The 134,834-nt window shown below is 41.9% G+C and overlaps 1 protein-coding gene across 2 annotated transcripts; it reads left to right on the forward strand.

Annotated features, from left to right (window-relative positions):
- Positions 1 to 726: 726 nt before the first annotated feature.
- adcy8 (adenylate cyclase 8 (brain)) lies at positions 727 to 92,475 on the forward strand. 2 transcript variants are annotated; one of them, XM_074650011.1, is made up of 18 exons: positions 727 to 2,947; positions 31,705 to 31,854; positions 42,503 to 42,633; positions 43,837 to 43,948; positions 45,344 to 45,471; positions 50,660 to 50,818; positions 52,937 to 53,207; positions 62,962 to 63,159; positions 68,424 to 68,524; positions 69,334 to 69,535; positions 70,403 to 70,492; positions 71,610 to 71,782; positions 74,001 to 74,079; positions 80,967 to 81,125; positions 86,473 to 86,619; positions 89,503 to 89,595; positions 89,897 to 90,011; positions 90,908 to 92,475. In XM_074650011.1, the coding sequence occupies exons 1-18, from the start codon at positions 2,021 to 2,023 to the stop codon at positions 91,408 to 91,410; spliced, it is 3,738 nt and encodes a 1,245-aa protein (XP_074506112.1). In that variant the 5' UTR covers positions 727 to 2,020; the 3' UTR covers positions 91,411 to 92,475. The 2 variants fall into 2 exon arrangements, with proteins under 2 accessions (XP_074506112.1, XP_074506113.1); XM_074650012.1 differs by lacking the exon at positions 62,962 to 63,159 and having other exon boundaries at positions 730 to 2,947.
- Positions 92,476 to 134,834: the final 42,359 nt, after the last annotated feature.

The raw sequence follows: 134,834 nt of genomic DNA on the forward strand, positions 1-134,834 counted from the left end.
GTTAAAAGGAGTAGTTATTCGTGTGGTTGTTTTGTTTCTCTTTGTTCATGTTTTTTGTCTCTCTTCGTCATTGTTTTGTTTTTCTTTGAGGTTGTTTTGTGTCTCTTTGTAAATGGTAAATGGACTTGCATTTATACAGCGCTTTTCTAGTCTTCCGTCCACTCAAAGCTCTTTACACTACATGTCAGTATTCACCCGTTCACACACACATTCATACACTGATGGCAGAGGCTACTAAGGGGCCAACTTTGCCCATCAGGATCTAATCTAAATACTCATTCACACACCGATGGCTCTGCCTTCGGGAGCAATTTGGGGTTAAGTGTTTTGCTCCAGGTCACATCGACATGTGACCTGGAGCAGCCGGGGATCGAATCACCGACCTTCCGATTGGTCGACAACCTGCTCTACCCTCTGTGGTTGTTTTGTTTCTCTTTAGTTGTTTTGTGTGTCTTTGTGGGTCGGTACTGAGTAGGCCCACCGTCCAGTAATCCATCCATACCTACAGTATAGACCTACAGTACAGGTTCACTGAACAGAATTGAGAGGGCGAGACGAAAGACAAAGAATCTGAAGAAATGAAGACAGAGAGAGAGAAAGAGAGAGAGATGGAGAGAGAGAAAGGGGGAGAGAGAGATGGATGGAAGGGAGGTGGAGAGAGAGAGAGAGAGAGAGAGGGAGAGAGAGAGAGAGATGGAGAGAGAGATGGAAGAAGAGGTGGAGAGAGAGAGAGAGGGAGAACGAAATGGTAGAAATGGGGATAAAGGAGAAGAGCGTGGGATGAGAAAGATGGTTGAGACAAGGAGAGAGGGGGAGCACACACACACACACACACACACACACGCACACACACGCACACACACACACACACACGCACACACAGAGAGGTGACTGTGACGTCAGACCGGAGCCCAGCTGACTGGCTCGCTCCTCCGTTTGCTCTCTGACCAGCAGCCTCGCGCTGTCTGCACATCCTCCTCTCTCCTCCACGCGGCTGCTGCTCCTGCTGCTGCACGCGCTTTAAAACACACCGAGGAGAGAAGAGAGGAAGAAGAAGGAGAGGAACCGGGAGAGGACTTATAGCGGAGAGGAGAGACGGCTCACCGGAGGAGGAGGAGGAGGAAGAGGAGGATCTCTGTTTCTCATCCTGCAGCCTCAGACACCTCAGACACCTCAACCTCATCCAGGTGTTGCATTGAAGCGCGAGCCCCTCGTGTGGATGTAGAGGCTCGAGGAGGACGCTTGATCTTGTCCTTTGATTTCTTCCTCCAGCTCGAGACCACGTCGTCTCCATCACCGGATTGCTGCTGACCTCACCGGATCTGTCTTGTTGTTTTTCTTTATGTGGCATTGTTCGTGAACGTTACAGGAATTAACGTGATTGTATTGCTCTACGGTGGTGCGCGTAAAGATGCGAATATAAGCGCATCCAGGTGTGCCAAACGACGCGCGAGGCATATTATTTTTTTTGGAGGTGGTGTTGGTGGTGTTGGGGGGGTTTAATTTAAACATTCCTGACACCACGTGCACCCCACCAAAAAAAAAACCTCCGCCTTGTTTTTCTCCCCGGTTCTCCGGTTCTCCGGTTCTCCGCGGCACCCTGATGGTGCGGAACGGTCGCGGGCGCACGGCGGTTCGAGCTGCCTCTTCGCTTGGACACGCAGCATCAGCACCATCACCACGGAGACGCATGATGGGTGCATGATGATGATGAAGATGATGGTGATGATGGTTCTCGGTTAATCCTGGAGATGCTTCTTCTTCTTTTTCCACTGGAGTCGGATTTATGTTGCTGTTTCTTCCTTCAGTGGAACCGTTCGCGTGACGATGATGACCTCCATCTCCATCTCCATCTCCATGCGCGCATCCTCTCGATGCGCACGAGAGGTCTTCTTCTTCTTCTCCCCAAAACCACTGAGATAACTCAGAAGAACCGGGGAGGGAGGGGGGGGCAGTAAACCGACACACACACTAACGGAGAGGAGAGGAGGAGAACAACAAGAGGCTGTTCAGGTGCGTGATGGAGCTGTCCGAGGTGCGGTGCTCCAGCGCGAGCGAGGAGCTGTACACCATCAACAAGACCTCGAGCAGCAGCAACAACAGCAACAGCAGCGGCGGGAGCGGCGGGAGCGGCAGCGGCAACGCGCGGCCCAAACGGCTGCTGTGGCAGAACGCGGTGCGGCACATCACCGAGCAGCGCTTCATCCACGAACAGAGCGGTGGATGCGGCGCGGTGAAGGACGAGTCAAGCGGCGGAGACGACGCGCGGAAGCATTCAGCGGGCCGCGCGTCGGTGTCGCTGGGAGAGCGGCACAACAACGGCGGCACCAAGGTGTTCCCGGCGGAGCGCGCGGCCAGCAGCGACCTGGGCTTCCTGCAGATCGACTGCGCGCCGAGCAACTCGGACTTCTTCCTGAACTGGGGCTACACGTACCGCGGCGTCATCTTCCCGACGCTGCGCAACGCCTTCAAGTCGCGCGACCTGGAGCACCTCTACCAGCGCTACTTCCTGGGCCAGAGGCGCAAGTCAGTGGTGGTGATGAACATCCTGGACGTGGTGACGAAGCTCACCTTGCTGGTGCTCCACCTCACCTTGGCCTCGCACCCGATGGACCCCATCAAAGGCACGCTGCTGGGCTTCTTCACGGGCATCGAGGTGGTGATCTGTGCCTTAGTGGTGGTGCGGAAGGACACCACGTCGCACAGCTACCTGCAGTACAGCGGCGTGGTCACCTGGGTTGCCATGGCGACGCAGATCCTGGCGGCCGGGCTGGGCTACGGGCTGCTGGGTGATGGAGTCGGATACGTGCTCTTCACGCTGTTCGCCACCTACAGCATGCTGCCGCTGCCGCTCACCTGGAGCATCATGGCGGGGCTGCTCACCTCCGGTCTGCACATCGTAGTCCAGATGCTCATCTCCCAGAATGCACCGCTCTCTACCAACCAGGTAAGACGTGGTTCCACCTGTCAGAGTCTTCTCCATTCACCCTTCATCCATCCTCCTCCTCCATTCACTCACTGCCCTTTCTACCCTTCATCTCCTCCACCCATCCTCCTCTTCTCCTCCATCCATCCTCCTCCTCCTCCTCTTTCATCTCCTCCATCCATCATCTTCCTCCTCCTCTTCTTCTTTCATCTCATCCACCCACCCATCCTCCTCCTCCTCTTCTTCTTTCATCTCCTCCACCCATCCATCCTCCTCCTCCATTCACACACCGCCCATTCTCCCCTTCATCTCCTCCATCCATCCTCCTCCTTCTCCTCACCTTTCTTCCTCCCTGCATCATTCCCTAATCCACCTCTCCTCTCCTCTTTATCTAACCCCTCACCTTCCTCTCCCCTCTCCTCTTCTGCTTTATTGACCTCCTCATCTTTCACCTTTTAACCCTCCTCTTTTCCATCTTCCCCCTCTTCAGTGTCCCCTTTGTCTCCTCTCCTTGACTCCCTAATTTCTCTCCTCCTTTCCTCTCTCTACCCATCCTCTTCCTCCTTCTCCATTCACCACTCCATGCATCCTTCCCTAATCCTCCTCTCCTCTCCTCTTTATCTCACCCCTCACCTTCCTCTCCTCTCCCCTTTTCTCTTCTGCTTTATTGGACTCCTCCTCTTTCACCTCCTAATCCTCCTCATCTTCTCCTTTGTTCCTCCTTCAAAACGTCTCCACCTAATCCTCTTTCTTCTCCTCCTCTCGTCCAGTTTCTCCACCTTCCTCCCATCTTCTTGTCTCTTCCACCCTGCTCTTTCTCTATCTCCGTTTCTTCCTCACTTCCTCCACCTCCTCTCCTCCTTTTTCTATTTCTCCATCTTCTTCCTCTCTCCTCCTCCTCTCTCCTATAACTTGTGAACTTGTTGATGAGTGTGTGCAGAGTGTCTGTCTGATGAGATGTTGATGTTTACTGAGACGCTCCGCTGTGAGAGAACACCGGCTGCTTTTCATTCAGCTTTTTTTTGCTTGATTCTGAAGATAAAAACTAAAACTGAGCGTCAGTTTATTTGCAGCAGTTTTCCCCGTCGGTGAAACTACACGTGGCTTGTGTTATTGTGTGTCATTGTGTGTCATTGTGTGTGTGTGCAGGTGTTCAGTTGTTGGTTCACCTGTTCTGTTTGTTGCTCCCTGATTTGGTGTTTGTATTTAGTGAAATGTTTCAGTTGTATTAATGGAATGAATCAGACTGTTTCTGGTCTGACTGTTGAGGTTTCAGCACCAGGAGCTGTCCAACACACACACACACACACACACACACACACACACACACTGCAGCTCTGAACAGGTCCAGCCCCCCCTACTGGTGAATATTATATCTTAAACCAGCTCTCACATAAGCTGCAGTGCATCTGTTGAAGTGTGCTCTTGAAACTGTGGTGAACAGTTGAAAGCGTGCTCGCTGTCTGACTGGAACAGGTTTGGTTTGGGTGTTTTTGGTTTTCTACAGAATGAAGTGAATCTTTCCTTGATCATAGTTGATGTTGTTGGGTTTATTATTAGATGGTTGAATGGCAATTCAGTTAAATGAGTTGGGTCGGGTCTCAGAGGGTTAAAGAACAGTTTCCAGTAGTATTTATAGGATCAGTGAGTGAAGGGAAGTCCTGCTGTTTAAAATGAGATGATGATGATTCACACTTTGAAGTCTCATGTGACAGTTTGTCGGTCCTTGACGTCAGCAGCACATTTGCACACATTTTTCCATCTCTTTGCAGATTTGTGATATTAAGACAATTTGCTTTTTTAAATTTTTTTTATTTCATATTTAAAGGGACTGTTTGTAAGAATCAGAAATGTCTTGTTAACAGCGACACCTGTGGCCGTTAAGTCAACGAAAGTCAGCGTCCTGTTGCTGGCGCTTGTGCTCGCTCTACATAGACATGAAGGAGCATCGCTCAACACAGTGAGGAGACACACGTCAGCTAAAAGCACAATATCACTCTATATTTCAGCTGCTTGGCAGTAATGTTAGCTGACCAGACGAAGGTCTCTCCATGAATCAATGCTGATCCTAGTGTTGGCTTTTCCTGCCTCAGCCTCCCGACCGCGGCCGGAGGGAACAGGGGAGACGCCGGAGTTTTGGTCGGAGACGATAACGTTTCTCTCTGCGGAGCCCCGTCACTTCACAAGACACGGGGAACCTCTGTTGGTCTGGAGGAGCTGCAGCATTTATTTCTGCACAAACGTCCACTGAACATTCACTAGATATTCTCAGAGCTAAACTGTCACGTGCACGCATGCACGTCTAGAGGTGGAGCGAAAGAGCGAGAACGAGCGCGGTGTGTGAGTGACGGCAGACAGAGGAGCAGAGGAGCAGAGGAGCAGAGACTCCGGTCCTGGAGACCAAAGCTACGGTCTCTCCCGCGTCCTCCGACCGCGGCCAACACTGTTTAACAGCTTCACTAGATACAACCAAGAGGTTTTGGTGCTTCACTGGAGTTTGTGTTGGAGTCTGAGTCTGAACAGCGTCGCCACACACGAGCGCGCATGAGACACCGACCCGCAATGATTTATACGTGTAAGAAGTTACAAACAGTCCCTTTAAATTAATGTTTTGGTCAGAAGAAGAAAAAGAAGACGAATATTCCTCGGCAACAGTTTTGATTAACTGTTTAAGTCATTTCTCATGCTTTTCTCTCTTTTATATTATTGTAAATTGAATATCTTCAGGTTTTGTAGGTTGGAAAAAACAAGACCTGAAGAAGACAAACCCACAGATTAGTCAGATTTAGTTACAGTGGATGTTATTTATTTAGACTGATTGTTCTTGTGCTCAGTCTTGTATTCACAGATGATTGCAGACGTACACGTTGTATTTTTTGAGTGACGTTATAAACAAATGTCAGTGTGTCTTATTATACAAACCAGGGACACAGTGAAGTTTTGAGTCATGTTGCTGCAGCTCAGAGTCATGCATGAAACTCCCAAAATACTCCAGAAACCTCACGTACTGCAGCTTAAACACGGTGAGATGAGACTGAGCATGCTCGGTGCGCGTCATCCTGGATGAACAGAGCCTCGTCCTTCTACTGGTGTCACGCCGAATCCCATCATGCTTCACTCCTGAGTCTCGGCTGACGCCTCCGCGTGGCCGTGTAATAGATGACTGTAGATGTGATGCAGCTGACTGTACGCCGCGCTGTGCGTGTCTCTTGTTGTGTAGCTGTGGGGGGATTTCCCAGCTCGTGTGGTTCAGCTGGCGTCGCTCCGCTCAGCCCGCAGCCGCCGAGCCTCTCAGAGGAAAGGTCGGAGGTCGAGGCTGCTGTTAGCTCGGTACGAGAGTCTGACACTTTGCTATGCAGTGAGTGACTGCGGTGTTTTTAGGATGCAGATCAATAAATCTCTCTGGTGTCTGAACGGTGATTCAGCTTGTTTTCAGTCCTTAAAAGCTTTTCCATTCGCTGCTAAAAACACACTCGCCGTCCGGCTGATTGTTGTCCGGTTTGTTTGTTGAAGTGATATCCACCATGACTGGATTCAACACCACCAGTATACAGAAATACTACAGTAATACTTAAATAAAGTGAATACTAGGACTGTCACAAACAGTCTGTAGTTAATCACACATTTTGTATCTGTTCTAAATGAACCTTAAAGGGAGATTAGTCAAGTATTTAATCCTCTTATCAACATGGGAGTGGACAAATATGCTGCTTTATGCAAACATATGCATATATTTATTATTGTAAATCAATTAACAACACAAAACAATGACAGATATTGTCCAGAAACCCTCACAGGTACTGCATTTAGCATAAAACAATATGCTCCAATCATAACATGGCAAACTGCAGCCCAACAGGCAACAACAGCTGTCAGTGTGTCAGTGTGCTGACTTGACTATGACTTGCCCCAAACTGCATGTGATGATCATAAAGTGGGCATGTCTGTAAAGGGGAGACTCGTGGGTACCCATAGAACCCATTTACATTCACTGATCTGGAGGTCAGAGGTCAAGGGACCCCTTTGAAAATAGCCCGTGACAGTTTTTCCTCGCCAAAATTTAGCGCAAGTTAGGAGCGTTATTTAACCTCCTTCATGACAAGCTAGTATGACATGGTTGGTACCGATGGATTCATCAGGTTTACTAGTTTCCTATGATAACAGTATCTTCACTCTTGCTTTAAAACTGAGCCGCTACAACCTAAAAATTGCATTAATGCGTTAAAGAACACATTATTATCACGGATGCGTTTACATTGCCACTTATAAAGACACCGTCGTGTTGCGTTCGCTGCCTGTGTCTGCATTAGTTTAGGATTATATCCGTCCCTTTAACAGTGCCACAAAATGTCTACATATTTAGGTCAGCTGGGCTAAATCTGACAAAAATAATCTCATATCCAACCATCCGTTATGAGGTGACTGAAGTTAATTCTTAGGTCTTCTCCATTAGTGCCGAGACAACTACTGCTGAAGACCGTTAGATGCAGTTGAAAACTACTATTCCTGCGGTAGAGAGTGAGTGTTACAATCATGGGCTGCAAAGTGAATGTTTCTACATGTTTAGGTTACTTATGGCTGTTGGTTCAACTGAATTTCAATGACAATATTTCATTTAGAGCCTCAACAATCAGTCAATTAATCAATTAGTCTAGTTAGTTTGAAAATAAATCAATTGTTTTGAGTCATTTTTGGAGAAAAAGTCATATTTGAAGGTGTGTTTTATAGTATCAGATGAATGTCTTTGGGTTTTTGGAGTCAAAGTACTGTTTAAATGTGTCAAATTAGCCAAATTTAGCTCAGTTTTAAACCAAATACCTTCCAAATCCATGATGAACATTAAGAAACTATGATCATTAAACAGCTGAACAACAAAGAATTGATTTTTTTTCTACATATTATCCTGTCAAAAGACACATTATTTATTTAAATGTCTGTGTAACAACGCCACCAACATGTAGGTTTAGTGATGAGTCTATTAATTAGCTTCCACCGGCGCTGTGATATGTCTCAGCTTGTGTCATTATTATTGTGAGTATTAACTCGATGGAAACTCTGTTGGCAGGAGGGATTATTATAGCGTGGCGTGCTGGTATTAGTCGACCTGAAAATGCTGTGAGATCAGCGCCTTACACATTCGTCTGAATAGGGCTACGATGACATGCGAGCTGTGTGTTGCGGGTCGGGTGCGTGCGGCTGGATGGATGCGGCGGCGGAGGGAGGATTAGGACGGCTCATACTGCACTCCTGGGGTTAGGAAGACAGGGCTCGCTGTGCAATTCAACATCCTGGACTCAAGCGGTGCTAATCTGCTCTTATTAATTGTGTTTGCATCAGGATGTGGAGAACACGTTATGTACATATTAACTACAGAGAGGAGAGACGAGGAGGGAGGACATTGACCACGGCTCTGAATTATCAATAAGCTAGAATCTATGGCCCCGACCACGGCTCTGAAATATCAGTGAGTAAGAATCTATGGCCCCGACCACGGCTCTGAAATATCAGTGAGTAAGAATCTATGGCCCCGACCACGGCTCTGAAATATCAGTAAGCTAGAATCTATGGCCCCGACCACGGCTCTGAAATATCAGTAAGCTAGAATCTATGGCCCTGACCACGGCTTTGAAATATCAGTAAGTTAGAATCTATGGCCCCGACCACGGCTCTGAAATATCAGTAAGTTAGAATCTATGGCCCTGACCACGGCTTTGAAATATCAGTAAGTTAGAATCTATGGCCCCGACCACGGCTCTGAAATATCAGTAAGTTAGAATCTATGGCCCCGACCACGGCTCTGAAATATCAGTAAGCTAGAATCTATGGCCCCGACCACGGCTTTGAAATATCAGTAAGTTAGAATCTATGGCCCCGACCACGGCTTTGAAATATCAGTAAGTTAGAATCTATGGCCCCGACCACGGCTCTGAAATATCAGTAAACTAGAATCTATGGCCCCGACCACGGCTTTGAAATATCAGTAAGTTAGAATCTATGGCCCCGACCACGGCTCTAGCGGTGAATTGATAAATCCATGACGCTGTTTGTGGTGCTGAAGTAGCAGAATTTAAAGAAGTGTAATTTCCCTAAAGACGGTTATTTTCCCGGTTAATTACCGTTAACCGCCGTCCACCTCTCCCTCCGCCTCTGAGCCTGAATCTTCCTGTCAGACTCAGAATAGCCTCCATCGATCCGTCTCCGTCTCTTTAGAGCCTCTCTGAGACCCTCCTGGCACCACATCCTTTTGTCTCCGGCCCATCGAGTGCTTCAGTATCAGCCTTCACACCAGTGCTGTCACGTCTCGTCTTCTCTCAACAATGAGCTCATATTGACCCGCTTTGTCCTCCTGAAAAACAGATCCTGGTCCTCCAGTCGCTGCCGTATTGACAGCTGCCTTTGTTGCAGGAGTCATTTAGCCTTTTTTTTACTTGCTGTTAAACGAACGGAGGCGTCAGTAAATAACAGATTAGCTGCTTCTGGGCCGTGGATGATAATGTGTGTGTTTTGGTGCAGCTAAGAGCATTATAAAACTGTCAATAGCTCTGTATCTTCTTCTCCTCTGTTCACACACTTGTGTTCACACACAATTATTCCTTCTTCAAGCTCGCCGCTGTTCCCTCTTTCAAGGTCAAACTCGGCTTACCTGGAGCGCCGGCTGCACCGAGGAGATAGAGGAGGGAGCGTGGATTTCATAAGCGTGCATTTTCATTCCCTTGCCCTTAAGAGTGCCCTTAAAAAAAATCTTTAGTGAGTTTCAACATTAAAGAGGCGGTGCTGTTTTACACCGCTGCCAGACAATCGCAATCAAAGACGTCTGTTTTCTTCTGTGTGCTTTCATTTACATCTGAGGTTTCCTGTGTGGGGATGTCACGAGAACCAATACTTCGGTACCAAGTCGATGCCAAAATAAAATAAAAACGTGACGTACTCTTTTTCTACAGTGCTGAAAGTACCGTACGATGCCTGTAATGGTCGATGGTAGGGATGTGACGGTGAGGAACATTTCCCACCGGTGTTACCGATTACACAACAAAAGATGACGGTCAACATGTGCAGAGTGCTGACTCTGATCTTTACCGTCGGGGTTCTACCTGGCGCCGCTGCTCCGCGCGCACCGGCTGTGAGAGCTCGCGGTGATTATCTCATCAACGTTATGGTTCCCTTATAGCGTGGGATTAAACGTGAAATATTGCCAACAAATCCTCCGCCATCTCTCGGCCTGTCAACTCTCTCTTGTCCTGTGTGTGAAATACGACGAGGCTTTTATTCTGAAATATGTGCCGGACAGTGTTGTAGAACATGCAGTGACTTGCAGAGCTCCATGCAGGAATATAGTACGGGGTTTTAATTGTTGATTATTACTATTATTTACAAATTACAACACGTTTCTTAACCTTTCTCCGTCTAAAATAAATATAAAGGACATTTATAATGAAATGAAATGGCCATTATGAAAGACAAACTCTATGTAGAAAGAAAGGGCTGACAGCAGCAGAAATGCGGCTGAAACGCAGCTGGTGTGAACACCCGACACGTCAATCACGCAGCCACCACGCGATGCAACTCCACACTCTCTTGATGTGCCTGGTCTGTCCACAGCGTTACATATTGTTGAGGCGTTCCCTGCAGCCTGTGGTCTCTAGTTAGTACTTGTCTGTCCCTTAAACCCTGAATAAGAAGTCAATGAAAGGCAGCAGGTTGATACTGACACAGTTTCTGTCACGTGAGGTCGTCGTGACCTTTAACGAGTGCTGTCTATCTGCAGCTTTCCTCTTCCTGTGAGCTGCCACGCGTCCGTAGACTGACTCAGCTTGATGACGCGGAGGCGAATCAGTGACTCCATCCATCCTTTATCTCCTCTCCTCTCCTTCCTCCTCACTCACCTCACCTCTCTTTCACCCTCCTCCTCCTCCTCCTCCTCCTCCTCCTCCTCCTCCTCCTCTCTCTAGCCGGTGTCATGCGGTTGATCTCGGACAATCTTGCCGTTACCAGACACTGCACTCAGCCGCTCTTAATATTTAATGAAGGATCAGGGCCATCAGCAGCAGCAGCCGTTTTGAGCTTTTAACGGCAGAGTTTTTCCAGTGACAAATCTGCGCCATGACCTCCGAGGCATTTTCCCAAAAAATTGCGGCAGGACGTTAAAAAGCTTTTTACCGTCCTTCGTTCTTATTCTTCTTCTGTCATGAATGAGCCCCCAAAAATCAGGATAGGAAATTAACACTTTAGAAATCAGCAGGCATTATTAAAACTTAACATACAAACATGTCTTCTTTTTTTCTACTGCTTGAATCTCAAATATTATGAAAGCTTCCAATTAGTCTCGTCACTAAATATTTATTTTATACCTTGAATATTTTGCACAAGTACCGTAACTTTTCAAATAGTGTCTGAACCAGGCTTATTTTAGAGACAGACATTTATTAATAATTTACCCTGTTATCATATTTTAGTAAGACATTGCTGCAGCACTTACAGCATCTCTTTCACATTAGATACATGATCCATTTAAACACCTGGAAGGGATTTAAAAACAGACAAGATGAATTGAATAATTACAAAAGATTACTGTCGGATTAATCGATAATAAAAATAATCGTTAGTTGATTCCCTACATGACAAACTCACCACCGCTGCTGTTCTGAGTTTCTCTTTTTTACAGCGATGTTTATTCACTAATTAACTCCATTTGTTTCTTCTTTTCTTTGTGTGTTGTTCAATATCAAAGAAAGGGAGGAATTATTCCCTTTTATGTAATATATTTGTAGCTTAACGCTGCACAAAACAAAACAAGATATAATGGTGTTAACCTGTGAGTAAAATCTGTTGAAAAGAGGAACTTGGAGCAGCAGTGTGTAATTAAAGGGACTGCATGTAAGTTTTTACACCTATAAACGTGTTTTAATCCTTTTTATATGTGTGAACAGGTTGTAACTTAACCTAAAAAAAATTAGACCTTCCGCAACTTTCTGGGTTTTCTAAGCCATTTTATAGGTATTTTTTAATTTACATTTCTTTTATATTTATTAATGTTTTTTTTTTTGTATATTTATTCATCTATTTATCTATTTTTTATATTTATTTATTTATTTATTAATCTATTTATTTATTTTTTATATGTATTTATTTATCTATTTATATATTGTATTGTACATAAGTAAGTACATATACTACATATGGATATATACATAAGTACCTGTGAGCTTTTCTGGACAATATCTGTCCTTGTTTTGTGTTGTTAATTGATTTCCAATAATAAATATACACATGCATTTGCATAAAGCAGCATATTTGTCCACTCCCATGTTGATAAGAGTATTAAATACTTGACAAATCTCATTTTGAACAGATAAAAAAATGTGTGCGATTAAATATTTTAATCGAATGACAGCCCTAATTTAAATATTTTAAATAAAAATGCACTTTTATTAATGTTTATTCACATAACTTACTACTCCTGCTGGCGATCGGCGATCTTGAGTAGCTGCGATTGGACGATATGAGAAAAGAAACGATCGCTCCAACCCTAGAATCCATTTAATCCATCCAAGTAGAGGAAATATGGAAGAAAGTCTGGACCGTCTCTCAGTTTTATGTCGGCCCCTCAGATATTAAAGGAGAAAGAATAAAATGGATTAAACAGTAAGACACAGTGTGGCCGTTTTCAGCCACTCAGGTCCGTTTAACAGCAGACAGAATGAGGAGCTTGATTTAGTATCCGGCTCAACGCCATCACAAACTTCACACTGAGGGGATTTTTTGGCCTCGACCGCCCGTTTGTCACCTTGTTTATTCCTCCGGCCTCGTCCTCGCTGAGACCAAATGAACCAGTCTGTCTGGGAGAGTTACAGACCCCTGAGTCCTGGCTCTGAAGCCATAAAAAGCAGGCGTGGTGGCTCATTTCCTCCCGTCTCTACTCTCCGCTGTGGGCTCTTAAACCTGTTTTTGTGGACTTCTAGAGCCAGAGGAGTGTCCTGACCTGATAAATGGCACCTTGTGTAGTTTTACAGTGCAGTCGGTCCCTGAAAACGCCTTCAGGGAATATGAAAGCTTTTCCACCTTCTTCTTTCCGTCACTGAACTTTATTTCTTTGCTGTTTTTATGCTGCCGGTCCCTCTTTGTTTTTATCAATATTCTTCTTCTTCATCTTCTTCCTAGGAAATCTGCCTTCCCATGCATGAAAATGAACACAATTTTGCACATACAGTAGGTCCAGTCTAGGGATGCTACTTTTGAAAAATTCTTAACCAATAACTGGCCCTCGTTAACCGATTATTAACGGACAGACCGTGTGTGTGTTGGCGGTGAGTGTGAGGTTGTTGGTGGCGTTCTAGCTGTGAACGTAGGTGTAGCAGTGTGTGTACACTTTATTTGTCGGTGAATAAATGCTACGAAACTACAACTCCTCCGCTCCGCTCCGCTCAAGAGAGTCAGAGAGACCGGAGCCAACCTCCTGTATCCTGCAACTCCGGCTCAGCCTCTTAAGGTGGGCTGTTAAGGTTAATTTTTCCTGAGCCGACTTTGAACGTCTCATAATAATAACTCAATGGCACCCCCTTAACGTTCTCCGGTATTTATCCAGTTAGGACTGTGCTGCCCACCGGCTGCTAACAGCTAACGTTACTAACTCTCCTCCTGCTGATTTCAACACAGATTTGTTGTTCATAGTGTCGCTTTATCAGGTTTAGTAGCGCAACGCTGTTGAGCGCTTTTTTTTCTCTTAGTAGTAGTATGCAAATCCCTGGTGATAGCCTCAGTCATAGAGTGATGTCATAGAGTGATGTCATAGTGTGAAGAGGTAGTTTCCTCCGGGCAGTAAGCTCAACATCGTGACATGTTGTTGGTGTCTGAGGTTGTGAGTTTGTGACCCGATCTAGGCAGAATGAACATGCTAATGCCTTAAAGGTTAAATGATGATGGACCGTACTGTATTTCCTCATCTGTCTTCCTTTTTTCATCTTCCTCCTCCTCCTCCTCTTCATCTTCCTCCTCAAAACGCCCGGCCCCGACCGACAGCTGCTGTACAGCTATAATTTTATTCACGAAGTTTCCTGAAATGTAAAGTGTCAGTTTCGATCCAGCATGTTCAGCAGCGGCGACCGACCTCCAAAGATACCTGCAAGTCATTCACTTTTTCCTGCCAAGCGCTGACTCAACACGCCCCTCAACCCTCCTCTTCCTCTTCCTCTTCCTCTTCCCCTTCCTCTTCCTCTGTTATCATCCAGGCAGCCAGACGTTCATCTCACTGGAACATCTGACAGAACATCATTGCTGGTTATTGTTGTGTTGCTGCTGCTGGTGAATATATAAGGAGGCTAAACGCTCTGATGGGAACTCTCGCTGCACAAATTCAACAAACTCATTGAGTTCTTTCTTTTTTTCTTTTCCGGAGACCCCGGCTGTGTCACGAGAGCAGAGCGTCGGTGAAATATGCTTCGTCAGCGTTTCGTCGCCTCGTGACGCATTTCTGCTGCACAATCAAAAGCTTCTGATGGAGGATGTGGCTTGGATCCCATCCAGGTACTTTAGGTGTATGAAGAGATGCTTCAGGAGTCTGTGTAGAGAGCTGAGTCACGTCCAGAGTAAACAAGACTTTAAATCATGAGAACAAAGACGGAGGAAACGGTTCGCCAAGTGCTCACAGACTGATTCACAGAGAGCTGCGGGACATAAAGAGGATTTGGTTAAAGATAAACCAAAAACAGTTACAAAGATATAGATATAGCATATATAGAACTGAAGCAATTAGTAGTAGTAACTATTTAAAAAATGCCTTAATTGCTACTTTTCTTTATCGTATATGATCATATACAGAATAGGGATGGGAAAAACAATAGATTTTTGCTTCTTTTGAGTCTATGTGGAGGTAGAAGGAAGTTACAGCTTCTATTGTTGTATTCTGAGTTACGTGACGTCATATCCATTCCGTATCCGTCAACCGAAACAAACCCCCTCTGCTGCTGTATTGATTAAGTGTAGCTGAGGCCCTAGGCGAGGTCAGGAGGTTAAAACACACAGCAGCAGCTTTGTCATCTTAATGGACAGCAAGGTGAGAAAAGGTCTGATCCAGACACCTCTCCTCTCCAGCAAAGTCTCCTGAGGTCAAACACACAACTAACAGAATAATGAGGAGAAAAAACGGTTGACTGACGGTGACACACGTTTGGGATCATGACTGCAGGGAGACATGTTTCATCACTGCAGAGAGACCCGTCCATCTTCATTGAGTCAGGAGACTCACTCCCATTGTGGGGTTATATGTGATAGTCACACATTTATAGACATTCCTGAGCTGCTTCTAGTCTTCCAGGAGCAGTTTCCTATGCGAAGGACATACATACATCTTTGCTTTATGTAAGGGATAATGTAGGGCGAGCCGGTCATTGTTGTGAAAGAATCCCCGACAGGGCGATGCTGCAGGTCTCCCTAATCACCCTGAAGGGGTTTATTTCACAACAATGACACGCTAGCTGTACATTATTTTTGACATAAAAATGGTCCTCCAGAGTCCGACATCAGAACTGCGCCCATGGCAACGGTCTGTTATACATAGCAACAGTCTGTTATACATAGCAACGGTCTGTTATACATAACAACGGTCTGTTATACATAGCAACGGTCTGTTATACATAGCAACGGTCTGTTATACATAGCAACGGTCTGACTTGACGACTTGACAGATTAAAGAGAAAACTTGCAACTTGACTTGAACTTTAATGCAAGCCCCCAGGAAGAGCGCCAGTGTCAACAAGCTAGTCTGACATGGTTGGTACCGATGGATTCATCAGGTTTTCTAGTTTCATATGATACCAGTATCTTCACTCTAGTTTTAAAACTGCAACCTAAAAATCACAAGTTAATGGTATATCTTTATGCACCTTTTGTCCAGGTTTTGTGATACCCGTCTCGAATTTAGTTTGTGGATCTCACAGTTTTTTCAGTATTTTGGGTTGCAAAATTCCCATATCAATGACTACATACTGTACTGTGGTATTATTTATTCAAAAATAAATACTTCAGGGATCTAAGGGACGTCGAGGAGAGCAGCTTTCTGAAAACATGACGGGTATAAAAAGTTATTTCCTGCAGAGTAAAGGAGGATCAGACTCTCCTCTCGTGTCCGCTGAGCAACACTTTCCCAAAAACAACATGATGTTTAGTTGAACTCTCAACTCTTGAGAGCATCAGTCTCAGCTTCCTGTGTCCCCCCCCCCCCTCCCCCACAGATTAAAGCTTTAAGGTTTGATATGCAACATTTGTCCTGTTTGAGTCGGAGAACACATTGAGTGAGGGTTTTTAGGCTTAAAGTGAGGGGGTGATTTTCAGCTTATTCTTCACATTGAGGGTGATTTCAGACGGGATTACCTCCCCAGCTGTAATCTATTCATAGCATAGCGGGCGCCAGCCAGCGGCGCTCACCGCTCTCCTCCGGGGTCAGCTTTTAATGAGATTACTGTTATCTGTTTGAAATGTTGAAAAACAGCAGGTACTCAGGAAGAGGAACGAACAGCGTCCGTATTCAACCCTCGTGGGGAAAACGCCTTCTAGTTACAACTTGTCAAGCGTTTCTATAATCAACTTTTTTTTAATGTTTTTAATGTGTGATCACAAACACCATTCTTCAAAGGGGTCCCTTGACCTCTGACCTCCAGATGTGAATGTAAATGGGTTCTCTGGGTACCCACGAGTCTCCCCTTTACAGACATGCCCACTTTATGATAATCACATGCAGTTTGGGGCAAGTCATAGTCAAGTCAGCACACTGACACACTGACAGCTGTTGTTGCCTGTTGGGCTGCAGTTTGACATGTTATGATTGGAGCATGTTGTTTTAGGCTGGTAATTTGGGATTTTAATATTCATGCCTAAAAAATGAACTGTGGAAGTGTGCTGGTTCGAGACATCCTTATCAGGACTTCAGTTGTCTGTGGCTCTGGACTGTTTCTCATGTTGCTGTTTTGTTTTTCATGTTGTCAGGAATACTTTGGTTACTAGAGACAGTTAAACGCTAGAGGGCTAAAATGCGATGGCAAAAGGTAAAGCCGACCTTCGTTTCAGATGTGTCTGAGTTCTTTTGGAGTGTTCACATATGTGCAAAAAATGCTGACTAATCGCTCTGAAAGTGTGAAAACAAGCTCAGTGATTTTCTTGCCTGAACTGTGGATGTTTGCGTGGCGTTCAAATGACACGAGAAAATCAGAATACAAATGACGCGGAAAGGCTAAAATGCGTACTCGTGACATGCGGAATTTCCGCGTGATGTCGTGGTATATATACGCCTTCCTGTGAGACCGGGTCGAGCCAGCTGGTCTCTAACTGAGTCTGTCTGCTGTCTGCTGTTTGCTGATGATAGCAGGTCGAGCAGGTCGAGCACAGCGGCGTTATCAGAGCCTGTTTGATGGAAACACTGAACTAGAAAAAACTAAACATTGAGCTAAAGGAGGCTGAAGAAAGAGCCGGTGAGAATTCACTTCATGTTGTCCCCTCCTGCTCGGTAAGACTGGTGCCGTCTACATTCGTCTCCGTCCTCTATGTTTTTGTATTCCAGTGCTGTCTCAGGACTAACTGGACCGTGCAGCTCACGTCTCTCCAGGCTCGTAGCGGCTCGTCGTCTGAGCTGAGTGAGCTGAGCGTCTCCTGGGAGGACCGGTCGCTCTTCGGCGGCTACAGTATCACAGACTCCTTCTCCTCTCCCTCAGGCTGTTGATGCTTAAAGCTGCTACCTGCCCTCGGGGATCTGTCGCCCAGTCTGTGTTGGGGGGGGGAATCCTCCGCAAACAGGCTGCCCACACTGCAAAAAATGGCTCACAACAAACCTAAGTAACTTCCTTTTAAAGTTCAGATTTTTCTGGAAATCAGAGTGAATCATTAATTTATTTATTTTAAGTGCAAGTCAGGTCAAATTAAAGACAAAATGATTTTTTGCCTTTTTTTTTTAACTTTAACCATCATCCTACCAAACTATTTAACCTACAAGGACTACCGACAGGGTAAACTACTGTAAGGAACAACCATCATCAAAAGAATGTTCACTTATTTCTTCTCAAAACTATACTGATATTGACCCATGGAAAACATTTTATCCATATATTCTATTTTAAATATTTTAACTGCATAGGCTGCAATTGGGAGCTTTTGACTGGGGTCCACTAATATGGAGGACGCAACCTGCCAAAATAAATAAATAAATGACTCGATAAATAAATAAATATGTCATTAAATGTAGCAAAAATAATATTAAAAATAAAATAAATACATAAATAACCCAATAAATAAATATGTCATTAAATATAGCAGAATAATATTAAAAATAAAATAAATAACTAAATGACTCGATAAATAAATAAATATTTCATCAAATATAGCAAAACTAATATTAAAAATAAAATAAATAAATGACTAGATAAGTAAATAAATTTGTCATTAAATATAGCAAAAAATAATATAAAAAATATAACAAATGAATAAATGACTCGATAAATAAATGAATAAATAAATATGCCATTAAATATAGCTAAAATAATATTAAAAATAAAATAAATAAATATGTTATTAAATATAGCAAAATTATTTATTAACATATTTAATTTTATTAAATTTTAAATTTATTTATTTATTTAAATTTTTGGGGGATTTGGATTGGAGATTTCCCAGATCTCAAGAGAAGAGAGGAGCTCACGCGTAGTATATATTGTTGTCTTGCCGAGGCCAGGGAGGATTCCATTAGCGATATCAGTAAATCAGCCTTAGAAAAATATTGATAAACTCTTAATACCGTGAGAGGGAACACAGGAAGACGTGCTTCACATATCAGTCAGCACTCAGTCAGAAATCTGGGCATTCAGGCAGCAATCCATCAGAGTTGTTTACGGCCACACAGAGAGCTGATGGAGCTGATGGAGCTGATGGAGCTGATGGAGCTCACCACAACGCTGCTCTCTTAGCTTCCCGCTCTAAGACGTTACAGCCATAAAGTGACATTAAAGAGACGAGCACGCTGCTGAGCTGCAGGCTGAGCTGTGGGCAAATGTCATGATCACATGCTCAGGAGAAGCTGCGCCAGAGGCCACAGATTGGGGGGGGGGGGGGGTCTGTCAGGGGTCAGAGGTCGCTGTTATAAAACCATCGATGTGGTCTAGAGCCACCTACATGTGACTCCTCCTCTTCAGGCCTCTGCATTCAGGAAACCATCGATGACCCTTAGAAATGTTTTTTTTAGGGCTGTCAATCGGACTAACGCAGTCGATCTTTTCTGGAGGTTGTAGTGGGCTCAGTTTTAAAGCTAGAGTGAAGACACTGGTATCATATGAATCTAGAAAACGTGATGAATCCATCGGTACCAACCATGTCATACTAGCTTGTCGGCAAGAAAGCTAATTACCGCTACGAAATTACGCTAAATTTTGGAAAAGGAAAAACTGGCATGTCCATTTTCAAAGGGGTCCTTGGGTTCTATGGGTACCCACGAGTCTCCCCGTTTTACAGCCGCTCCTTTGACCACGAAGTATATCTGATCACTATCCGATCAGGCAGGTTGCACTGAAGTGTTCAGTGTGGACTCAGCTGAGTTCTGATCTGGTGCATCCGATCCCAGAAGTCGTAGCGAAAAGACGAAGTGTAACCGCCATGTTTTGACGCATGGATGTTGAGGCGTGCCCTGTTCAGAGGCTGTCGGAGGCTTCGTCCTGCTGATCCATAAGCCTCAGACAGCATCCAGCTCTCTTATTAACATTCAAACAGCGCACACTAAAAATACATATACAGCCCAGCCGGATGATGTGCAGAGCTAATCCAGCGCTCCCTTCGTCACGGCGTTTGCTTCTGATCACACATTCAGAACATATTGGTGAATGTCTCAGCTTTCATCATCGCCGTGTGTTTGAAACGAGCCGCTGTAACACACACACACACACACACACACACACACACACACATCCTGCAGACGTTCACTTGTCATCTTCAGTCGTTAGTCCAATTTACACGTTCAGCTTGAGAAAAACAGCCGAGCTGTGATGCTGGAGGAGGAGGTGCCAAAGAAGAGCTGTTTACAGACTGTCTTGGAAAACAGTGTTTCTGATTTGACTGTCAGATTCAGCTTGTTATACCAATAATGTCTTTATACTGTATATCATTTATATACCAACCATGTCATTCTCGCTTGTAGTGAAGGAGGTTAAATAACACTCCAAACTTACGCTAAATTTTGGTGAGGAAAAACTGTCATGGTCATTTTCAAAGGGGTCCCTTGACCTCTGACCTCCAGATCAGTGTATGTAAATGGGTTCTATGAGTACCCATGAGTCTCCCCTTTACAGACATGCCCACTTTATGATAATCACATGCAGTTGCAGCTGTTGTTGCCTGTTGGGCTGCAGTTTGCCATGTTATGATTTGAGCATATTGTTCTATGCTAAATGCAGTACCTGTGAGGGTTTCTGGATCAATATCTGTCATTGTTTTGTGTTGTTAATTGATTTACAATAATAAATATATACATACATTTGCATAAAGCAGCATATTTGTCCACTCCCATGTTGATAAGAGGATTAAATACTTGACAAATCTCCCTTTAAGGTTCATTTTGAACAGATAAAAAATGTGCGATTAATCACGATTAAATATTTGAATCGATTGACAGCTCTAGTTATTTCACATTTAAAATACATCAGAACAGCAGATAGTACTCTTGGGATGTAGAGGTGGTACAGGTGGACTCCTGGCCTCAGGTGGTGCACCGTTCTGCCCTGAGGTGGCTGAGGTAGAGAGAGAGCACAGCAACCCCCCACTCCAAACATGCTCCTGAGTAAATGTGGGAAATGTGCTCGTCTGTGATCGGAACACCTTTTACCTTTATTATGTTGCTTGTCCTGATAGTTCTGGTATATTCGGTAGCACATATCTAACTGTAGGAAGTAGCTTGTTTGGAAGTCACACATGTGCACATCTGGTTTTGTCGTACAGATGTCGGTTATGTGTCTCGACTTCTCTCCCCAGACACCGGAGGATCTGCATTCCCTCCCTTTGCTTTCACTCGTCCTCACCGCGAACGATGACGAAGAAGAAAACTGAGACGACTCCAAAAACCGTCTGTGACAATCGCCTCTGCTGAGTGACATCAGATATTGTCATGGTAACGAGTCACATATAGGTCATATGCCATGGGATTCATATTTTGGAGCATATTTGGATCTAGAATGGATTTGAAAAATAGAAAAAAAAGTCAACCTTCTGATGTTCAAACAGAAGAGAAGAAAACATCAGATCTGTGTCACTGGGAGGAAAAAAATATCCTGAAGTGGGACACGTTGAGCTGCAGTGGGAACGGAGCCGTTCACGTCAGCGGGAGAGTCGGAGCACAGCGTGGAAGTTCTTGTGTCTCTCTTTGACAACATGTTGACTGAATCAGGATCAGTGCTTTGGCGTTAACTCTTCTTTTGCCAGCGTGCCAAAGTTAATGTTGTCAAATTTAAGATTCTTTCGAAATATTTTTGTCCGACTCATTTATATAAGCTATATAACATTTATATATAGCTGAGTCGCTCCAGCTCCTCTCTGACACAGTCCAACACTGGGACCGCCATAGCCAACGCCGTTTAACGCTGTGGTTCCAACATTTTAATTATTGTCATTGTGTATGCTCTGACTTTTCCTAAATACCTATTCTGCACATGCTTGTATCATCATATTGATAGAATAACATTTAGGAAACTAAATAGATGGTGTGTGTGTCATGACAAAAGTCCCCTTTAGTCGCCAGGAGTAGCGCCGATTAACGTCGGTCCTCTCCTCTGGCAGTCAAATAGACATTTGCATAATGGTCGTATAGCGTATTGAGCGTATTGTCTCAGTCTTCACAATTCTGCTTCAGCTTCCATATTTGTTGGCATTTAGCCTTTCAAAAACAACATTTTTGTTTTTCGGTACTTTTGCTTCGCCATGGACTACTACTGCAAATAGTCTTTCTAAAAATAGATATATGATATATTAAATTATTACACGGCTGTGTTGAATACTCCATTCTGATTGGTCAATCACGGCATTCTGTGGTCTGTATGTCTTGTATTGCTTTGTATAACAGACCGTTGCTTTGTATAACAGACCGTTGCTATGCATAACAGATCGTTGCTTTGTATAACAGACCGTTGCTATGTATAACAGACCGTTGTTATGCATAACAGTTCGTTGCTATGTATAACAGACCGTTGCTATGCATAACAGACCGTTGCTATGCATAACAGACCGTTGCTTTGTATAACAGACCGTTGCTTTGTATAACAGACCGTTGCTGTGCATAACAGACCGTTGCTATGCACAACAGACTGTTGCTATGCAAAACAGACCGTTGCTATGCATAACAGACCGTTGCTATGCATAACAGACCGTTGCTTTGTATAACAGACCGTTGCTATGTATACAAGACCGTTGCTATGGGCGCAGCTCAGATGTCGGATTCTGGAGGACCGTTTTTGTGTCAAAATATTGATTTCTTCAGTAAGTAGTCGTGTAATAAGCGGGATGATGTAAATCTAGCGGGTCATTGTTGTGAAAGAATCCCCGACAGGGCGATGCTGGACCCCGACGCGAAGCATATATAGCACATTTTACGCTGCTAAGAGTATACCGTATTTATATAGGTTGTAACTGTTAGATAAGATGTGTATGGTGTGTGGGGGCTGCGTATCGACTGATGTCGTTGCTGCGCTAAAGAGATGGAGACTGATGAGGCGTTAATGGCCCATCTAATGGACGCTCTTTGGCCTGGGATTTGGAGAAAACAGTAGCCTTGAAGAGCCTGGCGGTGTTTCTATTGAACAGACAAAGGATCCTAATTGACTTTCCATTCAGTCAGTCAGTCGCTGTGTCAGGAACCCTTGGCGTCACCTTTGAACGCACTGGCTACCCCGTGGTGTCACTTAGGTTTAGGCAACAAAACTACTTGGTTAGGTTGATCATGGTTTGGGCTAAAATACGTAACGCAGATTATGTATGTAGGCAAATGAAAAACTGAACATTTTGGTAATCCAGTCTGAATATTTACTGACTTATAAAGATATATTTTAGTGTAGTGTTTATAATATCTGTGGAGTGTCAGTCTGGTTCTCTTTGAACAGCCTCTCTTCGTGAGTACCATTAATAAAACACTGAAATGTAAATGTGGCAGCAGCTCTTTGGAGGGTTTTACACCTGAGAGATGATGCTCTAATACGCCGTGTGGATCTTATTAATTGAAACTGTTGTGGCTCTTCGTCTTGTGTGCTGCTCAGTCATTCACTCACTCACAGTTCTGTGTTAGGACGGGTTTTTAACTGAGCACGAGGAGGTGGTTCTGATTCTCATCGCATTTTGTTTAGGTCATTTATCATGACTGATTGGTCCTGATGGACTCACTCAATCCTGCTAATTACTGAAACTCAGTGCTGCGTAAAGCGTGTTAGGTGTGTCATCTGACTCATTCTTCATGTGACAGATTCTGGTCCTGGTTTATGGTATATAAGAAGTACGTATTCACCGTTACATCACCCATTGGTTTTGTTGACTGCTGGTTTGAAGCCTCCAGTCCGTCATTTTGGCTGCCCCCGTCTTGATTTTTTATTTTTGACTAACTCCAATATAAACCCACCCGCAGCGTTATTAGATGGTCGGAGCAAGTGACGTAGTATTAATAGCGTGAGAGTCTGTTCAGGGAGGGTGAGAAGGGAGGTGGACGGGTCAAACAAACACAAGACGTTCAACCAGGAGACCGCTGTTCGTGTCCCGTGTGGAACAAAAGTAACATTGACTTATTATGTCACGTCAGTCGTGACTCGTCGGTATTGTTAACTCCATGAGTCATGTGAGTCGGTAGCATCGTCAGTGCCGTGAGGGATCACGTGAGTCGCTAGTCACGTGAGTCACGTGAGTCGTTAGTCACAAGAGTCATTAGTATTGTCAACCCCATGAGTCATGTTAGTGTCTAGTCACATTAACTTATTATGTCACGTCAGTCGTGACTCATCGGTATTGTTAACTCCATGAGTCATGTCAGTCGTTAATATCGTCAGCCCCATAAGTTACGTGAGTCGTTAGTATCGTCAGTCACGTGAGTCGTTAGTCACGAGAGTCATTAGTATTGTCAACCCCATGAGTCACGTTAGTGTCTAGTCACGTGAGTCTTTAGTATCGTCAACCTCATAAGTCACGTGAGTCACTAGTATCGTCAGTCCTATGAGTCACGTGAGTCGGTAGTATTGTCAACCCTAACTAAGTGGTCGTGTTGCCTGAACCTAACTTCCTGTGAAAACGGAAGTTTATTTTGAAATGACACTGTGCATGTTTCAAGCGTATACTGACACGCCGTCCCTGATCCGGGGCACTGACCAAGCGGCGGTATTTGACGAGTTGGGTACAACCGAACACTGAATAACACATTTTTAGGCGACTGAAAACACACATTGAAAGGGTTAAAGTTGTGAGACGAAAACACGGACAACGCCGTGGTAGCGACCTGCCAATCCCCAGGTAGCCCCGCCCTAAAGCATCCCCTGCTTTATGGTCTATCTGACTCTAAATGGGACCATAATTTACTAAATGAACATCATGCTGTATTGAAGAAGACTTGAAACTAGTGATTGAGACCATAAACTCATGTTTACAATGTTTACTGAGGTAATAAATCAAGAGAGAAGTAGGCTCATTTTCTCATCGACTTCTATACAACCAGACTTCTTTTAGCAACCAGAGGAGTCGCCCCCTGCTGGCTGGTAGAAAGAATGCACTTCTCAGAGCCGCAGGTTGCCGCCTGCATTGACTACAGTTGTTGTTCTCACTGGTGGAATAAACGCTGACAGTGCGTCCGCTGAGAGAACACACAGAGCTTTAGTTTGTTTTTCTACAACGTCTGTCTGCAAACATCAGAGTGATATTCCACTCGGCGCGACATGAATTATTAATGGCGGCTGTCCGTGTCGTCTTAAATTAAAAAATATGATATCTCCTGACGGCCCGTGTTGACTGTGGGACGTCTTCATGTAGTCGTCGGCCGACAAGCGAGTGTGTGAAGCCGAGTTAATCGTCCGCTGTCCTCTCCTCTACCTCGGAGCCACAGAATAAATCCCTTCATTTGGCAGAGGAGTGTTTTTCTGCAGAGACCGGCGCTGGCAGCGGAGGAGGTTTAGCTCTGCTGCTCATCACCAGCTGCCCCTCTAACGTGTTTTCATACAGCTGTCATCCCATCACAAACACCGGGAGCAGGTTTAAACCGAGGCGGCCCGACAGCTTTTTAAGACGTCGCTTCTTCTATATGTAATTCTGTAAAGTCTCCTCCGTGGCTGTAACACGAGTCGGCTCATTGTGCGGGGAGGTAACTGAGAGCTCTGAAATATTGATGCTGGGTGGGTGTGTCTGATCCGTTGAAGGGTGATTTATGCATTGTTAAATCTGGACTTGTAGCGTGTTTATTTTTTCCGTGTCACGCCGTACGCCACTACTCACCCCCTCGAATCAAATTGAAAACATTATGATAATTATTACTATTATTAACCTTGCCTCATTATTTTCCATGTAGCTGTTTGTAAGCCTCCTCCTGACCCGCCGCTCTTTAATGAGGCCTTGTTAAAAACATCCACATCACTGGCATTTTCCTTTTAATGAGTGCACCGGCGGTCTCCATGCTGATGCCCTTTATGGCGAGCTGGCGCTGCTCTTTTTTTTCCAAAACAACATGGACGCCGCCACAGCTACTGTAGCTGCTGCAGCTTATGGGGGGGGGGTGGGGTTAATTTAGGTCTCCGTGGGAGGAGCAGAGGGAGGCCTTCAGGGGGCGACTTAGAAATTGAATCAGCGCTGATGGCGTCCTGGGAGAGATTCACAATAACACACAGTAACACGCCGTAATGCACCGGGAGGCTCCTCAGCTCGGTGAGATACAGTGAAGAGCCTCCGGGGAGAAGGCTGTGAGTGTGTGTGTGTGTGTGTGTGTGTGTGTGTGTGTGTGTGTGTAGCTTGAAGGGAAAAATACTCCTACACATGTGAAATACACACCAACAGATTCATGTTTTTATGGTGACATGCAGGTTTTCCTGCAGCACTTTCTTTAAAGTCTGTGTAAAGCAAAAATCAATCTGCATTCTGGGTTTGTCACATCACAGAAAAATGTGTTACTAACCACGCAGCCAAAATCTGAATGATTAAAGAAATCGCCAAGTATATATAATTAACTTTCAAAATCATGGAAAAATCATCAGTACTCTCTGCTCTGAGACGCTGAAACCTGAAACCTCTCCTAATACGTCCATTGCTGAAACCACGCCCACAAAAGGGGAAGGTGCAGCCTGTCAGGATTCCCTCAGTGGTGGCGAGTGAAGAGGGAAGAACCCAGTGCCCATCGGCGTCCGACGGGCGGAGTGGGGAAATTTGGCGAACGGAAGACCGCTTGCTGTTACCGGCAAGCGAAAATCAATCCTCTAATCTGGTGTAGTGTGTCATAGTTTCACGACAACCGACGCCACGTCTGGAACGCCCCACGACACCCCGAGGAAAAGTCTAGCCTGTCAGAATGTTTCGTCTTGACACGCCTAGTGTGACATCTCCAACGACGTGTTCCTTTGCGTTGACCAATCAGGTGCTCTCTCCAGCGCGCGGTTGCAGTCAGGTCACTTGGTAATAAACAAACATGGAGAAAAGGAGGAGGGATGGTGAGGTTGCTGCTGTCAGGTGGGACAATGAACTTGATTAAAGTATGGACAGCCCGTCCCGTCCTCTCTGTGCCACCCAGGAGTGCATCCACAACCCTTTTTCTTTCTTTTCTTTTTCTTTTCGCAACACCAGACCGCCAGCATCACACACAACGCTTCTGTCGCCAGTTGCTTCAACCGCCTCCCCGATGCATCTGAACTCGCGCATGATCGTGGAATACGACTTTCCGTGATTGGTCGTGGTCATACGTGTAGTCCTGCCAGTCACCCGACCAAGACACTGCAAGAGTTTATGGCGCTGTGATCGCTAGATCTGACATGGTGACCATCGTCAAAGACAAAAATATCCTGTAGTCTGATCCCGGCATGAGGGACAGCCGCTCGGTGTGGGAGGAAACTCAAGTCTACAAGTTTGAAAAGTAAAAGAATATGCGTCGAGTTAAAAAGAAGTCAGACTACGAGACTTCTGGTGTCTGCTGCAGGCTGGAGGCTCCAGGATTGTTACATAAAACAAATCATAAATTTGGTATTGGTACAGAAACTATTATCAGTATGGTATCCAGCCGTACTCAGGATCTGTCTCAGTTTAACGCCAGAATCTCCGGCAAATATTTGAGTATTGACGGCATACTCAGTTAACGGCTCTAACCAGCAGACTCTCCTCTCCGCTAACTCCAACATCGATCCACAGCGATGCAGAGGCCGCCGTCGGGAGAAAACCCCCTCTCATAAAATGTCAACATGCTCGCCACAAAGCGCCGAGAATCAGACAAACTCCCTCTTCATGTTCAATCTTTTCCTCTTGAAATGTGCTCTTAGTGCAGCAATTTTACTGCAGAGGAAAAACAGCGGCGGAGCACTTCAGAGCTTTTCTCTCTCAGCGACGGAGGACGCCGAACTGTCTGTTTGAGGTTTTTATCAGCTGTGACACAATCGTGCCTCGAGTGTAAGAGAGAGAGCACTTTCTCTTCCCTAAAAAAAAACACAGAGACGGCAGACAGGAAGCGATGAAACATTTAATCACCATCACTTTGTTTTGCCTCGTGCTAATGAGACTAGTGAACTATAAGAGAAGCATTTAAATACACATTTAATGTGTTTACATTTTTACAGATGTTTTATCGCTGAGACAAACAGGAGGCACGTTCTCACGTTAATTAAAGCAGTAATCCAAGAGAAAAATATCACTGTACTGAATCCTGGAATAATAAACCTGCATTGACATTTATTTATTCTTGGAAAGCAGGTTGTTTTATAAGCTTTAGAAGCAGAAATGAGTCACCGACGCTGCGTTTTGTCATCTGAAACAGCTCAGTCTGCCTGGGAAACATCGCTTACACCGGATAAATCTGCAGTTTACGAGTTTTTCTATTGTAGCGGCTGTAGTGGTGGTGGATAATGTGCTTGTGTCAGACAGACAAGAATAATGGTAGGGCTATAAGAGACAAAAGTGTGCTTACAGTTTCCTGTTTTGGTGTATTTCTAGTGGCCTACCTCTGAACACTCATGATCCTCCTCCTCAGGTGTTTCCACTCATCCTGCCTGATTAGTCCTCCTCTTTTAGTTCTGTTGCACCTGTCAGCACCGGACACTTTACAACGTTTAACAGGACTTATTTATGCTTTTTGTCCCGTACGTACATTGGAAAAATTTGTATCCTTGGCGTGGAATTATGTCATCAAAGATGCGTTTTGTCATCTGAAACGGCTCAATCTGCGTGGGAAACATCGCTAATAACGGATAAATCTGCAGTTTACGATTAATACTGGAAGTAGCGGGGTGTTTTTCTATTGTAGCGGCCGTGGTGGTGGATAATGTGTTTGGGTCAGACCGACAAGAATCAGCAAATATGGTGATAAATGTACAAATCTTAATGCTATAATGGTAGATTATTAGACAAAAGTGTGCTTCCAACTTTGAATTTACAGTTTGATGAAGGCCCTTCCACTCATCTTGCCTGATTAGACCCCCTCTTTTAGCTCTGTTGCACCTGTCATCTTTATCTTTACCATCTGACTTCTTTATGCTTTCTGTCCTGTACAGACATTAGGAAAAAGTGTATCCTTGGCGTGGAATATATTGCAGAAAGACTTGAAACTCAATTCATTAATTTCGTCAAATGCTTTTAAATCCAAAATGATAGAATTAGAGGCAGATTCTAGATGTGTTTTTTTTATTTACCTGGTTACAAAACAGACGCAACACGTAACTTGTTGCTTAAGAAAGTCGGGGTGGATGGGCGGGTCAAAAAAACACAGGACTTTAGTATGTGCCTTCAAATGAAACTGGTGAGCTTGTGTTTACAACATGGGAAGTCGTGTACACAATATGTGTGGCGTTCAAGTGGTTAAGTCTGCTGCTAAGCAACGGCAATATTAACGTTACTGTCGGCGTCTAGAAGCCACAGAGGATAACGATTTAGCACGTTAGTGGGTAGATAACATAATGAAGTAAATGCAAAGGCGTAATGACAGAGGAGAAAGATGAGGTCGTTGGGAATATCAACATTTTTCTCAGACATATTATAAAATTACCAAGAAAAACAACATACGACTAAAATGACAATATATTAACTTATTATGCGCCGAAAAAATAACTTCCACCATTTCTGTCAATATGAAACAGACATGTCACAAGTCGTGAATACGCCATGAGGGGGCGTTCATATGGACCCAACTCGTACACACGGTAAACACGAGCCCATTTGAAGGCACCATTTTGCCCAGGAGACCGGTGTTGGTGTCCCGTGTGAAACCAGAAGTCAACGTTTATTTATTTGTCATGTGACTTCAGTATTTACATTACGCCACTTCTGGTTTGGGTTATTATGAAAGTCGTGCTGAGTGGCACGAAAAAAAGGGAAATTCGTCTCTATGTACACGAATCAAATAGATTAATTTTCGTGACTATTTCACGTACTTCCGTGAGACTGTTGCATTTTTGGTTCAGAAACGTCATCATTTTACGTATCCATGGTTTGCAGAAATGCTAGCATGTTTTCTGGCGACTGAGTTGGGTTTGCTTTGTCGTAAAAGTAGAAATATAAGCTCAAATCTGAAATAAAGAAGGTGTTAAAACTAAATTCTGACAGAGTGAGTCCATCGCTGTAAGGCCTTTTATCAGGCTAGTTCATTCTGTGCTGTAGAGGTCCACATTCCCAGAAAGCCCAGACCCCAGAGCTCACAGTGACCGCCTCGTAATCCAGCTCTGCCTCACAGGACATACTGTATTTTAAAAGCCAGAAATCTCCTCACCTGGACACGTAATCATGACTTATTGCTATTGATCGACAACCTTATCAGCCACCTGCAGATACAGAACAGTCTGCTCATTGTGAGAGCCAATAAAAACCGTCCTCAGTGACCTTTTGATGGAGACACTAGAGACGGTAGCAGATGCTCTCAGGGCCTGTCCAGACCTGTCTTTGACTGTATTTACTACACACACGCACACACACACACACACACGCACGCACGCACGCACGCACGCACACACACACACACACACACACACACACACACACACACACACACATGCCTCACCCCATGAGAGTACCATAAATAAACACTCTTTCATTCTTCTAAACTGATCATTGCTTGCGTCATATGTAGCTTCAGCAGGCAGGAGGAAGCCGGCCGGGTGGAGGTGGAAGTGGTGGAGGTGGAGGTGGAGGAGGTGCTGCTGGTGGTGAAATCCCCCGTGCAGCTGAGGAGGACGGTCCTGTTGCACAGTGTTACATCAGCTGTGCTTTCTGCTGGTTTTAATGGGCCCAACTGCTCTCCACTTTACAGGATCAGGGCTGATGAAAACCCCTCAGTGTTTCTACAGTCTTCTTTCAAAGAATTGAAGGAGGGCAGCCATGTTTTTTCTGAGTCACCAATGTGTTTTGTTGTTGCTGCTTCCTGGATCTGCTCGGGAAATCTACTGAGGATATATCCACACTAAAGCCTCGTCCACACAGAGAACATCAGGAGCGCGTGGCGGCTGCGTTACCTGTTGTTTCTTATTTCGGTGTCCGTGTTAACAGGTTAGAGCAGCCACACTGCCCGTCTCTTCTAGAGATTTGAGGTCTCGCCTATTATTGACTGTACATTGACATCATACCAGCAACATTACTACAGTTTAAATGTCTGTATCTGTAGAATATGTTACAGAGATGAAAAAATTAAACACAAGAGTAAAAGATTTCTTTTTAAATCAACACTTCCTGCTTTCACTTCAAAATAAAAGCCCTCAAGTGTTTTTTCTGTGAACAGAATTCCTTCATTTGTTAAGACAAGGCTTTTATTCTGAAATATGTGCTGGACAGTGTTATAGAACATGCAGTGACTTGGAGAGCTCCATGAATGAATATAGTACGGAGTTTTAATTGTGGATTATTACTATTATTTACAAATTACCACACATTTCTCAACCTTTCTCTGTCTAAAATAAATATAAATGACATTTATAATGAAATGGCCATTATGAAAGGCAAACTCTCTGTAGAAAGAAAGAGCTGACAGCAGCAGCTGCAGAAACACAGCAGACATAGCAGACACAGCAGACACACCCGACGAATGATTCACGCAGCCGCCACGCAACGCAGCCGCCACGCAACGCAGCCGCCTCGCAACGCAGCCGCCACTTGGAACACGCTCCTGATGTTCCCAGTGCGGACGAAGCGTAATACGTTTTCGTTTTAAAACTAGGGGTGGGGGAAAAAATCCTTTCACCTACACATCATGTTTTTTTTTTTTACGATTTTAAAATAGATCTTTTAATGCCATAATCGATATATTTGCTTCATTTGAGTCTATGTGGAGGTAGACAGAAGTTACCTCTTTTATTGTTGTAGTCTGAGTAACGTGATGTCATATCCGTTCCGTATCCGTCAACCGAAACAAACCGCTGAATATGAATATGATATGTAGGCCAGGATACTTTTGCAGCACCACAATATTTAATTTAAAATGCTACTTTGACACATGTTGGCCATTTGTTATTCATTTTAGATTTATTTTTCTGTTTACAGTCACTGACTCGCTGGCGACTTGGCTTTGTGAACTGAAACAAATCAATCCAGAGCTGTACAGTATGTGTGATGTTTGTCTCTGTGTGTTTCAGGTAGCGGCCCAGGCCGTGTTGTTCCTGTGTATGAACACTGCTGGGATATTCATCAGTTACCTGTCTGACCGGGCTCAGCGCCAGGCCTTCCTGGAGACGCGGCGCTGCATCGAGGCTCGGCTGCGACTCGAGACGGAGAACCAGAGACAGGTGAGTCCACGATGTGACGAAAGACACACAAGGTGAAAACTGCCTGAGGTGCCGGTTGCTTTTAGAGCTGCCAGAGTGTTTAAACTGGGAACAATGTGTTCTTTTGAATGAGACAGGTTTGCAATGACGCTCTGTCGTTTGGACTGGAGTATCTCAACAACTATGACATTTTGTAGAAACATGCATGTTCCGCAGAGGATGAATCCTACTGACTTTGGCGAGGTTGACATCTGTGGGTCAGATTGAAATATTCCAACAACTATTTGATGGATGTGCCATGAAATTTGCAACAGATAATCAAAGTTCCTAGAAGAATAAAGATTTGGGTGCTCACTGTTGCAGCAACTAAAAGATTTCCACTTTTCCAGTAAAATGTTCTCAACATATACTGGGTTGGTACAAATAACAATGGTGCCAAGTGATCCCCTGACTTTTGCTCTATAGCGCCATCATCCTCGGGCTGCACAATTAATCAAATATCAATCACGATTTTGGCTTCCCACAATGAGCATGAACGACTGCGATATGGACGTTTTAAAATGCGTGCTCTTCTCATAGAAAACTGTGCTGCATAAATCAAGTGCTTCCTAAACTAACGGCTTGAGATGTACTGTCAATCAGCAGCCGATCGAAGCGGTCTCATATATCTGTTTTTTTTGCTGGTCACACACATGTGCAGCCGCCACATGATGGTTTTACGTCAGCGGCACAGTCACATGTCAACAACATGTCGTCGATGTGGAAGTTCTTCAGTTCAAGTGAAGAAGACAAAAAGCTGCAATTTGTCACAACTGTAAGTCCAAAATAAGCCGCAGAGGAACAACCTTAAAAAAAACATTGATTACATTATGGTGTGTTCAGACTCTACTCAGTAAAAATGAATATTAGGCAAAAGTAACTTAAAACTCTATCATGACGTGTTCAAATGTAAACTTGTAAAATGTAAACTTGAATAAATCCAGTTGTTTGAAGGAGATGTTTTCACAGCGATATTAAATAGATAATAGAGAGAGAATTATGACCTGTTTAACTTCCTAACACTAGCTCTAACTAAATTAAACTACTAATTCCAAGATTCTTTTAAATCAAAGCAATTATTTAAATAAAAATGCAATTATTTATTTCCCGATTTTTTTTATGCAAATAACCACTATAGATGACAATAACAAAGTAAAAGGAGAACATTTAGAGTTTTGGACGGTTGAAATGTAGCACAACATGGAAGTGAAAGCAGCGCTCTGATTATTTAAATGTGAAATTGCAATAAAAATATTTTCCTCCTAAAAATCAATGAATATTCTTGATTAATAATTGTGATCTCAGTATTGATCAGAATATCGTGATTATTATTTTGGCCATAATCTTTCAGATTTTGTCCAATACTTTAATTTATGACCAAATACCTGCAAAACTAACGACGTTCCCATCAGCCTCAGTTTGTGTTTAGTGCTAATTAGCAAATGTTAGCATGCCAACACGCTAAACTAACACAGACAACATGGTAAACATTGTATATGCTCAACATCAACATGTTAGCACTGTCACTGTGAGCATTCTAGCGTGCTGAGATGTTGTTTGCCTCTAGTGATGCTGCTGGACTTGTTTCTCTGTGTGTGTGATGCTCAGTGAGAGCTTCATGAGCTTCTACAGCTTCATCATAAAGGAAGGGCTCTTAACTCACAGCAGGAATGGTGGAGTTTTAATGTTATTGGCTTTAAGTTTGGACTGAAAGATGTTGTCAGCTGTTGGGCCAAACATGAAAGTCTCTTCTGGATACTTTAAGAGTTATCGAGCAGTGACCTCTAGCTGACCTTCATCAATCACTGGACCACGAAAACACACAACAGACTAAGGTGTTTGTACTTCCTGTTGTTGAGTGCTGGAGCTCAGTGTGAAGAGACTTTGATATAAAGGAAGCAAAGCGATTGATGGATTTCAGTTGACAAGACTGGATGTTAGCGGCTCGGCTAATGAGCCCGCTGAGAGGAGAATAACATGGACGCCGCATCGATCCGCTGCTGTCACGCAAACTGTGCATCAGTGCAGCGCGCACGCACACACACACACACACACACACACACACACACAGACACAAATAAAAACAATACACACAGTCTGAGTCACACACACAGCGCCACACTGAGAGCTTTGTTGATGCAGTGGAGTGGACGGTCAGGCTTTAAGAAGTCACAGAAAAGCTTTTACGGCGTCATGTTTCCTGGAAGGGGTTCGGATCTGATAAGCTCTGGGCTGGTTGTAATGGATCGAGATGGGGCCCCGCCCCGAGCAGGCCACCTTAATGGGAACCAATCAGGGCCTGGTATTTTTGTCAACATGCTGTAAGAACACAGAGCCACGTTTCTGTTCTCCGAACTCTGTTGTATTTCTATTTATGTGTAAGCAGAAAGAGGCTGCTGAATTTAAGAGCTGTTCTCATCAATATTTTGATACAACCCTCTGAGACCCGCGATCCCGACCAAATTCACCATCTTTCAGAGGCTGCAGGTTCAGTTTTAGGGCTAGAGTGAAGATATCATATGAAACTTGACAACTTAAGGAATCCATAGGTACCAACCATATCATGCCAGCATGTCCGCAAGGAGGATAAATAACGCTCCAAAGTTAGGCTACGTTATGACGAGGAAAAGCTGTCATGGTCATTTTCAGAGTGGTCCCTTGACGTTGTGGCCTTTTCGATGTATTTTACAGTTTGTGGTGCATTGGATGGGATTTTTTACAGCATAAAACAGGAAGAAGATGCTGTCCTTTGACTGATAGCAAGAAAATAAATCACTTCGTTTTAAAGCTAGACTGAAGACACTGGTATCATATGAAACTAGAAAACCTAATGAATCAATTGGTACCAACAATGTCATACTAGCTTGTTGAGAAGGAGGTTAAATACATTTAGGTTAAGTTATGTTAAATTTTGGTGAGGAAAAGCTGTCATGGCCATTTTCAAAGGGGTCCCTTGACCTCTGACCTCAAGATATGTGAATGAAAATGGGTTCTTTTGGTACCCACGAGTCTCGCCTTTTTAATTAATTCAGATTTTTGACTATAACATCTTGACACACAGTGCTGTGCAGTATCTCAAATTAATCTTCAGGTTCCCAGCTTTCAGATGATGTACACCACTTCTGTGTGACATCTACTGTTGACCTGTTATCTCCCCTTACAGACGCCCTGAAAAACAAAACAAAAACGGGTCTATTGTGGGTCTCAGAGGGTTAAAATGGATGTGAGAAGGGTCCTTTATAGTAACGTAGTTCCTGTCAGCTCCACAGAGTTTTTCAGCATCAGCTGTTTGGTTTAACGGTCCATAGTTTTCCTGTTGTGGTTCAGTCTGAGTGTTTCCAGCAGCAGCAGCAGCAGGCATCTGTTTTCATCAGAGAGGCTATGATAAAGCCACAGTACACTACCTGCTCTTCAGCAAACAGCAGACAGACTCAGTTAGAGACTAGCTGGTGAACATAGTGGAGCATTTAGCAGCTAAAGAGACAGATATTTCCCTCAGGAGTTGGTGGAGGAGACCAAAAACAGAGCTAAAAGAGAGAGAAGTTTGGACTTACATCAGCATCACCTGCTGTCTGCTGGACTGGATTTGTAAATGGGCAGCTGGTAGCCAACGTGTTAACACATGTAAACACCAGAAGCGACACTAAAAGCAGGACAAAGTGTTTCCTAGTGCAGCTTTAACTCAATCTGAATGAAGTATGAAGATAGAAGTTGTCAGCGAGCTGCTGGAGGGCTTCAGCTCTCGGCTAAAATCAAGCTGCGCTAATGACTTTCAAAGCTAATCTGACACTGAGTCCGCTGGCTCTCAGCTGTCCAAACCAGAGACCATGTCCAGTGGAGCAAACACACACTGCAGTCCCCCCCGACCCCTCGTCCACTGCCCACACTGCAAAAAATGTCCTCCTGAGCCGTTCACTTATACTGCTGTGGTCAGAACAATAAAAAGCAACTTCAACTGTGTATTCAAATAAGATTAGTTCACTATGTAAATGTTGGTTAAACGTTATTGTATTTCAGAACATTCTAGAGAAAAGCCAGCTACAAAATTAAAGTTATTGTGAGTTGCTGTTGTTTTTATTTTTTAATAAACACATGTGCAGAGATGACATAAATGTCATTTAAAAAAAAAACTACTAAACAAATATAGTAAATTGTAAATTGTAAAAACAAACTTGTTATATATTTGAGTATATATGTTATATATAAATATTATGTTGTTTTATATATTAAGATGATTATTTATGCGCATTTGTGATAAACATTAAGTTCATTATTTAAGTTATTAAAGCTATATAAGTGGTGTAGGACGTACTTACTTCTACCTACGCCTTTTCAAACATATAATATCTATTTATTTTAGAGATGTCAATCAATTCAAATATTTAATCGCTATTAATCTCATAATTGTCCATAGTTAATCACGATTAATCTTTTCAAAATGTACCTTAAAGGGAGATTTGTCAAGTATTTAATACTCATATCAACATGGGAGTGGACAGATATGCTGCTTTATGCAAATGTATGTATATATTTATTATTGGAAATCAATTAACAACACAAAACAATGACAGATATTGCCCAGAAACCCTCACAGGTACTTATGTATAATGTATATGTAGTATTTGTACTTACTTATGTATAAATAGTATTATATATTTATATAATTTATATTTATATAAATATAAAAAATAAAAATTGAAAAGGAAAAGGAAAATAAATATAAAAAAAAAAAATGGAAAATCAAAAATACATATAAAAATAAGAATAGAAAATAAAAAATAGATAAATAGATGACGTTTGATGAAAAAAAATTAAAATGGAAAAGAAAAAATGGAATAGATAAAAAATAAATAAATAGATAGATAAATAAATAAATATAAAAATTGGAAATCAATTAACAACACAAAACAATGACACATATTGTCCAGAAACCCTCACAGGTACTGCATTTAGCATAAAACAATATGCTCAAATCATAACATGACAAACTGCAGCCCAACAGGCAACAACAGCTGTCAGTGTGTCAGTGTGCTGACTTGATTATGACTTGCCCCAAACTGCATGTGATTATCATAAAGTGGGCATGTCTGTAGAGGGGAGACTCGTGGGTACCCATAGAACCCATTTACATTCACTGATCTGGAGGTCAGAGGTCAAGGGACCCCTTTGAAAATGGCCATGACAGTTTGTCCTTGGCAAGATTTAGTAAACGTTTGGAGCGTTATTCATCCTCCTTCACGACAAGCTAATATAGCATTTTTGATAATAATATATTTTATGTATCAGCTTAAGGTTTAACAGGGAAGTTCAATGTCCTAGATGCTTTTAGAAACTAATAAACATCACATCGACAAGACAGTGTGCAAATATATCAAAAAAAAAAATGCAGCAAAAATAAAAAAATGCAATTTCATATTTTATCTAAATGGATTATGAAAGACAGCTTTTTATACACGAGGCATTTCTGTTCAAACAAACACCCCAATGTGATGATTGGAGGAATCAAAGGCTTCCGTGTAAACACAGTTTGATTGACAGGCGACTCTCTGTGGTGCAGCACAGAAACATCACAGCTCTGCAGAGACTAAACCGAGCCGAGCTCCTCGGAGGGTCAAACTTTCAGTGTTTCATTCAAGACGCCTCTGTAGAAAACTAAAACAAATCAACATTTCTTGCAGTGACCCTCCACCACCAGACCCCCGGAGCGTTTGGTTTGCGATGCAGCAGCCGAAGCATTAGCAACGCTCCACTGGAATGTTTGTCTGTCTAGACCTTAATTTGGGGGATGCACCGCTCTTCGCTTTCCAGCGCAGACAGCAGGTCAACACACACAACACAGCGGAGCCGAGCCGAAGCACCTGCTCTCTCCTCCGACACAGTTTACACAATTTACACACTCGGCTGATGGTCGCGTCCATAGAGGAGCCGTCCAATCAGCTTCAGGTTACAAAAATCACAGCATCACCAGCTGCAGTACCTTTATTGTTAAATATGCATAGAATCATATTGAAAAAGCTACCTAACCAACATTAAAAGGAATTAATAAAGTCTCAGACATCACTGACGCTGGATATTTTAGGATAAAAACAACATGAGTATATAATAAAAAAGTGAAATAAGACCCTCTTTACACCTGACATTAAAATGTTATTTGGGTAGGGCGGTCGAAGTTAACGCAACGTAACGATAACACAAATTTGTTTTAATGCAACTCATTTCTTTAACGCATTAATGCAACTTGCGTGTTTAAGGTTGTTGCGGGCAGTTTTAAAGCTAAAGTGAAGATACTGGTATCATATCAAACTGGAAAGAAAGCTTGTCGCAAAGGAGGCTAAATAACGCTCCAAAATTACGGCAACGATTTTCAAAGGTGTCCTTTGACCTCTGACCTCCAGATATGTGAATGAAAATGGGTTCTGTGGGTACCCACGAGTGTCCCCTTTACAGACATGCCCACTTATAACAATAACGCCGGAAGTTACTTGAAAAAAACTACTTAGTTAGCTTAAGGAAAGTATCCTGGTTTAGGTTAAAATAACTCCAGAAGTGCTGTAATTTATGGACGTTATGTGACAAATAAATAACCTTTGACTTGTGGCCTCACACGGGGCACCAATAGTGGTCTCCTGGGCGAAAGTTCTGTTTTTTTCACCCACCCATCCACCCCGACCTCCTCCCTACGCAGAGTCGTTGTTGCTTTTGTACTTCCCCATTCACAATTATGTTGATTGCATACGAGTTGATTTTGTGCTGACCATCACGAAATAAATGTGAAATTTGTGTCTATGTACACGGATCAATACATTACATTTCGTGACTATTTCACGAACTGCTGTGCAACTGGGCTTAAATACCACAACATTACACACGTCATGAGTACGCATTTTAGATTTTGCAAAGTCCGCAGTTAGGTAAGGGAAAACGTCATGGTTGGGCTTAAAATAAGTAAGTAAACTAAGTAAAACGTACAGAAACAACGTAACCCGTACGTAACGTAACGTGACGTGTTTGTTAATGGGTAAGCAGGCAAGCTAATGATACTCAAACACTACTGCAGTCACACAAGCAGCACCAGAGTCTGTATCACAGCATCTCATTTTCTGTACTTTGTTCAATTATTTGATCCAAAAGAATACATGAAACCTATTTATCTGTTTGGTAACAGGTGAAGCATCGCCAAAAACTGACGTGTTTAGATTCTTTGCAGTCATTATATGATCGCTCTGTCACTCCGTCAGTGAGAAGCACCAGAGTCCTGTTGTTGTTGTTTTTTTAACATTAGCATGTTGTGAACCGACATCACTGAACCTTGTACAGATTCAGCAAATGAATCCAGAATCTGGAGGCAATGGGACAAAATGTTGGTGTTGGAAAAATTCAGGTTTTAGTCCGCTTGTAGTCCGAGTAGTTTTGACCGATCACGTTCGAGCAGGCTTTGGTTGCATGCAGGTAAACAGTCCATGTGGAGAAGTCGGGCTTAAAATAAGTAAGTAAACCAAGTAAAACGTACAGGAACAACGTAACACAACTACAGAAAAAACGTCACAAACGTCAATAAAAAAACATGTGACAAGCGTCACTAACGTAACAATAAGCGCTCTTTCTCACTTTTTATACTACGTGACTAACTCTTACTGTAGCATTTATATGCGGATGCATTTACGTTGCAGTCAGTACAGGATACATGGCGTACAAATACCGCACGGAAATAAAGAAAGGTGTCATTATTGCACGCTAAAAGCCTTGCGCGTTATTGTGGCATTTATACGCCTTTTCATGAGAACGGACTGGCAGTTCAGACCGGTTTCCTGTGTGTGTGTGTGTGTGTGAGACCGAAGGCAGCGATGATTGTTTTTCATTCGGTGTGACAATAATGAATGAAGATGGATGTGTGTGTGTGTTTCAGTAGAGAGTGAATGGAGCAGAGAGGACGCTGGAGGTCTGAAGAGGCTCTTCAGAGCTCTCAGATGGCGCCAGGCAGCTTCACAGAGTTCACAGGAGGTTTATTTTTTTACTGGAGAGTCTGCATAACAAACCTAACAGGACAAAAACAACATCATATTATGTTCATATATTCAAGGTGCTATCACCTGATTCGATACTATCATGATACTTGGGTGCTGTTTTGATATGTGTGGCGATTCGATATTACGATTTATTGCGATTTTTGTTAACTTTTTTAACGCTAGACCATGAAGGGGAAAAGTTGAATCATACACTTCTAAGGACTAAAACTTTGGAGAATATCTAAATGAATCCAGTAAAAATGTTTGATTTTCAGCATGTATGTAGTCAGAGATGTCCTGAAGTCAAATATATCAGTCATTGTCAGGAATTATTTATTATCCAGCAACCCAGAAATCAAAGAATAAAGACATTTCCCTCACAGATTAGTGGTATTTTCTTTTTAGTTTATAAGGGACATATAATATTTTATACTTCTGGTGAATATAATCCATCAATCTTATTTCCATAGATGTATTTTGTATATACAGTTCCCTTTGTTAACAACTTATTTTGAAAACCAGACATAGTTACTACTTCCTCTAACTTCTCCAAGGTGGTCTCTAGCTCTCCTGTCAGCTCCGTTCTCTTTATCCATCCATGGTCAGCTCCATCGGGGCCGTTTGAATGCAGAGAACATAAATGTCAGTATCTGGGTGCTCTACAGTCGTAGCGTCGGCCCATTTGACCACGGAGACGAGAGCGACGGCCGGCTCGACCGCCCCGTTGCCACGATACGATAACATTTCCTGTCCGTGACAGAGTTAGCATGCAGCTTTAGCCGTGATGTCTAGCTCTGCTTTTCCGGCAATGTGTGAAACCCAAAGTGTTTCCATCCTTTACTGGATGTGTAGTGTTTACCATGCTGGATTTAACATGTGAGGTTGCAGGTCGTATCCACGCTGACCCTCCGACGTTTTCTGTTTTGTCGTCTCGGCTCGCTGCGGTTTGTTGTGGTTGACGAATACGGAACGGATATGACGTCACGTTACTCAGACTACAACAATAAAAGCCGTAACTTCCTTCTACCTCCACATAGACTCAAATGAAGCAAATATATCAATTCTGGCGTTAAAAAAATCGATTTCAATCAATCTGCATTGAAACATGAAACCATCCAGTCGTAGACGTCGTCTCTCAACTCCAACTCAAGTTGCTATTCGGACTGTAAACAATGACGAGAGCACAGAAGAGGAAGTCTCGGCGAGGATATCTTCTGGCTAAACCTGAACCCCAGGAATATTGTCTGTTGCCCCCAGAGGCTAACTGGTCGTCAGACCGATAGCCGATGCGTTGTGAGATTGAATAACTTGAGTCTTGGTTTGAATGTATTCAGTATCTGATGGAGACAGTTTGCTTGTGCAGATCCCCGAGGACAAAAACTAGCGAGGGGACGCTGCACGGCTCCCACTCCAAATCTGTTTCTGCTTTTGCCAAGTGGACAGTGCGTCATTACAAAAAAAAAAACATGAGACAAATGTGGTTGTTTGTGTCGTTGGTTCCTGCGGGCCTGGAGGCTTTGGAGGGATGCTGCTGGAGGAGCTTAGGCTGGCAGAGTCATCGTTTAAATCATTTCTCACAGACAGGCCTTTATGTAATTTGTTTTCACAAGATTCTTTTACTCGTGTTTGCCTCTTTAATACTCCCATTTTTTTGACTCCCTTTTAATTCCTCTTTGCTCTTAATCTGTTTATTCACTGTAGAACACTTAACTCTTAGGAAATGTACATATGTCACGTTTTTAAACTTACAAACTCAAAGTTGCTGCAAAAGATCTCAAGCATAATTGTTGTTTGTATATTATAAATCTAATATTGTACTGTCAAAATATTGTTTTCTTTTAAGAAGTGAAACAACCTGCCAGTGCAATAAAACTTGTTTCCAATAATAATATTAATAGCAATACATTTTATTTGGTGGCGCCTTTCAAGACACCGAAGGGCACCTTACAAAGACCAATATTTCTGTGCTGGGATGAGACAGGGATGGGCGGAGTCTGGAGATGTTGCGGAGGTGGAAGAAAGCAGTCCGGGTGACATTTTTTATGTGGGGTGCAAAGGAGAGGGTGCTGTCTAGGGTGACCCCAAGGCGCTTGATGGAGAAGCCATCAATGAAGAGGTTGTTTTTGGAGACGATGAGCAGGGTTTTATTGCCATTGAGCTTTAAAAAGTTCCTTCTCATCCAGCTCCTGATGTCCTGAAGGCAGGTGGCGAGGGAGGTGGGTGGCAGGGCAGCGGTGGGTTTTGTTGAAATGTAGACCTGTGTGTCGTCGTCATAGCAGTGAAAGTGGACATCGTGATGACGGAGGATGGTGCCAAGGGGAAGGAGGTAAATGATAAATAACAGTGGACCCAATACTGACGCCTGAGGGACACCCCGTGAAACAGTAGAACACCTTGAGCTGTGGTTGTTAAACCTACACTAGAACCTTCATGAAACAAGCTGATTAATATTGGACCTCAGTGGCTGATTCTTTTCGGCCAAAAAAGAGTCAGCAATCAACAAAAATGACTTCATAAGAAGTCAGTGCAGGTGTCCTTTTCATTATATCCAAACATGTGATTATTATCCGTCTTTTCTGTTGCTTCAGAGCACTGATGTGATCTTTTTTTCTTCTCCCCCACAGGAGAGACTGGTGTTATCAGTCCTGCCACGTTTTGTAGTTTTGGAAATGATCAACGACATGACAAATGTAGAGGACGAACACCTCCAGCACCAGTTTCACAGAATCTACATCCACCGCTATGAGAATGTCAGGTGAGGCCACCAGTTGGGTTGTGATGTTTTCTTCATTAGTTTCACCTGCTGTACCTTTTTCTGCTGTGATGAGCCAAACTGTCGAGAAGCTTTATTCCTAAATTATGTTCTAATGTTCTGCATATTTCATATTTCCCATTCATTTACACATGATCATTTAACTTTTTTTTTTTTTTACTTAAATCCAACTGCTGTAATCTCTGTATCATAGCAACGATATTCTGTATCATAGCAACGATATTCTGTATCATAGTAACGATATTCTGTATCATAGCAATGATATTCTGTATCATAGTAACGATATTCTGTATCATAGCAATGATATTCTGTATCATAGCAACGATATTCTGTATCATAGCAATGATATTCTGTATCATAGTAACGATATTCTGTATCATAGCAACAATATGCTGTATCATAGTAACGATATTCTGTATCATAGCAACGATATTATGTATCATAGCAACGATATTCTGTATCATAGCAATGATATTCTGTATCATAGTAACGATATTCTGTATCATAGCAACAATATGCTGTATCATAGTAACGATATTCTGTATCATAGCAACGATATTATGTATCATAGCAACGATAGTCTGTATCATAGCAACGATAGTCCGTATCATAGCAACGATATTTCGTATCACAGCAACCAGACGCACACCTAAAACAACGCTGTGCCTCATTGCCCTTCTGTGTCTTGCATTTAACAATAAACAAGTATTTAATTTTGTTTTAAAACCGTCATCTTTGTCATTTAAAAAGCAACAATATATATAATATTTAATGCCGAACAATAAAACTTATTTATATAGCACTAAAATCAGGATAAATTGTTTTTTTTTGCATATTGCGCTGTTGAGCCAATCATTGTCACCGCAGGGGAAATTCCTTCACCATGACAGCTCCAGTTGCAGCTTCAGTCACAGTAGAACTTGATAGACACCAACATTTCTAACTGATACTACTGTAGTTTTGTCAGAGAAGCTTCTCATTTGTGACCTGAGGTCACAGCTGGTCATGTTTATCATCACTGGACTTTGTGTTTTCACATATCTTCATCTCAGACTGTACAGTGAAAACAGGACCTGACTTATCCAGGTTACATGTTTCAGTAGCATTACATATTATTACAAGTATTTGGATGGTGTTAAAAGAACTGATCTGGATATGAAAGTGACATTTCCGTATTTTATTCAGCATTCTTTTCGCAGATGTTAAAGGCTTCACTAACCTCTCCACGACGCTGTCAGCGCAGGAGCTGGTGCGAATGTTGAATGAACTCTTTGCACGCTTCGACCGCCTCGCACACGTAAGTGATTTTAGCTGTTAACCTCCAGATGCATGTACATTATCACTTCTCTAAGTGCTCTGTTTTGTGTTTTCAGCATTGAATACTTCACACAGGTCACTTACTGATTCCAAAAAAACAATATTAGAGCATTCATAGACCTTTAAAACTACTCCTGCAGCATAATCCACACGGCTGTCGGTTACGGAGAGATGGGCAGTTTGATTTGACAGAATCGGCAAAGAAATACAGGATTGTTATTTAAGTTCAAGTGATTTTAATTTGTGCATTTTCCAGGAAACTGTAGTTTTTCAGGATATTCAACTGCCCGTAATCAGTATTTTAGTATCACTTTAAAGTTACGACATGCTGGATTTGTTCTATCTGTCTATCTGTTCTGTGTCTATGTACACAAATCAAATGGATTCAATGTCGTGACTATTTCACAAACTGCTGTGAGACTGTGTTGGATATTTTGGATGTTGTCTTTCCACTAGTCTGAAAGAAGATGTGTTATGGAAGCAAAATAGCACAAAATCTTAAAAAATACCCGTGCATGAAAAACATATTTGCCTGCAGTGTCTTGCCTTAAAATGTAAGATTAGATTTAAGTTTTAAGCAGGGGTGGGTAGGCATTGTTTTGGGGCATAAATTCCATAATAACCTTTCAGCATATTGTAATTCAAGTGTTCTGAGAGAAAACTAGACTTCTGCACCTCCCCAGTGGCTGAAAAGTTGCTATTCCAGCGTTGGCAACAACTGCCGGCACTGCGAAGAGGGTCGACAATAAACGCAGTCACAGTTTCGGATTTGCAGAGAACTTCACGTTGGTTTCAGAGCTCGCCGTTGAACGTGCATACGGCCACGCTCGTCTGGTGGGAGGGGCTTAGGACGGAGAGGGGAGCGCTGTGTTTTAAAGTTCTTACCCCAGTTTGATGACATCTTCCTCACAGCTCCTGATCAGATTTAAACATTTGCTTTCTACGCTCCATGTCTTACAGAAAAAAACAAGTCTCTAAATCCCTCTAAAACCCGACGGTGACGCGGCTCGGCTGCATCTTTTCTCTGAGCTCATCCCGTCTGCGACAGCCTCTCAGGCCTGCCAACGCTCATGAAAGCTAAATAAAGAGAAACTCCAGTAGCCGGATTAATATTTCATTGAAAACAACAGAGCGAATAATTGATTCAGCATTCACTCTGTGGGACTGTATGTTTGTCTGATATTAGATTGAAGAGCGTTTCAGACCGTCATGCTCGGCCAGTCAGGATTTCACAGTTAATGCAGAACCAGCATGACATGGAAATTCTATTTTCAATAACGTACTGTATATTGGTATATTGTGTTGTATTAAGGTTAATGAAATGTATTGTATGTTGTGAGTGTTGCTTTGAACTGATGTGACTGGTGTGTTGCAGGAGAACCACTGTCTACGAATAAAGATCCTGGGGGACTGTTACTACTGTGTGTCCGGTCTACCTGAGCCCAGACAGGACCACGCCCACTGCTGTGTGGAGATGGGCCTCAGCATGATCAAAACCATCAGGTACCGTCTGCTTCCATCATGCTGTTTGGTGTGGTTGTCATCACCTGTAACTGTAACCGTTAGGGACGGAGACTCCAACACTTCACACCGCAAGCTCAAACTGAAATACGGAAACGATTGTTGGATGAGTTCCCATCAAATCTGGTCCCTCACTAAATAACTTAAGTCATCCCCTGACTTTACATCCAGGTCATGATTTATTTGCATACATCTATACCTATTAGGGATGTCACGATACCAGAAATCTAGTAGCCGATACCCATACCAGTGAATTTCCACGATTCTCGATACCAAATTCGACACCACGGTAAAAAAAACAAAAACAACAATAAATCCCATGTAATGTGTACATCTATATATACTGTATCCTCAGATTGAAAGCAGTAGTTTAAATTCACTGACATGGTGACATTTCACTGGGTAAAGGCTACCAGAGGTCGGACCAAGTCATTGTTTTGCAAGTCACAAATAAGTCTCAAGTCTGTGACTCAAGTCCCAACTCAGGTCTGGAGTCCTAAACAAGCCGTGGAGAGAGTGGACAAATATGCTGCTTTATGCAAATGTATGTATATATTTATTATTGTAAATCAATTAGCAACACAAAACAATGACAGATATTGTCCAGAAACCCTCACAGGTACTGCATTTAGCATAAAACAATATGCTCCAATCATAACATGGTGAACTGCAGCCCAACAGGCAACAACAGCTGTCAGTGTGTCAGTGTGCTGACTTGACTATGACTTGCCCCAAACTGCATGTGATTATCATAAAGTGGGCATGTCTGTAAAGGGGAGACTCGTGGGTACCCATAGAACCCATTTACATTCACTGATCTGGAGGTCAGAGGTCAAGGGACCCCTTTGAAAATGGACATGATAGTTTTTCCTCGCCAAAATTTAGCCTAACTTTGAAGCGTTATTTAACCTCCTTCACTACAAGCTAGTCTGACATGGTTGGTACCGATGGATTCATCAGGTTTTGTAGTTTCATATGATACCAGTATCTTCACTCTAGCTTTAAAACCGAGCCTCTACAACCTAAATATGCAAGTTGCGTTAAAGGAATTAGTGGCATTAAAACGAATTTGCGTTAACGCGTTATTATCGCGTTAACTTTCACATCTCCAATTATTCTAGATACGACATTATTGAACTTGTGCAGCTCTTTCCTGTAAATGTGTTGAATCAGAGAAGCAGAACGACGGTGCTGTTTCGCTGCAACTTTGAAGGAATCGGCTTTAAAAAGAAAAAGTCTCCTCCCCCCCTCTCCTCCCGAGGTGTCGGACAGCAGTGCTTTTATCCGTACATTTCTTTTATCTCATTTTCTCACAGCACTCGGTACGCTAGGTCTGTGATCTGAAAGCAGCTTCCTCTGCAATATTTGCATTTGCAAGAATTCAGCTGCCGGCTGTGTTTTCTGCAGAATATCAGTCGCAAATAATACATAAAATCACCGAGGTTCAAAAACACATCACACATCCGTGCATCGCTGAGACAGGAAGACAAAATACTCTCAGTGATGGTATCATATTTTAGAAAATGACACAACAGGGATTTACACATCTCACAAGCTCATGAATCATGACACATATCTGACTGTAATCTTCAGTGCATGTAGGAGAGGGATGTGTGCTGCAGAAATAAAGCACACAGTCAGCCGGCAGTTCCTCCTGCAAAGGCTCACTGACCCCGGCGTTTGTGCTCTTAAAGCCCGAGGCCTTTTTTCATTTTGATTATCTTCTTAGTCGCCGTTTGTCCACCGTTGCATCACTTTCAGCGTGACAGCGAGGGAGGAGCGTAGGCCTCATGTTTAGAGGAAAAAGAGGGATTAGTGATGGATAAGCTGTGAGATTTGTACAGTATACTATTAAGTCAATATGGTGAGCTGCTTACAGGCGACCACTTTGTGCTGCAAAAAGTGCAGCTCGGTCCATGTTGCCTTCTTCTCGTGTGTCCAAACGTTAATTAAAGGAGCTAAAAATACAAAGGTCTGCAGGTGCTCACACTGACAGTAGCACTCTGTCACAGCAGTACAAGAAGCCGTGTTGGTGAAATACAGACCAGAGTGGACGCTTTGAGTAACAGATCCGTGAATGCTGCAGACACACAGTTATAGTTAGTTCTCATTAAACCCAGTGTCTGCAGCTGGTGAGGTTCATGTCAAAAATGGAATTATGCTGTTCATCTAATCTATGTGGACTCTGACTCCAATCCACGAGTACACTACAAATAGGAACTACTGGTCGCTGATTTGACTTTAAATGGTGCCTAAATGTGATTAAATATTGCTAAGAAGAAAACATTTATTGTGATTTCTGTTAACTTTTTTAACACTAGACCATGGGGAAAAAGCTGAATCCTACACTTCTAGGAACTTTTACTTTGGAAAATATCTAAATTAATCCAGTAAAAATGTATGTAGTCAGAGATGTCCTGAAGTCAAACATATCAGTCATTGTCAGGAATTATTTATTATCCAACAACCCAAAAATCAAAGAATAAAGACATTTCCCTCACAGATTAGTGGTATTTTCTTTTTAATTTATAAGGGACATGTAATGTTTTATACTTCTGGTGAATATAATCCAATCAATCTTATTTCCATAGATGTATTTTGTATATACAGTTCCCTTTGTTAACACCTTATTTTGAAAACCAGACGTAGTTACTACTTCCTCTAACTTCTCCAAGGTGGTCTCTAGCTCTCCCGTCAGCTCCGTTCTCTTTATCCATCCATGGTCAGCTCCATCGGGGTCGTTTCAATGCAGAGAACATAAATGTCAGTATCTGGGTGCTCTACAGTCGTAGCGTCGGCCCATTTGACCACGGAGACGAGAGCAATGGCCGGCTGTGACCGCCACGTTACCGCCATTCGATAACGTTTTTATCATAATAATCGATTTTATTCCCGCCCCTAATCCCCATACACCTCCATGTTCAAATACCCAACTTTACGGCAGAAATAAACATGTTTACAGCCTGGTATAAAAAAGGTTTTGGTCTCTACAGCTAATTTCTCCATTCATGTACTGGGGGTGAATCTTTATATAACTCACCCGTTATGATTATATTAAGGCTTAAAGTTAATAATTGAAGGTGTGGCCTGCGCTGAGCTTTCACAGTCCCAACTCTGAAACTCTAAACGTACGGGAGCTTTAATCCTGAAACGGACTGCTCCATATCCATATCACTCAATAACAAACAACAGTACAGGACAGCATGTCTCACCTGCTCCGTACTCATGTTTGACCTCCAGGATTTAAGAGGAACGTCGCATCTTGATATGCATCGGTGGTGTGGATGAACGAGGCACTAGACATCTTTGTTGGCTCTTAATTAGCTCACCTCTTGTGAACATCATCATCATCAAAAGAATACAAAATTAGAAAAAGAAACAAGAGGTCATCCAGTAAATTTGGGTTATTAAATTGGTACAAAGGCAGCTATTAGCCCGCATGTACAAACACATAATAAGTGTCACACAAGAGTCATATGAATTATGAAATAATGTCACGCAATAATGACAGCAGAGTGAAGGACTAAACCTCAACACAGGAAACTCTAAACAGCACAGCAAATCCACTTTTTAACCCTCAACTCAAATCATCGGATTTTGTTCGCTGTCGCGCCACGCTGTCACGCCACGCTGTCACGCCACGCTGTCACGCCACGCTGTCACGCCACGCTGTCACGCTGTCACGCCACGCTGTCACGCCACGTTGTCACGCCACGCTGTCACGCCACGCTGTCACGCCACGCTGTCACGTTACGCTGTCACGTTACGCTGCATTATCTTAACTCAAACCACGTTGTTGCAAACCATGGATACGTTGAATGTCGTCGACATTCGTATAATGCCGACATGTTTTCTGGTGACTGCGTTGCTTCTTATGAGTAAATATAAGTGACGTTCTAGTAGTAGTCGATGCTTGTAAGATGGGTGTCACTGTGATGAGCTCTGGTGGCCATAGTGCTGACCTCTGACCTCCACAGGGAGGTGACGAACTTCCCCGCAGAGTCAATAAAGTATCATCATCATCATCATCATCATCGTCGTCGTCATCGTCGTGACTAACTGCAGTTTGTCTGAGTTAATTTCCAGCCCCCGGGGTGTGTCGTTAAGCAGTCGACTGACTTTAAGCACCTGTCACAATCGCCCAGGATGCCTTTCACCTCAACATTCATCACTGCTGTTATGAAGCATGAAATGAGGCCGGGAGGTGTTTTTCTCCTCACAATCTCCTTATCAGCCTCAGTTTGTCCTGTTTTTATTGTGTTCAGAGATAATAAAGTATGAAATGAGAAACAGACGTACTAACGTGTGAAGAGTCTGCTGAGAATGTTTTCCGCCTCTTTTTTTTGATATGCGTGAAATGTATTGTTGCTTATTTCTTGGTAAATTTATGAACACTGTTTGTCCATCAGCGTTATCTCTGTTTTGCAGAAGGTCGATTTCATGTATATTGATATGCTGAATTAATGCACACAGACTGTATTGTGCACAGTGACCCAAAGTCACCCTGACATAGTTCAGACAGAATGCTGCTGAAAGGAAAAAAATAAATATATACATTTTTCATATTGTACTAAAATATACATGCTCATCATTAAATATTTATTTTCATCATTACTTTTATCAATTTAAAGATTCATTTTAATTACAATATAAAACCCTATTATTAGTAGTATTCAATTTAAAGGACCACACCAGTGTCTTTGCATGTTTTATACCATTTATCACTAATTTATTATGAATTATAATGAAGCTGTAGCTCAGGTAGAGTGGGTCGGCTGTTAATGGAAGGGTTGGTGGGTCAGTCTTCTTGTCTTCTTGTCCCCTTGAACCCATATTCATTCACATATCTGGAGGTCAGAGGTCAAGGGACCCCTTGAAAATGACCGTGACAGATTTTCCCTCCAAGCATTATTTACCCTCCTTCGCGACAAGCTAGTATGACATGGTTGGTACCGATGGATTCTTTAGGTTTTTCTAGTTTCATATGATATCAGTATCTTCACTCTAGCTTTAAACCTACAACCTAAAAATCACAAGTTGCTTTAATACATTAAAGAAATTAGTGGCGTTAAAACATCAACAACATGACAGCCGTAGTAAAAACGATATATTTGCTGTTAGAGCGACTACTGCATCCCTTCTGATGGTTACCCTTTTTTCTTTCTTCCAGATATGTGAGGTCACGTACGAAACACGACATCGACATGCGTATCGGGATCCACTCGGGCTCCGTGCTGTGCGGCGTGTTGGGACTCAGGAAGTGGCAGTTCGACGTCTGGTCCTGGGACGTGGACATCGCCAACAAGCTGGAGTCTGGAGGGATCCCAGGGTGAGTAAACCCAGTAGAAGCATTCTGGGTGGATTTTGTCTTTGATTTGATTGTTGGTTGTTGGTTGTGGAGACGGACAGGAAACAGAGACACGTTTTTGCATTCAGTTAGAGCAAGTGACGAAGTGTTTCAAGTGATCGTTATTGAGAGTTATGTGGTATAATAATGAGTATAACAAGTGAGAAAGTCCAGTGAGTGACAGTGGGAGGGTTGGTGGACGGGTCAAACAAACACACACAGAACCTTTACCTGAGTGAAACCAATTGTAAACGTTGACTTTACGCTTGTTATGTTATATAAGAAGGTCTGCTGAGGGTGGTTGTTATTTATTTACGGTAGTTACGCTTTTAACGTTATGCTGTTATGTTATGTTGTTACGTTATGTTGTTACGTTATGCTGTTATGTTATGCTGTTACGTTATGCTGTTCCGTTATGCTGTTCCGTTATATTTTAACGTTATTTTGTTCCGTTATGATGTTATGTTATATTTTTACGTTGCTTTGTTGCGTTACAGCGTTACTTTGTTGCGTTACAGTGTTACGTTGTTGCGTTACATTGTTGCATTATGCTGTTACATTGTTACATTGCTGCGTTACGTTGTTATATTGTTGCATTGTTATATTGTTGCATTGTTGCATTACGTGGTTACATTATTGCGTTACGTTGTTACATTGTTGAGTTGCATTGTTGCATTACGTGGTTACATTATTGCGTTACGTTGTTACATTGTTGCATTAAAACAAGCTGTTGCGTTACGCTGTTGCATTACGTTGTTGCTTTGTTGCATTACGTTGTTACATTAACGTCGACGTTCAACATATCCCGTGGTTTGCAGAAACTTCCAATGCCAAAATCTTTTTCTGGCGACTGGGTTACATATTAACCATACTTAAAGGTTTTAGTTTCAGAGCTGTTATTTTTTATACTTTGTGTATGTTTTTTGTTACATTTGTATTTGTTTCCCAGTAAAGAAGCTGGTTTTGTAACAGAGGTCATGGCTTTAAATTCTGCCTCTCTTTTACAAAAATACACATTTTTGCAGTCCAAACAAGAACCAGTCCACTTTAGTGTTATCACAGAAGTCTGAGCTTTGTGGAATAAACATTTCCTTTGGGAATGTGGAAGTAAATGGGTGTTTTTTTGGAGTTTAATACACAGTGATGTGGATATTTTGCTGTCATCAGTTTGAAGTGTCTTTCTGCCAAATGATATCTGCGTTTTCACTCTGATGTGGCTGTTTGGCCTCGGGACACGGGCTGGGATTAGTTCTCTATAACTGCTGGTTTTAAATATCCTGCCAGCATCTGCTGTTGAGCCACACTGTAACCCAGACCTGTGGCCTCTATACTGAGCTCCAGTTGCATAACGTGGAGGGGCCCATCTCATCCGACATGGGCCCTCCAATAAGTGCTGGAACATACTGGACCACCTGACACTGTGCAGGATTTCATTCACACCTGCACATCTCACTGATAAGTTGCTCCTCTCTGGCTGAAGATGTTTCCAATGGGATGTTAACTTTAACTTTAAAAGGTGATCATTTGTCAGAGCTGTGTGTCAGCCCCTAGTCCAACTGGACTCTCTTTACACTACGTTGTTGCGTTACCTTGTTGCGTTACCTTGTTGCGTTACCTTGTTGCGTTACCTTGCTGCGCGACGTTGCTGCACGACGTTGTTAAGTTATGTTAAGTTATGTTAAGTTATGTTAAGTTATGTTAAGTTATGTTGTAACGCTACATTGTTACATTGCGTTGTTGCGTTACGTTGTTATTTTGTTGCGTTATATTGTTGTGTTACGTTGTTGCATTATATTGTTGCGTTATGCTGTTGTGTTATGCTGTTGCGTATCAGGTGGACACAAACAGCACTCCAATGGGATGTTAACTTTAACTTTAAAAGGTGATAAAGTGTCAGAGCCGTGTGTCAGTCAGCCCCTAGTCACCAAACACTTTAAATATGCCCAAATAAATCGAACTGGACTCTCTTTACGCTACGTTGTTGCGTTACGTTGTTGCGCTACGTTGTTGCGCTACGTTGTTGCGCTACGTTGTTGCGCTACGTTGTTGCATTTCCTTGTTAAATAAATCTGACTGGACTCTTCCCGTCACCGTTCACAGGAGGATTCACATCTCCAAAGCGGCTCTGGACTGTTTGAACGGCGACTACGAGGTGGAGGAGGGCCACGGGAAGGACCGCAACGACTTCCTCCGCCGCCACAACATCGAGACGTACCTCATCAAGCAGCCGGAGGAGAGCATGCTCAGCCTGCCGGAGGACATCATGAAGGAGTCGGCCACTTCGTCCGACCGCCGGGCCAGCAGCACCACCTTCAACGAAGCGTCCTGGAGCCCGGAGCTTCCCTTCGACAACATCGTGGGGAAGCAGAACGTAAGTCCCGCGGCTGCTCGTGATTCAAGTCATTGAGTTGTGTGCACTTTATCACACTGTGAAGAAAACGTCTGACTTAACAGCAAACCTGTTCTGCAGTTGAAGATTTAAACTGTTATTTTTATGCTAACGTGGCCGTAAATAACCTGCATTTTCTAGGAGGACATATGGTGTTAAAATCACACGTCTAACAGGACGTGTTAGCTGTTTGTCAAACAGAAATAATCTGAGCCTGCAGATAGACTTTAAGCCTCGCTGCAAGTGGTTTCTTAAGATGGACATTTCTTTTTCGCAGTGCATGGGATCTTCTCAGTTGTGTCGCCTGTTTGTTGTTTTGTCTTTTTTTATTTTGTTTTCTTGGGAATGAGTGGCTTTCTGTGGAGAGACTGTGTTACTGTGGTAACGCATCGCCTGTTTGCAAGGATGACGAGCTTCTGATTGTGTGGCCCATTAAAAACATCCTCCCCATCCTCTCCTTCTTCATTCATTTGTCTGCGTTCCTGTCCGCCCCCCCGGAGGCATCGTGCTGACATGTTGGGTGTTTTTTTTTGTCTGAGGTGGTTTGATTTTAAGAGAAAGCAGCGCCGGCTTGAGTTTTTCTTCTTTATGGAGGAAGTGAGAGACCAGCTCATAAAGGATGTGACATCCCAAACCATATCTAACTAGCTCTTTGCACATAAAGGCAAATGTTGGTTCATATTGGAGAAGCTAAGCGTTTAAAGAGTGTTTTTGGCACTGAGCCACCACTGGAAGTTACAGTAAAACTATGTGTCGTCCTCGTCCTGCAACTCTGGCTTGTGGTTTATTTCTGGGTTCTGTCATGCCTTGTACTTAAACCCCCTTTGGGGAGATAATAGCTTTCTATGCAGATGATATTCAATTTTACTAGGACTACAACTAATAATTACTTTCATTATTGATTAAATTAATCAGTTAAAAAAATGCCCATCCATCATTTTACCAGAGCCAAATAGTTATTTTTTTTGTTCAACCAACAGTCCAAAATCCAATTCAGTTTACTCGAATGTGCACCTGTGGGTGAAGCCGGTCTCGTCAAGTGGATTGATAACACCTCGTCACTTAACGCCCTGCAGAACGGCTCCTCTGCATATGCAGACCGGTGCTCGTCTCCCTCTACGCCACTACCCTGGCAAAGGGTGCAAATTCTTAGTACCCCAATAGATTATTTACCTTGCAAATCGATTTTATATCGATATATACGTCCCCCATTTAGGACAACTTGCCAATTACCTATTGATGTAGTTGGATCGTAGGAATATTAATCGATACATTGATGTAGTAGATGAATCGTTACAACCCTGATCATGTCCACAGGATCCGTCCTTTCCATGCTTCCCATTCATTGTCTATGTAAGCAGCCGTGCAATGCATTCTGGTAGTGTGGCGGTGCGATTCGAGAGAAGGGGCGCGATTCGGAGACGGGTGTCTTAAATACAAACACTGCATACTGTAACTCAGTACTGTGTACTATAATATCTACAATATAAAACGATGAAGCAATATTTCCCAGCCCCTCGTGCTCACTGTGAAATTTGTCTCAGCTTGTGACAAATGTGCAGAGCCGCAGCTTATTTTTGTTGTTTCATCTCCTGCAGCAGTGAACTAACAGTGAACTCTGCGTTACCTCTTGTGTATATATATATGAGGAGATGTGCAGCCTTCACCGCGGGCCTGTCAGGAGCTCACAGTATTTGATGTAGCCGTGCGTTCGGATTCAGAGGAATGCTTTTTTTCTTTTTCTTTTTTTTTTCTGACAAGTGCCACTTCTTTGTTTCTGGCGCACAATGACAGCCTGTCAGGACAGTCATCTCAAAGATTGTCTCTTTGCATATCAAAGGCTTCTCGGAGGAGTTTTTGAAGTGTCTTTTATGCCGTCGCTTGGTCTCTGCTCGGAGCTGAATTTCTCCCTCTCCGGTGGTTTTTCTGTCCTCCGGGGTCCCGGTCCTCCCTCCCTGTTAGTCTGATTCGGTTTTCAGCATCACTGGATCGAGGACAAGGTAGACTGTTAGTGTGTGCCAGTCAGGCAGAGACGAAATAAGAGACGAGTGGATTTTATTTTGGTTCAATTATGCAAAAGTGCGTGAAAACGGTGCACTGTGAGGTCTGTAACTGTCAATGACATCCTTAGTTTAGGTGATGATGGAGTCATTACTGTAGTCACCAGTTAAAAGGAGAAACCTCGCCTGTTGCCTTCTTGGTTTTTTGGCCGTTGCCATCTTGGTCTTTGGCCGTCGCCATCTTGGTTTTTGGCTGTCGCCTTCTTGTTTTTTTGGCCGTTGCCATCCATACTGTATATAATAAGAGAACGTAGTCACCATGACGTGACTCATTGGTTTGTGGACTGCCGTTTGGAAGCCTTGAGTTCGGCATTTTGACTGTTGCCTTCTTAATTTTTGGCCATTGGCATGTTGGTTTTTGGCCATCGGCGAGCGGTGTAGTTCGATAGAAAGTAAATAGTTCCTACATGAAGCTGCTCACAACAAGGTCTGTGGATTATCTTGAGTAATCAGATCATGATTTCTGGAAAGAGACATCGCTGTTGAGTTTTTCAAATGTATTTTTTTGGGGCGTTTTGAGCACCACAAGTCGAGTGTCGTCTAGTTCCACTATAACTCATGTCATGCAACTCACACCAAAATAGCCCTACAGGTAAGAGGACAAATACTGTCCCTTCAACTGTAGACAGCTGGTTGCAGACATGCAATAAAGAGTAATGACAGACGACCCATCGGTTGGCTGCATGAATCAGCAGTAACCAGGTAACAGCTCTCTGCTGATAGCTGCCATAAACACACTATTTGGTATCTGAGGCCAGCCCATTATAGTACACACCGATAAGCATTGAATAAATGACATCACATCCTGTCCGTCACTGCGTCTCTGTGAACTGTCGTTCACCCGGGTCCTGATTGTGATCATCAAACCCAGAAGATGCAGGGAGGACCTGTGAGTCCTGGAATCAGACTCCCAGCTCTGTGCAGGCTCTCTGTACCGGCTGAGTGGCTCTGTCTTTACCTCTTTCATGCTTCGCTGTGTGCCTGCTGGCTCCCATGATGCACGGCACTGTCACAGTGCTTTCACCTCAAAGGAGGTTGTGTGTTTCCTCAGAAGACCCGGTTACTCAGCTATGCTGTGAAATCCAGGCCAAAAAGGAAATGGGTTCATTTTCACGTTTTCTGTTTTTTTGGTTTCTGTCTGTGCTGGTGCTGGTTGTTGAGACGTCTGCTCTCCTGTCTGCTGAGGAGAATCTGTTCAATGTTTAAAATGATGGAAGGTGGTATTTCACTCTGCCTCCATTCGCCTCTTCACATTAAAGATATCCCATAACGAAGGCTACAACACTAAATAACAATACTAAAATGTCAGGTGTTGATTAAATTATTTTTAAAATACACTTTACATTCTGCCCCGTAGCAGTCTTAAGCCGCCATTGTTTTATCTATGGGGAGAGCGGTGTCGCCAGACTAGGTGGAGGCACTACCCTTGGCGTGGTTGCGCACCGCTCGAAATTGCACCAAACGCTGCTCTCAATGTTCAAATTATTTCAACTTTGACCTCGGTTGCCAATGACCTTTCAAAGTGCAACAAATTTTGATGCCTAAAAACAGTGAATGGCGTTCCTTGAACACTTTGTGATGGTATATTATACAGTCCAGTCCCTCAGCAGTTCGTGAAATAGTCACACAATTAAATGTATTGATTTGTGTACATAGATACGAATTTCGCATTTTTTTTCGTGATGGTCAGCATGGAATCAGTTCGTATGTAATCCACGTATTGTGAACCGGGAAATATAAAGAGCGTGAAACGCTGTGTCGGGAGGAGGTCGGGGTGGATGGGTGGGTCAAAAACACAGGACTTTCACCCGGGAAACTTCTGTTGGTGTCCCGTGTGAAACCAGAAGTCAACGTTGATTTATTCGTCACATAACTTCCGTAGTTAAGTTACAGCTTTTTTGGAGTTATTTTAACCCAAACCCCGATCTTTTCTTAAAGCTAACTAAGTAGTTTTATTTTGAAAAGACTGGAGCAGAAATTGACACGTGTTGCGTGACATTCATTCACAGTCATTGGAGCTTGAACATCTCATGATGTAAATCAATGGTGTTACGGCTCCGGTATCTCTGCCCAGGTGTGCTGCATTTGCTCAACGAGGTTGGGAAGGGAAGTGCTTGAAAAGCTCCAGTGCCAGCAGCAGAAGGGAGAGGCTTCTGGTGTGGGGACTGCTGCTTCTGCTGCCTCTCGGCCTATGATTTTTGTATTGTCTTGTTCATATTTCTTTGTTAATAAATCCTATGGAATAACGTTTGTTAAAAGATGTCTTCTGTGGTTGGTTTGGGTCAGTGTTGGGAGTGTTGTTCGCCCCAATAAGGACTGCCGGAGGGTGGGGCGTAACATGGCACCTCCCGTTAAGCTCTCGTCCTGCCATGTCTACAGAGATCTGTTGGTCACAATGTTGCTTTATCAGGGGAAAAATAGGTTGCAACCCAATAGTGAGTTTACTGCGTCTCAAACAGTTGACCCACGGTACCGTCAGGTATCCACATGTTATGTTGGTAGAAGAGTAGCGTGATGTATTGTGTGCGTTGTGAGTGAGCGGACAACAGACAACTGCTCTCAGAGCAGATCAGCTGTTTGGCGATCGATCGAAGTAGAGAAGAAATTAGTAGTAAAGATATCTTGTGTTATTAAATGTACAGTGTCACACACACACACTTTTTGCCTTTGTACCAAGGATCATGGCAATCTGTCTTTGTACTACAGTGTACTACAGTATACTACAGTGTACTACAGTACACTACAGTATACTACAGTGTACTACAGTCCAGATCCATTTGCCCTGAAGCCTGTCTGTAGTTTACATAACGGCATGTTTGCAATCCTTTGAAGAGCTCCGGTTCCAAACAAGTCATGTAGCGGTGAATTCTACTTTCTGGCTCTGAAGTTAATCCGTCACACGACCACACATGTGAGACAGTCAGCACATGAACATCCTCTGATCTTACCATGCACCCCCCCTCCACATCCACTTGCCCTTTTCCTGGCATCATATGTTGGCATTTCCAAGAGACAGATATATTGTGTTATTAATAATACGTATCATACATGTGACCCCATACTGCTGCCCCCCCCATACAGCCAAGCACCGCTCCGGAGCAACATCACACAGAAACAACCGAGAAATGTCAGATGCGGAAGCATGGGGCCTTTAGGCTGCGTGCTTCCTCGGGGGGGAACGTGCACGCCAAAAACAATCATGGCCACACGGCTCATAACGCTGGTAACCGCCCCCCCCCACCCACCTTTGAGCGTCTTGTGTCTTGAGTGGATGTCTGAGGGCTTGTTGAGGTTATGAAGTGGACTGTGAAGTATTAGATCGCCCCCTCTGATATCGAGTTTCTTTACTCTGATCCATGTCGGAGTTGAAGTGGAGATCAGATAGCAGACGTGTCAGGATGAATTACAGGGAGAAGACTGTAGTGCAGAATATCTCTAAGAAGTGTCGTCTTGGGTTTGAATGTTTTGCTAGATGAACAAGTTGTATTGAATATGTGGAAAGAAGGCGACACAGTGAACGTCAGGGTGCAGAGTGTGTTTACTGCCGTGACCACCAGCAGCCCTCGTCAAATGTCATGTTGCCTTTTCATACATCAGCCCACTAATTGCCCGAAACACAGACAAGAGTGGGCTGAAGGAACCTTTTAGTTCCTTGAAAAGTAGTTCCTAGTCCCTGGAAATTTTGGTGGAAACCCAGCTCTAGCCCTGTGTTTGTTGGACCCCTCCCTCCCGCTCTGTGTGTCTCCTTTGCTCTTTAAACCACGTCACCACAGCACCTCCCCTGAGCGTTTCCTGTTGCTGTGGATGGATTTACATTGTAAATGTTAATAGAAAAACCAGTGCGTCTCATAGAAGCACTAAAAGGGGCAGTATACGTCAGTATTTGACGCTCTTCGGAACGAGAACGGCTGATAATATATATGGAAGATATGTTTTTGTAACTTTTAAATGCTGGCAGTCTACGGGGGATAGAAAGGTTCCAAATGTTTAAAGCTTTTCTTCAAAGCTTCACCAAGAAATGTTTGAATCCAGCTGCTTCTCTGAACCGAGAAGAAAAAAAATAGAAAAATATCCATCCTCAGATGCTGATAATAAATGATCAGTGTGTGAAGTTCAAAGCATTCCAGCAGTTATTATATATTCTGCTTCAAGTCAGTGGTTTCCTACCTACTCTCCCCCCAAAAACTCCCTCTGTTGAACCTCACATTAGGGGGCTGTCTGCGCTGCATAGATAAAGGTGGAGAGTGCAACAGCTATAGTGATGAAGTGATTCTTTACAGTCGGTGAAAGAGTGAGTAACAAGTAAATAGGTACGGTAGCATTTTGACTGATTTCAAAATAACACATTATCGTTCAACACAATAATGGTTGGCCACGATAACAGAATGATATTCAATAACATTATGAATTTTATTATTTGATATTCGGTCTTTCATGTAATCGCGAACGAGGAAGTATAAAGAGCGACAAACGCAGCGCAGGGAAGAGGTCGGGGTGTATGGGTGCGTCATAAAATATAAAAATGTCACCAAGGAGACCGCTGTTCATGTCCCATGTGAAACCAGAAGTCAAAGTTGATCTATTTGTCATGTCTGTACTCAAGTAACGCCACTTCCGGAGATATTTTAACCCAAACAACGATCTTTTCCTAAACCTAACCAAGTTGTTTCTTGTGAAGACGGAAGTTTATTTTGAAAAGGTTCGTAGGAAAGCAAACCAAAAGCGTTTTCGTAAGATATCATACAAACCGTTGTATTGATTGAGTGGAACCGTTTAATCGTTAATGCTATCGGTTAAACAGTTAAAAGAAATATAAAACATTAGGAGTGTAAGCCCCCGAACGTCAGCAGCGCGTGACGGCTGCGTTGCGTGGCGGCTGCGTTGCGTGGCGGCTGCGTTGCGTGGCGGCTGCGTTGCCAGCCCTTTCTTTCTACATAGAGTTTGCCTTTTAATGGCCATTTCATTTCATTATAAATATAATTTATAATTATTTTAGACCGAGAAAGGTTAAGAAACGTGTGATAATTTGTAAATAATAGTAATAATCCACAATTAAAACTCTGTACTACATTCATTCATGAAGCTCTGCAAGTCACTGCATGTTCTACAGCACTGTCCAGCACATAAAATCCTTGTGTTAACAAGTGTTTTTGGCGTTGCTCATGTGGTTGGTTATTATCACATGGAAGTGAGTGGTTTGGCTCGTCTGTGGCTTCCATGTTTCTCAATATGGGAGAATATCTTTCCTCTCACGTTGATAAATGCTGCAGTTTCTTGTGATTTATGAGACGTTGACTGATAAACCTACAAATTTACAGTCATTTATAATCTCCAGGAAGCTCTGAGGAGACGTAAATCTGCCGCTAATGACGGCCAGTGATAGTCAGAGTCAATTCTGTCTGGAAATGAACTTTTAATGATCTCAGTATGATAGATTTCATTTGTTAAAGGGGGACATACGTTCATTTTCAGGTTCACACCTGCATTTAGAGGTCAACTGATTTTTAAAGGCCGATATAATAACGACAGTTTGGAGCAGTAAAAAGCGGATTAATTGGCCGATATCTTCTTTGTCTTATTTCACAGTCTGTGGATTGGTAGGAACTCTAGATACCCAGATATATGAGCACTAGCACTGAAAAAGTGAGTTTGTCATGATATGACCCCTGTGAAGTGTTGGATTCAGTGAGACGAGGTGACACATTTGATTGGCTGGAGTCGTATTGAGAGACGTATTGAATTTCTCTCACACATTTCTCTCATAATGACTTTAATGGCTGCCGACTCTCTACGGGGCTCCAACACTCCAAAGGGTATAATTTGTCCAAAGTAGCCACGCTGGCTGCTTTAACTCACGGCTAATGGCGGAGAGCTAATGAGAGAATGACTCTGATCCTCATGTATGACCTCTGCCACTTTTACCTCAAGTGCTTTCTCTGGAACAAATGTGACGTCTCTGCCGGGATGCACAGGAGCTCACCTTGACTCACTTCCTTGACCCACACCAGTGTGTTTTTAAGGGGATATATCATGAAAAATATACCTTTTTAGTGTGTGTCAACATACTTTTAGGTATCTGGAGTGTCTACCAACCCACAAACTATGAAATAAGACAAACCAGTCAGATTATTGTGTGCTGCCGAGATCAGAAAACATTTTCTAACTTTGCAAAAGGTGCACTGAATTTTTTTTGTTGCATTTTTTATCTATACAAAATGTACCTTAAAGGGAGATTTATCAAGTATTTAAAACACTTATATGGAGCCTCCCTTTCTGTGCAGCGAGCTGGAGAGCAAATCGGTTTTCGACTGCAGTGGAATTGTTGTTTTTTGACAGGCTAAACGCCAACAAATATCGATTGAAACTGAATATTTTGTTAGATTTTGCCAATAAGTTGCAAAAAAATGTACCTTTAAAATAGTTTTATATCCAGACTTTTGTATAAATTATCCAGTAAGTCTGTTATTATGATTTTAGTTATGCATGAGCAAAACAGGGGCCCGGACCCTAGGTTGGGAACCACTGAAAAAGTACCATAAAGCAGGGGATGCTTTATGGCGTGGCTACCTTGTGATTGAGAGGTTGATACCACGGCGTTGTCCGTGTTTGATCTTACAACTTCAACCCTTTCAGGGTGTGTTTTCAGTACATCAAAGCAAATTGTAATATTTTGGGTCGCCTAAAAACGTCCCATCTCGTGTCACTTCTGGTTGCAAAAAAAAAACCTAGATGGCGACGTCCAAAATGCAGGACTCAAGGCTTCAAAACAACAGTCCACAAACCAATGGGTGACGTCACAGTGACTACGTCCACTTCTGATATACAGTCTATGGCCTGCAGCCAGGTACCATCGAGGAGACTCTTTTATAGGCCACTTACAGTATTTATTCACACAAATAAATACATTATCTTCTCCACCAAAACATATTTTAGAGCTTTACATTGGGGATATTAAATAGACTGCACATGCCGAACCATCAGTGCGGTTCTTTAAAGATTAAGAGAGTTTATGGAAGGTTACGACCTCCGGTGTATTTTTGTCACACAGAGAGAAGGAAGGCCAAGCGAGACGAGAAGTGATGAAGTGTTAAATTAAAACCTGAGGAGACCCTTATAAACCAAAGGACCTTGTGTCATTCAATTTCTTTTTTTTACAATATTGCATATTAATGTAATGCAAGGTTGTCCTGGTTGAGGAGGAAGAGTTTGTTTCGAAAGCGTTTTGGAGGTTGAATGAATTTATTTAGATTTTTTAACTAAAGATTAATACAGTAATATCAGAATTTGTTTTTATTTTGTGCATTTCTGTGTATTTGTCCTGCATTTCATGCTTCATATTTTTTAAATTTTCATCTGTTTCGTTTTCATTCCCAGCCCTTTACCCTTTTCCCTTCCCAATCACAGCCGTGCACATAAATCACAGCTTTGTGTGCATAATTCCGAGCTTTTGTCACCACTAACATCGATGCTGTGAGTGAATGAGAGATGCATGACTTGCTCGTGTCTGTCTTGATAGCGAACGTTGCATTTTGGTCCCTTTATTCCTTATTTTTTTCTTTTCGAGTATGTAATGAACGTAACTGTGTGTCTGTTTCTTTTTTTCATTTTGTAACTTGAATGAAACAAAAAGGGGGACAAGCAGGTTCATTTGATGTGCATGTGCTTTCCCCCTATAGACTCTGGCTGCCCTAACGAGAAATTCGATAAATCTGCTTCCAAACCATCTCGCACAAGCTTTGCATGTCCACTCTGGTCCTGAGGAAATTAACAAGCGAATAGAGAGCGCCATCGACTTACGGAGTGGCGATAAGTTGAGAAGAGAGCATATCAAGCCTTTCTCACTGATGTTTAAAGACTCCAGCCTGGAAGAGAAGGTAGCTGGGGTTTTAGACAGATCACTGTTTTTTTTTTTGTTTTGTTTCTCTCTCCCTCCTCCATATTTATTCTTAGATGAAGATTTTCAGAAGCAAAACAACAACCAACATTTTTTTTCCTCCTATCATGAGTAAGCTAAAGGCATTGAGATAAAAAAAGAAGAATTTTAGCATTTTTTTCAGTCTTCCGGTGCACGGAGTCTAAAGTGTGCCACCAGAATTCTTATGGACTTTTTAATTATACTCAGTTAATAAATTGATCAATTTAAAGGGCAATAAATTGATTTAGATAATGCACTAATAACGTAAAAAAAAATGCAGATAAATTTGGCAATTAATAATATTTTTCTGCCTTTAGATTATAAATTACAAAGAAGTCTAATTTAAAAAGTTTCGTGATTTTGCAATTCCATTTTACACTTATTAATAATGAATTATTAACTAATTTGAAGACAAAATAGATTTAATTATTTCATGTGCTAATATAATTAGGGAAGTCACAATACCAGACATTTAGTGGAATTGAAGTGAATTTATTATTAATCCCTGATGTTCCCGTCAGGTTTCTCTGCAAAAATATAAATATAATATTTTTTATATTTTTACTGAATAGAGCTTGAATGCATCATAATGTAACACAACCTCTGTATGTTAACTGTTGGCTGATGTTAGCTAACGTTAGCTAACGTTAACTAGCTCTGATCCTGCTGATTTCAACGTGGATTTGTTGTTCACAATGAAGCATTATCGAGGAATTTCTTTTATCGTCCCCGGGAGGACGGGACATCGATAGTTTCAATCCCTGATCCCCAGAAAAACAAGTACCATCACCTTTTCAGAATTGGCATCAACTTGGTGGCGAAGTATCGGTTCTCGTGACATCCCTAAATATGATATTTACTTTATTTATTAATGCAGCATTCAAAACAACATGAACTTGATTAGTTTAAAGTAGGTCTATGTTTTTGAAGATCCACATTTTCAGAGCTTTCAACTGCATTTCACGGTCTTCATCTGCAAATCTCATGGAGTCTCCATCCATTCAACTCCATCTCCTGAGGAAGACCATGAGATGCAGTTGAAACCTCTGAAGATGGACCTTGAGTTGAGTCAAACTACCATTCTCAAGGTCAAGAATGATATTTAATTCTCAAGCTTATCATAGCTTTTTAAAAAGTATGAATTGATTTATTGGCTATATTAAAAGACTGTAGAAATCTAATTATCCAGTCGACACACTTCAGACTCTGTACTAATAAACACAGTAGTATATTAAATCACTTAACGTCTTTTTTTGTTGAGTTACTGCTAATGTTGTTTAAATGTTAAAGCATCCTGACCATGACTCATGTTTGATTCTGAAATTTAAAAATAAATCAGCTTTTGATTTTTTGCTTCGACGAGGATAGAAAAGTCAACCGGGCGAAAACATTGATGTTTGATTTGTTTTGCCAAGATTGCAGAAGCCCCTTGAGTTTACTCATGACCAACCCATGGTCCGTGCCACGGACCGGTTTACACTCTGCTAGAAAAAGATGACTTTTTTTTTTTTTTTCAGGAGCACATTGCATTCACTAAAGAAACAAAGCATGTCTGAGATGTTTTCTCAAATTTCTTACATATCCCATAATCATGACTTTACATCTCATAATTATGAGACCTTGACCTTGAAATATTTTTTATATAGATACTAGAGTTAATTACTACGATACTAAATTGTGAGACTACAAATATTTTTCTGTTACTTTATCAAAATCTAAAGCACATTATTGATGAAATGCATTATTAGGTTGAGTTACAGCAATCATAAAACAAAACAATATAAGGACACTCAGGGAGATAGCTAATAAACAGAATACAGGAAAAGACTGGAACAAATCACACCCTAACTTTGAATATAGGCAACTGAATAAGTACTGTAAAATTACAACAAAGGATCCCCTAGCATTCAGCTGTTAGGTCGCACAAAGAGGCGTATAAATGCCAGGATAATAGGCAACCAAACGCCGGACTTTTAACCAGGACACCCGTGTTCCAGACCATTTTTTTGTTTTGTAAGTTACGTTAGTGACGTTTGTCACGTGTTTTTCATTGATGCTGACGTATTTTCAGTACGTGTTTTACTTTGTTTACTTACTTATTTTAAAGCTGAAGTAGGCGAGATTGGAGCAAATATGATTAAAAAAACTAATTTTTATAAAACGGTTGCTAAATCAGTATATAGTCATATAAAGTAGTCCATGAAACAGGTAACCTGAAAAAAAAATCATGGGCCTCTGTGTCCTCCGGTGCTCCTTACGGCATCTGCAAGATTTCACAGACCGGAGGAAAACAAGCAGTCAGAGCTGATCTGAGGTCTGCTGTCCATCTGCTGTCTATGAGAGCTGGCTGTCAATCATTAACGAACGCCGATCAAACTGTCAAACTAGGCAGCGCTGATCAAATATGAATCAATATTATGTTACTGTAATGCCTATTTCTCTCCTCAGATGTTTTCAGAATCATCGTGTAGTGCACGGTTTAGCTGTAAAATGAGAAAGTTTGTGACGCCGCCGCCATTGTGAAATCTCTTGAAGGAACGCCAAACTACCGGTCACAGCCAATAGGAACGCTCTCTCTCTCTGAAATGACCTGATTGGCCAAAGTCTCCCGTCACATGCAGGCTAGATTTTCTAAATCCTGAAAACAGAGCCATGAGGATGAGCAGAAGTCTAGTTTTCTCTCAGAACACTTGAATTACAATATGCTGAAAGGTTATTATGGCAATTTTTGCCCAATGATGCCAAAAATATACTGCCTACTGAAGCTTTAAGTCCAACAATGACGTTTTCCCTTACCCTAACTGAGTGGTTTTCTTGCCTGAACCTATCTGCGGACGTTTGCGTGGCGTACAAATGACACGCGATAAGGCTAAAATGCTCATGACATTCCCGTGTAATATGGTGGTATTTATACGCCTTCCCGTGAGACCCGATTGGTTATTACAAACTCATCCTGTGCAGCCAAACAAACCCGAAGAAATATATTCTAAATTTAATTGGAAATCCTAAAAGTTTAGTAAGTTTACTAAGTAAGATACCGAATATATCGGGCTGAATTTTGGGGAAACAGTGTGCAAGAAACAAATCAAGTAAATCTCCATTTTACTGGAATGGTTCAACCATAAAAAACATGAAATCCTGGGTTTGACTAAATATATTTATAATATATCTTCAATGAAACGCTTGATTTCCTCTGGTTTGGAAGGTAAACACTAAATTTGTTCATTTACAGCTGCAATTTCTTTCTGTCAACAGCTGACACCAAGTAAACTTGGACAAGTTGTTTCCATAGCAACAATGAAATAGCCTTTAGCAGCAGTTTGACTGATCACTTAACGTTGATAATCCATAGGTCTCTTATAATTATGGGATGTAAAGTCATAATCATGATATATGGAAGTCATAATTACACGAAAATGTGTCTGAATGTTCTTTTTCTTTGGTGAATGCACTCCTGTAGTTTTTCCTTTCTCCCCATTTTTGTGTTCCATGAATAAGCTCACCTTTAACCTTTAACCTTTGATTTGACCTTCATATGGACCCTACCTCTCCCCCACCTCCACATCTGTGTTTCCCTTTGAATCCCCACCGCCATCTTCGAAACTTCTCCAAGAATCTTGTTTCTTTTTGGGGTGAACCTCCTCTTCAGTAAGTGTGCAGTGATTTGCTGTTGGCCTTCCTCTCTTTTTTATTTTTATTTTGATTATTTTGCCAAAGTTGTGACGAAACGTGAAGCATCCTCTTGCTAATTTCCCAGCACCCTTTGAGAAAGAGACAGAGCGAGGACGGGGCAGCGGGGGTTACATGGGGGGGCGGAAAGCTTCAGATTGAGATGAGTCAGGCTGTCGGTACCAGACCGGTGACTCATCAGTCTGGAGTCTTACATCAGCACAAAGCAGGGCTTTCTTCAGGAAATGCTAATGCCCACATCCTCAATAGAGCAGGCGGTTTCTTTTATCTCAATACAACCAATGACTGAAGTGAAAATATTAACTCAAATTGAAGTCAAATTTATTTTTCATACATCTGATGAATCTGAATCTGAATTCATTCATAGTTTTTCTTTGTTCTGTTAATTTATGAGCATATTCCCTGGCAAATAAACTGAAATAAAATACACATAGTTATACTGTAATGGAAAAATAATCAACTACAAGTGAATAATATCTCTAGTTTAAAAGAAGTTTAAGGATCACAAAAACGTTTCCAAATTCTTGACGTACTTTTTATATATTTTATAGAGAAAATAATAACAATATGATACTACTAATAATAATAATCATAATGATAATAATAAAAATACTACTACTACTAATAATAATAAGAATAAGAATAAGAATCATAATGATAAAAATACTACTACTACTAATAATAATAATAATCCTAATGATAACAATACAAATAGTACTACTAATAATAATAATAATAATCATTATAATAACAAATAAAAATAATAATCATAATAACAATAAAAATAGTTCTACTACCAATAATAATAATAATAACAATAATAATATAATAAAAGTAAATAAAAATAAAGAAAATTATAAAAAAAGGGCAAAAGATTGAAAAAAAGAGAATAAAATCAGCTAGTATGATGGTGCAAATATATATACACATACTATATAGCCTATATTTACAGTAGTCTATAATGTACACATCTATACTTACACATATACAGTATACACGCAAAGAAAAAAGTTTACTTTATTGTCATTTTTAAGGTAAAATCAATATAGAAAGTCTCTGAAAACTGCATTTAGATAGTAGGCTACTAACAGAAATGCATGTATTTGTTGACGTTGCTTGTTAGCGTTGTTGGCGCTATTAAACCCTGTGAAAATTAATACATTTCAAAAATTTATATTTCTCAAATGCAGAGAATTCACGTTTCAGTTAAGCTTTCGGAAACTCTCCCAACAGGTAGTTTATTTTGGTGCAGCGCTCTCTGCTTGTGTCTCTGACTCAGCTATCGGCTAACGGCCAGCATTGTGCTTGTCAGCTTTGCAGCTTCCACAGGACCCCCCGGCTAACCCACCAGCTCCTGTCTCTCTCTAACGCTTGTGGTTGAACCGTTGAATGCGTCTGTGGCGGTGCGTCGGTGTGTGTTTGAGGTGCATCTTCACTTTGTTCGCTCTTCTGTGATTGTCTGAAAACTTGTTTCTCCATCCTCCCCTCACCTCCCTCTTCCTCCTTCTCCTTCCTCTTCTTCTCGTGCTGCAGTACTCCCAGATGAGGGACGAGGTGTTCAAATCCAACCTGGTGTGCGCCTTCATCGTGCTCATCTTCATCACCACCATCCAAAGCCTGCTTCCCTCTGCCAGGTAAAGGAGGACAGACTGTCAGCACAGTTCTGACTGAGAGACTGATAACAGAAAGAGTCATATGTGTTTAGTTTTTTCCCCTTTATTCACCAATTCGTGAACACACACGAAGAAAATGTGGACATACTAACAAAAAACAAAGGCAGGATCAAACAAATACAGGACTTTCACCCATGAGATCGCTGTTTGTGTGCCGTGTGAAACCAAAATAAACGCTGACTTTACGCTTTTTAGTAGCGTTGTTTTACGTAGCGTTGTTTTACGAAGCGTTGTTTTTGAACGTTGTTTTACATAGCATTGTTTTTGAACGTTGTTTTACGTAGCGTTGTTTTTGAACGTTGTTTTACATAGCGTTGTTTTTGAACGTTGTTTTACGTAGCGTTGTTTTACGTAGCATTGTTTTTGAATGTTGTTTTAAGTAACGTTTTAAGTAACGTTGTTTTAAGTAACGTTGCTTTACGTAGTGCTGTTTTCACGTAGCGCTGTTTTACGTAACGTTGTTTTATATGTAGCGCTGTTTTACGTAACGTTGTTTTATACCTAAGGTTGTTTTATTCGTAACTTTGTTTTACGTAACTTTGTTTTTTTCACGTAACTTTGTTTTAAGTAACTTTGTTTTAAGTAACTTTGTTTTACGTAACTTTGTTTTATACATAACATTGTTTTATACGTAACGTTGTTTTATACGTAACGTTGTTTAACGTAAGGTTGTTTAACGTAAGGTTGTTTTACGTAACGTTGTTTTACGTAACGTTGTTTTACGTAACGTTGTTTTACGTAATGTTGTAACATTCATTGTGTTTCTGCAGGATGGTAACCATGGTGATCCAGTTCTCAATCCTCATCGTCCTCCATTCCTGTTTGGTCCTAGTTACGACAGCGGAAGACTACAAGTGTCTGCCTCTGGTCCTGCGCAAAGCCTGCTGCTGGATCAACGAGACCTACGCAGCGCGAAACGTCATCATCTTCATCTCGATCCTCATCAACTTCCTGGCGGCCATGATCAATATAGTGAGCTCGGTTTCCACTTCCTGTTTGTTGTTTGATTGTTTGATATTTACAGGGTTGATATTTGTTGTTTGTCTAAACCTGCAAGGATACACCGAACTCAGCACTTTGTTCTGTTTCTGGTTCTCACTTTGCACAAGTGTCTTTCTGAGACCCCGAGACTTTAAACTCTAAGCTGTTTTAAAACAGCTCTCAAATATATAGTTTAATGTTTTGAAAAGACAGTAATTTCCTTAAACAGCTGGTCACTGTAGCTGTTACCAAACGTTACACCAACAAGAGCAAATTGTGCATTTGTTGGGGACTATTTTAGTGTGTCAGTGTGCTGACTTGACTATGACTTGCCCCAAACTGCATGTGATTATCATAAAGTGGGCATGTCTGTAAAGGGGAGACTCGTGGGTACCCATAGAACCCATTTACATTCACTGATCTGGAGTCAGAGGTCAAGGGACCACTTTGAAAATGGCTATACCAGTTTTTCCTCGCCAAAATTTTGCGTAAGTTTGGAGCTTTATTTATTTTATATCTTGTGTGAGTATGACATGGTGACTTGACATGAACATGTTGCAGACACATTTGGTCCAAACATTTTGTGACTTTGCAGATCTGCTCTTGCAAATACATTTTGCTGTTGCTAGTAGAAGCCACTAAAGTGCTTCAAATGATATATAAATTATGATTTTATGTCCCTCACATACCCAAAAGTTGTTCTCTCCTGTCCTTCCTGCAGAGAGCTTGAACACCTTGAAAGATTAAATGCTTGATGAAAAAATGTCTGAAGCGTGATTCTGTGTATTTTAACATTAATCCTGCATCAGTTTAACACTGTACAACAACAGTATAATCCCCCCTGTTGGTCTCTCACAGCTGTGGTGCGACTTCGACAAGTCCAGCACCTTAAGGAACCAGACGTACAACGAGTCGGCCTCCATCCCAGACATCTGCTTCTACCCAGAGGTACCGACTAAATGAGGTGTCTGAATTTTGCAGTCGGGTCCATCTGTTGTGTTTTTTTTTCACTTCTGCGACGGCGGCAAAATGATGAATTAAACATCCCAGACATCTGCTCGCGCCCAGAGGGAGGTCTCGCTTCAGACAACGGCGACTGATGTAGCCATCAGAACGTCACGGAGAAAACATCCATTATGTTATTTTGCTCACACAATATGCAGCTGATCGATGGACTCAATAAGGGAGGAACGCTTTTTATATAGCTGCAAGCTTGGGCTGAGTCATGTATCGTCGTTGAATACGTACGTCACAACCTTCTCGTAGAGATTGTGTGTGCACAAATAAGAGCACTTTCTAGATACATGAAAAAGAGTTATTGACTCTTTATTTAGCTGCATATTAAATTAGACACACAAACTAAAAAATGCCAAATCAGAAGTGTTTGGTGCAGTGGAGTGTCAGATCGGTCATTATAATGTTTTATATCATTGGTTCTCAAACTATGGTACGCTGGTGGTACGCGGAGGAATCTCAGAGAGAGAATTAAGACCTGTTAAACTTCCTAACACTAGCTCTAAGCAGCTTGCCAAGATTTTTTTAATCAAAGCAAATATTTAAATAATCATTATCATTTGAATTGTGTGTTTTTATGCAAACAACCACTATAGATGACAATAACAAAGTACAGTACAGTACTATGTACAGTAGGCTACCCTCCCTGCCCCAAAAAAATAGGGCTTTTTGGACCTGCAGTGCATGCTGGGGGATTCTCTGTTTTGTTAAGTTTTGTTAATGGAACCATTACTACCCAAAACAGTCAGTCCTGTACGGTTCAAAAACTCCTGCATATAATGTCATTTTCTTAATAATAATATGCTGTTTGGAGTGATTTTCAGTATAATAAATGCTGAAAAATAAGTGCGCTGTATGTTTTCTATAAATTAATGTGGTGATAAAATAGAGGTTACGTCTGCCACATTGAACGATGGCGCTAGAAGACAAGTCAAGTCGTCACCAAAGTTATTACAATTCATCCTGAAAGGAGAACATGAATGTCTGACAGCAATCTTACCCCACTTTGATTTGATTTGATCTGATTAAGCGATGTCTTTGTGTTCCCCAGTATTTCGTGTTCACGGGGGTCCTGGCGATGGTGACGTGTGCCGTGTTCCTGCGGCTGAACTCGGTGTTGAAGTTGGCGGTGCTGCTGGTGATGATCGCCATCTACGCGCTGCTGACCGAAGCTTTCTACACCTCGCTGTTTGTTCGCTACGACACCGTCCACCACAACACAGAGTGAGTGCTTTACAATGACACGTTCAGCGATCACTTATCGGCGTAACGTTCGGGTGTACTGTGCATAGTTGGTTTGGATGTTGATGTGCCATTGGTCATGTAGCGTCTGGATAATCTCTATAAACAGATTCTATAAGTTCCAAGTAGAAATTGGTTTCCGTTTGATGTCCGAGTAGTATCGACCAATCACGTTTGAGCAGGCTTTGGTTGAATGCAGGTAAACAGTCTGTGTGGAGAGCACAAGAGGCGGAACGCATCGGCCGAAACGCAATCAGGGAACCCAGCGGCTATCGACTGATGATGATTTAGCTTTTTATTGGTTTGAAATTAGCTTGTAAACTGGCTACTTGAGAAACAATCTGGTCGTAGACGTCGTTTCTCAACTCAAACTCCATTCTCGCATCTCAAGTTTCTAATCGGACTGTAAACAATGACAAGACAAGACAAAGTCTTGGCCCGGGTATTGGCTGGCTACACCAGAACCACAGGAATATAGCCTCTTGCCCCCCAGAGCCTTATCCGTTGTCATGCCGATAGCTGACAGGTTCAGAGATTGGAGTCTGGTTACATTGGAATCTTTGTTCCCACTCAAAGAACCAAGGTTCCCTCCACTCTGCACACATATGGAATATGTAACGGAGCCTAAATGCTATACAGTAAGTAGTATTTTAAAGTAAGTTTACAGAGTTTTTCATACTCTCAGATATCGTATTGTATCAGTATCAGCCTGATAAATCAAGCTTCAGTTAAGCTCCCAATGTCAGAGTTTCAGAGACTCCTCTTGCAACTTGGTGGTACATTTTTACAGCTCGATCATCAAACTTTCTTCTTATATGAACTCAAGAACAAAACATGACTGAACCCGACCACCTTCCTCTACCAGACACTTCCCCCCTTGTACACTTAATGATCTGATTTCATTTTAAAGAATTTGCAGCATAAGTTTTAATAGTAATGTATGTGAAACTAAACTCGGGTTTCCACCAAAAGTTTTAAGACTTTTAGTCCCTGGTTACTACTTTTCAAGGAACTAAAAGATTCCTTCAGCCCACCGTTGTCTGTGTTTCAACCGCGGTCTAAAGACCTGCGGAGATTAGGCAAATTAGTCCGCTGACGTTAGGTTTTGTTTCACTGTGACGATATTTACTGATGCACGTTGGATGTAATGAATGTCTGTCTCCACAGTAAATCATCTGTTGAGTGTTTGATGGTTATTAAACTTTACTTTTATCAAACAAAGAGAAATGCTCTCCCCTCATTCGAAAATGGTCCTAAATCGATACTAGAGAACATCCCTGCCACGGTCATCTCTGCAAACTCCACCCCGAAAGTTCCTGTACTTTCAGAAAGTACTACCCCCCGACCACCAGGGCCATTTTTTGGGGGCGTAAAAAGGCCCTGTAAAATGTCCCCAGAACTTAATTTAGACCCTAGTCCCTGCAGTCTTAACACAATGAGTTCCTCAAAAGGTTCTTAGTTCTGGGGGAAAGTTCCTGCAGTGGAAATGGGGCTGAACTCTTTAATGCTGGCAAAGTTCATATTAACAATGTGTTAAAGTAAAGACAGGTACATTAATGTCCTCGCCTCCTCTTCCTCTTCAAAAACACATCAGGGAGCTGCGTTGACCTTTTTTTTTTCTGGACACAAGCGTTGCAAATGTGAGAAATCTCATCTCGCATGTGTTCTCAGTGATAGTACGGTGACCTTTACAGTGACAATGCATGAAGCCATCCTGAGCTATATAGGTGTGAAATCGGAGGTTTCCATACGAGCTCCATAGGGAGCTGATGGGGAGTCAGGTTCATTTGGTTGAGGCCCTCTGGGAGACGAGGGAGAAGGTCAAGATGAAAAAGACCTCAGAGGGAGAATAGCAACAGCTTTCTGTGATTTTCACTGCAAAACCTTCCTACTCCGGCGTATGAGGTTTTCATACGCCGGGGTCCCGGGCCAGAGGTCCTTGTGGGAGTTCCAGGAGGTCCCCAGAAAAATGGGGAATAGTTTTATTTCACTATTTGATTCACTATAGAAGTGAGCCCAATGTGAGTCATACCAGTCTAAAAACTAAAGAAAATAAAAAGCAGAGCATGAAAACATGACTTCTTCCTTCTTATTGCTCAACAAGCTGCACTTTGCATCAATGAAATGACAGAAGAGAAGAGTCAACTGAGCTAAACATCGTCCTTCAGCAGCGTCTTCTTCTCTCTTTTTGTTCCAACAGGAACTTCCTGGGGACCAAAGAGACGTCTTTGCTCCTGATGGCCATGTTCCTCCTCGCTGTGTTTTACCACGGCCAGCAGGTGAGATCGCAACCAGCTCCAACACTTTCACCATCACTGAATTTAAGATTAAACCTCCGAATACAATCCACAAAATGATCACCTGAATATAACCAGACCTCAACCATAGAGGTGCTCACTGGAAAAAAAATGAGCATCATCCTTCCAGATGCTGCTGTATTTAATCTGTTAGACACTGATGTGACAGGTAAAGTAGAGAAACATTCATCCAAAAACCAGCCCCGTCTCCTAAAACTTACGTTCCCATATAACTAAACTGCATTCTCATGTTTGGAGGGAAACGTGTTTTGTTTTGATTCAATGGTGTAATAATTTTAAGCCAAACTATGATGTTTTTTACTAAACATTTAACCGAGTAGTTTTGTCAACCAAGTCGCCAGAAAAAAATGTTGACATTGGACGTTTCTGCGAACACGAGACACGAACAGCGGTAGCAACGTATCCCTGATTTGCAGAAACGTCCAATGGCAACATTTTTTCTTGGCAACTGGGCTGATTAGTTTGTTGCCTAAACCTAGGTTAGGTGTTTTTTGTTTTGTTTTGTTTCAATTTACACTGTTAATCAAAAGATTAAAACTGTTAAGTAAGTTCTTCAGTAAATGTGAGGAGTTTTGAGATAAAGGAATAAGACAGAGGAAAATACCCTCTTTGGTTGAACTGCTTGTTTACACATAAAGCTCCAATTTGTATAGAGATGCAGTCAGAGTCAGCAGCCTGCAGGAAACTGGTATCACCTTGTTGCTATCACGCTCTCGCTGCGGTAACCTTTGATCACGCAGTTCAGCGTCGACCAGAGATGGAGGGGAGACGGCCATAATTTAGGGTCCTTTGAAGCCCCATAAAAGCAGAAAGCAGCTGCATTTGAAGTCATCCAGTGGCATATTGATGGCATATTGATTTTCCCTGGGTCAATTTTACCACTTGTTTGTGCGAAGCAGACACAATGACGGCTCGCAGCGTGAAAAGCTGTTTGTGTGAGATGCATCAGGCCGAGAGAAAAGAAGCGCATATAAAAGAGACTGTTTACTCTCTACAGGGAGGTCCAGGGTGCAGCATCACATCCAGCTCTCTGTTAATGGGTTGATGTGTCTGGTTCAAAACACAATGGGAACTCTTTTGGTTTGTATTTCTCATGCTCAGACTCACAGCAGGTGTTGCGTTACAACCATGTCTCCTAAAAATGACGTTCATATTCAAGCTATTTGCATATTATACCACACAGATTTTTGGTCAACGTAATGACCAAATGTTTACATAACATTTTTATAATAATCTGCATTTTTCAAATAACATTTTGGAGGAAAGAGGATCAGGATTAGATATTTTAAAAATCAATGCCAATTTAAAACATGAGACTGGGTTCCTTCGACCTTTTGACATTTTTGAGAAAGCAAGTTTCTTAATTTCTTCTATGTTTTCTGACACTGTTTCTTAGTGGACATGCACATTATACCCCCAATTCATGCAAGAGTAAAAGAAATGTGAACATGCCCAGACAACCCTTGTGAACATTTGCTTATATGCAGCATTATAGATTATGTGCAGCTGAGGACACGGGTCTCAACAACACATTGTGCAGTCCTCAGCATCAAGCAAGCTGATTGGTTGATCCAACTCCAGTCAGAAGTGGACTGGACTGTATGTGTTTTCTGTGCTTGGTGGTTGTGGTTGGTTTGGGTCAGTGTTGGAGTGTTGTTCGCCCCAATAGGGCTGCCCAAGGGTGGGGCATAACAAATGGGGGGCTCGTCCGGGACCATTTGTTACGCCCCCACCCTCGGGCAGCCCTATTGGGGCAAACAACACTCCAACACTGACGCAAACCAAACACAGAAGACAGCTTTAAAACTACTACTTTAAAGCTACTGGAGAGGGAAAAGGGACAGCAGCACAGAAAACACATAAGTAACGCCACTTTCTGAGTTATTTGAACCCAAACCACCATCTTTTCCTAAACCTAACTAAGTAGTTTCTGTCACGTCATTTCCGTACATAAGTTACACCACTTCCGAAGTTATTTGAACCCAAACCACCATCTTTTCCTAAAGCTAGCTAAGTAGTTTTCTTGCCTAATCCTAACCAAGTCAATCTTTTCCTAAACCTTACTAAGTGGTTGTCTTGTTAAACCTAACAAAGCTGTTTCCTGTGAAGTTTATTTTGAAACACTGGAGCGGATATTGACGCTGGACATTCGTAGGAAAACGCAGAAAAAAAATGAGGAATAACTTTTTGGAAGATATCATAACGAACCGTTGTATGAGGATAAGTTCAACAGAAACACGTAGTGATGGAGTAAAGCCGAGGTAGAATATCACTGAACTAAACACTGAAGCAGCTTCATCATTTAGATTCGGGAACAAGAACACAGCTTTTCAAATCCTTTTGTAGCTGAAAACTCAAAGCACCACGTCCTTTGTTGAGAAGGGTATAAAAACATTAGTTAGTGCTTCTTTCACAAGAGACACTTCAGTGATGTTATTGTGTTGTGAAGAAGAGCCTATTAGAGCAGAAAGATGGAGGACACTCTTTTATTCTTCTTCATTACAGGACGCTCTCATTCAGCGCTTGTTAAATGTGAGTGTTATGTATGACGTCTTCACAATAACAACGGAGATGATTACGGTACAATTTTAACACTCTTCTCTTTAACTGTATTATTGTGTATTTAACTGTGAGTAATACAAGATGATGTATTGAGTCATGTGTATTCTGCCGTGTGATGTTGACGTTTGTTTCCTAAGAAGCCACTGAGCTTTTACATCATAAACTAATGGCAGCAGAGCACTGAAGCCAGATGAGGTTGTTCTTCATGAGCGCTGCTTCCTGTCACAGCAGTAATTACATTATCAAGCACAGTCAACATGAAGCATTTCATTAACAAAGCTGCAGACAAGGCTCTTATTTTGAAATGATTAAGATTTCTCTTTTCTTCTACTTTTCTTCTGAATCATTTTTAGGACCAGTAGATTAGTCGAGGTTACGTAATGGTACCAGTGATGGTGAAGAAGTAACGCCACAGAGTAAATGTAATAACAGGTCGTAATACTCAGGGCTGTAGTACTCAAGACCACTTTGTTGGAGTGTTTGGCTGCAGTCGAAAAGTCTTTTTTCTCTTAGGAAGGTGACCCTGAAATGACACGGAAGTATCTCAGCAGCAGCCGTGATAAGAACTGTTTGAATCCTCTAAATGCTAAGGAAAGGAGCTTCAATGCTTCCTTTTATCCTTTAGCATAGGATACACTGGACCATCCTTTACCAAAGAAAAGGAGATAATGTCGTCCCACAATTCCTTGCGGCCGCAACTTTTAAAGCGACGCACCATTTTGCCGTTCATGAAAACAAACGATATGCTTATCTTGTATATTATTTTCATACAATCATATACTAATTCATGTTGATAAATATGAGTAGACAGTGGCAACTATTTAGTTTCACTTTATTTCTATTTATTTATGTCGAACAAGTAACAAATAAGTAAAAAACTTGCGATGATCGGGCCCTCTCATCTTCCCGCACGTCAGGCATACTGGCGGGACGCCGGTCAGGCACCCGTACATTTCAGTGACCATCGGACACTGCATGCACAAGTTAGACGTTATTTGCTGTGTGGATTGAGTGGCACAGGAAATGACCACTATGTGGCACTAGACGCTAAACATGCATTATGTTGCTCATTCTCAAGTGTAGACCACACAATGTAAATTTCATGTGAATGGGATGATGTTTGACACATGATGCTGACTTCCTGTTGCCAGTACAGTAGGTGAGGCTATGACTATGAGCCAATATTGCCATGTAGATGTCCTCAGGCCTGAACTCTCATGAAGTAGGTCAAGTTTAAAGGTCACCTATTATGCAAAATGCACTTTTCCATGTCTTTTAAACATCAATATCTGTCCCCAGTGTGTCTACAGGCCACCATAGTATCATAAAAGACCATCCTCTCTCTTTTTCTCCTCCTCCGTTTGTCCGGAAATGGGTGCAGAAATAAAAAATCGCTTTTTTTCCTTCTCTTCTGACGTCATTAGAGAAATGCAAGCCATGTAAGGGTTTCCTGGTCGAACCAGAGAGAACCTTCAGTAGCTGACCCCGCCCCACAGCGCGTCACTGTCTCTCCTCCTCAACCGAACTTGAGCAAAGTCTGCAAGAACCAGCAGAACAGGCCTCATGTACTCCCATCATCTAAATATAACATGTTCTTTCACAAAGGCTTTATGTAATTACACTGTTTAAACAGATGATATTTATATATTATATATATTTGATGTCATGCATGTAGCAGAGTACAGGTAGTAAATAGTGACTGTAAGCAACACAACACATTTCTGTTTCACAGTCAAACTTTATTTGAGTTGACAGATGACAATATTAATTATTCACAGCATTTGTAATCATCTCACCTGTTAGTTAGTTATGTTAACATGGTACAGGAGAAAGTCTTCAGCTCTGGTAAACTATGGTAAGCTAAGCTCCGGTGGTCTGTAGTCATGGTAACACAGAGACAGCTCCTACTGTAAATAATATACCATTACTCTGATCTTCCATACATTTATCTTTTAGCAGAAATAATGAACTGACTACTGTTTCACATATTCTATTTTCCACCCTGATGGTCGCTGTGTTTACACACCGTGTCATAGCGGTAGCATGTAGCTAACCGTTAGCATGTAGCTACATGCTAACGGGTTAGCTACATGCTACCGGGTTAGCTCTGTATCTCCATGTAAACAGAGCCATCTGCTCTCAGCTGTCTGCTCTCCTCTGGGATGATTCTGTCGGTCATTTCTCACAGATGGATCTGTAAAGACAGACGTAAAACAGAGTGTATGTTTACGGTTTACAGAGTTGATGCATGAGGTAAACACTGAGTTAACTAACAGAGCTATAAATAGTATTATTTACCTGAGAGAAACCGTCAGGAAAACCTGGAATCTGGACCGCAGATGTTCATCATGTGTCGCCGATTTCTGATCAGATTCCTCCGGTAACGTGCGCTGGGTGAAGTTTCTGGTTTATAAACTTTAAAGTGGTTTATAAACTTTATTCTAGCTGCTATCTCTCCACTCGTCTCTCTCTCTCTCTCTCTCTTCTCCGGGAGGGAGGGGGAGGGTGACGCTGTTGTTGAGGACGTTTGATTGACAGAAAACGCTGACCAATCAGAGCAGAGTGGGAGGAGACAGAGGCTACAGACAGAAATCAGCACTTTTGGAAATGGGCTGAAACAGAGGTTATAGAGACATGCTGGAATGCATGATCTGATTGTTTTTTTGAAAAAAAAACTTCAGAGACATGGTTTGGAGGTGTCTGAGACCTATAATAACTAGTTTAAATGGAGTATAATATGTGACCTTTAAGGCAGATTGGACCAAGTACAGTCGAGTTACAACAGTTTGTCTTTCAATGGCGAATCATGTAAATTCTCCGCCACGCCACGTCAACGTTGTTTAAAAAAAACCTCACGATTTGAACAACTTTTCATCACAAAGGTCTTTAGATTGTACTGACCAAATCTGAAGTTGATCAGGTTAAATCCGAAGGAGAAGCCAAAAATACACAAATAAAATCACACAAAATTCCAAATGGTCGACTTCCTGTTGGGTTTAGAGAGCATGGCCCCAAGAGACTTTTTTTTAAGTCTACATGTGATACATTTGCGTATCAAATTTTGTACATCTAGGTGAAACGTACTGCGAGGGCTGCTTCGTTGAAATTGTGCGTGGGTGTGGCAAGGGGGCTATCGAGCTCCCTTGCTACACCCAAGCACATAAACCATGTATGTTAACAAGACATGTGTGCCAAGTTTCGTTTGTTTGCAAGTATATCTAGCCCTTCGAAAACAACTTCCTGTTTCATGGCGAATGATGCGTCGCCATGGCAAGTACATTCAACAAAAGCTAAAAAGCTTTAATAACACTTTAATTGCTGCCTCACTCTGCTCTGAGTTTAATACCCTCATATATATATTTGAACCCCGGCCGGGTGAAAGGCTGTTAGAGCAGAACATATGACGCTACAGCTGAACATTATTCTGCAGTAATTACACAGTGTGTCAGACGACAGCGGCTCTAATGCTGAGTAAAATGTGTATTAGTGTTTTTGTCTCTCCCATGTTAATAATAGAAGCTGTTTAGAATGAAAGCGGGGGCGCACTGCGGAGGTCGCGCTGATTAACGCCTGAGCGACCCGTCATTTCATTTCACCGCCAACGGCCACCATCTCATTATCCCTCCGCTAAAACCGGCCCTGCAGGCTTTGCATTCGCAATTACAAAAAAAAGAAAAATAATACTGAAGTTTTGCACTCACTCGTATGATTAAACGACTAATTGATACCGAGATTAATCACAAAACGGTTTCCGCCAATCGCCGGAGAGAGACGCCTAAATCCTCCCAGGCTTATCTGCCTGCCCCCCGGAATTAATTTTCAATATTTCTTTTTTTCCTCTCTCTCTTCTGCACGTACAAACTAAATGGTACCGATTCTCGTTTGGCTTTAATGTATTCAAATGACTTTGTATTAATTGTGCATTCAGAAAAGCAATTTGTGGTTGCATATTAGAGCCCTTATTGATCGTGTGTTCCATAATTGATCCAACCTTTAGCGCATTTTTAAATTCAGCCGTTCATTCCAGAGCTGCAGCTCAGCCTCTACATCATCTGACAGACGTAAACAACAGACTTCCCTCTGATCTTTGCTTACATCTTTAAGCAGTAAACCCTCTGAGACCCACAATAGTACCTTTTTTAGGGGGTCTTTAGGGGGGGATAGCAGGTCAACAGCAGATGTCACATAGAAGTGATGTACATCATCTGAAAGCTGATGATGATCATGTGGGGAGAAGTTAAAGACTCTCTACTAACTGTCTTTGTGTGTGTTTCTTCCGTCTTCAGCTGGAGTACACGGCCCGGCTGGACTTCCTGTGGCGCGTCCAGGCCAAAGAGGAGATCAACGAGATGAAGGAGCTGCGAGAACACAACGAGAACATGCTGAGGAACATCCTGCCCAGCCACGTGGCCCGACACTTCCTGGAGAAGGACCGGGACAACGAGGTCTGCTTTCTTAATTCTCCCTCACAGCGACGGTCCACAGACAGACATGAAACAGGAATACATCAGTCACAATTAATATTATTAATAACTTTAATATTCACTATTCACAACAGCGTCTCCGACCATATTTATCAACCCTCCCGATTTTCCCAGGAGACTCCCATTTTTCATCGCCGTCTCCTGGTTTACTCCCGAGGTTACAGTTTACCCGTCTTTCTCCCGGTTTTCTCCCGACACCTTTTCTTTCCTTTTTCGTTATCTCAACCTGTTTATGGCTCTGTACAGCGTGTATAATCCCTTCTGTTTCCATCCGGACAACAATACAGCTACACCTAATGTCGTTTACCGGCAGCAGAAGAGAGCTTCTCGCGAATCACAACGCGTAACGCACCAAGTCGGGCTTTTTGCTCGATGCAGCGAAAAGTCGTCATGGCATGATACAATCCATTTGAAACTAGAATGGCACTCGGAGAGAGCGCAGACCTCCGCCAAGGTGCATGCTTTAAAACTTTAAAAACATTTAGCTTTCTAAATTGTTAGCCTCTGTAGCTTCTAGACGCCAACAGTAACGTTAATATTGTCTTTGCCTAGCAGGGACTTAACCACTTGAACGCCACGCATACTGTATTGTATTCACAACTTCTGTTGTTGTAAACAGGAGATCACGAGTTTCATTCGAAGGCACTAATAACACTCAATTTTTTATTTGATGAACGCAGGCTCTGATACGCGAAAATGAGCTAAATGGATTTTATTTCTATATATAAATTAAAAGAAGTACAGAAGTTCAAAGTGAACCACCTTCAAAGGAAGTTTGTCTAACCTGGAGGTTTGTTTCCAACCTGTCTGATCAGACGTCTCGTTACCGATGTTCAGCTATTAACTTAGTGAGTAAAATGTAGTTGATAGAAATGTTGGTAAGATGATGAGACCCACATGCCGGACCTCCTATTTCAACCTCTGATATGAATCTGAGGATGAATATTTTCAGTAAATGACGGCTCTAAACACAACGGTGACTCCGGAGCTCAGAGTTGTTATAAAGCAGCACCTCCTCTCAAACATCTGCACATAGTATTCACCTCATTTTTCACCGCTGACCTGCTCCAAAATGAGTCCCCCATACGTTCATTACAGCCGGTTCCCGTCGCCTCAGTGTTCCAGCCCGCCAAGGAAAGAAAAGACTCTGTAATTGCTTTTCAAACAACTGCACAGCGAGAGAGAGAGAGAGAGAGAGAGAGAGAGAGAGAGAGAGAGAGAGAGAGAGAGAGAGAGAGAGAGAGAGAGAGAGAGGGAATTGGTGGGGCGGTTCGTTCAGCCGAGGAGTTTTTTTTTGGTTGTACGCGTTTGATTTGATTTTAATAACACGTTGTCAGTCGGCAGCAGACACATTGATTCGTCTCTCCGACGCGGGAGTGACTCAGCTGCCCCGACTCTGCAGAGTCAGACTTTTACAAAGTTTCTCTTGTTGTTCACCTTATCTCTGCTGCCCTTTTCCTTTTGTACTTTTAATTTCCTTTTAATGCCTCCTGTTCCGCACTCGTTAAACGTCTAAAATGGGAACGCACACACACACACACACACTCACACACACACACACACACACACACACACACACACAGATTGGTTTTCTGTAAAGCTGTTGCATACTTTCTTTCTAATCATCAGGCTTTAGATCCTTGAATGCATTTATCTTGAATGTGATTTGATTAATATAACATATACTATGCCTTAAACCTGCATTCTTTCTACCAGCCAGCAGGGGGCGACTCCTCTGGTCTGATTGTATAGAAGTCTCTGAGAAAATGACTCTACTTCTCTCTTGATTTATTACCTCAGTAAACATTGTAAACATGAGTTTATGGTCTCAGTCTCTAGTTTCAAGTCTTCTTCAATACAGCATGACGTTCATTTAGTAAATTATGGTCCCATTTAGAGTCAGATAATTAATATACGCTCGTCACATGCATAGTGTCCTTTCAAAATAAAATTCAGTTTTCACAGGAAGTTTCAGGCAACAAAACCACTTAGTTAGGGTTAGGAAACAGTCGTGGTTGACGTTAACTTCACTGACTAGCGACTCACATGACTCGCGGGACTGACAATACAGACGAGTCATATGACTTACGACTCGCGGGACTGACGATGCTTACGACTTACGTGACTCACAGGAATGACGATACTAACGACTCACATGCCTCACGGGACTGACGATACTTATGATTCACGTGACTAACGTCTCCCAGGATTGATGATAACGACGACTCACGTGACTCACATGCCTCACGGGACTGACGATACTTATGATTCACGTGACTAACGTCTCCCAGGATTGATGATAACGACGACTCACGTGACTCACATGCCTCACGGGACTGACGATACTTATGATTCACGTGACTAACGACTCACAGGACTCACGGGACTGACGATACTTATGATTCACGTGACTAACGACTCACAGGACTCACGGGACTGACGATACTAACGCCTCACGTGACTCACAGGATTGATGATAACGACGAGTCACGTGACTCACGACTCACAGGACTCACGGGACTGACGATACTAACGCCTCACGTGACTCACAGGACTGACGATACTAACGCCTCACGTGACTTACAGGATTGATGATAACGACGAGTCACGTGACTCACGACTGACGTGACTCAATAAGTCAACATTACTTTTAGTTTCACACGGGACATGAACAGCGGTCTCCTGGTTGAAAGTCTTGTGTGTGTTTGACCCGTCCTCCTCCCCTTCCTCCCACCCTGAGCTTCTCTTACGTTATTAATACTACGTCACTTGCTCCGACCGTCTAATTACAGCGTGGGTGGTTTTAAATTGGAGTTAGTTGAAAGCCCAGTTCGGCAGTATTTGACAAGTTGAGAGTGAGAACGGGTTGTAAAAAAAAATCATAGTTTTTAATGAGATTTATGAGATTTATTACACCATAAAAGTGAAACCTTCATAATCAAAGGGTAGCTGATAACTTACTCTGTAATGAGCTGCCAGCAATTTAGATGAAAGATGAGATGACTTTGGGATGAATCTATTTAAACATCCGTCACCAGGGTTCCATATTAATTCACACAAAAGTAAAAAGCTTTTATTTCATTTGGGAGAAAAACAATGTGACAAGAAAATGGCTTCATTTCTTTCTTTCTTTCTTTTCCCCCCGTTGGTTCTGCTGCGTTCTTCTCGTCTACCGACTCGATAATGACTGATTGTTCTGGTCGGCGGAGAGGACGGTTATCGCGCTCCGGAGTCAAATCGCCGTATTGTCCTCATCGGGCTCCTTCGTTATCGACTCCTCCAATCTTCCGTCGCCTCCCCGAACAAAGAGGCGAGCGGCCGATGAATTATGAATGTCAGGAGAGGAGAGCTGATATCATTCTGCTCCCGTGCCTGCTCCTAATTAAAAAAAGGACATGATTAAAAATGCATCCATTAGGACAGGTTGGGTCCTGATCACTCGTTACATTATTAATTAGGCTGATTATTGTTCCGTGATTTAGATCCTGCATCACTAATGGGGGCTCGTACACCCCTGAAGAGGTGTTGATGATCTTAAGAATTAATCAGGTGTCATTCATATCGTATAACGTTTTCATTTTTAGTTTGCATGCAGTTTGGGGCAAGTCATAGTCAAGTCAGCACACTGACACACTGACAGCTGTTGTTGCCTGTTGGGCTGCAGTTTGCCATGTTATGATTGGAGCATATTGTTTTATGCTAAATGCAGTACCTGTGAGGGTTTCTGGACAATATTTGTCATTGTTTTGTGTTGGCAATTGATTTACAATAATAAATATATTCATATATTTGCAGAATATTCGCCCACTCCTCCTCAAGTACGTTCACTTGCAGGATGAAGCCACAAATAAACCTCATTATGCTGACTGACGTGATCCTAAAGAGACGCAGTCAATTAGTTGGACTGATCTTTGACATTTGACTGCGCTCATTAGGTGTGAATAATGTCGGTGACGACGTCACGGTGACGTCAGAGGCTGATTTTCATACGTGTGATTAAATTGAAAAGTCAGAAAGGCAGAATACAGACAGAGAAGACTCCTGAATTATTGATATGAACTGTTGAACTGGACATTAATGTTTACCAGCTTATTATTATTCAAATATTCCCATAACAACGTGATGGATCACTCCATGTGACGTTAGTATGTCTCGTGTCGCTCGTGTGTCTTCGCTGCCCCCCGGTGGTGGAAACGGAGCAGTGCAGCTGCTGCAGTTATCATCCACTCTGCTGCTGCTGCTGCTGCTGCTGCAGCTGCTGCTGCTGCTGCTGCTGCTGCTGCTGCTGCTGCTGCATCACACAACACATGCAAGGGTTTATTTATTTAAAGCATCTCTTAACTTTGAGTTAAAGTCTTATTTATTTGCACACGTTGAAATCAAACAAATTACATAAAAACATCAAATCAAAAACTCATTAAAAATAATCTGATTTCTCAATTCATCGGTAACACTTTATAATAACCATCATTTATAAATGGAAAATTGATAGTTAATTAAAATGTAGTTGATATTTATTCTACTGTTAACAAAACATGAAATGATAATTAATATTTTCTAATTATTACTAATGCTATAATTTATGTTATTTTAACTGTTTACTGTTGCACAAATAATAAAATTGTATATTCTATATTATAAGTATATTTTTTTATGATTACAAAATTATTTGTAAACCTTTATTTACCTTTTTATTTGGATAGTTATTATAAAGTTGCAACTGATGATTATAATACTTTATTAAATGGTTAATAAATACTTTGTTAAGTATCTATAAACATTATTTAGATAAATAATACTTTGTTAAATGGTTAATAATTGATTTCTGGTCCCATCTATCTATGTAATGTTTATAGATGTTTTACAAATTATTTCTTAAAGGTTTAGAAATCATCTGGTAATTATTAACAAATACTAAATATAGTATGTAAAATCTTATAATGTGTGCAACAATAAACTCTTAATAAATAGTTTACTCATGTAATCATAATGTAATTGTTATCGTTTCTTATCAGCTATGATATATAATACAATATATAATTTATAAACTAATTATTTCATAGCATTATTAATAATTATTAAACATTATTGTTTATCATTTCATGGTTTGTTAACAGTAAAATAACTGTTAATTAAGTTTAATTAACTATCAATTAATCATTTATGAATGATGGTTATTATAAAGTGTTACCAGTTCATTTCCTCATGTAGGCATCAACAGCTTTTATTCTATAAAGATCACATTTCGACTGAAACTATTCAGCGTTTTCATCAATAACATTTTAGCGTGTTACGTCTGTCCCCACAGGAGCTGTACTCGCAGTCCTACGACTCCGTGGGCGTGATGTTCGCGTCCATCCCGGGCTTCGCTGACTTCTACTCCCAGACCGAGATGAACAACCAGGGAGTCGAGTGCCTCAGGCTCCTCAACGAAATCATCGCCGACTTCGACGAGGTGAGACTCTGAAGTGCAGCCCAACTCCCACTTCCACTTCAGCACGACTTCTTAAACATGCAGGAGTTTCTGATTCCAGCAGCAACACTTCAGAAACAACAAGGAGAGCTCACGTCTGCAGGTTATCACGAGGCATTTATCTCCTGAGGAGACGAAACACTCAACGTAGAAAATAATAGAGTCCAGGTATGAGCTTCTATTCCAGGACTGATTTCCCTCCTGAGCTACAGGAGTTGGAAGAGTCGGACTGAGGTTTCTTTATCAGAACCATTTTTAGGGCCAGTGTAGGTAAAAATTATTCAGAGAAAATACTCAGATATAAAACTACAAATACTAACTAATAATCACTAATAACACTACTTTAGGAGGAACAACATTTAGGAGTAAATTTGCCACTTTAATCTCAAGGTTAAGGTTCTTTATTTGTCATTTCCAGCGAAGCCAATCTTTGGTATCAGGTTCCTTTAACAATGCTCATAAAATATGTATATATATATATATATATACTGTATATATGTTTATATATATATATATAAAAGGGAAAATCACACAAGTAAATTTAAAAGCAAAATGATAACCTAAGGCATAAAATAGTGCAGTTAAAATTAATATAAACATAAGTAAATATAAAATATGAATGTAAATGTAAATATGTAATTTAGTTGACGACAGTATTTCAGATGGTGAAACTGAATGTAAACAGGATGTAGTATATTCATGATGAGAAGTACTGTAAATGGGAGTGTAGTACGCAGTAACGAGAAGTACTTTTGTCCTTTCAAAATAAACTTCCGTTTTCACAGGAAGTAAGGTTTAGGCAACACAACCACTTAGTTAGGGTTAGGAAAGGGTCGTGGTCGACGTTATCTTCACTGACTGACGATACTAAACGGTTCATGTGACTAACGACTGACGTGACAAAATAAGTTACTTTTAGTTTCTAAAGTCTTGTGTTTGTTTGACCCGTCAACCCCGCCTCCCTCCCGCCCTGAACGGACTCTCACCCTATTAATACTACGTCCGACCATCTAATAACGCCATGGGTGGGTTTACATTGGAGTCAGTTGAAAATCGTACGTACTGTCGCTAAAGGGCGCCTCGGTCTCCGATGCCGAGGGGCGCTTACCAATCGGCGGTATTTGACGCGTCGGGAGTGAGAGCGGGTTGGTTAGTCAGAGTCAGACTGCTTAAACTGAAACTTTACACATTTAAACGTGTCCTGATTTCTAAAACAGGCACATCAAATGACTGTAGATAGATTTCAGAATGTATGTGTAGCCCGCTCGCTGAAGTTCCCCTAAAGCTCTCCCACAGCTCGGGTCCCCGCGGACAGACTGAAGTCTGGAGGAGGAACTCGCGGCCCTGATCGAGAGTTTTTGACAGAAAGTGTCAAAGTGTCCTAATAAAGAGCAGAGACGGGACACCAGACACCAGCTGAGCTCCGTGCTGCCTCGGGACACTCTCTCTCCTCGCTGTCTCCTCAAACACGAGCAGACTTCTGTGTTCTCCGTCAGGGAGCTCGCCTTCAAAGAGACACGGAGGAAGACGGCAGAGTGGTTCATAATGTTAGCAGCAGATAGTAGGGGGGATTTTGAAATGGATTTTTTAATGCCAGAATCGATATATGTGCTTCATTTGAGTCTATGTGGAGGTAGAAAGAAGTGACTTTTATTGTTGTAGTCTGAGTAACATGACGTCATATCCGTTCCGTATCCGTCAACCAAAACAAACCGCAGCGAGCCGAAATCAAAAAGCAGAAAACGGTAGTCCACGTGGGTAATTAGTAAACACTACACATCCAGTAAAGGATGGAAACACTTTGGGTTTCACACATTGACAGGAAAAGCAGAGCTAGACATCACGGCTAGAGCTGCATGCTAACTCCGTCATGGACAGGAAACGTTATCGTATCGCGGTAACGTGGCGGTCGAGCCGGCCGTCGCTCTCGTCTCCGTGGTCAAATGGGCCGACGCTACGACTGTAGAGCACCCAGATACTGACATTTATGTTCTCTGCATTGAAACGGCCCCGATGGAGCTGACCATGGATGGATAAAGAGAACGGAGCTGACGGGAGAGCTAGAGACCACCTTGGAGAAGTTAGAGGAAGTAGTAACTACGTCTGCTTTTCAAAATAAGTTGTTAACAAAGGGAACTGTATATACAAAATACATCTATGGAAATCAGATTGATTGGATTCATCAGAAGTATAAAACATTACATGTTCCTTATAAATTAAAAAAGAAAATACCACTAATCTGTGAGGGAAATGTCTTTATTCTTTGATTTCTGGGTTGCTGGATTATAAATAATTCCTGACAATGACTGATATATTTGACTTCAGGACATCTCTGACTACATACATGCTGAAAATCAAACATTTTTACTGGATTCATTTAGATATTTTCCAAAGTAAAAGTCCCTGGAAGTGCATGATTCAACTTCTCCCCATGGTCTAGAGTTAAAAAAAGTTAACAAACAACGCAATAAATCGCAATACTTAAGAATCTCAATACATATCGAATCGCTACCCAGGTATTGTGATAGTATCGAATAAGGAGATAGATGAATCGTCCCAGTTTAATTTTGATGTTTCTAGCTCATTGTGTGAGTCGGTCATGTCGGCAGGATTATGCTGAGTTTTCTCCTGATGCAGGTTCATCCTCAGCCGTGCTGAGTAGACAGTTTCTCCTCTATTGATGCTGCGTTCACATGCGGCTGAAGGATGGGAAATATCAGAACTGACATTTGGTGTTTTGTCAGGAAAACTGAGCTTGCACAAACGCCATTTTATTTTAGGTCGCAAGTTGCGTCAAAGCATTAAAGTGTTGGATGTCGTTGAGATCAGGAAAGTAAACTCTTCTCACTGAATCATTTGTCACAGCTGCTCGGAGAGGATCGTTTCCAGGACATCGAGAAGATCAAGACGATCGGCAGCACCTACATGGCTGTCTCCGGCCTGTCGCCTGAAAAACAGGTGAGATCCTCCAGGCTGCATTTAAACTTGATCAGTTTGCCAGGTGGTCGAGGCTGATGTCGTTTATTATCTTCTGGAAAAGGTTCATGTGATGGGGCATACGAATCAGTGTAAAAATAAACACTGGAGTCAGTACAGCACCGTTGTGTACTTGAATATGCAGCCATATAAGTCCTACGTCAGTGACTTCCAGGTCGGCCACAGTGACAGCAGCCGGTTCATTCTCTGATACATCGACACTCAGTCCTGACGTCAGCCGACTCACACTCTTCTTCTTCTTCTCTTCTCCTCTGACCCGCAGCAATGTGAAGATAAATGGGGTCACCTGTGCGCGTTGGCTGATTTTGCCATCGCCCTCAACGAGAGCATCCAGGAGATCAACAAGCACTCGTTCAACAACTTCGAGCTGAGGATCGGTGAGAGCTCCGAGTCACTCGTTCATTCTACCTTCTTTATTTTTCATTCATTTTTCTTGGGTTTTTATTCTGATTTTTAATCATGCTTCTTCTTAAATATTCCCTACTGAGTTAATGTTGTCTTCCACCTCATCTCATCACATCTTTATCCATATTTTAATACTTAGTCTTTAAATTATTTAATTGCGATTAATAGCATGATTGTCCATAGTTAATCGCGATTAACCGCAAATTAATCATACATTTTTTATCTGTTCTAAATGTACCTTAAAGGGAGATTTGTCAAGTATTTAATCCTCTTATCAACATGGGAGTTGACAAATGTGCTTTCTTTATACAAATGTATGTATATATTTATTATTAGAAATCAATTAACAACACAAAACAATGACAGATATTGATCCAGAAACCCTCACAGGTACTGCATTTAGCATAAAACAATATGCTCAAATCATAACATGGCAAACTGCAGCCCAACAGGCAACAACAAGCTGCAACCTCCAAAAGATCGAATAGCGGCGGGGCTAAATTGTAATTGTGTAATGCGTTACAAAAATTAGTGGCGTTCCAACATAAAGACAGATTTAGCAGCTACATGGATTAGTTCTCGCATAAAATGTTTTCAGAAACACATTATGGTGAACTATTTTTGTGATATAAGAGAAGAAAGTTTCCAAACGAGCCTACGTTTTGGTTCCGGTTTGAAAACTGGGAGCGGCAGCCCACGGAGGGAGAGCGTTCGTCCAATCAGGTGCCTCGTGTCTAGTTGTAGTCTATCAAGCCTCCAAAGCTGGGAAGCGAGGCGATCCCTCTTGATAAAAAACGCCCCTGTGGACACGTACCATTAGGCTGCTGGTATTAAACTGGATTACTAAAAACGTGTGTGTCTCCTGCAGGTATGGCCCACGGCTCGGTGGTGGCGGGCGTGATCGGTGCCAAGAAGCCTCAGTACGACATCTGGGGGAAGACGGTGAACCTGTCCAGCCGGATGGACAGCACGGGGATCAGCGGCAAGATCCAGGTGCCCGAGGACACATACCTGATCCTGAAGGAGCGCGGCTTCGCCTTCGAGTACCGTGGCGAGATCTACGTGAAGGGCATCAGCGAGCAGGAGGGCAAGATCCGAACGCACTACCTGCTGGGCCGCGTGCAGCCCAACCCGCTCATCATGCAGCCGCGCAAGATTACCGGCCAGTACTCGCTGGCGGCCGTGGTGCTCGGCCTGGTGCAGTCGCTCAACAGGCAGAAGCAGAAGCAGATCCTAAACGAGAACAACAACTCGGGCATGTTGAAGGGTCACCACCACTACAACCGGAGGACGTTGTTAGTGCCCGGTAGCTCCGAGGTGGGCGGGGGGGTGCATCACACGGAAGCAGCTGATAAGACTGAGCTGTCCTGAAGAGCGGACTGGAGTTTTAGTTCCACGCGGGTTTCTCAGAGGCAGAGCCGCTCTGCAGGCAAACACCATCCCAGTGGTTGAGTTAAACTTCGGTGGTGAGTAACGTTAGGACTCAGAAAAGCAGGCAGACGTTCTTCAGGAGTCGTAGCGAGTTTAGTATTCGAGTACTGAAAGCTCTGCCTGGTTCCAGACCGCTGAATGGCTGCACGTATCTCTGATATTTTACAGCAGTTCATAGGTATTGTGTTCAGTTGTTTCCACGGTTGGAACAACAGCTGACCCATCAGAGCTTTGTAGGCAAGGTTAAAAACTGGGGTATCATGTTCCTGTACCGGAGCCAGAATCCATTCTAATGCAACTTCTGTTTTGACTGACAGTGGTGTCAGACATCCGTCGCTACTTGTTAGGGTAAAGTGGAATCCATTATTATGTTTCAGCCAACCCTTCTGACCCCTAACGCTTCAATTATGGTTCTCCAAAGATATTCGTAAACGTTACTGCAGGTCTACGCAGAAGGTTAGGAGTTATGGGATGCAGAGTACAACTCCCATATCACAGAAGCACAGTTTGTGAAACTTTTTACAATGGTGTCACACTATTCCACTGATCTACAGGTGGCAGTAATGTACCGAGAAACACCGCAACGCACCAACAAAGGCAAAGAAGATGAAGACTGCCAGCTAATATCCAGGGATGTTAACAATGCAGGTTTCAAATTTAAGAAAAATTGACTTATGAAGGAAGGAGTTTGATAGATCTCAAGGATACACACAGTGTGTTTTAGTGAGAAACACTGAATGCAAACAAAAAAAAGTTGCTACATACTCATTTCGGATGAGTTGGTTGTTGAGATTAACTACATGTACAGGTAATAGACTGTATATATAAGGATGGACGACGCGTCTCCACTTCCTCCAAATGTACAAAAGTGAAGCTATAAACATCCCGGATACGGGAGCTGCCATCTCGTCATTTGGAGCCAACGTCTCACGGCAGTTCGGGAAATTTAATCTATTCGTGTACACAAATTTCCCTTTTTTTTTCATGACACTCAGCACAACTTTCAACAAAAAATGTGAAACTCGTGTCTTATGTACAAGAATCAATATATTAAGTTTCGTGACTATTTCACGAATGTGATGATGTTTCATCATGTTTCATGTTTCATGATGTTTGTCAATTTAAAAGATAATTTTGGAAGTCAAGAAAAAGTCTCAGTTTTGTCATAGTATCATTTAGTTTTGTGTGAAACCGCTCTACATCTCTCGTCTTGCACAATATACGTCACCAACACTAGCTAGCTAACTAACGTAGATATGTTCCACACACAGATGTAACGTTATCTGACCTGATGTGTTTTATCCAGCGACTCATGGTCTTTTTATCAGCCGGGAAGAGAAAGAAGGAGTCAGACCCGTTGCTGGTGTGAGTTCATCCCAGTAGGAAACACTCAGACATCGTAGACGTCACTTAGGCAACTTTTGGGTGTGTCATCATTCTAATTACGTATTTTCACAGTCTGATACCTATGTATACTAATAGTTTTACGTTGACTACCGTTCATATTTTTTCCGAAATAAGGTCCCATGGTGGTCCACCAGAAGGGGTGAGACTTCACCTTCCAAAACTACATTTATGATCAAATTGACACATGTTCTATTACACAAACTCGTGACTGTTATGGAAAGTTAAAGTTACATTTCCTCTCTCGTACAATATCTCCTATCTCGTTTACAGCATCAAATAACTATTTAAAACCAAACTTAACAGAAAAATGAACACTTGAACGTACTTCATCGCGGTAAGAACTACCTAAAATGACAGAAACCATCTTTAGGAAAAATGTATTTGATGTGTATTTTAACTTTTTAGCTTGGCTCATGTCCCATCAGCTAACATGGAGGGGGCGGGGTTTATGAGCTGTACTGCAGCCAGCCACCAGGGGGCGATCCATATGTTTTGGCTTCACTTTTTGGGGAGGGGTCATGTTGTTCATCTTTATATACAGACTATAGTCCAGCCTGAACATTAACCGGTCTCACGTTATGAGGTTAATTAGCAGGTTAGCTTGGCTGAGCGTTCGAGGTGACCTAGTGAACAGACCTGCTGACCTTTCAACACCATGAATGTCACGTAACAATGAATGAAGCCACTCACACATTTACACTTTTTTCAGGTTTGCACAGGTTTGCCTGAACATGCTCTGACAAAAAAAGGTTTCTCTGGCCCCTCCCACTCAGGTTTGACTCAACCAATGAGGTTGTTTCTGCCTCCTGAAGCTGCTCTGCTTTTGATGAATGTTTGTAGAACTGAAACTCCACGTTGTTCCTGAAGGAGGAAGAGGATGAAGAGGAGGAGGAGGAGGAGGAGGAGGAGGAGGAGGAGGAAGAGGTGGGATCGGGAGGGACCGGACGGGACCGCTGCGTTCTGTTTCCGTCCACCCTCGTCCGTTCGATGTCTGTTTCGAATGATCCCCTCGGACTGTCTGACGTTCCTCCTGTCGTTTCCACTCCCCATTTTTATGTCGCCCCCCCCCCCCGCCCCCGCCCTGCCCAAAAACCCAGAAACCCCGTCCCGCTCTGACCCTCGCCCGGTGTCCATGTTTCTTTTTTGTATTTCTTTTATATATGAGAACACAATAAAAGGGGTCTAATTTTTTATACAAGCTGTGTGTCTGGTTCATTTTGTCATATTTGCAGAGAGAGTTATATTGGGGAGAAGCATCAGAGGTAAACTTTGATCATGTGATCTCTAAAAGGCTGCGTTCACACCAGATCAGGCGTTGAGGCGAAAACGCCAGTCCTCCCACTCATTTGAGGCTGGGCAATGTGTTACGGCTGCGGCCGCTGGCGCCGCATTGAAAAGATTTTGTTTTGCCGAACAACCCTCACAACACATCCATCTGCTCACACGAAAAAACAAACACACAGCCGACCACCAAAAACATGTTTTAAATTATGGATAAATAAAGTTCAAATTATAGACAACAGTACAGAGAAAATATCTAAAATACACCTATATTATAAAAAAAAAAGTTGAGAGATAAGGAAATAGAAAATTGGTAAATAGGATAGGAAAAGAAAAAGAAATAAAATACTACTACTAATAATAATTAAAATAAATTACATTTAAATAAAAAATTATATATATATATTTTTTTTTATTTAAATTTTTTAATAATATAGTATAGTAATAGTAATAAAGGAAATAGAAAATTGATAAATAAGATAGGAAAATAAAAAGAAATATTTAAAAAGAAATAAAATAATAATAATAATAATAATTAAAATAAATTAATATTAAATTAAAATAAATATATATATATATATATATATATATATCATTTTTGTATCTTAATTTTTTTGATAATATAGTATAGTAATAGTAATAAAGGAAATAGAAAATTGATAAATAGGATAGGAAAAGAAAAATAAATATACAAAAATAAATAAAATACTACTAATAATTATTATTTATATATATATAATATTATTATATTAAATAAAATATAAAAAAATAATATAGTATAGTAAAAGTAATAACAATAATATAGTAAAATGTACGCTCTGTTCCCCGAGTAGTATAACGGATTAAAACTTTAATATATTGGCCTTGGTGGTCTTTTGTTCATTTTAGGGCCATTTGTACTTTGCATGGAGTTCTATGAAGCATGCAGAGACAACATGATGGGGTGGCTGTTAGTTAAAATACTAACAGGTGACAAGTCAGTGGAGTTTTAGTGAGTAAGAGAAGACCAACACGCTGTAAGAGCTGCTCTCATGAGAAGATTCTTCTGTAAGATCTTTAAAAAAAGGGTCATCACAGGAAAAAAAACTGTCTTCAGATTCTAAAAACTGGTGCTTCATTTATTACGGGGCAACAACATGTGAAAGAAAAGTGCACATTTCAGTCATGTTTCAGAACAGCTCCTGTTAATGTAGAAACTAACGAGGCTGTCAGACCAACAGCTATCAGGTGGTGAGAGGGAGAAGGTGTTTCCAGTTAACTCATTAACTCATCAGATAAACAGCTGTGTTCCCCGTTTCCCCGGTTTGTTTGTCTGTCTGTCGTCTCCGCTGGCGCTGGGGTTTCATCCCCATGTTTAAGTGTTCTTGGTTGTTCTGTTCAACAACAGAAGAAGAAAGACGCTGCAGCTTAGAAAACCCTGTTAGCGCATTAAGAAGCAGTTCCATCTGATAATAACTCACATCGGTGTATCACTGTCTAACTGGGGAAGGTTTTCTAGTCTCCATACATCCACAAGTGGAGAGGAGAACCCATTAGAAGAGGAGAGCTCAGTAACTCAACACAACCCTGTTGCATTGTGTACAAATGTGCACTAGATGGCAGTAGAAGCTCAGTCAGACTCCTGCACTCACACACTGAGGAGGGTTTCATCCTCTAAAGCAGATGATCCTTCTGTGGCTGCAGGAGTATGTCATCCCATCTGTCCTCATGGTGCTGTGACCTCTGACCTCTGAACCAGGACTGGACCTGAGAACACTGGTGGTGAATGTTTTCTGATAAAAGTGACACAGGACAATATTCAGTCAGGACATGGTGTTGTCAGTTAAACTTCAGGGATATCAATCTGTCCATTTAGGAAGCTCAAGTGATTGTGAATCACTTTCAGCTGCTTTGGTGCAAACAAAAGTGACAACAGGTGGAGAGGCAACAGAAAGACAACCCCCAAAAAAGGAATGGTTCTGCATGTGGTGGCCACAGACAGTCCTCATCCTTCCCGACTGATTCTTCTCTAGTTTTGTGTTCTGCTAGTGTCCTTGTCTATACTTATAGCATGCGGCCGGTACCTGCAGCACAATCAGGTTGCACAGGTAGTCCAGCGTCGGGCCCTCATGCCACCCTCATGGAGTCTGTTTCTGACAGTTTGGTCACAACCAGTATCCTTCTGTAGGTCATTTTGTAGGTCTCTGGCAGTGCTCCTCCTGTTCCCCCTCACACAAAGGAGCAGATAGCGGTCCTGCTGCTGGGCTGATGTCCTTCTACGGCCCCATCCGGCCCTCCTCGTGTAACGGCCGGTCTCCCGGTATCTCCTCCGTGCTCTTGAGACACAGTAAACCTTCTTGCGACCGCATGTATGGATGTGCCATCCTGCAGGACCTGGACTACCTTTGCAACCTGATTGGGCTGCAGGTACCGGCCTCATGCTACAAGTAGTGACAAGGACACTAGCAGAACACAAAACTAGAGAAGAATCAGTCGGGATGGATGAGGAGAGAGTAGCTGTCTGTGGCCACCACATGCAGAACCATTCCCTTTCTGGGGGTTGTCTTTCTGTTGCCTCTCCACCTGTTGTCACTTTCATTTGCACCAAAGCAGCTGAAAGTGATTCACTAAATGGACACATTGATATCCCCGAAAGTTTATTTATTCAGATACTTTGTGTAGTTAGGGCCTTTCTCACCTCTACACCCTCTCCTTACCTCCTTCCACTCCGTTTGCACGTTCGCCCACGTGGACGGTCGGCCATGTTAAGTGACAATTAGTGAGGAGTGGAAGTGGATTATGAAACCCTCCAACAGCGAGCCTGCATCGATGCCGACTAAGGCCTAGTTCACTCTCGCCACTCGCACATCAGCGCTCGAGCGTCGGTGAGGTGAACTGCTAAGAGGGAGCGCGGCATGTGAACTTATAGCTCCACCCCTATAGCTCGTATCACTTCTGGTTGCAAAAATTACAAGATGTTGATGGCCAAAATGCTAAACTCAAGGCTTGTTGTTGAGGCGTTATGTTACGTTGTTATGTTACGTTGTGCGACGTTGTAACGCCACGTTGTAACGCCACGTTGTAACGCCACGTTGTAACGCTACGTTGTAACACTACGTTGTAACGCTACGTTGTTATGATGTTACATATTATTGGAACAGAAACTTGAAATGATCTTTTTCTGACCATAACCAATTCTTTTTTTTCCTAAACCTAACCAATCGTTTCACAACGCTAACCACGTGGCATTGTGCGTTTCTGTAAGCGTGATACAAGGCTGATATGAAACTACTTTTGGTTCAGAAACATCGACATTCAACACATCCGTGGTTTGCAGAATTGACAGTGCCAACGTTTCTTCTGGTGACTGGGCTGGTTGATGATGACTGAGGTTGAAGATGTTCATCTTCGTAGGTTTCTTCCATCAGCGCTCACTCTTTATGGTCAACCTCACTGCTGGCCACGCCCACAGGAAATCCTTTTAAAGTCAATGTCACACAAACAGACCGTCTACCTTATTATACAGACTAATAATATTGCATGCATTTGATTTATTGCCATTTTAATGTGTTGAAAGTTGCATATTGCAGCTTTTAAATGTCCTCCCACTCTCCCATCTGCCTCACATAGTGGGCGTCCCCCAAAAATAGAGACCTCGCCGATGAATAAATCAGTAAATCAAACCGAAAGACTCGGAGCATCCGGCCACCACGACGGTGACAAACACAAACGCTGTGTGTTCAGGAGGAATCGATCGTGTTTGTCTCGTTTCCCTCCCTCCAATGGATTTTCTGTTAGACATGAAGGAGGAAGAGGAAGAGGAGGAGGAGGAGGAGGAGGAGGAAGAGGGAGAAACAACGGGAGAGGCAGAGATGTGGAGAATGGAGTTGCCATGGCGACCACTGGCATGTTGGGGGGGTGCACTGTGTGTGTGTGTGTGTAACCCTGACTATGAGTGCATGTTTGTGTGTGTCTGTTAGCAGAGGAAGTTTTTTAGATTTCAGATGTTCGACCTGTGAGGGAATTATTCTGCAGAGCAGAAACAGGAGCTGTAACGCTGCAGCTTCACTGGCTCATCCTGAAAATAACACATCTCTCACAAAGATGCATCTACATCTCCAGCTACATCTCCATCTCCATCTCCATCCAGATAAACAGGATTTTAGGTTGAAATGTACCAGAATTGTCCTTTAAAGGCCCTGCACCCCCAACAGGTGTTTGCTCTTAATATGGCTGATTAGTATGGAGGATGGAACCTGACAAAGAAATAAATACAAAGAAATAAATAAATACATATGTAATTCAATGTAGCAAAAATAATATTAAAAATAAATGTAGCCATTAATTGATGAATTAATAAAATGTGACATAAATTGATATTTTTATTTTATTTCTGTTTTATGTCTATATATATTATATATAATATATATAATATATATATATATATATATATTATATATATTCATTTTCTTTTTCATTTACTCTTTTACTCCCTTATTCATTTACTCTCTTGATTTTCCATTTCATTTATTTATGTATTTAAATGCATGAAGAAATGTAAAAATAAATGTATAAGGAAAAGAATACAGAAATAAATAAGTTTGGGGATATAAATGCAAAGGGAAAATTGTGCATAAATAAAATAAATACATTTAAAAATAAATATAAAATAAATTAATTAATACATTAAAAAATAAATAAAACATAAATGCAAAAAAAATAAATACATTACAAAAATTAATTTAAAAAGTAAATATTGAAATAAATAAAAGGGAAAATTATTCAAAAGGAGGGTAAACTATCAATATGACCTCTAGCTATCACTTTTATGCAAAGGGGATTATTATTATTAGATATGTTTTTAATAATATATTCTGTCAGTCATGTAATAAAGAAACAGCTTCTCTGGTAAAGTAAGAACAGACCACAACAAGCAGACGGGGGGGTCTAATGGATTTTATTGTCCAGGCAGTGTTTGGCCTCAGGGGGTCAGAGGTCCAGGTTGAGGCCGAGCTCTCGGTGTGTTCGGATCATTTCTGCTCTCAGAGGTCTCCGACCCGACTGACCACAAACACACAACGCTGCCAAGTCCACTTTCCTACTGGTATTCTCCTGTTGGCTGTAATTTTATAGGAGACGGGGTTGTCTATGCTTTAACTTAAAGGTTGAGAGTCCGAGATGTCCTAAAGTGTCCTCAGTAACAATGTGACCTTTCCTCTGTCGCCTCTCAGGACAGACCTTTTAAAATGTGTATCCTCGGGGTAATAATAAGAATGACAAATCAATCTTTTCATGCATCCAACCATTTTGTTTTCTGGCCACGCAGCCTCGCCGAGCTGCTGCCATGTTTCATAGAACTGTCCTGTTGTAATGTAAGACAACCAACCAACACGCTCCTCTATTTCCTCTCCTCTGTCACAGACACAGCAGAGAGCCCTGTGGCATCGCAGCTGAGCTCAGATTTATTACCTCAGAGCTCGAGAGCCTGTCGGACGGATCAAATGAAGCAGCCGCGTCGAAGGAGAGTCCAGAGACGAGCGTTTATTTACAGCCACTGAAGGCAAACATTCACCCCACGCACCCCCCACCATCACTGAATCTTCACTTTAAAAAACAGCAAGAAATAACAGAGAACAAACTGAGAATGGCATCAACAGTCAGTTCATTCCTGATAGAAGTGCTGTATTAATGTTTAAACAACGTGACAGTGTCGTTGCATGTGTTGCTGAAAACTGTTCAAAAATACTCAAAGTCAAACCAACAATTTCTGAAGCTGTTTGAATATGAATCAGACGTCACTTTCACCATGGCAACCGCCTCCTTCCCGTGGGTGAGGCTCCTCAGTTGACCACAAAGAGTCGACTGCCATCTGGGGGGAGGGTGAAGCACACATACACACACACACACACACACACACACACACACACACACACACACCAACACACACTAGACATGCATAACTAGACACAAGCACACACTGTCACAGGTGACTGCACGCATGCATAAAAAGTAATATAATGTCACACACACACACACACACACACACACACACACACACACACACACACACACACACACACCAGCACGGAGAAGCAGCTAGTGTACAAACAAGAAGTCAGCACACAACCTTGATGAAGCAAAAGCACACAAACGCAGGAAACTCAGCGGAAAACAATGTTTAAATATGTAAAGCTTTATTGACATATGCACCGAGAACAAGCTGACTGACCGACTCACGTACAATGTTTGACGTCGTTACACCCCGGATAACAATTTCCTCCATAGATCAACTTAAAGCCCCCTCCAGCCAGTTTTACTTCCTGTTTTTTGGTTAACGTTCTTTCTCAAACAGAGAATGGGGGTTAGGGTTAATAGTTTGTAATTCAATAATCCATCCATCCTCTGAATGCTCTAGGTCTCTAGTTTGATCCATCCATCCTCTGAATGCTCTAGGTCTTTAGTCTGATCAATCCATCCTCTGAATGCTCTAGGTCTCTAGTCTGATCCATCCATCCTCTGAATGCTCTAGGTCTCTAGTCTGATCCATCCATCCTCTGAATGCTCTAGGTCTCTAGTCTGATCCATCCATCCTCTGAATGCTCTAGGTCTCTAGTCTGATCAATCCATCCTCTGAATGCTCTAGGTCTCTAGTTTGATCCATCCATCCTCTGAATGCTCTAGGTCTCTAGTCTGATCCATCCATCCTCTGAATGCTCTAGGTCTCTAGTCTGATCAATCCATCCTCTGAATGCTCTAGGTCTCTAGTCTGATCAATCCATCCTCTGAATGCTCTAGGTCTCTAGTCTGATCCATCCATCCTCTGAATGCTCTAGGTCTCTAGTTTGATCCATCCATCCTCTGAATGCTCTAGGTCTCTAGTTTAATCCATCCATCCTCTGAATGCTCTAGGTCTCTAGTTTGATCCATCCATCCTCTGAATGCTCTAGGTCTCTAGTTTAATCCATCCATCCTCTGAATGCTCTAGGTCTCTAGTCTGATCCATCCATCCTCTGAATGCTCTAGGTCTCTAGTCTGATCCATCCATCCTCTGAATGCTCTAGGTCTCTAGTTTGATCCATCCATCCTCTGAATGCTCTAGGTCTCTAGTTTGATCCATCCATCCTCTGAATGCTCTAGGTCTCTAGTCTGATCCATCCATCCTCTGAATGCTCTAGGTCTCTAGTTTGTGGCTGTAAAGTTTCATGAGGCTGTGATTATCCTAGAGGTCACCACAGGTCATTTTATACAGTGAGGTCACAATGAAATGTCTCCTATGGGGACTAACATCATCACACATGAATCCAGTTGGACTCATTGGATCCACAAGAGTCTCAGCTTTACAGTGAGACACAATTTATGGAATTCAAGATTATTTAGGCACCCCAGTATGCAGAAATATTCAGATACACCATTTTCATCCACATATCTGGAGGTCAGAGGTCAAGGGACCCCTTTGAAAATGGTCATGACAGTTTTTCTTCACCAAAATAAAGCGTAATTTGGAGCGTTCTTTAGCCTCCTTCCTGACAAGCCAGCATGGCATGGCTGGTACCAATGGATTCCTTATTTTGTTTTTTGTTTCATATGATATCTGTACCTTCTCTCTAGCTTTTTTGATGTCATGAAGATGATAGTAGATCAAACACTTGATCACACCACCCACCCAATCATCATCATCATCATCATCATCCAGAGAGAGATGAGTCTGTTGTCAGTTATTCACGCTGGGTGCCCTCTCTGTTTACTATCCATCTACTCCATGCATGGTGTGGGGGGGGTCGGGGTAGGGTGGGGGACATGGTCGCTGACACAAGCGTCCCCCCCCCCCCCGTCCCCCCGTCCCCCCGAAGAGACTGAGCGGCCTACATTCAACCACCATCAAACCCACTGTTACATAAAACCACACAAGCCGGCTTGCTGCCTGTTGCTAGGCAACAAGCCCCGGAGCCCCATCATAGTCGTCGAGTCTCGCTGGGCCGCGGCTGTATACCTGAAAGTGCTCAAATGGGTCAGCGCGGACAAAAGAAAAGAGACAGACCGGGCAAACGGCAAGAAAAGAAGAACATGAAACCATCCATGTCCCTGGGACTGTGCTGGTCTGCACTCAGCATCTAGTGTGTGTCCTGTATAATGAGGTTTGTTAGTCAGGGGGGGACGGACCGAGGAAGAGGAGCTGGGGAGAGCAACAACAGGCAGTTTCTGTCAGAAGAGTTAAAGTGGTGAAGGGAGACCTCAGCTGTCTGCATGGACAGATTTAAGATAGGTGACACAAAGGAGGATCCTGGTGGTTTGATGATGGTGGAATGTGCAAACGCTTTCGCTGCAGAGTCTTCCATCGGTGTTCAGTTGGGTTGAGTCAGGGGTCAGCAACCTGCGGCTCTTCAGCTCCTCTCCAGTGGCTCCCTGTGGATTTTTAAAAATGGAAATGGATAACTGTTTTTTTGTTTACATTTTCATTTTTATTTATCATTGTTGTAGGTCTATGGTACGATGGAGTATTAGGGACACATGGAGGAAAACAAATAAATATGGGATTTTGAAAATAAAAACATAATATTACGAGAATAAAGTCAGAAGTTTACGAGAAAAAAAGTCGTAATATTGTAAAGTAGTAATTTTGTGTTATTTTCTTTTTTTTGTAAAGTTATGACTTTATTCTCATAATATAACAACTTTTTTTCTGGTAAAGTTATTACTTCATTCTGGAAATCTCTGTTTTTTCCCTCCATGTGGCCCTAATTCTCCGTAGTACATTGTCTCTTTGGCCCTCACTGCATTAGACTTATATACTATATACTTAGACTATAAACTGAGTTACCTTCATCACAATGATCAAATGTTTTGCGGCTCCAGACAGATTTGTTTTCCCCTAAAATGGATCTTTGGATAGTAAAGGTTGCTGACCCCGGGGTCTGGGGACTGTGGAGGCCACCGCACATGATTCCCATCATTTTCATATTTGACGCATTCAGGTGACCTGGAGTGGTCTGGGTCAGGATAGCAGCCCACAGGTTCGGGCACACGACCCAAACAAATCAGGTTACTGGTACCTGTCAAATCCTAACTCTTGAATGCTACGCAGGGCGGGTCTTGCCAAGGAAAGCATTGGGATTAATAATAACACCTCCGCAAGGCGTGAGTCTGTCTGTCTGTCCACGGTTAATCTCACGTACTACTGGACCCATCTGCCTAATATATTTTCTTATGACCGTATGCTCAAAGAACTCTCGTGGTTGTGGTGATTCTCAACTTTTGAAAAACCTGTTTTAGTGACTGTTTTATACCGTCACTTACTGCTGACTCCTCGCTCCTCTTAACCGGCCGCAAGTGATCGACGACTGCTTCAACAGGAAAAAGCCTTTCCGGCGATCTGCTAGGCTGAAAACAAGCCTCACCTGGTCCGTTGTGGCTTTTTGTCTTGGCACAAAAACTGAAAAGTTTTGTCTCATTTTGAACTGAAATCAATTCAGTACCCGATATGTTATGATTCACTAAAGTTATGCACGGTGCAAGATTAATAAAGCACAGTTTTTGTTTCATTTCGCCGCCATTGTGACCGTAAGGGAACCAGCTGCCAGCTCAAATCTGTTTATTTTTTCATCTGATCACTTGCAAATAACATTGAGGACTGTTTTAAATATCAGATCTGAGAAACAAATCAGATTTTTCTGACTGAAGAGGCATGTGAGGCTTAAAAAAAGGAAAGCTTGTAGACGGGACAGCTGATTGACAGGGATGACAGCATCTAACGTTAAGGAACTCTGACCGAGCACAGACAGCAGGAGACAGTGCTGCTGTTGTTGTATCTTAAGATGAGAGACACTACTTGAGTGTTGGTTCTTTTCAAACAGGCGGAGGATTATCTCCGTGTGATGACGTCAGCTCAGGGGCAGACTGATGATGAGGTCTGAGCATTCAGAGAGTTCACGGCCTGCCTCACAGACTTGTGGGTCATCTGGAGTTCACATTCAAATTCAGCATCGGCCTGCAAAGTTAATAATTCTGTGTATACACAAGGTGCTAAATCCTGCATTAAATCCTGTAAAGGGATGATGCTGCCTCATAGCAGAGGCTCGGAGGAACACGCTCACTCACCATGATGATGTCTGATCTGCTTCATTTTGCTGTTTAATCATGTTTCTACTTATGCAGATCTAAGTGACTGTGTATGTTGTACTATATGGTATTTATTGTATTGACTTGACATTAAAAAAGTCTGAGGATACATGAGTGTGCACGATTTGCCGGCGACTCTGCAGGCGGAGACCGACGCACGGAGTACCCGTCTAGTGTTACTTCTGGACGGACTGATGATGGCGAGTAAATGTATGCTTGTCACATGCATAGTGTCCTTTCAAAATAAACTTTTTCCCCCTTTTCCCAGGAAGTTAGGTTTAGGCAACACAGACACTTAGTTTAGAAAAGAAAAGACGTTACCTTCACTGACTGACGATACAGACTAGTCACGTGACAAAAGACTGATGTGACAAAATCACTGGTTACTTTTAGTTTCACACGGGACAAAAACAGCAGTCTCCTGGTTGAAAGTCATAAAAAAGTCATCGTATGTATGTTGAAAAAAGTAAAAAAAGTAATATTATGTTGAAAAATGCAATAGTATAGCTTGTTAAAAAAGCCATAGTATAATATGTCTGTAAAACACCTGTTTGGAAACACCTTTACCGAATAAATTGTGACGTATAGTGAACATTTATCTGACACGACTGATCAACTGTCTCTGCTGTCGGCGTCTTCCTGGATATTTCTATTGTCTTTGTCTCCGAACAGCATGAAACGTGACCAATACGAGCTGACATGAAAGAACTATTAAAACTAAATCCTGAAGACCTCTCCGTGTTTCTCTCTCGTAGACGGTGAGATGGCCAAGCCGACTTCTTCTCCTCTGTTTACCGGCGGATCACAGCCACATTTCAAAAGGTCGCTTAAAAATGTCCTTGACAACAGAATGGAGACACGACTAATAGTGTAATAATGTCTTTATAGTTTATCCTCCCCACACAGAGTGAAAATGTCAGGTAGACTTTTGGTGTTAACAGAATATATTGAAAGTGCCCTGAAAGTGCATGTTACATAAATCACAAACCGTGGCGTTTCTCTCGGCTTCGCCGCTGCTTCCTGTCTAACGAACCCCGGTGTTGCTCTTTGAACTCGTGCTCACCAAACAGATCTCTACGCCGCCCTCTGAATTATTCACCGCTCCCTCATCAATGTTTGATTCCACATTTTTACGAATCACTATCCACGCAGAGACGCAGAGGGCTCGCTCCTCATGTACTCCCCTATGAAACGTATACAGAGAGAGAGATTGATTAGCAGGAGGAAGAGGGCTGCAGGTGTGCTGTAGAGAAACAACACACACCTGTGGAGTGCTCTGTTGATCGGCTTCAGCATCGGTTTGATTGCTTTCTGCTGCATTTGACTTTTCTACAGTAACTCTTCTACCAACTGCAATATGATCAATGGGTGATACGATAAATTAGAAACACAAAGATACAAGGTAGTATAAAGTGCTCTAATTCTGCTTCCGTCTCAGACCCGGCCACTCCCACCTGCCCGTCCTCCTGCCAGTAGTTCTCACCTCACCTTGTTGTTCTCCTCACTCACCTGTTCCCCATCCTCTCATTAGCTCCCCAGTAGGTATAGTTACCGGCCCACTTCCACCAGCTCGCTGCCACATTGTCTTTGTGCTTCATTCCTGACCTTTCAAGCGTTTCATGTCATCTGTTCTTCGATCCAGATCTAGTTTTTCTTACCCTACTTTGTGTTACTGATTTTGCCTCAGCCTGACCCCCTTTGTACCTTGTTTAACTGCCTGGATGACTGAAGTTAAGACTCTTTAATTTTGCATCTACCTGCTGAGTCGTGCTCTTACTATAGGTTCTTTATAGAAAGCTTTAGCGAGAACTTCTGTTATGATTTGACACTATAAAAAGTTGGAATAGAAGTTTTGTTTTGGAACGTCAACATCTCACAGGCGGAAAAATGGAAAGATGAAATGAAGAAATGGGATGCAAGATTAATGTGACTTATAATAATAATAATAATAATAAACTTTATTTATATTGCACTTTTCTAAACAATGTTACAAAGTGCTTTTCAGAAAACAACAACAACAACAGAAAAACAGCAAAAAAACAATAAACATCTGGGGAAAAAATACATTTGGTCACAAGCCGAGATCTGGGAGCAACCAGCAGAGCTGCATCCGCTGATCTAAGGGAACGCCCAGGGACGAAGGGGGTCAATAGATCCTCGATGTAATTTGGGGCAAAGCCGTTTAATGCTTTAAAAGTGATCATTAAAATTGTATAATCAATTCTGAACATAACGGGCAGCCAGTTTAAATTGGCGAGCACAGGAGTGCACGGCAGCGTTCTGCACCAGTTGGAGTCGGTGAATGGAGCTCTGGCTGGAGATAAAGATCTGACTTTAGAGATCTTTTTGAGCTGGAAGAAGCATGACCGAACAACTGCCTTTACTTGAGCATCGAGACAGAGATCTGCATCAAATATTAGGCCAAGATTTCTAGCAGTCTATTTCATGTTTATACTGAGGGAACCGCTCTTGATGTGAAGCAGGCTGGTACCAATGGCTATAATAAGTTCAGTTTTATCATCATAACATTTTTGAGGCAGGAAAGAAGGCTATCTAAGCTTGAGGAGTTACCGGGGTGGAGAGGGACATATAGCAGTGTGTCATCTGCATAACTGTGGTGGGAGACACCGTGGCTGTGAATGATCTGGCTTATCCATCACTCACTGTCATGAAAGTGCTTTTTTAAGTGTTTAAATTCTAACACGCATAAGATGGAAAACTATCCTTCTGTTTCACATGGGAAATACTAAAAACAGTTGATGATTAGTCTGTTGATTATTTTCTTGATTAATCAATTAGTTGATTGCTCTATAAAATGTCAGAAAATGGTGAAACGTGTCGATCAGTGTTTCCCAAAAGTCTTGTTTTGTCCACAACTCAAAGATCTTCAGTTTACGGTCATAGAGGAGTAAAAAAAACAGAAAATATTCACATTTAAGAAGCTGGAATCAGAGAATTGTTTTAGCCAACAGCCGACATATTCAGCAGATTTTAGTTTCAGATGTCGTGTAGAAAGATTTGAAACTTTTACTGTAGGAGATTTACCTGAAATGACTTTGTCTCTGTTCCTACTTCCTCTGACAGACAAAAACAACACAGCAACCTTGTTAATTTCACACCAAAAATAACCTCCACTTAAGATTTCGTGACAAACAGTCCCACCGCAGAACTATCATCATGCCACGCGACTTGAAAAGCGCTGGAAATAGTTCCACTCTCTCTCTCTATGAATTCCTGTCACTTCTCAGCCTATAAACCTCTTAAACGGGAGCAGTCAGGAGACGAGTAGCACCCTCCGTCCCAGGAGAGACACTCGAGGGGGGAGAATTTGTGAATCTAGGACAGTCAATAGCGCTCCGGTTGACTGACGCAGGCAATTGTACGGCAATCTGCTGTAATCACTGAGCTTAACTATCTATAATTCAGGAGAGCGAGTGAGGGCCGGGGTGATTCAAACGACGGGGAGACTTTCTGTAAAGCAGGAAATAATTCATCAGACGCCTCAGTCCTGCTCGATGGGGACCGGCAGCGTCTGAAAACAGTGTATGGCCACAGAAAAGATTATTAAAGAAGAGTTTTATGGTGGAAATACACACTTAAGTATTTGTTATCATCCTCTGGGATACATATTTCACCGGTGTAGGACACATTGACTCAGCAGCCACTAGTGGCATAAAACCTTCCAACTGAATTATAAGTCAATGTCATCAACAAATATCTGAATAATCTAATCCTTTAAGTAAATTGTGATTTGAGTATTTTGGTTGGACACAACAAGAAATTTGAAGATGTCACCTTGGGCTCTGTGTGTAATGGACATTTTTAACCATTTTGTTTTTACATTTTAATGACTAACCGAGACTGTCCTCACCAGAAAAAAAATGGCATAGGCTGTTTGATCAAATGCCAAGATTTTAAAATGTTTTTTTGACAAGTGACCTGTTATGGTTACCCATGGTTATGGTTACAAGTGACCTGTTACTTCAGTCCAAGAGGACTTATTGGCATTGGTAACATACGTTTACATTACTAAGCAATTGTGAAACAAAAATAGAAATATGGTCCTCTCTCTAGGTTCCATTGTGGAGAGGAGGTCGTGTTGCTCTGGCTCTGGCTCTACCTATCTGGCGTGGAGAGGAGGTTGTGTTGCTCTGGCTCTATCTATTTGGCTTGGAGAGGAGGTCGTGATGCTCTGGCTCTATCTATTTGGTGTGGAGAGGAGGTCGTGATGCTCTGGCTCTATCTATTTGGTGTGGAGAGGAGGTCGTGATGCTCTGACTCTATCTATTTGGCGTGGAGAGGAGGTCGTGATGCTCTGGCTCTATCTATTTGGTGTGGAGAGGAGGTCGTGATGCTCTGGCTCTATCTATTTGGCGTGGAGAGGAGGTCGTGATGCTCTGGCTCTATCTATTTGGCGTGGAGAGGAGGTCTTAATGCTCTATCTATTTGGCGTGAAGAGGAGGTCGTGATGCTCTGGCTCTATCTATTTGGCGTGGAGAGGAGGTCGTAATGCTCTATCTATTTGGCGTGGAGAGGTGGTTGTGTTGCTCTGGCTCTATCTATTTGGCGTGGAGAGGAGGTCGTAATGCTCTATCTATCCGGTGTGGAGAGGTGGTCGTGATGCTCTGGCTCTATCTATTTGGCGTGGAGAGGAGGTCGTGATGCTCTGGCTCTATCTATTTGGCATGGAGAGGAGGTTGTGTTGCTCTGGCTCTATCTATTTGGCGTGGAGAGAAGGTCTTGATATTCTGGCTCTATCTATCTGGCGTGGAGAGGTGGTTGTGTTGCTCTATCTGTTTTGCGTGGAGAGGAGGTTGTGTTGCTCTGGCTCTATCTATTTGGCGTGGAGAGAAGGTCTTGATATTCTGGCTCTATCTATCTGGCGTGGAGAGGTGGTTGTGTTGCTCTATCTGTTTTGCGTGGAGAGGTGGTTGTGTTGCTCTATCTGTTTTGCATGGAGAGGAGGTTGTGTTGCTCTGGCTCTATCTATTTGGCGTGGAGAGAAGGTCTTGATGCTCTGGCTCTATCTATCTGGCGTGGAGAGGTGGTTGTGTTGCTCTATCTGTTTTGCGTGGAGAGGAGGTTGTGTTGCTCTGGCTCTATCTGTTTGGCGACGCCGGGAAGCTGCTTGACATCCTCCTGGATACACCTTCTCACATATTATCACATTACATGTATTATTTTTTGTCATATGGATTGTCTATGTTGTATTTTCATTATGTTGTTACTCTGTACACACGACATCTATACACGTCTGTCCATCCTGGAAGAAAAAGAACGTGACGCCACAAAACTTCTTCGAGAGGTCAAGTTGGTTTAGTTGCTGAAAGTAACCTTAAATATACAGGTGGAGGATCGAACAGTGGTCCTATGAATAGTTTTGTTGTGATGGTCCTATGGGTCTTTTTGGATGGCACTGACAGATTACCTGAGCCCCTTTTTGGACCACAGCAACTTTCCTCAGGGACTATATAACCTTTGCAGGGACCAGGGTCTAAATTAAGTTCCGGGGACATTTTCTGGCGGCTTTGAACCCCCTCAAAAGGTAAGGTTAAAATAAGTAAGTATGCATTTCAGACAGAGGGTGAATACAGGTATATTCAGACAGGCAGGAAGAGAAAAATAATGTGTTTATGAACATTAAAGCATGTAAACATGCTCTATATGAACCTGAAAATGAGCACGATATGTCCCCTTTAATGGTGGGCTACAAACCAAAGTACAGAAAAAGTTAAAGCTGACTTTTAAGCTGAAAACGATTTGCTATAAACAAGGAAAACATGACTGATATTAATTTACATAACAGAAGCTCAGTCTGTCACTCAACGCAGCCTCTATTATTAGTTTCACTTTGATGCAGCAGAAAGTTCATGTCCACTATTAAAACAAATCTCACATCCAAACCGTGTTTTCAACGAGCGGAGCAGCAGAAGATCAAAGATTTATTCTTTTTTTTAATCAAAACCCACTCAGCCTGTCTGTAGTTTCCTCTCTGTGTTCCTCAGACACACACAAGTACGGCTGTTGTTGCTTAGCAACCATTACACCCATGAAAATATAATGAACAGAAGTGAGAAGATGCTGTAATCTTTGTGCCTCCTGCGACGAGGCCGACTGAAAATAACTCTCACTTTACTGCCTCTGATACGATGTTGAGGTGTTCATCTCAAAACCTAAACTAGCGGATTCAAACATTCCTGCTCGTGTCTTGGCTAAACATTCATCACATTGGAATAGTCATTGGAATGTCTGCATCAGGTTTAACCAACACATTCTCACCCCCGACTCATCAAATACCACTTGGTCAGTCGGAAACCGACTTACGGGGTACCCCTCTAGCATTACTTTTGGACGGACCAGGGACGGCGTGTCAATATACGCTTGTTACATGCATTGTGTCCTTTCAAAATAAACTTCTGTTTTCACAGGAAGTTAAGTTTATGCAACACAACTGCTGCGGGTCCCACCCGTGTGGCGTCCACACCGACAGTGTTTCTGCTGCTGCTGTCAGCCCTTTCTTTCTACATAGAGTTTGCCTTTCCTAATGGCTATTTCATTTCATTATTAATGTCATTTATATTTATTTTGGACAGAAAAAGGTTAAGAAGCGAGTGCTCATTTGTAAATAATAGTAATAATCCCCGGTACTTTATTTACTCATAGAGCCGTGCAAGTCACTGCATGTCCTACAACAAGGTCTTGCAAATATTTCAGAATAAAAGCCTTGTGTTAACAAATGACGGAATTCTGTCCACAGAAAAAGAAAGGCTTGAGGGCTTTTATTTTGAAATGAAAGTGTTGATTTAAAAGTAAATCTTTACTTTTTTTCCTGTCCGTGACATATTCTACAGATGTCTAGACACTGAAACTGTAGTAATGTTGCTGGTATGATGTCAATATACAGTCAAATGATCACTTTCATTGTCTGTTGTTGCTGTGAACCTCAAATCTCTTGAAGAGACGCAGCTGACACGCGGGCTGTTTTGCTGCTCTAACCTGTTAACATGGACACCGAAATAAAAAACAACAGGTTCCGCAGTTACTGTTAGTGTCACACGGGACACTAACATCGGTCTCCTGGTTGAAAGTCTTGTGTTTGTTTGACCCGTCCACCTCCCGCCCTGAGCGGACTCTCACGCTATTAATTCTACGTCACTTGCTCCGACTGTCGAATAACGTCTCGGGTGGGTTTAAAGAATGAATGAATGAATGAAAGACTTTATTTCAAACATAAAAATAAATAAAAACAGATACAAAATAATAACAAACAAAACAGACATTTACTTTTACATTGGAGTTAGTTGAAAGCCCCGGTTAATCACATACTGTTGCTAAATGTGCCTCTGTACATTGGTTTCAAAACCTAAATATCATATTCACAGCAACAACAGACAATAAAAGTGATCATTTGACTGTATATTGACATCATACCAGCAACATTACTACAGTTTCAGTGTCTAGACATCTGTAGAATATGTCACGGACATGAAAAAAATATTTATTTTTAAATCAACACCTTCATTTCAAAATAAAAGCCCTCAAGCCTTTCTTTTTCTGTGGACAGAATTCCTTCATTTGTTAACACAAGGCTTTTATTCTGAAATATTTGCAAGACCGTGTTGTAGGACATGCAGTGACTTGCACAGATCTATGAATAAAACACCTAAACGGCAATATTTGACAGGTTCGGAGTGAGAACGGGTTGAAATAACAGGAGCCAAAAGTAACGTTTAGTGGGAGTCAGTGCTAATGCTAGCAAAGCCCCCTCCAGTGTATTTGGGAATTTCTATGATATTTCATATTTGTTTGAGTCATTTCCTGACAAAGTTGATTAACTACACTGTTTGCCCAAATTTGTTTTGAAAAATAACTTAATTTTGTGCTCAAAGTAAAAAAAAAAAAAAAAAGGTTTGGAAAGGACTAGGAAACGAACATGGTTGAGGTTAAACTCACTGAATAATGACTCTCGTGACTCACGGGACTGACGATACCATCAAGTCATGTGACTAACGACGTTTCACACGGGACATGGACACCGGTCTCCTGGTTGAAAGTCTTGTGTTTGTTTCCAGATCCAACACGCTGCACCTTTAAGTGGATGTGTGCATGTACAGAAAGAGGTTAAACATTCTGAAAATAGAAAGTAATCAGAAAGTGTTTACATGAAACACACACATGACTGCTTCTGGAAGCTCTAACCCACTTTGAGGAAGAGGTTTCTCTCCAGTCTGATCTGCTTTGAGATGATCCGGATTCTGATTTACTTCTTATCGTGTTCTTTTATAAAATTTGTTTATATAAACAGTGTGTGTGTGTGTGTGTGTGTGTGTGTGTGTGTGTGTGTGTGTGTGTGTGATCCCTTATATGTCTAGTAGTGTGTACCCACCCAGACTTGGATTGACATGGCAGACACGGGGCCCTGGGGAAGGACAAGCTGCTAGACTGGCTGGGTTTCGGGGTGGGGGGGTGGTGATGGAGGGATGATGGTGTTTGGCTTGTCGGGGCTCAACCCACATCCAAGGACCAGTCTCAAACATCACCCCCCTACACACACACACACACACACACACACACAGCCGCTGTCTCATACACACCTAACCGAATGTGACAAGTGCCCCCCCCCACCCTCAAACAGAGAATTTTTCCAGTATTGGTCTCCTTGTGTGTTTTAAGCCACACCAGCAGCAGCGTGATGACGGCAGAGAGCTGAAGCTCTGCACCCAGCTGGCCTCTGTTCCTCAAGTCTCAGTCAAACTGTCTGTTCAAAATGTCCCTTAAAGGGAGATTTGTCAAGTGTTTAATCCTCTTATCAACATGGGAGTGGACAAATATGCTGCTTTATGCAAATGTATGTATATATTTATTATTGGAAATCAATAAACAATACAATAGGTACTGCATTTAGCATGAAACAATATGCTCCAATCATAACATGGCAAACTGCAGCCCAACAGGCAACAACAGCTGTCAGTGTGTCAGTGTGCTGACTTGACTATGACTTGTCAAACTGCATGTGATTATCATAAAGTGGGCATGTCTGTAAAGGGGAGACTCGTGGGTACCCATAGAACCCATTTACATTCACACATCTGGAGGTCAGAGGTCAAGGGACCCCTTTGAAAAATGGCCATGCCAGTTTTTCCTCGCTAAAATTGAGTGTAAGTTTGGAGCGTTATTTAGCCTCCTTCATGACGAGCTAGTATGACATGGTTGGTACCGATGGATTCATTAGATTTTATAGTTTCATATGATGCCACTATCTTCACTCTAGCTCTAGATCAATTGTGTTAATGCATTAAAGAAATTAGTGTCGTTAAAACGAATTTGCGTTAACGCCTCATTGTCGCGTTAACTTTGACAGCCCTAGTTTACAGTAAACCCATTTTTATTTGGACTTCATGCATAAAAAGTCTATAACACTCATTGGGCCTTTGTTGCCTTCTGGAGTCGACTATCAACACATGACATGGAGCTGAAAGCAACAACAGCCTGAACCCCCATGAACAATACACCATACTTTGTTGGGACCTGTTGAGTTTGTAGCTATAGCTGTACGTGTATTTATACCATTATCACGACCGAATACAAGCCATACCTCTTTAGAGGAGAGTTATACTGCAGCAGAGGAGGGTTGTATTAAGTTGGACGGTGCGACACAGCTGATATGAGAGCTTCCTCCACTTACTTACAAAGGTCAGCGCTGTCAAGATGGTTTGTAATTTGTCAGTGGTGCAAATTTATCTCTCAAAGTTCACCAAAATGTCACTCTATGCAAAAACAGAGTGCAGATTTATTTCTTGGTGGTTTGCAGCCGAGTGTGAAGCGGTCGGGATGACAGTCAGTACCTCCAAGTCTGAGAGGCCACGGTGCTCTGCCGTACAAAACGTTGCACTGCACCCTCCAGGTGGGGAGTAGGGAGGCTTTAACCCAAGCGAGGGAGTTTAAGTATCTCGGGGTCTCGTTCACGAGTCAGGGGAAAAAAGGAGCGGGAGATGGACAGACGGTTTGGTGCAGCGTCTGCAGTTATGCGGGCGTTGTACCAGACTGTTTTGCCGAAAAGGGAGCTGAGCCGGAAGGCAATAAAGCTCTCGATTTACCGGTCCATCTACGTTCCAACCCTCACCTGTGGTCATGAGCTTTGGGTAGTGACCGAAACAATGAGATTTCAGATACAAGTGGCTGAAATGATCTTCCTCCGTAGGGTAGCTGGACTCAGCCTTAGAGAGAGGGTGAGGAGCTCAGACATCTGGAGGGAGCTCAGAGTAGAGCCGCTGCTCCTTCACATCAAAAGAGGCCAGCTGAGGTGGTTCAACATCTGATCAAGATCCTTCTGGACGCCTCCCTTTGGAGGTTTTCCAGGTATGTCCAACTGGTAAGAGACTCCTGGGTAGACCCAGAACACGCTGGAGAGATTATACATCTCATCTGGCCTGGGAACGCCTCGGGGTCTCCCGGGAAGAGCTGGAAAACATTGCCGGGGAGAGGGACATCTGGAATTCCCTGCTTAGCCTGCTGCCCCCGCAACCCGGCCCCCGGATACGCAAAAAGAAAATGGATGGATGGATGGATTTATTTCTTTGCCTCCGTGACCGAAACCCCTGACGCCAGTGATTCCCTCTAAAGATTTCAGTTTTCACCATCTATCTATAGAAACCACTTGCGTGATCTAGAACAGACACAAATCAACATTAACCTCCTCAGATGAACCTTACTGAACACATTATAGTTGGAGAGGTAACCAATCTGGATGTTTGTGTTTGTCCACAGCCAACGTCTCTTCTGTACCGAACATCCAAGCCGAGGACCTCACGCACTGCTGAGTGCTGTTTAGCAGAGCTCCATTTTCTAATCCAAACCGCTCGCGGGTCTCAGGGGCGAAGGGCTGAGCGAGTCGATTGGTCTCTAAGTGGGAGACAAATTGAAGCTTGTTGAGGCGAACGAGCCAAAAAAATTAATGCTTTCTCTCTGTCTCTCTCTCTCTCTCTCTCTCTCTCTCTCTCTCTCTCTCTCTCTCTCTCTCTCGCTCGCTTGTTCTAAAAATGTTTGTGATGGGCGTCCTCAGCGGGGAGACTGTGCCGAGCGCCAGTTAAAGCTCCCAGAGCAGAAACACAGAGCATTAACTGCAATCTTTAAATGTTCATCTGTAAACTCCGACCATGTATGTGAGTAAGAACATTGACATATACATAGCTGTAAACCTAACGGAGACGTATTTAAGCAGTGATTGAGACTGACGGCAGCATCTCAAAGTTACAGTTTTAACCAAGTCTGAATTTACATGATAAATATTATGCACAAAACCCAGCAGCTATAGTTAGACATGTGTTTCTGTTTCTCCTTGCACACCAAAGACATTGGTCCATGCCTGTTTAGTGACCTTAAGAGTTTGAGGATGAGGCCAAAGCAGTTTGTCAATGTTTCTCAACCTAAATAGACCACAAGTTGTTTAGTGAATTATCAGTCACAAGTTCAGGTCATCATAAAAACTAGTAGGCGATTTGAAGTGGGATGAGGAGGGATGTCATAACTCTTGTTAGCAAAATGACCAAAATGCACCTCCGCCTTGTTAACCTGCCGCCCCCCCTCTCCATCCTCTAGTAGCAGAGAGAGTGCAGAGGCAGAATATATTAGTCTAGTCTACCTGATTAAATATCTGACTGGGGTTTGTGCAAGATGGTACGTGTCCACAGACTCCGTCCTTTCCACGCTTCCCATTCATCGTCTACGTAATCAGCCGTGCAATGCATTCTGTCCAATGCTGGGAAGCGGCGCGTCCCCTCCTTATAAAAAACGCCCCGGTGGACTCGTACCATGACTGTGCTGTGTATCGATAAATCCACGACGCTGTCCGTGGTGCTGAAGTAGCAGACGGATTTGTAATTGCGACTTTTTCTCTGAGTGCCGCCTTTCTGGCAGTTTTGTGTTGGTTCTATAATATTCTCTAAACTATATATGAAGCTACCAAAAGAGACGTTCAAGGGGCGGTTCGCTAGTCGGGTGTGAACAAATCAAACCGGGTCCACCCCCCCCTGTTAAAGATTAATAAATCACCTATTGATAACAATTGATGCTGCCAGATAAAGTTGAAACTCAACATCTACTTTGTCACCTCGATTCTGTGAACTCAATACTTCTTCTTCTCAGACAAGATGGAGAAATATAAAAAATAAATACAAAACCAAAGCAGCTCACGGTTTGAGGTTCATTTAATCAGTAAAAGTCAAATAAATCCTGAAAGGAAAAGATCTTTATTTTTTGATATTATATATAAATAAATATATATATATATATATATATATATATATATATATAACAAATATGACTCAGAGGCATCGCTGCGTCTTCTCCGGGAGCAGCAAATTTCCAAGTATGCGGTTGCCATGACGATATAGTGAGCCAATGACACCCGCCGACTCCTCTCAGGAGAAAGCGAGCAGCATCAGCAGCTGGAGAAAAAAAAAAAAAAAAGGCAGGTGGCCGAGGACGAGAGACATGGAGGAAGGGAGGGGTGAGATGAAAATTACAACAATCACAAAGCTCCAGTCCCACTGTTTCCCACACGGCGCCTGACGGATGCACAGACCCCCCACACCCCCCCGCTGGGCAGGATGAAGAAGAAGTGGATAAAAAAAGACGGGAGGAGGGAGCTGGAGGAGGCTCAGCTGACGACGAGCATCTCTGAGGGAGTGAACGTGTCACAGCCTGAATCTGTCCTGCAGTTTGATGAAATGCACGAAGCTGCAGAAGCACTTGTTGACCTCGTTGGTTACCGAATGAAATTAGAATAAAAAGCTTTTCTCTCTGAATGGACTTTTTTGAATGTGCTGCGTGCATACTCTTATAGTTCACATGAACAAATCAACATGGACCTTAACAACAAGTTAGAGGAGGAGCATGTCCCTGCAGTAGAGGAGACTGCAGCCAGAGTTTTTCACGAAGCCTACTCTCTTTAGATTTATATTTTATTTGTTTACACATATAAAAAAAAGGTACAAGTAGAGATTACATAAACAAATGTGATGTAGAGGTGCACAAAACCCTCGGTGGGGCTCGATCAGGGCACTCTCCAGTGCATACCTTAATCAACTTTAAAAAAGGAATAAATGATTAAAAAAGGATAGTAAAGAGAGAGAAGAAGAGAAAAAATAAAAAGATATTCGCATCACATGCATTCCAAAGACAAAGTTAAATTAAGAATTAAGATTCACATTATAGTATCATCAGTAAAAACTCATTATCAGTAAGCAATTTACAGAGATAATCCATAAAGAAAACCTTTAACAGCTTTTCTTAAATTGAGACCTTTAGCTGTACAAACAAAAAAGTACTTTGCGAAGGTTAAGTTAAGTTACTTATTTTAACCCACAATATGATCTTTTCTTACCTAAACCTAAAGAAGCAGTTTTGTTGCCTAAACCTAAATTGTTTCCGTGGTGGCGGCACACATAATTCATTGTTCTTCAATACAGCATGATGTTCATTTAGTAAATTCTGGTCCCATTTAGAGTCAAATAGAACAGTGGTTCTTAAACTTTTTACACCATGTACCACCTCAGAAAATCACTGAAAATCACTCCAAACAGCATATTATTATTAAGAAAGTGACATTATATGCAGAAGTTTTTGAACCTTACAGGACTGACTGTTTTGGGAAATAACGGTTCTATTATTATTATTCAAGTTTCTTGCCCAAAACTACATTTCATCACATCATGATAACGTTTTAATTTACCTTCACCCAATAGTCATTTTTCCTGAGCCAACTTTGAACGCCGCATAACAATAACTCAATGGCACCTCCATTGACGTTTGTATCTCCGGTATTTATCCAGTCAGGACTGTGCTACTAACGGCTGCTAACAGCTAACGTTACTAACTCTCCTCCTGCTGATTTCAACACAGATTTGTTGTTCACAGTGTCGCTTTATCAGGGAAAAATAGGGTGCGCCCCTCGCTGTTGAGCGTTCTTTTTTCTCTTCACCGTGTCTCCAGTCCAAAACAACTGAAACATGATACAGCATGCGTACGCGTCATTGTGCAGCGTAACTGTGGGAAAGCATTAATAAGAGGAATCGATAGTCAGAGATTCCTCCGCTTACCACCAATGGTACGTTTACCATAGTTTGAGAACCCCTGAAATAGACCATAAAGCAGGGGATGCTTTAGGGCGTGGCTACCTTGTGATTGACAGGTCGCTACCATGACGTTGTCCGGTCTGGGAGTTGTCCGTGTTTTTGTCTTACAACTTTAACCCTTTCACAGTGACTTTTCAGTTCAGGAAAGATAATTGTGACATTTTTTGTTTGCCGTAAAATGTCTTATTCAGAGATCGGTTGTACTTAGCTCCAATCAAAAAACCAAGAAAGTGACGGACAAAATGCCAAAGCCAAGGCTTCAAAACCATCGACCACAAAACAATGGGTGATGTCACGGTGACTACGTCCACTTTTTATACACCGTCTATGGATCAGGCTGGCTGATATACGACCACCATATACAAGTACATTTTAAGAGGTGTGTGTATGTGACTTGTGAACATCATATACCAACAGGAATATATGAGACTATGTGTACAGTGCAAAAAAAAAAAAAGGATAACATGGAGTTCCTCTTTAAAGAACGTGGAGTAGAACTTGAATGTGATGGTCTGCTGGTGTACGTGAGGCATTTAGCGAGGAGAAAATGAGTCGTCTGAACTGTTAAAGAGGTGAAGATTTCTGAACACGCTGCAGTTCTCTCACCTCCCTCGAGGAAGAGCATCTGAGTGCAAAATGGCGTTGATGAATGAGATTTAATACCGGTTGCAGAAATAATATTATTACCATCATTTACCATCAGCCCGAGGAACGCAGGCAGCATCATTTGGAATGCAGTTATTTTGTACTGGGCAGGTACGGTGCAGAGCAGAGACGGCATCTAAAATCTAATCATGTGTATAAACTGCAGTATTGAATTCCTTCCTGTTGTACTGCTGCACGTATCAATGCTGTGTTAGCGTTTCTGTTTTATTGACCCGTCTGCAGCGGTGCCACCGGGACAAACTCCTGCAACATTTGTTGTACTTGTACAAAATGAAGTGGTTTTAATTATTCAGTGGTTAAAGTCTGAATGTGGAGCACACTTGAGTTGGGACCTTTTCTGCTCTTTCTAACATCATAATGGCTCATGGGTTGTGCCAAACTTTTCAGGACAATTACCACATTTTAATCATATACCTTTGATTATAACATCATACTAACTCTAACTCGTCATTGCTTTCAGAAACAACTCACAAGGGGTCAAACCAGATACCTCAGAAACAATCGGGACTGATTGTTTCCACAACAGCTACACTGAAGGACCGCCTACTCAACTGACGTCCTCTGGGTAAGCGGAAGTATACCTATGCGCGCCAATGGCGTCATATTAAAGTGAGACAACAACCCAAATTTTAAAAATTTCGAAAAGCCCATAGAGATATATTATATATTATATAATTATATTATGAGTGTGTTCAACATCTTGGGAGGTTTGGTTTGCCTGGAACACGACAAGGACTAGATCCAGTCAGCCCGTTCTCATTCCCAGGGGGTCAAATACTGAGGCTTTGTTACGCCCCTCGGTGTGCGATACCGATGCTCAAGGCAATATTTAGCACAATGTAAACCCATCCGTGGCAACAGTAAACGCTCTGAGGCTGGGAGTGACTGTGATGACGTAGTGTAAAGAGTGTAAAAACACACACTGGGCGGGAGGGAAAGAAGGTGAATCACTTTCACGTTACAATCAGCTGTTTGTTTGTGTCCCGTGTTCACAACGTTCAATGTCATTTTCACTGTACAAACGTTGTAGTTTTAAGCCCAACCATTTAGTTCTTTCAACGCCAAGGGGCAGTATGTGACGAGTTGGGGTGAGATTGTGTTGACCCAATCTGAATTGTTTTGATTTCTTCTTCTTCTTTTAAAGGTACTGTATGTAACTTTCACTAAAATGTATCTTCGACAATCTCATACACCGTTGGTAGCTATACCTACGAAAGGTATTGCACTATAATTTGTGTATATCCCACGAAATAAGTTCATGTGTAATTCAGCCTTTTGAAAAGACTGTATGCATGTAGCGAGCAGAAGTTGACGTGTTGCTGTACATTGATAGGAAAACGAAAGAAAAAGGAGGAATAACTTTTTTTGTAAGATATATATCAGAGGTATCAGAAGGCTTCTGTGGACCGTCGTTGAAGATATACCAATCTCTATCGATAAAAATGACAGCACCCTGAGACTATTTCCATCTCAGAGAAATATTTGTCCAACTAAAACACAACCCAATCTGTGATAAATGAGGGGAAATTGTAAATGCAACTCAGGATAGTCTCCCTCTGTGTTCATTAACACTTGAATACATCTTGATGATTGACCATTTCGCATCTTAACTACAGCGTTTCATCTGCAGCAGTATCCTGCTACAGTGCACAATGTGAATATTGAGACATTTTTCTACCTTGAAATGACACTGTTCAAATCGTACATAACACCCTCGATCCTCTTCTCCAAAACCTGCACGATGGCCCATCCTCCTTCAGACCTGTCACTCTTTGTAACCGTCTGCCAAACTTGTGATATCTAAATTTGGAAAAACCAACGAGAGGACAACGGGTTCAAACCGACAGCTTAAAGGGACTGTTACACTCAACAGCATGTTCTCCATTTGATGAGCTTTTCCTTCTCCATCTTGAGGTATGAAGGAAAATGTACATGCTGTAGCATGTGGATAACAGAGATCTGAGTTTATTTCCCAAAAATGTAGTGTTGAATGTGTCTTTCTGCCTCTCAAAAGAGAAACTCACTTATATTCTTTGAGGTAAAAAGGAGCCCTTTGATACTACTTGGGAACTTTATATTCACTTTATGGAAAATGAAGATATGTCTGAAGCATTACGAGGCCGAGGATGAGTGGCTTTCTTTATTTACTCATTTATTTACTTTAAAAAATATATCTACTTTGTTTTTTTTTGCTGCATATCTTCTGCCACGAGTATTACATTATTGCATTTATCTTCATTTAACAAAGTTAGGTTTCGTACAATGTTTGATTTGCCTTTTGTCTCCAAACATCTGCAGCAGTTTGAAATCTATATTTTACTGATGCAAATAAATAATGTACATTTCATTGTGAGAGCAAGTGTGCGAGAGATTTTAAGACACCTCATATCTGAATGTATTGTTGTATTTCTTACAGTTTTGTTCCAGATTACGACCAGCTGTGGTAGCCCGTCCAAAACTGAGTGAATTATGTGTCAAAAAATCATGCATACAACTAGAGGAAATACACAAACACATGATTACTATGAGTGAAAAGACATGAATGTTGTTTTTAGAATATTTAGTGTTGAATTGGCCTTTTGTAATTTAGCATTTAAGCTTTCATTTTTCAAGAAAACATTGGCAATGTGTCTTCTTTTCTAATGTCCAACTTTACATTTAATGTCTAGTTAAACAGAACACTTTATGATGGTTTTATTGGTTGACTTTTACATTTCTGAAAAAGTCAAAGCGGAAATTGACACGTGTGTGTTGCTGGACATTCGTAGGAAAACGCGCTAAAAATACGTTGATGAAAGTCGTGCTGAGCGTCACGAAATTTTTTTTTTTATGTACACGAATTAAATACAATCAATTTTGTTATTATTTCACAAACTGCCGTGAGACTGTGTTGGACTGCGTCATCGGCAGGATACAGGATATCACATTGTAAATATTGAACATGTTTAATATTTGAAATCTGTGCGGCCAGGATGGACTTCCGAGCTGATCGGGGATGTAAAGAAACACTCTTAACATACCTCACACCACAGGAACATCTGGAAAGATCATCTTTAGAACCATCAAAAAATCAAGGCAGACGAATCAGGCCCGAAACCGTCTCCTACCCGGTTTTAACCATTTCCCTAACCTTAACCAAGTACTACCACAGAAACACTAATTATTATTCTTTCACGAGCAGATATGTAGGAGATTAAAATAGTGTGTAACGTGTCGTGTGTTTGATTTCCCTCCAGCTGCTCTTCCAGGCTGAAGCTGCCAACGTTCGCCCGGTTATGTAAGGTTCATCAAGACAGTACAAGATGTACTTACTGTATGTGTGTGTGTGTGTGTGTGCACATGCATCTCCATCTCCCTGTGATTCTGTGTTTGTGTGCTCATGTACATATGTGCCATCCTATGTTCTCTCTCTCTCTCTCGCTCTCTCTCCACATGCTCCATCTATCAGCTGCTCCCCCACAGGGAGGCAGGAGGAGGATGGGGGTTGGGGGGGTGCTCTGCAGTGGCTGCACTTGTGCCTGTTGCTAGGCGAGAGTCGGCACCGTCGGCCGCCTCCGCAGCCAATCGTGATGATGCAGGAAGCTCCCGGACCAATGAGGCCGGCGCTCACAGGTTCTTCATGGAGGTTTTTACCGACTGATTTCTCAATGGGGTTGTTCTGTGTTGGACATCAAAGCAGGTATCTGCACATATTTTCAGCACTCCCCTTATTTTGTTTTAGTAGCGGCGGCGGTGGCGGCGTCTTCTCCGTCGTGGGCTGTTAACAGCGAAGCTCTCGGGAGTAATTAAAGTGATCATTAATTCTCTAATTTCATCATCCTCCTGTTGTCATGTGTCAGTTTTCAGTCCATATTTGTGTATCTGGTTCGATGCAGCTTATTAAAAATGTTCATCAACCCTGACCTTTCTACAAACCAAAAAACACCTCATTTAATCCCACGAATGTCTTCTCTGTTTTGTTTAAATGTCACATCCGAAAATATCACACATTATTTAAGGAATTCATAAATAGGTTCATTTGTGGAGGCTCCAAAAATGTAGTTTTTTTTTTTCTTTAAACGGATTTTGTGTATCATTTACAGCCTCATTAATGTGAAAAGACATGTTAAAGTCTAATAGTTCCACAAATAATGCTCAATTAATTCTTGTGAAATAAGTAGTTAAACTCCAGGTCTTTATTTGGAAAGAACCATTATACCTCTTATTATACCGACATAAAGAGGGGTTTGGAGATTAAATAGAATTTAATAGCATGTTTTCTATCATTGTATTCATTATATTTTTACTTATTATAAAGTAATCAGGATGTTGGAGATGGTGTTGACAATGCTGTAAAACGTAAGCCATCTCTCCTCCTTTAAATATTCAGAGTAAAATGGTTATTTTAAAAGAGACCTACAGATCAGCTGTGTAGCTGTAGGTGGGTCTGGGTGGGCCAGGGTCCACCCACTTGGCATTCAGGCCCGCTCAATCAGAAGGCTTCCTTTTATTGCTGGATCATCCAGTGGTTAGGTTCGTTCCAGTTGAGTCAGGCCTGCGCAGAATCGATCACCGGCGATCGCCGTGCAATGCATGCCGGTTACATTTGTGTCCGACTTGCTCTGACGTCATGCACACGTGGGCAACGATGACCTAACGAGTTCGAGGCGGCCGCAGTTTTTAAAAAATTTAAAAAAATGAAATATTCACATTTAAGAAGCTGAATTTTTTTTCTTTCAAATTATTCAAACGATAAATCAATAATCACAATTTCCTGAGTGACGACTATTGCTCCTATAATTATTATCTTTAACAGCCGGGTGGAAGTCCAGAGTTCTCTGGAGGCTGTCGAAAGGGATTCTGGGAAATGTAGGAAACAACAGAAATTGGTACACAACGATACACATAAAGAATGAATACTTTATTACAAAAACAACTGCTGGAATAAAAAACCCTAGACAGTTTACATGTGAAACTATCATCTACTTTTAATAAAGTTAACATTTCAATTAAACTCCAACACCAGGCAGGTTTCATGAGTATTTGTGTTCAGTTGTGCGTACATCCTCGACGACTAGGAGAACACGTCCTTTAATTACATCCAACAGTCGGCTCTCGTTGTGTTTTCCCGTCACCGTTCCGGCGAATCCAAACCGTCGTCCTCGTTCCTTCGGCGGCAAAAACGAGCAGTCGAGCTGAACCCGCTTTAAATATTCAACACATTATGTAAGATTACGCAAGAACGAGGGAGACCGGGGAAACATGGGGGGAGATCATGGGAAACACTGAATATTTTAACAACGTCCTCATGCTCCACTTAGTGCTCCAAGTATAGTGGCTAACAAATACTGCAAAATGCACATTTCACTCAACTTGGTTTTGACCTCGTATGCACAGACACACGACTGACCTGCCGGCTAATGACTGACTGTATGTAGAGAGTTATATACTGTACAGTACTGTGTGTGACTTCTATGTGAGGAGTTGGTGCACATCCCTGTATATTTATCATATTTGGCACATAGATGCTTTTCTTTGTATTGTGATCTTAGGTTAGTGCAGGGGTCAGCAACCTGCAGCTCCTCTCCAGTGGCTCCCTGTGGATTTTTAAAAATGGAAATGAATAACTGTTTTTTTGTTTACATTTTCATTTTTATTTATCATTGTTGTAGGTCTATGGTACGACGGTATGACGGAGTATTAGGGCCACATTGAGGAAAAAAAAATAATCTGAGATTTAGAGAATGAAGTCATAATATGATGAGAATAAAGTAATAATATTATAAAGTCATAATTTTACGTATTATTTTCTTTTTTCTCGTTAAGTTATGACTTTATTCTCGTAATATTACGACTTTTTTCTCATATTATTATGACTTTATTCTGGAAATCTCCGATTTTTTTCCCTCAATGTGGCCCTAATACTCCGTAGTACATCTGCTCTTTAGCCCTCACTGCATTAGACTTATATACTATATACTTAGACTATAAACTGTCATCAAATGTTTTGCGGCTCCAGACAGATTTGGCCTTCCCTTAATCTCTGGAACAGCTCACCTGTTCAGATTAAAACTGCTCAGACCGTAGAATCGTTTAAGTCGCTGCTGAAGACTCACCTCTTCTCGCTGGCGTTTGATTAATTTATTTTCTGTTGTGCTGCTGCTGCTCTTTTACTGCTGTTATTTGCACATTATGGTTATTGTTTTTTGCTCTGTTCTTATTGTTGTTTGCTTTGTATTCATTTTTATTATGTACATGTTCAGCACTTTGGTCAACTGCGGTTGTTTTTAAACGTGCGAGACAAATAAAGTTTGACTTGACTTGAGCACAAAAAGAAACATGCTGCAAATACAGAAGATAATCCAGTTTACAGACGCTCTTCCTGGTTCCTCTTTGACCTACTGATACTGTCAAATAAAAGCATTCAGTGGATAAAGAGCTGTTCATTTATCATCCGTAATAAAGCGCCGTAATTATTATCTTTTCCTCCATGCTGTCAGTCATTCTGTAATAAGTTGGTGTCACTTTCTCATTTTGGACTGCAGCTCTTCATCTCTCATGTTAATGCACAGACTCTTTCATCACAGCTAAATGCCACTTAATGAAATTAAAGGCTTCATTTCCATAATGTTCATTTCAGGAAACGACTCCTTCAGGTAATCAGTTCAGTAGCTTTTAATATATAGATGATCCAAGCTTTATATACTGTATATATATATACAGTATATATACGTGCTGTCGTTTCCTCTTAAAATCAGGAACTTTATTCTGCCTCTCCCTCTGTAACAGCTGGCAACACCTTCTCAGATGATAGCAATCACATTTAGGCACTAACCATCATATATTCAATATACATTAATAGACAGTTTGTACATTACAACTAGATGAAGCTTTTATACAACATAACAGAGTTAAAGTTAGTTAAATTGGTGTGTGGAAAAAACATATTGGCATGGACCTTGACCTTCAGTGGATTTCCACTAGTGGAAATATATGTTTGACCTATGAAATGCTTTGTTCCAACTGATCACTGTCATTCTGCATGATAATTAGCCATGTGCTTCTGTTTGTTGCACGGAGAGTTTGTATTTTTGGGGGCCTTGAAACAAAGGCCGTTTGTTTCCGGGGTACCGGACTGTCCAATGGGACATTTTTCGAACTATTGGTGTGTCGGAGTAACAATGGTCCGTCTCCTTCACACTCAATAATATATACGACAAACACGACGACCTCAGCAACCAAACAAAGGACAATAAATGGCTTGAGATCGCCCAGCAGCTGGGATATGTTGAAGATGTAGCTGATATACACTTTCTAACGTTTTAAATGTTGGTCACGGAACGAGGCTAGCCACAACAGCTAGCGTTAGCGTTACCATCACATCTGGGGTCCGATTAATTAAAGATAGGGTCGACAATGTTGGAAAGCTAGCATCATTTGAAAGTAGCATCGCCTCAGGAGCTCCGTCTAAACCACCCCTCCCCTCGGGGCTCCTTCCAAGGCAACGGACCTTTACTCAACAACACTACCTCATGACAAGGAACCGCGGCATTGCTACTGCAGGGCTGAGTTTTCTCTTCCAACGTGCGGCGATGCGCTTTGAGTTCAGGCTGGTGCATGCCAAGGGTAGAGTACGAGCAGGGAGGCTTCTGATTGGTTCTTTCCAAGCGGACCTCGAGGCAGTGATTGGTAGACGTTTTTACCGGATTACAGCAGCTACAGATGACGCCTCTTTTCCGGTCCTTTCTCAGAGCTCATCAGTAACGGATCGCTGTCGGGGTGTAAAGACCATTTCAACCAATATAACTAATAGTGTTTACTGGAGAACATCATCAACCCGCCCTTTAAGTAATCACTCTTTAAAACAGAAACATATTGCATTGTGGAATGAGTTTCTGAGTTTTCCTTCCTAACTTGCAATCGGTTGTAGCTGTATTCAAAGTGCAGTCAAATATTCCAGTGAACCTGAAGCTGTTTGACATTTTCTTCGTTTCAGTTCAGATTTTGTCGTTTTACGCTCTGCACCGTAGGACCTGTGAGAGACCAGAGCCTTCCATGTTCAACACACTGAAATATATCATCAAGTACATCATTTCTCCAGCGTTACATTAGATCCCTGTCTGTGTCCCCTGAGCCTGAAACATGTCTGATTACCATCACACACCGAATGTCTGGTTGACAAACATCCTAACAGATCCTCCCTGACAGCCGCCGAGCAGAGACGCCGGCAGATTCTGCACATTTGGCCCGAAGGCCCCCCCCACCCCCCGATCCAGAGTATCCACGCGTCAGGAGGATCTGACTGATCTTCCACAAAGCCTCGCCTCCGTCTAGCTCTCTCTCTCTCTCTCTCTCTCTGATCCTCCCCCACAACGCTGCCTGGCTTTGAAAATGGAGAGAGATGGAGGCTGGGTAAGGACCCGCTCACAGTCAGCAAGCTAAATGACACGGACGCTTTGAAAAGCAGCACTCGCACAGTTCCTCGCACGGGCTTCAAAGGACAGTCACGTCGGAGAGAAAGGAAAAAGGGAAGCCAAGTGAGCAACAGAAAGGGACAAATAAAGAGCAAACCAGCAGCTTCTCGACACACGGTGACCTGTGGTTAGGACCTGGCAGGAGACGGGTGGTGTCAGATCATGTCCACACTAAAGCAGAAGAAGGAAAACAAAGGTTTCTTTGGCCTTCCAGCCACTCTAAACTTATGGTTGTCATGTTTTAGGCCTCTCACAGATAAGGCCACTTACAAGATGGTTAATTTGAAGTCGTAATGAACACTTTTTTCATACACCACCTATGTTTTAGTCCAGTTATAAGCGCCCTATCTGTGTCTCTATATTCACAGGCTGCTCTCGTACATTCACATAAGCGTGAACCAGGAGGACTTTTGCCAGAAGCTCAGCGGTCGTGTCCCGTGTGAAATCAGAAGACGTTGATTTATTTGTCACTTAACTACGTACTCAAGTAACCCCATTTCTGGAGTTATTTTAAGTCAAACCACGATCTTTTCCTAAACCTAACTAAGTAGTTTTGTTGCCTAAACCTAAGGACGTTGTTTCCTGTGAAGACAGAAGTTTATTTTTAAAAGACTGGAGCAGAAATTGAAACATGCCTCACATGTTGCTGGACATTTTGTAGGAAAACACACAAACACCTTTTGAAAACTATCATACGAACCTTTGTATGAGGATACGTTGAAATGAGAAAAAAAAAGCGTACTACAGAAAGCTAAAACAAATACATTAACAGCAGACACGTTGCAGAAACAGAAACAAATTCAAAGTCAAAAACACACAAACCCCGAAAATAAATGCAACAGCAGCAGCTGCATCCCAACAGAAGTTCTCCAGGCCTCTACTTTACAATTTTATAATATCATAAAAGGGCAACAGATCTACGTAGCTAGTGTTAGCTCTTTTATAATATTGTAAAACACTGAAGCCAATGTAAAACAGAATACGTACAATTTTGTGTCGCGTCTTTACTCCACTTTTCTTCCACTCTCTTTCGTCTGGTCTCTCTCTCGGGTCAAAAATCAAGCTGTTCCTCTCAGTGCTCCCTCTAGAGGCCTGGAGAACGTCCGTTACGTTGGCTGGATATGCAGCGTTTTCCTGTAAACCAGTGGGCTATGCAAGAGTGATGCTTTGTCAACAGTGGGAACATCAGGAGCGCGTGGTGGCGGCTGTGGCGCTACGTCGCGTGGCGGCTGCGTGATTGATGCGTCGGGTGTTCACACCAGCTGCGTTTCTGCAGCTGTCAGCCCTTTCTTTCTACATAGAGTTTGCCTTTCATAACGGCCATTTAATTTCATTATAAATGTAATTTATATTTATTTTAGACAGAGAAAGGTTAAAAAATGTTTGCTAATTTGTAAATAATAGTAATAATCCACAATTAAAACCCCGTACTACATTCATTCATGGAGCTCTCCAAGTCACTGCATGTTCTACAACAGTGTCCGACACATATTTCAGAATAAAAGCCTTGTGTTAACAAATGAAGGAATTCTGTCCACAGAAAAAAACGCTTGAGGGCTTTTATTTTTAAATGAAAGCAGGAAATGTTGATTTAAAAATAAATCTTTACTTTTTTTCATCTCTGTAACATGTTCTACAGATACAGACATCGAAACTGTAGTAATGTTGCTGATATGATGTCAATATACAGTCAATAGATCACCTTCACTGTCTGTTGTTGCTGTGAACCGCGTGACTCGCGTCAAAATAGGCGAGACCTGGAATCTCACGTGAGACAACAGGTAAAAAAATAACAGGTAACGCAGCCGCCACGCGCTCCTGGCGTTCCTTGTGTGGACGAGGCTTTAAACTACACCTCTAGGTGCAAAACTTTCTGTCGAGTCATTGCTGCCACATTGTCCCAGCTACAAAATCATCTCCTTCGGCCCTAAAAGCTTTTTCTCCATGTTAGATGTTTAACAAGCTTTTTCCTCAAACATTTGTTCTAACTCAGCGGAGACACCTGCTGCATTCATCTCATCACCGCGGCATTATTCGACACTTCACAGTCATCCTGACAGGAAATGATAAGGCCTCAACGTGACAGCATTGTATATCTGTAATTACTGCATGTCTGACTCTTTTATCTCTTGATGGACTGGATTGTGAGAGGAAAGAGCAGCTTAGACAAAAGTTTTATTTTTCCTTCATTGTTCACCATCTGTGTTCAGCTCTGTTTTCTGCCTCTGCATGAAACCGGCAGCCTGTAGTTACCACTACAGGGAGCGTGTGTGTGTGTGTGTGTGTGTGTGTGTGTGTGCGTGTGTGTGTGGGGGGGGGGGGGGGTACTAAAGGTCAGAGCTTCTGCTTCTGAGCATTTTAATATTTCTGACAGACAGAAAGACAGAGCTATAGCCTTACAAGTGTTTTCAAATAAAAACAAAAATAGAAATGTCACAAAGCATCACTCGTGCCCCCCCACACTGCAGAAATAACTACAGCGGGGCTGTTTGAGTGTTAGAGAGAGGGTGTGTGTGTGTGTGTGTGTTCGAGGGTTGAAATCTACCTGTGTTCTTTGTCATGATGCTCTATATCTTTATATCTCTGTCGAAATGATGACAGTCTCTGTAGATCTCTCTTTTAATCTTACAATAACTTTCAAGTATTAAACTTGCTGCTCATACGAGCCAACGCCGTCTCCTAGAAATTACGTTTATATACAACTAATTTGCAAATATGTTTTAAATGAAACATACAACACAGTCTCACGGCGATAGTCATGAAATGTTATCTATTTGATTCGTGTACATAGACATCAATTCCCCTTTTTTTTTGTGACGCTCAGCTACTATTTTTTGTGCCTTTTCCTACGAATGTCCAGCAACACGTGACGCACGTGTCAATTTCCTCTCCAGTGTTTTCATTTTACTTAGTTAGGTTTAGGAATAGATCAACTTGGTTAGGCTTAGGCAACAAAACTACTTAGTTAGGAAAAGATCGGTTTGGGTTAAAATAACTCCGGAAATGCCGTAACTTAAGTACGAAAGTTGCGTGACAGATAAATCAACTTTGACTTCTGGTTTCAGAACGCAACATGAACAACGGTCTCCTCCTGACCTGCTCCCTATTCCGCTCTCTATACTTCCCGGTTCACATATACGTGGATTACTGGTGCCTTCACATGGGGTCATGTTTACCGTGTTCATGAGATGAGTCCGTATGAACGCCCCCCCTCATGTTGTATTCACGACCTCGTAAGTGGAAAGTTTCCGAAAGCTCAGAGTTTACGAGTTGTGACTCATTTGGTGACGTTGTCAGACACAGTGGAGGTGATGGAAGTTAATTTTTTGGTGCATAATAAATGAATATATTGTAATTTTAGTCGTATATTGTTTTTCTTTGGAATTTTATAACAGGTCTGAGGAAAATGATGATATTTCCAACAGCCTCATCTTTTTCCTCTGTCATTATACCTTTGCATTTCCTGCATCGCCAAATGGTTAGCCTCTGTGGCTTCTAGACGCCGACAGTAACGTTGATATTGCCGTTGCTTAGCAGCAGTGTTCTCACGACTTAACCACTTGAACGCCACGCATATCGTGTTCACGACTTCCCGTGTTGTAAACACGAGCTCAGCCAAATACCAAGATGGTGACGGCCAAAATGCCGAACTCGAGGCCTCAGAATAGAAGTCCACAAACCAATGGGTGACATCACGGTGACTACGTTGACTTCTCATATACAGTCTTCGTCTTTATCTGGAGTTTTACATTATCAGACCTTGTGTTAGATTCATTGGATTGTCCCTTCCCATTCCATCCATTTCTGCAACAGCGTCACATCTTATCTAGCCTCTTTGTGGCCTGAGTAAAGGCACGGGGAAGGTATTACCAGGTGAGAAACGACGTTTGAACAGGTGTAAATCACAGCAGAGAGATTAAGTCCTTGATTTACTGCCCCTCCCTCTCTGTCTCTGTGAGAGAGGGAGCGCGGCGAGAAAGAGGAAGAGATAAACACATCATCCATCACCTCTCGGCAAGGCTTCGTTCCTTCGTATATTTGTCCTCTTTCTGGTGTCCCCGACAATGTTTTTTTTTCTTTTTTATGTGATAACGAGGAGTGAAATCATTGCTCAGCTGGAGCGCCACCAGCCTCAGAGACTGTTTGTAGGAGGGCTCTTGGGTGCTCTGTGTGTCATCTGCACGAACCCAGTCAACTTAAACAACCCTGTGATTCTGACAGAGACAGTATGTCAAGGGTGTAACACACAAAATCCTGTTTCAACCTCTAAACATAATCAATGTTTGGCTATGAATGGAAAATAAAGACATTTCTATCTTATATTAATATAAATAAATGTTTTCCCTTGCATATACAAGAGCGGTGGATTTGAGACTTGAGATGATGATAAAAACATCCACCAACCTGCTTTCTCACAATGCGAGTGCTGCGACGAAACCACGTCTACGACCCAACCAATCAGAATAAAGCAGGATATATTACTGCTGCACAGTTTCAGGCCGTCGACAGCTGATGCCAGGCTCTCCAGGCTATAAAAGCTGGTTCATTAGTTGATCTCTCTCGTTTTCCATCTGGCTTTCATTCCTCTCTCTTCGTTTTGACATATCTCATACATCCAAGCTCTGATTTCTTTGCTCATTTTACTTTAATTATCTGTCCGGATAAAAAATGTCCGAAGATCTGGAGAAAAAATCCGAAGAAAAAACAGATCGGAAAAATGTTGGACAAAAAAGGTTTGAAAAAAAAGTTTGAAAAAAAAGATCTGAAAAATGTCTGGAAAAAAAATATCTGAAAAAAAGATCTGACAAAAATGTCTAAAAAAATGTCCGAAAAAAGAGATATAAATATATGTCCGAAAAAAAATATCTGAAAAAGATCTGAAAAAAATATCTGAAAAATGTCCGAAAAAAATATCTGAAAAAAGTCTGAAAAAAAAGTCTGAAAGAAAGATCTGAAAAAAAGATCTGACAAAAATGTCTAAAAAAATGTCCGAAAAAAAATATCTAAAAAAATGTCCGAAAAAAAGATCTGAAAAATGTCTGAAAAAAAAGATCTGAAAAATGTCTGAAAAAAAATGTCTGAAAAGAAGATCCGAAAAAAAGTCTGAAAAAAAGATCCGAAAAAAATGTCTGGAAAAAAAGATCTGAAAAATGTCTGAAAAAAAAGTCTGAAAAAAAGTCTGAAAAAAAGATCTGAAAAAAAGATCTGACAAAAATGTCTAAAAAAATGTCCGAAAAAAAAGATCTAAAAAAATGTCCGAAAAAAAGATCTGAAAAATGTCTGAAAAAAAATGTCTGAAAAATGTTTGAAAAAAATGTCTGAAAAAATGTCCAGAAAAAAAGTCTGAAAAAAAGATCCGAAAAAAAAGTGGAAAAAAAGTCTGAAAAAAAGATCTGGAAAATGTCTGAAAAAAAAGAATCTGAAAAAAGATCTGAAAAATGTCCGAAAAAAATGTCTGGAAAAAAAGTCTGAAAAAATGTAGGTCTCTTAGGGCGCTTTCACAAGTCAACATTTAGTCAGTTTTAATCAAACTCTGGAGCGGTTTGTTTGTGCGGTTGTGAACGCAGTAATCGTACTCTGGTGCGAACCAAAACAGCCGGACTTAGAACACTTGCCAGAGGTGGTCTTGGGACTGATAAAATGTCAGGAAACATTGAAAAATTATGATTTCCCTGAGCGCCCAAGTTGACATCTTCTAATTGCTCGTTTTATCTTCAAAGTCCTGAAATGTCTTCCTTATTGTTTCTTAATCAGTAGTAGAGCCAATAGTAGATCCATCGCTGATCTAACCCAAATTTCACACTTGGATTCCTTAAAATAACGTCTGTCCTGGTATTAATGTCTCACGCTACGGAGACGAAGAGGCTGCTGAAACTGTGCCAGGTGCTTCATGTGTCATAAAGTTGTGAATCACTTTGCACGGATGAGCCTGAATGGTTTTCATACCCTTATGAGAGGTAAAGGCAGCAGGCCAAAACACACTTTAAAAAGGACATTTTTACTACTACTCTACTTGCAAGTATGCAGGTGCAAATGTGTAGAGTCCAAATACACATCATGTAATCATATTGAGGCTGTGGTGTATTTGTTTAGCTCTGGTTTGGTCTCCACCTACAACTGAGAAAAATGCCTGGCTCTTTAGCTGCCACTTTGTTGGCCGGCTAGTTGTCTGTAGTAGCACTTGGGTTTGTCTGAGCTTGTTTTCTGGAAGCAAACAACAGTCCTGCAGCTGGAATTACTCAGCAGAGCCGAGGCCTGTACTACGAAGCAGGATTTGCGGTTAGCGAGGTAACCTCCTATACGACGGTGGGTGACTTCTTACCGGGGTAGATCGCCTTGGTGATGCTGATGCTGAACACCTGACCTGCTCCGGAGCAGATTATGTTCCAGATAAAAGATATCAACTCGTATAAAAGCATCGCCTACCGACCAATCAGAGCTCGGTGCGCGGATCGATGATAATATTACACAAATACAAAGAAGTTTAAGTCATAATCCAGACTAAAAGAAGTGTGAAGGAGGTGTTTACCGCTTTGATTTATGTTTTTATATATATATTTTTTTACTTGCTATATATATATATATATATATTTATATATATTTATCATATACCAAGTATTTCCTTTATTATTGTACTGTTTATTATTTGTAAATATACTTTTTTTATTCTATTACTGTAAATTTATTTTGCTATCGTTGTGTCATTTATTATTATTATTATTATTATTATTATTATTATTTTATTTTATTTTTTGCTTCTTAACTTACTGTTTTCTTAATGGAAATTCCCAACAAAAAGTATTTTTTTAATTGTGAGAATAAACATCTTATATCATGTATCTAATGTGTTAAATGGTATAATGAATTGTAATCTATTTATCTATTATATTTTGAAAGCTATTTATATATCACTGCCCCGTCTAGACGACTATATCTGACTTTTGAGTATTCCGTTAAATTAATAAATCTGTTAATTTACGTTTACACATCGGGAGTTTTTTCTTTTGCCACCTGTCCTTCCTGCATTTGGCAGCTTCAACTGTGTAACTTTTAGTCTGGATTATGTGTTTAACTTCTTGGTATTTGTCTAATATTATAGTTTGCTCTTGGTTTGTATAACGTGCCGCTCAGCTGACAGTAGACTTTCCCATGTTGGTGATTGGTCACATGCTGCAAACCCCGCCCCTTTTATGTGAACGCCCTCGCTGTCAGATGGAGAAACCCTGGGTTGACTTACCGAGTTGATAACCAGCGTCGTAGGACCGCTTAGCGAGATCTCGGTTGTTAGGGTTAGTTGATCCAGATAACGAGAAGAGACTCTGGGTAT

This window comes from Sebastes fasciatus, chromosome 11 (assembly GCF_043250625.1).
Source record: "Sebastes fasciatus isolate fSebFas1 chromosome 11, fSebFas1.pri, whole genome shotgun sequence".
NCBI classification, from domain to species: domain Eukaryota; kingdom Metazoa; phylum Chordata; class Actinopteri; order Perciformes; family Sebastidae; genus Sebastes; species Sebastes fasciatus.

Coding starts and splice junctions, on each gene's coding strand:
- adcy8 (XM_074650011.1), top strand. CDS start 2,021: ATGGAGCTGTCCGAGGTGCGGTGCTCCAGCGCGAGCGAGGAGCTGTAC. Junction 31,855..42,502: donor AGACGGAGAACCAGAGACAG/GTGAGTCCACGA, acceptor TCTCCCCCACAG/GAGAGACTGGTGTTATCAGT. Junction 81,126..86,472: donor AGAAGGACCGGGACAACGAG/GTCTGCTTTCTT, acceptor CTGTCCCCACAG/GAGCTGTACTCGCAGTCCTA.